We start from the raw sequence: 144179 nt of genomic DNA, 5'->3' as shown, positions 1-144179 counted from the left end.
GACACTACGTGACCCACTTATGAGATACATTCACCGCTTGCTCAGTCACACTGTCACTGCTAGAGGTCAAAGTGAAGGGGTTGTTAATTTAAAGGATCTGTGGGCACTTTATTGCATGAAGAACAACGTACCATGCAACATCACGTTTTTATTCTGCAAGTTGTTCACAACAAATGCAAATGCCAGAGGAAACACACCTATCTTTGGCGGGCCGTGGATCTACAACCTCTATGAAGCTTATGGTGTAAACAGGGAAGGTACCCGAAGCCCAGATTCGATTGCTCTAACCCTTAATTATTGTATTAGCATGCAGATGGTTCAGCGAATCGATCAAAACCCAGATGTGTGGAGATTCTATGATTAGTATAACTAGGTGTGGGACCCAGAAGACCCAGCATAGATGTTACTCCAGGATGTGCCCGAGAGGAGAGGATCACCACCCAGACAGTACCACCACCGCACCTACCATCAGAGAGGAGGCCCATCTTCATCAGGGGCCTGCCCCAGTTCGTCACACGATAGCGATACTTATTCGAGGGCCTATAGGGCCTAATTGATCAGTTCTCAGAAAGAACCACCAGCTCATTTGGCAGGATCACAGAGCAGATGGCTGCCTCCGATGCACAACGAGCAGCCGAATATGCAGAGACGAGGCGAGAGAGTGATCAGTTGGGCTATCGCATGGACAGGTAGTGGGGACCATTTGACCTGGACACGGGTAACTGATGAGCCGCGACACTGGTATGTCGGGTACGGGCATGGGCATGGGTTGGTAGTTTTTTCATGACACTTTTATTATTATGTCTGTTTGAACAATTTACAATCCGTCGTTTACTTGTTTGTTTGTTTGTTTGTTTGTTTGTTTGGACACTTTTTATGGTCGTGGGTGCAAAAACATTATTAGTAGGTACTTATTTATCTTGTGAGGGCAAGGGATGGATGATTTCATACCCAATTTTCAGCAAACTACGCTTGGTTGTTTGTGACTGTTTTGCAGTTTTGTATTCTACAGGTACAAAACAGGAAAACGGACGATAAACAGGGGACGCTCTGTCGAAATTTCGTTAGCCCGTAGGGAAGTACCTCTCCATTTTAACCCACCATACTTGATTAAAATTTTAATCTTTCAATGAATCTTTGCACATTGAGGACAATGTAAGATTCAAGTGTGGGGAGGAGGAATTACTTGACCAATTACTTGCTCAAATAATTATAAAAATTTTCTAATTAACAAAATATTTTTTGCAGCAAACAAAGATTATTTTTACAGCAAAACCTAAATCGAAGAAATTTTTTTGCAAATAATCAATTTCTAATCTATTATAACCAAAGAAAAGTGAAAAAGTAGAAATAAATTTTGTAAAACTGAGCATAAATTTATGCAAAATATGGCGTTTATACCAAATTCCTCCGTTACTGCGAGATAAAACCTCATGCCATATATATTTTTTCGGAAGATTTGAGTGAGTCACATGTTTCGTATGATTTAGAACTTGTCGCAAATATACATTTCAAGACCGAACGAAGCATTGTATAATTAAGAAGGTAATAGTATCACAATTCACTCAAACCACTCCCCAAATTACAAAACCTTAACCAAAACCTCACAACTTTATCCATCTCACCAGTAAAATACAACACTGGTCTTTTAGTGGCTGACCTTAAAGTTCTGGAAATGCATTCTTTCGATTTCAATTTCCTTTGCTAAATACATTTAGCAAAACCTAGGTTGCCTCCAGAACTTAGGGAGATAATCTTTCTTTTTAGCAATGAGGTGAGGAAAAAGTGGCACCAAGACGAACAAAGGCTACCATTTTGTGGAGTTTCCAAAAGCGCAATGAAAAGACGAGCAAAAAGATACGAACGATGCTTAGGTTGCGGAAACTGGTCCCACGAAGGGAGATGTAGAAAAGTCAAACTTAGTCTCAGCATGAATATACCGAACTAATGAGGGTGGGGGCAATTAGGCTCAAAGCCGAACGATCCACTAGAATTGGAAGTTATGTTCAGAACAGGATTGAGGAAGAACTTATCCACATCCTCAACAAAACTGGTCTTGACGATCTGACCTTAACAGAGTCATTAGGTTTGTAAACTAGTAATAATAATAATAATAATAATAATAATAATAATAATAATAATAATAATAATATTTTCAGCAATTGGGAGAAAAAGCTAACCATTGAAGACATCTTAAGACTCCCGATGATCAACACGAAGTTGTATTTACCATTCTCACCATCATTAACCTAAACCCTCGAACCACCACTACCAAATACCCCTACTTACCCAAAACCAACCATTATTACCTTCTGATTTATGCAACCCTTCTAAATGGTGGAGACTTGAACTTGTTACAAGCTTATTTATCACAGGTTACATATTGATTAAGAGTGTTCACATACATACATCACAGGTTTGATTAGATATAAAACTGAGTGTGAGTGAACATTGTGAGAACATGACGTTCTTCATAAACATAAGCTCATAAAAACAAAATTTCCTTTTCATTTATCACTACATATATTCCGATGATTTAAGGTTGGTTATTTTTCCATTATCTTGGAACTCTTTTAGGTGATGTTTAAACTATAATCCAAACTTGTTGTTTTTAGAGAATATTTATAAATAAATTGCTTGAGGACAAGCAATGTTCAAGTGTGGGGATGTTTGATGTACACAAAAGCGGATGGATCTTGCGAGAAGTGATATTACATCGAGAAGTGAAGGTATAAAACCATTAATCCCTAATTTCACTCCCTTTCATATGATGTTACATACATATATGTAGGTTGATTGTATTTATGTCATAATTACACATTCAAACCTACCTACAAACATATAAATGTACCGAGCCACATTCAAACCTATGTACCTACACATATAAATATGCACCTACACAACGCACCTACACATAAGAAATGGAGTGAAATTAGGGATTAATGGAGTTACATCTTCACTTCTCGCACTTCTCGCTGTAAAAAAACTTCTGAAATGATCCAATACCGTACACAAAATTATACATCTTTTTAGCATCAAATAATCTCTAAAAACTGCAATTTCTATCAAATAACATGACACAGAAGGCTACTACTTATCATAACAAAATACAATTTCAGATGAAACCAAGTCCCAAACGAAGAAACAAGCGAAAAGACGAAGAAAAACGTAAGAAAACATAAGAAAAATCAAGAAACACGCCCCCATGCCTCAAGAAACACGCCCCATGCTTCTGAACACCAGAAAAGACAAAAATCTACAAGAAAAGACAAAAATTGGGAACAAAAGCACGGGGCTGTGCTCCTTGCCCACGGGGCCATGGTCATCTACAAGAAAAGACAAAACGAATTTGGCACATGTCATAATAAAACACAGGGGCGTGCCTACATAAGCACGGGGCCGTGCTTCTCATTCCAGATTGCCTATAAATAGTGGCTCATGTTGCACTCATTTGGTGTGACTTGAAGAGAGTTCTATCCGGTTTTTACTTATAAAAACACCCACTAACACTCATATTGAAGATCCAGTGAAGAGTTTGAAGGCTTGGAGGTCATCATCATCAACCATCATTATCATTAAAAAGGAAGATTCATCCACATTGGGTTAGATTGTTCTAGTTTAATCATGTGTTTGTTATTATCATCCATTCTAATGTTCATAATTATGCTCATTATGAGGTAAACTCCATTTACCATCTAATATCTATGAAGAAGCTTTGTTTTACTTGATAATTATATAAAATATGTGGTTTTGTCTAGTAGAGTACATGGTTATCTTGCAATAATCTTTTGATGAGAAATGTTTCATCATCTTAATTCAACAATTCAAAGTTGGTGATTGTCAATTCTATTGGCAATCATTCATGATCGATTCATGTTCTTGAAAGATAGAAATACTTTGATAACTTATCGAAACATGGATCCTTATATTATACTTAGAAATGATGAGATATAAGTTATGATATATTTCTCTAATTTTTGTTAATTCGATAATGGCATCGCTAACGCAATTTCTTAGGATATCATGCTAGTTAAAGAAATCATATGTTAACGGAATGTGCAATTATAACCTACTTAAATCAACCAAGGGGAGGTTATGTGATAAACTATAACCATCCGAAGTTGTTAGAATTGGTATTTGAGAAATCAAATTCAATCTTAATCTTTCTACTTTACGAAACTACTTGCCAACTTAAATTGACATTCTCGAGGTAACATGACATTAGGAAACAGTCGACTTTAAAATGCGCATGATACTCTCTTTTATGTCATAGATGCTCACTTAGAAATGAGGAGCTATCTATCATATATTATTACGACAAGTTTACCACATGTTTACATATTAATTATCAATGATAAAATGGAGTGGATACTTGATCTTAGATTGTAACCTTCATATAATTGAACTACTTTTTTAGAATTTCTCGTCTTGGTCACCTATATATTATATATAAGTATTTATATTTTATAAAAAGTTTAAAAATTAACCCCAAAATGATTAAAACCTCCGATTAAAGTAAAACAACGATTTATTATTAGAAACATTTGTGTCCACGGATTGATACTTGGTTCTTACCAATACTGTTCTACATATATGACAGGTAAACTTGCCTATTTTGTGTGTGTTTAGTATTCGTAGAAATCACTTTTATAAATTTAAAACACGATCTTGTGCAAAATCTAAAATTATCCCATCTTTTATATTTCACCACACTTACAGCACGTATCAATGGCAATAACAATAATAATAAGATGAAGGAAAGAAAAAGAAGAAGAAAAAGTGAAAGGAATGGAGTAGAAGATCAGAGAATTTAAGTAAGGTGTAACGTCCTACTTTTGATATTAATAACTAAAAGAAATTTCGCTTATTTAATAATGCGTTATTATTTAATTTAGATAAATAAAATATCAAAGTGTGGGCTTGGACATTAAAAGATGGAATAAGGGATGGTGATGGGTTTTAGGTCCATGGGCTTAAGGGTATATAAACCCCTTAAACCTCCCTAAAACCATCATTCTTGTCCTCTAGCCTCCATACACTCTCAAAAACACACACAAAAACCATCTTCTTTATCTTGGACCAAGATCCGAAGGAAAATACCCGAGCTCGTGGACGTTAGAGCATCTTGACGAGCTAGACATACACCAAGACTAGATTGTGTTCGTGAAACCGATTCGTCTACTTTACATTTTATAAGAAAAAGCTAGTTCATTTATGCTCGGCTCGTTCACATCGTTCATACCAAAAAGAAACCCTTAAAATCAACTTCTTTTGATTGATTGAGATTCAATAGGTAAAGAATAATTAAACGTGATGATTCTTGTTGAAATTTGTTAACATATAATAAGTTAATTGATCGTATAAAGAATCAGATAGATATACAAATCAAATACACCATTAAAACGTGATGTTTAGATGTTTGGTTGATTGGGGTTCATAGGCGATGTGATTACGAGTAAATTGATGTTAATTTGTTGTTGTTTCATCGTGATCTGAGGATAAATTGTAAATCTGGTGTATGTTGACTACTTTCTGTTCTTGGCGTATTTGACTTTGACAACTTGAGTCAAAGATAGGATAAACACTGATGTTCATTCGTTATGGTAAGAGAATGGTTGGTCATTCGTTGAACCATCATAACGAATAAGACACATTCATATGCTCTTGTAAAGAATGAGCCTCCTATTTGTCTTATAGAAGTCACGAATGCTCTTATTCATTCGTTATCCATTCATTCTTCATGATGAGATATCGAATCAACCAATTCATTATAGATACACTCGTGTGCTCCTATAATGAATAAGTCTCTCAATCGTCTCAAAGAAATCATGAATGGCCTTATTCATTTGTTAGTCCTTCATTTGTGTCGATAAGACAAGAATCTAACCATTCGTTATAACGAATGGAACCACTCGTCATAACGAATGAGATAGAGAATGAATCTTAACCAGAATAAAATTAATACTTAAGTATTTAAAGAAAATTGGGTTTTTTTGATGAAATTTTAGTAGTGGACAATTAATGGAAATAAAAATTTAGTAGCGAATGAAGCTTAACCAGAATAAAATGGAAATGCTTAAGTGTTAATGGAAATAACGAATGAGATAGCGAATGAATCTCGACCCCAGCCAGGGGCTCTGCCCTTTGGACCCTGTTAGGGGTTGCTGCCCCTAGACCCCGCTGCCAGAGGCGCTGTCCCCAAACCCCCGCTCATTGAGGGTTATATTAAACTAGAAATATGATATGGGTATGGATAGTTAATTGATACGTGTAATTGTTATACAGTTAGCCGCTCCCAGTTAAGGAAAGGAGTTACCATTAACTCTGAGAGGAACCGAGCTCAGATGAGTTTCTAGCCCCATTTCCTTATTATGTTTTTGGAGCTACGTGCATACTCGATGTGATTAGTTAATAGACTTACCTTAAGTGTAAGTGTATGATATGTGATTGTTTTATAAATGATGTATGAATGATATATGAATGCTATAGAAAAGATTAATAGTATGTACGAAAGTATATAAGTATATATATATATATATATATATATATATATATAAAGAAAAGTATGTATGGTTGTATGGTACGAGGGTGGAAGACTCTTTAAGGGTGGCAGACTCTAATAATATCTATGTGGTTATAGGGCGAAGGGTTGTTTAAAACATATAAGTATGTATGTAAAGTAAGATAAAAAAATAAAAGTATGAAAGAAAGAAAGAATGAAAGTAAGGATGAAGGTATAAACTAATGTCTGTACGAAAGAAAGATAAACATGTAAGTAAGTAATATGTATCTTCGGATACGTATAAGTAAGTATGTGAATGTAATGTATGTTGCCTGATTAACTAGAGCTGACTCAGCGTAGCTGACATTTAGTATGCACGCAAGTGAGTAAGATAAGACAACTAGCTTGAAGAGGGACACATGGCGGAAGAATAAAGAACTGGCATCTGAAGACTTAATTAATGATGTTTGAACTTAAAAACATGTTTTATATTGTTTAAATCTTAAGACTTATGTAATGAATGGTTGACATTTATCTATTCTGCGAAAAGTTTTAATTCACTCTGATATTTAGAACTGTGTTTATGAGTAAATATAACGCTAATGTAGGGAACTGGGACTGGGGCCTTACATAGGGTGGAATCATATCTAAAACATAAATCCTGTGTAGTGCAAATGGTTAACTTGTTTTGTGAATCTTAGGTCCCTGGTTCGAAACCCACGAACAGCGAACTTGTTCTTTTTTTTTTACGAACAGGGAATAGGAGCCACGAACACCCATAATCTGAACCCGATTCGAACCCCGAACCAGATAAATGAACCACGATGGGCCTAACCCAAATATCAAATTACGAATACCTTTATCCAGAACTCGCAAGCCCATCATGCCGATCCACGAACCCGAATCCGAATACCGAACACCCAAAATCCGAACACTAGGATCTGAATGCCGACCGAATCCATATACAAACCAGTGATCTAGGCTTTTCTAGCCAGAGATATATAAGCCCAAATACAATCAAGAGACATCTGGGCCAGGAACTAAGGTAATGTGTTGGGCCTACCTAGACTAATCCGAGTTAACCAAGTTGATCCAAAGAAAACAACCGAACTATCCGACCTCGTCAAGTCCGTAATTCCTATAACTAAACCTGTTGAAGTTTATAAATTAAAAAGTCATGGTTAACCCGCTAGATCAATGAGACTTGATGGAGGAGCTAGTTTATCAATTAGTCATGCTCACTTAAAGAATGAGATTACAGTTAATTCAGAATGCTTACAGATCCATGTGAGTTCTAGCCCCTTTTGTCCTTTAAACGTTTTTGGGGCTGTATGCATACTCTTATGTGGAAAGAACAGATATATGTACTTTTAATTAATGATGTATATCTTGTAAATACATGTTTATGTATACTTGAATGTTAGTTGATAGAACATAAGGAGTTAGGGAGCAAACCCTAGTAATACTCGTGTAGAATGTGTATATGAATGTAAATGTGTATGAATGCTTTGTATAGAAGAATGGGTACATGTTCATGCGTAGAGCCTACGGGCCTCATGCATGCACATCAGTTAGGATGGCAAATCCCTCTAACTTTAAATGGCTCTGTTATGAGCAAGAAAAGACGGCTCGATTATGAGCTAGAAAAGAGGCTCTGTTATGAGCAAGAAAAGACGGCTCGGCTATGAACAAGAATAGACAAATTGGTTTTGAGTAAGAATAGGAGGCTCGGTTATGAGAAAGAATATACGGCTCTGTTATGAGCAAGAATAGGAGGTTCGGGTGTGGGGCCTTACAGTTGATTGATATATAAAAAGATAAAAAAGAAGTTAGTGGATTTATTGGATAAAAATGTATGAGAAATGTGAAACAAATATAAACAATAGATTAACTTATAGAAAATCTAAACTTAAAAGTAAAAAGGTAAATACAAAATAAATAAAAAGCACCAAATGGTAAATACTTTATTCTATCAACACTAGTTTCGTAAATAGTTTTATTGGACCCCAAAATGGTAAACACTTTTTTCACCAACACTAGTTTGGAATAATAAACTTGCACATGGCCGCCCACTTTATACTTTGATGGCGTATTCAAGTAAGAGTTTGTCACTTGTTATTAGGGATGAGATCGGTACTGTACCTGTACCTGCATCCGAAATACCTGTATATGAAATCAGTAAATCATCTGGGTACTCGTACACGTGCACCAATTTTATGGTGTGGGTACTAGTATGTGTACGAGTACAGGTATTTCGGGTATGGTACTCACTTTGGTACCACTTTGTTCTTTTTAAAAAAATCTCCACTAAACTTGGTATTGGTACCGTACAGTACCGACAAAAAATATCTAATACCACAACCAAAACCATAATAACACAACCAAAAGATAATACTAAAACTAAAAATTAAATAAACCATAATATAAAATCCGAGTTTGAATGAAAACTGTAGGTAATGTCAGAATTTTCTATTTTGTAAGGATCCATCAAATAAGGTTTACTTAAAAAAAGATTCTATAAAAGCAATGATAAATAGATACGAAGATAGCAAAAAAATAAGTAGAGCAAGAAAAAAAAAATAAAGATACAAGAAAAAATAGTATAGAAAAGATATCCAAAATGATATAACAATCATCATATCCTCAGTGTTCGTCAATTCCAGTCCAACTATCTATAGAAAATCTTTCTTCTCTATAGAATATAGAATTTATTATAGATTCGTTTAAAGGATTTTGACGTGTGTATATCTAGAATTCAACTTAATTTATTGATCATTACATATAATTCAATTAAGATATTGTATGAAATTATGATTTCTTCTAGTCTCATTTGAGAATTGGAGGATTTTTGATTGAGTGGAAAAAGAAGGATATTATAATCAAGTAACGAATTCCAAAATATACAAAGTCTACTAAAACTTTTTTTTTTGTCAAAATGTTTAAAACAAAATTAACTTATGCAAAGAAAGTTAACATTCGTTTAATCTTCGCTAGTCATCTTTCCATTTCCCCTTTCCTTTTTCTTTGTTTATTATTTCCTCAATTTCTATAGAAAAACAAGAGAGAAAGTTAATACATGTTATTTAATTATATACATAATTAAACATACATGAAATAAAAATATATGAATACAAAATATATGAATATACACATATAGATCGAGAAGGAACTGACTTGGTTGATATATATTAAGATTTTAAAATCCCGCTTGAAAGTTAAGTCATGAGTGTTGGAAACATAATTAAAACCCTTACATATTCTAAACGGGTACCAATGCCAGTAATACCCGTACTTATACACGTACATGTACCCGAAAGTAAAATCAGGTAATCTGGGTACCTGTTGTCGTACCCAATACACACGTACGAGTACCGGTATGGGTACCGAACTTGTACGGGTACAAGTATTCGGGAAAAAAACCTCATCCATACTTGTTATCAACATATTCATTTAGAGTCTTTTTTATTGCATTCAATAAAGGTGTTTGAAGTGAAGCTCGGGTTCAATCGAGTTGGTCTATAAAATTCGTTAGAATTAATATTAGCATTTTTATGTATTTTTTTATAATGAATAACTATTGTTTAATTATTTATTTATTTTTTTAATAAAAGTTATGCACTTAAATTTATTTTCTTTTTTAAATATACAAATTTAGATAAATATTAAAAAATGAAAAGAAAAGTTAGATAGGAATATTCATACATCTCTAATAAATCTGTTTAATCTTTAAAACTCGTTTAAATGAATATGTTAAAGGTTCTTGTTAAGGTTACACAATTACGGTGGTTGTATTTGACAAATAATGCACATGTAGTGTTCACGGAGAACGACCTAACCCATCAACTCAACATGATGGACGTCCCTAGCTACATATTATCTAGGGTTGTTCATCGGATCGGATAACAGATTGTTCGGTTGGGATTTTTTGAATTTGAAAAATTTATGACCCTATCCGAAATTTGATCCGATCTGAATAAGGAATGCTCCTATCTGATCTGAATCCATCCAAATTTAATTCGGATTGGGTTCGGATAATATCCGAATAATCCGAAATAACCCGAATATCATTTGTTTTTTTTTCTAATTTTGATAACTCAATTGCATTGTGAACAAAACATGAATGAATGCACTACCATATCACTGTATTATTCTTCGTTTGGAACTGTGTATAATGAACTAGATTTTATCCACCATATTACGATGGTTGTTTTACATTTTTCGTTTATAACATTAAGATATATTTTTTATTTTTATTAATTTTGAGGAAGTTACTAATATAAATAGGGTTTGATGTGAAAGAGTTTTACAATTAAATGAGATGGCCGTTTAAAAGCTATATGGGTTTGGTAAGACCCATGACCCGCTTATTTTTTTACTATAAAATTGTTTCTTAATTGTAAACAATATATTTTTTTAAAAAATAGGATATTGATTTTTTGTATATCCATATTTTATAGGAATTTCATATAAAAAATGGTGAGATTAATATTTAATTTAACGAGATGTTATAACCCGCTTAAGGGTTATCTGTGTTTGGTGAGACCCATACCCGTGAATTCGGGTCAAAAACATGAGAAACCTCCAAGTGCAAATAAAACAATTTGATGGCTTAAAAGTAGATAGAGAGCAACCATAGAGTTTTAAAATGTTTTGTTTATATATATTTAACTAGTTTTTATCCCACGTATTACGGGGGTTGTTTTATATTGTTTGTTCTAATATTTATTTATTTTTTTTATTTATATTTTTTTATTGTATGAAAATTAATAATATACTTATGATTTGATGATAAATTGTTTCACAAATAAATGAGTAGTTATAACCCGGTTTAAAAGCTATATGGTTTTGATGAGACTCAAGACCCGTTTATTTTTTTAATATAAAATTGGTTTTTTTAATTATAAATAATATGAAAGTTAATAATATACTTATGGTTTGATAAGACCCAAGACCCGTTTATTTTTTTAAATAATATATATATCTTTTTTAAAATAAATAAGATATTAATTTTTAGTATATCCTATTTTATAGGATTTTTACATCAATAATTTGGTGAGTATGATTTTTTATTTAATGAGATGTTATAATCCGTTTAAGGAATATCTGGGTTTGGTAAAACCCATACCCATGAATTCGGGTCAAATGCATGAGAAGCCTCCATTTAAAAATCAAGCAAATCTGATGACTCAAAAAAAAGAGGGAGCGGCCACATCGTGACACGTAAGATTTTTATGTTTTCGTTTATATATATTATTATTATTATTATAGATAAATATTTAAGATTTTAGATCTAAGATAGGGAAAAAATACCTAGCATACCTCCAATATTTTTAAGAAGAGGCACAATGCATCGAACTAATCAAAAGAATTGTTTCTATTTGAAGTACTTGGATCATCTTTACATAAAAACTTGCAAAATCTTTATTCTAACTAATGAACAAAAGCCAATACTACAAAACTGTGTTATTTAAAGATGGCTTGTGACAACAATATAAATCCTCTCTTCAAACCTCACAGCCATTTTTTCATGTTCTTGAAGCCTCTGCCTCTAATGTCCGGAGAATTGACTACGGCTCTTCAAGGTATCCATCAACACAAGGTCAATGCATATCAATCAAACTAATGCAAATAATCAGTAAGGAAAACATCATTTTTTTATAACTAAACGGCGGATGGCATAGTGATATCAAAATGTTTGATAAGGCTTTACCTTATCAAGTGTTGAGGATTCAAATCTCATGGGTGACAAATATATTTTTTTAAAATAGCAGTTCAAGTAACTGACAGCCAGCATAACCAAATTTTTAGAGCACGAAAAGACAAAAAAAAGTAAATTATTTGAACACCTAAAAAAAACTGCATCAAATCAAACACATATAAAAATGACCTTCAGTTTATGAATTTAAATAAAAATAATACCACACATTAATACTTAACACACAACACACAAAAATCATGAATTGATGATAATGAATAATGAAAGGATGATATTTACGTTTATAAGAATGACAATTTAGATCAATTTCTGATATGGTTTTATGTGACGTCGCTATCAGATCGTAAGTTGCTGTTGCGTTCAATTTCTGGATTAGAGGTTCAGACGGCTACAAAACTTGAAAACCACAAACATGCATCGGAACATGAAAGTTGAGATCAATTACACCCGATTGTGTATGAAGAAATCGAGATTACGATGCTAGGTGTGGGATAAGAATCAAGAACTCTAACGGCGGAGATGCAGAGCATAGTGAAGATGAGTGTGGTTAGATTTAGGATTTTCAGAATTCTCAAGGAGCTGAGGACTTTTTTTTGTAAGGGTTTGGAGAATAAACGGATGATGATTTGAGAGTTAACGATTTTTTAATTTAGGGCTTTAGGGGTTTTGAGATGTTAGGATCGGGTCAAAACCGAGTTAAATCAATAAGAAGCTTACATTAAGGAATCAAGCAATCTTGTGGCTTTAGAGGGGGATTGGGGTGACGTGAAGGCGACACCCAGGATTTAATGGTAAGCAATTATATAGATAGTAGTTAGATAACAATCAGTAAGGGCTAAATTTTCAATTAGAGAATCAAATATAAAAATCACCAGACATAAGGTGTAAATGTGTATAATTTAGGTTCTAACACACCAATTTTAAATGAATAACGATCAATAATGTAACGAAGCAGAAGGCATGGACCAACAATGTGATGGTGGACGGCAAACAATAGAAGATGGGCGGCAGATTTAACCCTAATGGTGGACGGTGACGACAGTTCTGAAGGGTGGAATGACATAATGACATAATTACAGTTAGAGGCCTACAAAACCGTTTTTCCCCAAACCGAACCGGTTTGGGTTTGCATAGTCAAAGCTGCCTCGACCCAAACCAGTTCGGTTTAGAACCTTTAAAAGTGGTTTGAATGTGAAAAGGCCGAACCACTATACAAACCGATGGCTTGGTTTGGGAATCGGTTTGACTGAAACCTGTTTTTGAAGTGAACCGGTCTGGTTTGGTTTCCGGTTAATTGGTTCTGGACTTGACCTTTTTGTACACCTCTAGTTACCGTGAGCGGCTAGGTTATTTGTGTCTGGTGTTAAGAGTGGAGTTGGGCCAGTTGGGGTTATTTTTAAAATGTTAATTGGCTGGGCCATTTTACCTTTATACCACTAAAAAACTTATTCTTTATTCGGATTAAACGAATATCTGAATGATCCAAACAATTCTAATTTTTTGGAAACCAATATCCAAATCTGCTCCGAATCCGAATTACTTATTCGGATATTCGATCTGATCCGAATAAGAAACTGGATCGGTTTATTCGGTTTTCAGTTTCGGTTCGGATTTTGTTTTCTTTGGATTTTGGATTTCCTAAACACCCCTAACCGTACTATCATTATAAACTTGTTCTCTCACATGCATCTAACTAGTTTCATAGAGATTTAATGAAAGACAGAAAAAAGTTGTGAGTGTGTTGCTTAAGTTATGTGACATGTTGACTCGGTTTTGTGCTTACAAGTACTTAGCATTACGATCTTACAAAGACGATATAAATTATTAATTATGCACGATTCTTGTACTGTAAAAATTGCAGATTTATCTAGAAGCAAATGTTTATTTATGAAGAAGCAAATTTGTCACACCACGACCAAAAGCGGCGGAACATGTTGGGGTGCGACGTGATTGTTTCAATGCACACAACACTATTAAAGTGACAATAATTAAGCAACTCATTCATTTAATTTAACACCAAATACAACACAACTTGTTCATTACACCAAATACTTATTGAGGATGAGGCCAACCAACAAAAGATATAAATATTTAGCAATTAATCATATGAGGTATATAGCACACAATAGAGCAGTTATTCTAAGTAACACATAAAGTATAGTATGCAAGCTACCCCCAAAGTATAAAAGGAAAAACGGGGATGAAATTACTCACTTGGACAAAGTGATGTTGATGAAGAAAACTTAGAATAATAATAATTTTCAAGAAGTCGAACCGGTGGTTTAACGTGCGTGACATAGACTTAAAGATCTTGAGTTAATATTGATTCTTAAAGGTGGAATATAAATTGTATGAAAATTCATATAAATAAGGCATGAGTGTTTGGGAGTCTAAGTTGTATTTTACAAAAATGCGGCTAAATAAAGTAAAGAATAAATAAAATGAGTTTTACATGAAATGGGTCCTTGATATTTAGTTTTACTCAACCTTTGTTAAGTTTTACATATAGGAGAGTTGGTTTAGTGCTAGTGTGAACGATCTCGCTAATGTAAGCATCAAGATCCAATTTTTAAAGATTTGTTCGGTTTAGTTGGTTCGGGGCTTGATAAAGTAATAAATCCACATCCAACGTACCAAACATTTTAAATATATGAATACCTTCAATAACGTCAGTACCTTAAACAAGTTTGAGAATATTTTATTAACTAAAGTCCCAAATTAGGTTTAAGCGAGTGTAAGCCGGCCGGATTTCAGTATAAAACCAAGTTTTGGTTCCGATACCATAATCTTTGAAATATAAATGGTATAAATGAATATGAGTTAAAAAGGTTTAGGAAGAGTTTTGGTGGTTTGAATGGTGACTAGCTCGTTAAGACGAGTAGTTTGAGTTTTACTCGGTTTTTCGAAACTTGGTTTAAGCCATGATTTGTTCCAACAATTCCAAAATCTTAAGTAATATGAGAACTATAAAGTAAAACATAATTAAAAAGATAGGTTGAACTTTTGGTTGTTTGAACACTGACTAACTCGATTTTACTCGGTTTTACCCGAAACTTGGGTTCAAGCCAAGATTTGTTCTACATATCCATATCAACCATATAATAACTAAAATATAAAAAAAACGTAGATCTAAAGTGTTTGTTTACAAGTCAAATAAATTGCTTAAACGAGTGTTCGGATTGGTTCGGTCCTTGACCCGGTATGAAACCGAGGATGGTTACCACATGTCCAACACCATAGAACTAAAATATAAAGGAAAACTCATGTATAGAATGTTTTCATGCAACATGGTTGTTCAAAAGTTAATTAAAGTGTTTAAACGAGTGTTCAGTTTTGGTTTGTACCTTGACTCGGTATGAGACCGAGGATGGTTACCACATGTCCAAACCATAGAATTAATAATAATGTAAAATTTCTAGATCTAAACTCAAACAAGAAAGTTAAGCGAGTAAAGTTCTCGAAAACGACCCAAACGAGCCTAAAATGCATAAATATTTGTTTGAATGACCACAAGCCTTAAATAAAGATAAACATGGTTTTCTTAATATAAAATGACTTAGAACAACTGGAAAAATATTAAAAACATATACCCGAAAAGGATTGAAATGCAAGAATCGTTGACTTTTAAAGTCAAACTTAAGCAAAACTAGCTAGAACAACTTGCAAGATCAAACATTTAGGGAGAAGAAGATGAAAATGAGCAGGAGAAAATGGATGAGATAGTGGGGTGTTTATGGGGGAGGATTAGGGTTTGAGGGGTTGGATAAAACCTTTATCCAAAGGATAACCGGTACACTTTGATGCTTTATTTAAAAATGAGTTTTGATTTAAATAAATTATGATCAGGAATAAAAACATGTTTGAAGGGTTCTAAAATAATTATGGGTTGAGTCTTGGTTGGTTTGGATGGTTACAACACAAGTTCGGGCCTTAAACGAGCTTAAACGAATCAAAAAAGTCTAAAAAAACATATTTTTTTTGCTTATCCGAACTGTGGGCTGTTGCGCAATGGGTTGAGGCCAGCCCTACACGCAACATGAGGTGGGGTTCTCGGCTAAACTTTGCTTTTTGGCAATTTTTGTCCATGTGGTTCGTTTTAGGTCGTTTTGAGCACAAAATAAGCGTTTTAAATACCATTAAAGACAACGGAGTGAAACGACAAGTATGAAACATGATTATATGGAAGAATCCGTTGGGACTTCCAATATCAATAGGTTGATTTTTTCGCTTCTGTATCTTCCAAAAGGAAAAAAGATGTAAGAGAGTTCTTTCCTGAATCCGAAAGAAAGTACTTGGGTTCTCCCAATAACTAAAAAGTGTAGCATGCCTGAATCTAACTGGGGTTCACGGTGGTGGAGGGACTGGATCGGAAAAAAAGAGTGATTCTAGTTGTAAGATATCTAATGAAAGCGTCGCTGGAATTGAGATATTATTCAAAAGGAAAGATCTCAAATATCTGGAGTTTGTCTTTGTATGTTTTATGGGATTTTTACATATATCCCCTCCTTAAGGCTCTTAATTACATATTTCCCCAATGTTAAAGTTCTAATTACATATTTCCCCTTTTAACATACAATTACTCTTCTACCCTTTCCAATTTACAAATCCAACTAAAACAAACCAAAAGTCTTCCATCCACGCTTTAGAGATTGAACCCGACAGAACAAGCAAAGCTGCGGTACGCGTCGGCTTCTGGCAGCAACGGCTTTGGCTCCTCCGTTGTTCGATCGCAATAGCATCCGTGAAGCTGGATGTCTTCGTCAGTCGATCTTTCCGTTTGGTTCAAAACTGGTGCAAGTTCTAATAATTCTTTTTTTTTTAATTGAGATGGCATGTGAGTTCAATAACTAGATAAGATTATGCATTTTGTGTTTAAATGGCATGTACAGTTCGATGCTAATAATGTTAATGCTGAGTTTTTTTATACACACCAATTGTTTGATGGAATGCCTAAACCGAAACTCACTTAAACGAATCAACCATATTGTCATGAACTTGTTTTAAACGTGCCAGATCTCAACTAAGTAAACATCTTGATTAGTTCATTGTTTTAACAAAATGATGTTGCTATTTCTTCTTCATTTAAATTTCAGATGATGTTGCTATTTGTTATGACTACTAAAATTTCTTCACAAGTGGGGGATTTAAAAGGATGTTTGGTGATTTCAGAATATTTGTTTCTCAAGTGTTTTACACTCTCTCATCATGAAAAGTATAATGTTTCCTGTGTTGGTTTTCTAATTTGGATATAATTGAACATATGTGAATGCGTGTTTGTATAATTGTGTCCATGATCTTTACTAGATTTTTATCAAATTTATTAATAGTATTATGTGCATAACAATAAAAATTTTAAAAAGTTTTGATGCACAACATAATCCATTTGGGTTTAAAATTTAAACTTGGGAGATATTAGATATATGTAATTTGATGTAGGGATGAGCAAAATCGGGATCGGTACCGGTACCGATACTGAAATCGGTACCGATTTGGTACCGTCGGTACCGAATCGGTACCAAGATTTTAAGTTTCGGGATCGGTACGGTACGGTACCGGTATTTCCCGATTTTTTACCCTCGGTACCGGTACCGGTACCGAAATAAATTTCCAATTTTCAGGATCGGGAAAATCGGGATCGGTACCGGTACCATCCCATGCTCATCCCTAATTTGATGCTTATAAAAAGGAATACATGTAAATATCTTTAATTAATTCATTAAGGGTAAAATAGTCTTTTAATTGGTTATTTTTAATGAAATAGGGAGATATGTAATATAAGCGGTTTAAGAAGGGAAAATATGTATTTAGATTTTATAGGTTGGGTAAATATGTAATAAGGAGGCTTATGAAGGGGATATATGTAAATGCCCCTTTTATTAATATCCAATGATCCGAAAGCCAAAACAGGTCAAGTTTACAATACGAAAACGAGTATAAATGCGAATTGGAAATGGAGAATGTCACAAAATTCTTATATTGGAAATCTAAATTAGTGTATGCTTGGAATAAAGAAATATTTAATTTTCATAACATTATTTTGTTTCCTATTTTATTGTAACTTAGTCACCAAGCTAGTTTATAGTTTAAGTACTTTGTAATTCCGAATTAGCTGAATTGAATGAAAAAAATGAACTTTTCAATAATCTTTATGGTATCAAAGTGTGATCTCTACCGCTCGAAACTAAACCCTAAAAGCCGTCGCCGATAATCCTTTAGAGCCATGGTCAGCATCGATCGTTCCAACCCTATTTCGGGACTTACAGAAGATCAATATAAGATGTTTCTAAAACATATTGCCAACAACAAGAATGAAACGACACCAACCACCAACGTAGGAGGAATATCTCGCACGAGTCGTGATTTGATTGTTGACTCGGGTGCAACCGATCATATAACTCATCAAGGCATCTGCTTGAAAACGTAACAACATATTCTCATGGGTTACAAGTAGTCATACCTAATGGAGATTTTTTTGGGTTATGGGAAAATGCAATTTTACCATACTAGGAGGAATCAAGATAGCGAGAGTTTCACACGTTCCGAATTTAAGTGCAACTTATTGTCGGTTCACCATTTAGAAAATGAAAATTGTTGTGATGTGACATTTTTCCCTGACTTCTTTGTGATGCGGGACTTGGAATCAAGGAATGTGATTGGAGTAGGCTAATGTGATGGTGGCCTTTACCGAATGGGACGCATGAAGGAAGAAAGGAAGGCTATAAAGACAAACATTAGTACGCGGCATAAGAGATTAGGCCACGCTTCAGACGACAAACTTTCTCATGTAAGCTTTCTTAAACATATATCTTTTCAATCATAAGACAAGATATGTGATTCCTGCGTAAAAATATATCTTTTTGTTTACATAATGGTGTGTTATTATTTAGTTAAGTTAAATTAAAATAATAGAGTGTGGGCTTGGACAATAAAAGACGGAATAAGGGATGGTGATGGGCCTTAGGTCCATGGGCTTAAGGGTATATGAATACACTTAAACCTCCCTAAAATCCTGAAACCCTCATTCCTACCTCCAGCCTCCATAACATACTCAAAAACACACTTACACACATACACACACAAACACCCTCTTCCATTTCGGATCAGATCTGAATCCGAACCATGAAGAGCTTGTGTTAGATCTTCGTCATGCAAACAAGAAACACGTCTAGATTCACGTGTTGAATCCAAACCCAAAGATATAAGTGAACCAAAAAGGTACGTTTTAGGTTAAAGGTTAAGTTTTTGAGGTCGGTTTGCCCTAGGATTTGATACTAGGGAAAATTGGGCCTTATTGGTCAGAAAAATGTAAACTTGAACGTAAAAAAAATGTTTGGAATGAAACTGGACAAACGAGTGACGTTTGGACAGTGTTAGAATGAGAAAAATGACGTTTTTATGGCTCAAAACTCGTTTTATCAGTAAAAACGGGCATAACGGGATGTAAGGAGGTAATTAGAATGGCAATACATGAAAAACCATGTGTAAATAGAGTTATGGAAGAATGTCGATTCATTTGGAAAATGAATCTAATCGAACTAGAAACGATTCGAATCAAATTGGAAGAACGAATCGAATCAAACAAGAAAAGAATCGAATCAAACTGGAAACAAATCCAATCGAATTTCAATTAGATTGGTTTGAAAAATCGATTCGATTGGTTTGAAAACCCGATTCTATTGGTTTAAAAACTCGATTCGATTGGTTTGAAAACTCTATTCGATTGGTTTGAAAAGCTCGATTCGATTGGTTTGAAAGCTCGATTCGAATGGTTTGAAAATTCGATTCATTTATTTTGAACTTCATTTTTCTGATGAGGTTTTTAGTAAAGGCTTATTAATGAAAATAAAATTCGATTCGACCCCAGTAGGGGCTCTGCCCTTTGGACCCTGTTAGGGGCGCTGCCCCCGGACCCCCGTTAGCTAGGGGTTTCACTAACCTAGAAGTACGATATAGTTAGAGGTAATTAATTGATACTTACATAGCCGTGCACAGCTATGAAAGGGTATTACCGTTAACTCGGAGAAGAACATGACACATGTGAGTTTCTAGCCACATTTTCTTGTTATGTTTTCAGGGTTGTGTGCATAGAATGATATTAAATGTAGAAGGAATTAGAAGTATACAAGTAAACGCATATGAACACATGTATGTCTATGGTATGGTTGTATGGTTGTTCAATGCATAAAGGAACCATACCCTAATAATATCCGAGGTAGGAGGGAAACGGACCCTAATAAAATATGAGGCATGAGGGAACCGGACCCTAATAATATCCGAGACGGAAGGGAACCGGACCCTAACAATATCCGAGACAAAGGAAAACGGGCCCTAATAATACTCGAGGCAGTAGGGCAAAATGCTCTTTAAAACTTATATGTATGTATGTAGAAGTTAGATAATATATGAAAGTACGAAATTAGAAAGTATGAAAGTGAGAATGGAGGTATATACTTATGTATGTACAAAAGAAATTATAGTAGGTTAAGTATATCGTATGTGAACGTAATGTAGGTTGCCTTTTAGTAACGTAGTTGACTTTTAGTAACGTAGGTAAATAGGCTAAGGCAGCTAGCTTGAATGAAGACACATGGCGTTGGACTGAAGAAGCTGATATCTTGAGAAGAGTGTTGTGATGTTTTAAAATGACTTTCCATATTATGTTAAAGACAAGAGTTTGTTAGATACAAAAGGATTTGAATGGTTATGAATATATGGTTTAATTTAATGTTTCCACGAAAGTTTTAATTCACTAAGATATTTAGAATTGTGTTTATAAGTAAATCCAACGCTAAAGTAGGGCACCAGCACCAGGGACTTACAAAGAATAAGGTGTGACAATGGAGGTGATTATTGTCAAATAATATGAAAGAGTTCTATGTAGAACATCGAATCATTTTAGAACGACTTGTCCACACACCCCAAAACAAAATGGAGCGGTCGAACGAAAACATAGACATCTTCTTGAGATTGCTCATGCTTTACATGTTAAAGCTAAATTACCCATTAATTTTTGTGGAGAATGTATCTTGACATCATCATACATCATAAATAGATTACCATCTAAAGTAATAAAGAATAAAACTCCATATGGGCTTGTGTACAGCCGAGATCCGGAGTATGAACACATGAAATTTTTGCTTGCTTAGCATACTTTAGAAATACCGAGACAGGAGGGGATAAATTTGAACAAAGACCCAAGACGGGGGTGTTCCTTGGCTATCCCCCAGGAATAAAGAGGTATACAATTTATGATTTAGAACAAAGAAAATTGGTTGTGTCAATAGATGTAAAATTTGTTGAAACTATTTTTCCTTTCAATCATACTATACCAAATGAAGGAAGGGTAGAAGAATAAGAAATTCTCATATATCCCCATGATAAAGATGCGATAAATGGGGGATGTTTGGAAATGTACCACTAGAAGAAAACCCAGTCGAACAAGGTGATGATGATTTGATAGAAGAGTTGTCACAAGAAAATGATGTGGAGAGTGGTTTAAAATAGGAAGACAAGTTAAATCAAGAAAATATAGAACTTGAAATAGATTAGTCCTCAACCAAAAATGAAAACACAAACATTGAAACCCATGTTTTTGAAGAAGTTAGAGAGAAATGAAACAAGAGTTGACCACGTTACCTTTATGATTACGAGGTAAATTTACCGCCATCATTTGTGTAACACCCCGGCTAAAGCGGAATACGCCCGAGTGTGACGTACAGATTGTTCAAAACACATGTGACACTATTAAGTGACAATATTATTATTAATTCATTCAAAGGAATCAAGTACACAAGCTGTTGCAAATAAAGAAATTACAATGAAAATGAAACATTCAACTCTTTTTCAAAATATCCTAAGTTGTAAACACGTATATCGTTCTCAGATCTAAGATCTAAAACACGATCAACACGGATCTAGTTCATGATTACTCCTATAGATTATGTATTATGTATTAGGTGTAATAAGTGTATATATTAGTTGTAATAGATTAATTAAGTGAAGAATTGATCGAGAGGATAAATTGGCAGAGGTTCGATATCTTAAATCAAAACTTAACTTAAACAGTGGAGGTACACCACTATATATAGAAGACAGGTCTAGTTCGTTACACATTTCATAACGAATTAGACTTCTGCTTCGTTACATTACAATAATAATAATAAACTTAACGAACTGCCTCCTAATTTGTTAAACATCCTTAACGAATTAGGAGAGAGCTTAACTTAACATCTAGTTCGTTAAACATCTTTAACGAACTAGACTGTTCTTTACCGAACTAACTTAATATAATAATAACTTTTACATTATAATAAACGATAAATACAAAATGATAGATACAAAGACTCGAGACGTAAAACCGTGTACTAACAGACACCCCCTCGTCTTGAGCTCTTTGTCTTTAAGTTACTTGAAGCGTTTGGTCTGCCAGTCTCTGCAGCTGTGAACTCCATGCTCATGACACACACGAACAACGCGTTGAAATTTCATTGCCCGGTCATAGTCTTCGCGACGCTCAATTAATATCTTATTCTTGAATAGCACGCATTGTTGGTCTTTGTCAATTTCATGAGCCACATCGGATCAATAATCTTTATCTGCTCGGTCTTTAAGCCCTTGCCCAGAACAATAACGGCCTCGCCAGTTCGGTTGAAAGATAAACACATATGCTGATTCAGCGTCTTGACCGGTACACGCTTCATTGTCTTTGGAGGTTTTACTTTAAGCACCAACTTTCTCTAACCCGTCCTTGGATCAATCTCATCAATACACTTGCGAGTTGGAATCTGTGGCTTAAAAAATTTAAATCGGTGATTGACCTCGAACAGGACATGTTGATGAAACCAATCTACTTGTCGATTTCCCCCACGGTTCATAGAAAGTCGACACGCGAGGGTCCGAACGTCCGAACGCGGTAATGAATGAATGTCAGTAATCTTTTCATAATACTGAATGCCATTCTCCCATTTAATAATACAGACCTTTAAATATGAATCATAGAGCCATGAATTAACGTCACCTCGCACTTTAGATAAGGCCTTAAAAGATGTCATCTGATTTGCTTGAGCGCGAGCGACAGCTTCAACTTTCTGCTCTTTATCAACATACCGGCATGCATCAATAATCTTACGAGCTTTCTTGTTTCGATAAGCAAACCATCTCTGAATATCAGCAACAGTCAGATCTCGTATTGAATCAAATCTTGTATCAACAACATTCTTGCCCTTAGATACCTTTTCCAGATGGTCTTCGGCTGCTTCAACGGTTTCTTCATTAAATACAGGAGCACCCTGATCAACATTAGTTCGTTGAAACATATCAGGGTATTCCTCAACCGTAATATCCTCAATCTCCACCTCCTCATCCTCATATATATACGATGTGTTCAACTGAATAGTTGGATCATTTAAGATATCTTCATCGTTCTCGACCTCCACATCGTTCTCAGCCTCTAACACAGTTAATTCATAATCATTTAGATCAAGCAGTATAGAAATCTCCTCTCGTGTTAAGGACCTTTCAACAAATTGTCCTTCTTCAATCTCGTCTGCATTAACAATGCTTGTAACCACCCCCGTACCATCAAAAAGGATGATAGTATTAGCCTTGATAATCTCAATGGGTTTATGTCACACCCTCAAAATCCACCAACGCAGTTTTACTGTCAGAGGGTGTGAACTAACAGGATCGGAATCATTAGTTATAATCAAACACCATATTTAAAGTTTTCAAAACCAACAAGACATCAAGTCTTAAATGAAATGCAGAAGCGTAAATTATAAACCAAAAAGTTGCGCCACACAGGACGACTTAAAAACCCAAGTTATCAAGATAAAAATTAAAGAAGTTTTTAAAGCAATGGTGTTTAGCGAATGCATGTCCTATACCATGCGCCCGCCTCGGCTACCTGAGAATAACATACTAAAAGTGTCAACACGAAGGTTGGTGAGTTCACAAGTTTATACAAATAAATTAAAGCGTTTGCGTTTCCGTTTGCGTTACCATATAGTGTTAACTCAATTATATATCAATAGGTAGCTAACCTATCAAGCATGCATTACTAAGTGTTCGACACCGAAGCTGACTGTTTATCAATTGCCTTGCCACCATGTCAATCACGACCATGGTAATGTGTTAGCCAAGATTACACCCACTCGACCTACAGTCGAGCTTAGAGTTGGGTGGGGTTTGTTAAACCCAGTAGTACTACTCAACAGTGACTCGCTATTATCCAAATATTAACCGGTTCGATGTTATGAAGGACTTTAGTTGGTTTGTTTACCACTTAGTCTTACAAGTGATATATAAAGAATAACAAAATCTAAAGCGTGGAGTATGTTATCTCCCCCTAATAAAAGCGTTAAAAAGAGTAAAAGGGGCCGTGAAACTCACTGTTTGCGAAGATAACAAAAAGAATCCGAGAGAGGTGTGCGTCACAGATTATCCTCACTAGTTCAATAAAACAATAATGAGATTTTCTAAGTATTTATACTACGAGTGAGTCCCTAGACTTAGCACATAAAACTTATGCATGAGATATGTTTCGTGTTTCGTTTGTGAAATAAGTGCGACTCGACAAACACGTTGGTGATAAGCTACATGTGTGAACAAATATCGTGTCAAGTGTTACTATTGTAAATTACTAGTATACTAACTCCCACAAGGGCAATTAAGTCATACACATAGCAAACATCGATCAATTATGCACTTTTCACGTTAACTTAAGTAATTCAGCAGATTATTTTATCCAGGCAGATTCTCACTCGACAAAATTACTCTATTTATTAAGTCAATACATGTCCAATAAATCACCAAAAATCATCACAGAAGTACACTTGAGTTAGGTTTCAAAAAATATTTTTATTATAATTTTATCATATACGGTTTTCTCACAATGATCAAAACATCACAGTAAACACACAGCAGTCATTATCATGCGCAACAGAATGTTATTTGTTATTCCCGTTACATGGAAAATCCAATTAATGCAAGACAAATTGGGTTAGATTCCGAACTCAATATATTAACTTACAGAAGTAGAATAAACCCCATTGGTCATGTCGTTAGTGAGATATCTTAATCTCAAAACAGCCTACCAGGAGGCTTCCCGAATCAGACTTGCACAACAGATTTGTAAAATAATAAAAACTAACTTTCACGCGTCAAAAAATTACAAGTTCAGACTTTTTAAAAACTAGACTCGACCTACTACATCATAGAATTAACAATCACGTCCAAATACAATATTAACATCGAGTTACATCCGTTTAAACACGAATTCAAGAATATGTCTAGCATCAGTTTTCATCTAAACTCAACATACAATTAACCTATGACTAACAATCATGCATGTAACCCTAATTCATCAACAAACAACATATATAATACACTTAGGGTTTATGATTATCATGTTTAATCATGCAACCAAGCGAATAGAATGGATTAAAGAAGTGTTTAGTTACCTAGTTAATGCCTTAACCCTTCAAACAAGCTTGTAGAAGTATTGTATGTGTGTGTGTGTGTGTGAGTTTCGGCCGATCCAAGGGGAGGGAGGGGCTGCCGTCGCAGGGGAGAGAGAGAGAGAGAGGAGAGGGAGGGCTAGGGTTTGGTGATTAGTTTTTTTATATATTAATTAATTATATTACAAGTTACACATTGCACCCTAAACTTCTAGTTAATTTAATTCTAGCATAACTAGTCGATTACATCCATAATATGATGTTATACTTACAAGCACAAGTTTACACAAATACACGTAACACGTAATTATACCAAGTACTTGTTTATAATATTTATCGTTTGTTCACCAACGGTTTGAGTCGACTCGTGTGTGTTTCGGTGAAATTCCGAAAGACTACTTGCGTAGTGATTGTTAAGCGTCATTTAAACCCTAATTTAAATGTAAAGAGATATGCGTTACAGTTCGTGTGATCTTAATTTTGAATTAACGGAGTTCGGATTAACAGAGTTAACCTGAAATTGACGAGTGTCACAGTTTAGATGCTGTATAATCATGATAAACAATTATCTGCTTCCCGAATCACCGACATCACTCGTACCAGCACCAGAGGACAAGCCGTGAGTTTGTTTAGGCTCACTTTCTCCAGTACCCGACGCATATGGATCTTCATCATCATTCTTAAGCTTCTTTAGTGCGTTGTCCTTGCATGTCAGCTGCAAGATAAGATCCTCTTGCTCTTTTATTTTCACCCCCTGAGACTTAACAATCTCATGAAGTTCTTTCGTTTCTTTCTGGAAATAGCAGACATATGCCATCAGCTTTCTTTGATTTTCCATCATACGCTCTTGAGTCATTCGGTCAGCAGACAATTGATTTTCATACAAATGAAGTAAACTCAAGACCATATTCATTTGATGATCGTGTGACATGGCAAGAAATGAAGCAGGGATTGGCTGAACAGGTCCTTGAGGACGATTAAGCCTAAAAAATGAGATATCCATCGGTGGTGGAGGCATCATCATCGGTGTTGGAGAAACCACCGAAGTAGCAGTCGTAGGTCTTGGCAAAGTAGATAGAACAGAATGAGGAATCATACCAAGCCTAGGATCAGATATGAGCGTGGTCGTCAAAGTAAGTTCCGGGGTGCTAGTAGTAAGCGGCACTGCCGGTCTTTAGGAATAAACGACCTTGGAGGTTGAACTCCAAATGAAATGCCAGCACCAGCCGACACACGTCGTTTTGACGACCCTTCACAAGCTAACTCCTTCCCTTTCCTTTTGCGTTCAACAGCTGCAACAACAGCAGCCTCAGCCTCAACATGTTGTTGTTGAGCTGGATCACCACCATCACCATCATCATTGTCATAACCCTCATCTCCATCATTCCCAACTGGTCCATCCTCACGCTCAGAATTCGAGTCATCGTGGATCCAACGATCATTGGGAGGACATACATAATCTGGATTCACCAGATAACCAATCAATCTTTTTGGTCCGTGGAGGATCTTTCCTATAAATCTTCATCCTCCGTACTGTATCAGCAGTCATATGCTCAAGTGTTTGCACATCATCTACCAACGTTCCATCAATAACTAAATTAGGAATCAAATCTTGGATGATCAACTGAAGGAAACGAGGATTCATCAAGAACTTCTTGCGTTGATTCACCATAAGACATTGTTTTTTAAGGTGATAAACAATCAGCTCAGAGAAATTGAATGGCTTGTTTAATACCAAAGCGACAAATTCCGATTGAAGCATAATCTGGCATTCATCAAAGCCACCTTTTCGTCCACCTAGACAATGGATTAAAACATGCAATTGGTACTTGTAAGTGGGACATAATCCTACCTTATTGTACATAGAAGCTTCAATATCACCACCATAGAGTACTCGATTAAATAAACCCCTGAGCAACGCCTTATCATACTCACAAGGATTATCTACAGTATCTGTAAATCGAAGCACCCGACGAATAACCTCAGTATCAACAATAATGGGTGTTTTGTTAATCGTAGCCTCAATGTGATTGTCACCTTCAACATATCTTGCAGTTTTCCAAAACTAACGAACGATGCTTAGATATACGTTCGGTCTTGCTGTCACTGCAAAGTGAATCCATGATCGTCTGATAAACGCTAACATTTCTCTAAAAATGTCCTTGTCAGCAAAATTCGTACTGACAAAAGCACACATGTTATGCTTTTTGTCGTACGAAAGCAAAGGCAAATTTTGTTGTTGTTGTTGTTGCTGTTGTTGTTGATCAACAACAGGAGGATCTTGATCCATATTATCAGCCATTGCACTATATAAATAAACCAGAGAATCAGTGACAATGAATAATAATACTAACACTTATAACATATAATTAAAAGTTTAAAATTTAACTAATATATAAACTTTTATTTTAGAATAATTTTAATTGTTATTCGTTTGCATTCTGATTCGTTATAACGAATTGGTGGGTCGTTATGACAAATTACCGCTTTGCTATCAAGTAAATAAGAATGAATTAGGTCTAACGAATCATGAATAAAGGTTAACGAATTATAGTCTGATTCATTATAAATAACGAATGAAAATATGATTCATTATAAAGTATGATTTGTTATCCTGATTCGTTTGATTTGTATAACGAATTGGACACGAATTAGTTCCAATTCGTTACACAATAACGAAAGGCCTATTAAGCTTAATGTTTAACTAATCTGGTCATGGTCAAAATTATAAAGAACATGAAAAGTCACAATTGCAATTCTGAAATCAATTACAACCATAATCAACGATGTATAGCCGACCAAAAAGGATCTCGAAAACACATCGCGAGTGTAATGATGTTGATCTTTTGTACCAAATCGTGGTATAATTAGGGTAAATTAAGGTTTATCAAAAACTCAAAGACCTGATAACTCAATGAACAAATTAACCATCAAATCGTCATCAAATTTGACGAAAATCATCACGTCATGATCGTCTATACCTTATGAGTGTGAAAAACGGAGTAGAATAGAGTATAGTGATGATCGGATTTTCAGATGAAAATTTGGCAGAGTAATAGTGTGTTTGGGAAGAAGAAAGTGAATAGTGGAGACCATGGGGTTCATGATTCCCTATATACTCTGACATTGCATAGTTTTCAATGTAACGAATCACCTGATTCGTTTGAATTTTGAAATAACGAATCAGGTGATTCGTTATCTTAAAATCACACGTGGAATAACGAATTAAAAGTAATTTGTTAAGTTTTAACAAATTTGAAGCCATTCGTTACAGAGTGGCGGAAGCGAATTAAATTAACAAATTGGAGCTCAACTCGTTATAAATGGCATTAATTCATTATTTAACGAATCATATTTAACGAATTATTTTATGTAATTTTGAATTAAAAAATTAAATAAATAAATCAATTAAATAAAAGAATAATTAAATATTGATATCAATTGAATTAACTTTAATAAATTAACGAAATCCCATATCTCGATGGTCAAATACCTTAACGTGTTTTACGTTTTGAGAAACTTAACTAAAAAAATTAAATAATATGTAAATGAAAAAGCAAAATCTTTTTTGTGTTTTGAACTTTTGATGTAAAATATTTACAAGAAAATTATCCGAAAAAAAAAACATTGAACATAAAATGTTTTCGTGTTTTTGTATGATCTTTCAAAAGCAGTACATATTTTTGGATTTTTTGTTGAGTTTGAGCAGAGAATCATATTGACCAACTTGCCCTTCTATCACAGTTTTATATTTCAGCGATATTATGACTGGTGATAAGTCGGTTATTGATATTGTTGTCCACTTAAATCTTATAACAAACTTTCAAGCGTTTTTGTGATATGATTAATGGTTCAATTAAAGCACAGAATGTCAGAAACTATCAGCCTCTAATCTCGGTTCAAGCTTAATTTGATTTTTGTCATATCACCCCAACTTGACTTAAACCATTATAGTGTCGATCAAAATATTGAAGTTATTACAACCTTTGAGCAATGCATCAAGTTTCATTTACTGCGAGTGAGAATGCATGAGTCCATCTGTCGGCTTACATACATAGTATCCCCTGGGGCCCGTTTCTTATTAGTATTGAGAAGCGCAAGGGAGGAACAAATGTATGACTAACAGTGGATTTTGATCAAGTCAGTAGTTTAAATTGTACAAAGTGCAGCAGTGATCAAGTTTAATGACTTTGGGTTTGCTCTAAAAGAGAGTGAAATATTTATGCATATGAATACCTAGATGATTAAGCCGCATAAAACTCACAGTGTCCAGAACCCTAACACTTGTTATTTGCTTTATTTTATTTTTGGTGATCAGACAGATATAAGGCTTGAGTATGACAGGTTATTACATTTCTACCATCCTCACCGAGATTTTTATTAAAGACTAACACCGCTTTCAATTTGGTATATCTTTATGTTTATATCACATATTTTACTCTAACAGCTTGTTTAAGACCTATCAATGCACCAATGATTAAGCACACAGTCTTTTAAGCTTATTTCTTGCTGGATTTGGGGTCAAACAATCAATGTATTATCATTTTCTCTTTTTGCTTCAAAACTCAAGATTTTGAGGAGCATAAAAAAAAGAAATTCAATCGCCCCAGTCACTTTCAGTTATAGATTAATGACTATCCTATCAATCTACATGTAGATAACAAGACTAATACATGCAAGCATGTTTCACAAACTTAAATAACCGACGTAGTTTTCAGCGAAAGAATAAAGAAAAACACATAACAATCTCCCCAAAAAATTTTCATTATCAGTTAAATGGCTATCCTGAATGTTTACAAGTAAATATCAGGACCAACATATACATGTATATGTCCTTCAAATGTAGGTAATTGACATAATTTTCAGCGAATGTATGCAAAAATGTAGGTAATTGACATAATTTTCAGCAAACGTATGCAAAGAATAAAGAAAATCTGTTAGTGCACGGTTTTGCGTCTCGAGTCTTTGTAATTATCATTAATGTTTATTTGATTATTTTAATGTAATATTTAATGTTTATTTATCTAATTCGCTATGTTCAGTCTAGTTCGCTAGGGAATGTCAGCGAACTAAGACTAGTTCGTTAAGGTTAAGTCTAGTTCGCTAGGAATGTTAGCGAACTAGGACGTTATAATGTATTCACTCCTGATTCGTTAGGGGATGTTAACAAATCAGGGGGTGGTTCGTTAAGTTAATTTAGTTAACGAAGGGGAAGCTGGTTCGCTAGGGGATGTTAGCGAACCAGATCGTCTTCTATATATAGTGAACCATTGTTCACTTGTAAAGTGTTGAATTTTTGAGAGAATTAACATTATTCAGAAATATTTAAAGTATTCTCTCTCTCTCTCAAGCTTCACGATTAATATTATTTATAATATATATACTAACAATCAAGCTAAGTTATTAAAAGAGTTAGATCCGTATAATCAATATCAACATATAGATCTGGATCACATCTAAGGTATTGATTAGAACGAGTTGTAATTAAAGGGATCAAACAAGTGGTATCAGAGCGGGGCTCAATTCACTTGGTTTGATGGTTATTGTTATAGTATTTGTGTTTATTTTCTGTTTGGATTGAATTTGAATCAATTTGGGTTGATTTGAATTGAATATGGATGGATTAGATTGAATCTGGTTTAGTTAAGGTATTATTGAGGTTCAATTGAGTGGAATTGGATTGTGGATTGGATTTGTGATGTGTATTATGTTTTAGGTTTGAGTCCGTGAACAGGGGTGTTGTTTTGATCGAAATTGATTCGTGTATGGTGTTAATCGATTACGAGATGTGTTGGGTTGAAATCACGTTGTGATTACGAAGAGTTTGGTATGTTATTTGTTAAGTTTGGTTAAGAATTGAGTGTATATTACAGATCTGGAATTGATAAGGTTCTGGGTTTGAGCTTCATATTTCTGGAAAATTGTTCTTGAATGTTTGAAGACTTGAAGATGAATGCGATTCGCTATAAAGTTTCAAGCGATTCGCTATGTCTTTAACTTGATTCGCTATCAATTCGTGCCATTCGCTAATCAGTTCGCTAACTGATTCGAGTAAGTTAATTAATTCGTGTTATCTAGTTCGTTAACTAGATAACTGATTCGTTTGACACGTGTTTGTCTTGGAATTTGTGCTCTAACAACTTTTTGCCACGTGGCAGAAAGGAATCAAGTTTGTTACAAACGGTTGTAACAACCTGATTCGTTATATTATAATTTGCTATAGTGTTGATTCGCTATCAACTGTAGCTGATTCGTTATCTTAATTCGCTAAGTACTCCTTAGTAATTCGCTAAGTTGACTTGGTCAATTCGCTTGATCAATTCGTTAAGTTGACTTGGTCAATTCGCTTGATCAATTCGCGTAGTTGACTTGGTCAATTCGTTTAGTCAATTCGTTAAGTTGACTTGTGATTCGTTAAGCCTTTATCACATTCGTTATCTGTTTCGCCATTTGGGTGATTCGTTAAACTTAAGACTTGATTCGTTAAAGTTGACTCGCTTAGTTGACTTTTGATTCGTTAACCTATTCTCCTCATTCGTTAAGACTTGATTCGTTAAGTCTTGATTCGCTACAACTGTTCACAGTTCGCTATTACTGTTCATTGATTCGTTAAGATATTTTATTATTTGTTTATTTTCAAAGATGGCTGGTATGTATGCATTGGCGTCCCAAAATATGTTGATGCAACAGATGTTGCAACTTGATACCGAGATAGGCTCACATTCTAAATGTCCAAGATTGATGAAGTTCAGTGACTTTGCCAAATGGGAACCTCGGTTTTGTGCACATTTGGGATCAGTTCATCCTGACTGTTCATATTGTCTTGATGAGGTTTATGTTGTACCAATGATTGGTGATGATACTATTGGGTATACTCCTAAGGCTGTCTCTCAATACACACAAGAAGAGAAGAAAGCTTTAGAAATCGAGATAAAAGCATATTCTACTTTGACTATGGCTTTACCAGAGAATATTTTTCATCAAGTTGGAAGTATCAAGAGATGTGCATTTTTGTTTCAACATCTGCGGATGAGAAGCATAGGAAACACAGCTGAGAGTAAGAAAGTGATGCTCAAGTTTCAATTTCGAAACTTTAACTTATTGAAAGGAGAAACAGTTGAAGAGATGACTACAAGATTTAGTCACTTAATTGCTGAAATGGACAAGATGAAAATGGAAATTTCTAAAAGAGATAAAATTGACACTATCAAGAGTGTACTTCCTAGTTCCTATTCAACATTTCTCATGGTTTTGAAAGAGAATGATTATTTTCTGAATGAAGATTTGACAGCACTTGAATTTCTACAAAAGATCGAAGCTAGAGAATATGATCTTAAGTGTCAAAAATCTTGCAAAGAAAATCAAGATCCGGCTTTCTATGGTGGAAGTATGCCTCTGAGTTCAATAATCTCACCAATCACTGCTTTTCTTACTCATGCCGCAAGTGAAAAAGAATCTGCTATATTTAATGATCCAAAAGTTTGTTTCTACTCTGCTGGTAATTCAGGTGGTTCTGGAAGTTCTACTAGTACTAATCCATTTGCTACACCTCCTAGTGTGAATATGAAGGAAGCTGAGCAAAACTTTGCTTTTCTGACGGCATTTATGTCTTCATATGAAAACTTGGTGAGTAGTAAAATTGCCACAAGTGAGTTAACAGATGAGGATTATGATCAGATAGATCCGGATGATCTAGAGATCATGGATTTGAAATGGAATATGGCCATGATCGTTCGTAAGGTTAAAAGATTCATGCAGATTGAAGGTGAAGTGTTATAATTGTCAAGAATTCGGGCATTTCGAGAAGGAATGTGACAAACCAAGAAAAGAATACACTGGACCTCGTGGTCAAAGTCAAAATGCTTCTTTACCACGAGGAAGTGATGCTGAAAAGAAACCATCTTCTTCAATAACACAAGCAATGTTAGCAGACGGGACTGATTGGTCACAACGACTACTGTGCAATGATGTTCAAGCAAGTTTAGCTATGTTTGGGTTACATGAAGATTGTCAAGATGCTACTGCTAGTGTGATGTCTTCAGATAATGATTCTGGATATGATTCTGACGATTCATGCGACAAGTCTTCTGAATCAATGTTTGCTTGCATGGCTAAGATCAATGAGGTTAGTAATTCTATTTCTTCTACTTCATTTGTTAAAGCATCATGTGTTGATTGTGAATCTAACAACTCTAAGTTAGAAGTTTTGAAAAAACAAAATGATAATCTTATAAGAGAAATTGCTTCTCTTAAGGACACTTGTCGACAATCTCTTGAGTTTCAAATGAAATCTCGAGAAAAGATTGAAGCATTGTCGACAAGTAATCATGATCTCAAAGCCGAGTTATCTGTGAAAATGACCATTAATGACCAAAAGTTTCAGGAAAACAAAAAGATTCTAAGAAAGGTATTGGTTTTGTTGAAATTCCACCACCTTTTCATAATGATTATAAAATTAATCCTTTTGCAAGAAAAGAAGAGGATTTGATTCAAAAGGAATCTGTGATTTCTGAGAAACCTAAAATGGATAAACCTGAAATTGTTAAACCCCAAGTTGCTTCTTAAAAATCTCATGTCCAAAGCAAAAAGGTGTTTGTTGAACACAATAATGAGGTCATTATCGAGGATGTGTTTGAACCAGAGATTATACACAAGAATAAGAACATTCCCAGTTCTAATCATATTCTGTGCGAACCTCACGAATTTGAGGAAGCAGTGTATGGTTCACACAAACCTCAAGAGACAAAGGAAAATTCAAAGAAAGTAAACTCTATGAAGGCAAAGAAGTCAGTTAAACCGAAAATTTCTGATGAGGATCTAATGCGTTTCATTAATCCTTCTAATTCTAAGCCATTTGCTGCTAGAGTTTTTAAGTTAAAAGGAATGGACACAATGTTCACTGAAAAAGATATTCCAATTAGTATCATTAAGCCTGAGCTAATTGAGAGTGTTTTTGTCAATGAAACTTCAAAAATTCAAGAACTTGAACGTGTGTATGCTCAAATAAAAACATCAGTTCAGTGTGATCCATTGACTAAGGCAAAAAATTTTTTAAAACAAGCTAAGAAGATTAACTTTGTTAACTTTGTTAAGTCAACTGGAACAGATACACTAAAAAGTTTTTCAAACAGTTCTAATTTAGATTTTTATTTAAAGAAGAAATCTGAATTATCTGATGAGTTTGCTAAGAGCATGACTAAAAATGTGAGTCATCATCAATCATCTATTCCAATTTTTCCTAAACATCACCATGTGGACATGCGAACGTGTTTTTTATGCGGTCAACAAGGTCATGTTGTGAAAAATTGTAATCAACAGAACTTTCAAAATCTTCATCCTTTTATCAAGGACAAATCTAAGCCAATTCCAGTGGTTAAGGAGATTCTGAAACGACCTGTGTCGTATGCTGATGATACTCATATTTTGTTCTCTGATGTGAATCCTCGGAAGGTGTTTCAGATCAATGAGACACACGGTCAACTGAAACCAAAATTCATTCCAACTGAACCTTTATGTCAAAACAGGAATTCAAACATTGTTCAAGCAGCTTATTTAAGACGAAGTCTAAGAAGCCGGTAACTTATTCACAAGTGGCTGAACAACAATTGAAAACTGTTAAACTTAATGATCAAAGAGAAAACCAAAAGGTGCCCAAGACTGAGGCCTGGGCTGCCTTTTTGAACTAATCACTTTTGTTTATGTGTAGGGTTCATCCAAGACCATTTCTAGTGAAAACTGGATCATGGATAGCGGATGTTCTCGTCATATCACCGGAAATCTCGACCTCTTAACCAACGTAAGAAATATTCAAGGTGGTTATGTAGCGTTTCCTGGGAATTCTGGGGGCATGATCACACAAGAGGGTGACGTTTCAAATGGTCATATTACATTTGAAAACGTAAATTATTGTGACAAGGTTGATCATAACTTATTGAGTGTATCGCAGATTTGTGATAAAAAGTACACTACAATATTTACTGACAAAGAGTGTCTTATCTTGAAACCGGGTTTTATTATTCCCGAGAACATGGTTGTCATGCGATCACCACGATCAAATGATATTTATGTATTAAACATGAGTTCTAAGATATCAACATCGATCGAAACATGTTTTGTCTTAAAGGCAACCGAGAAAGACTCGATTCTATGGCATCGAAGAATGGGTCACATTCATGTTAGAAAGATGAATTATTTAATGGCAAATAATTTAGTTGAGGGTGTCTCGTTAAAGAACTTTAAGTTATCTGATCACTGTGTTGCATGCAAGAAGGGCAAACAGAAGAAGAAGACACATCCATCTAAGTTATTGAATTCCATTAATACTCCTCTTGAACGACTTCATATGGATTTGTTTGGTCCAGTGAATCGTGCGAGTATTTCTGGAGACTGGTATTGTCTTGTAGTGACAGATGATTATTCAAGATATTCATGGGTGTTATTTATGAGTTCAAAAGATCAAACACCTGTTTTGGTACAAAACCTTATTACCAAGATAGAATCACTGTACAAACAAAAAGTGAGGAGAATCCGAAGGTACTGAATTCAAAAATACTATTTTGGATTTCTTTTGTATTCAAAAGGGAATTCACCGAGAATATAGTGCACCTTATGTACCACAACAAAACGGTGTTGCTGAAAGGAAAAATAGAACTCTGATTGAAGCTGCACGTACAATGCTTGCTGATTCAAAGCTTCCTATTCAATTTTGGAGTGAAGCAATGAACACAGCTTGTTATACAATCAATCGGGTTCTAACAGTAAAACGACTCAAGAAGACAAGCTATGAAATTTTGAATAACAGAAAACCTAATTTAAAGTACCTGGAACCATTTGGGTGTCCGTGTACAATGTTGAAGAAGGATTCGGGTAAATTTGATGAAAAGGCTATCGAAGGATATTTCTTGGGATATGCGTCTCCAAAGAAAAGAGTATTTAATTTTACATCTGGCTGTGTTGAAGAATGGTACCATGTGGACTGTCAAAAGTACACAACTCCTCCTCAAGGGAAAGGTCCAGACTGGATGTTTGACTACGATAGTTTATTTAATTCTTTTACTCCTTCGACTGATCACATTGATGAAGATCTGGTTAGAGCTTACTTTGAAGAACGCTTGAACATTCCAAGCTCTTCAAATTCTAATGCAGATGAAGTTCAACCCGATGCTACAACTGAAGAATCTCAAGTTGTTCCTCCAGTTGTTATTGATAGTGCCTCTACTTCTTCCAATGATGATCAAGCTGAGATTCAAATTATCGATCTTGATTGTGATAATGTTTCATCTCCCGAGTTGGGTGAACATTACACTAATTTATTTGATAATGTTGTTGTTCCTGAAAATCCTACTCTTCGGATTCATGGATATCATCCACAGGACAATATCATTGGAGAACTTGATGTGGGCGTTCGTACACGTCATCAAGTTGCTTCGTCAAGCGACAATAACGTATTGTGTGCTTACACTAATTTACACTCTTCAGGAATTGTGAATATTGCTAAATTCAATTGATTTCTATCTCAAGTTGAGCCAACGACAGCTCGTAAGGCACTTGAAGATCCTTTTTGGGTAGAAGCTATGCAAGAGGAATTACAGCAGTTTGCACGATTGGGTGTTTGGGATTTAATAGACAAACCTGCTAGAGTCAAGAAAGCTATTCCGACCAAGTGGGTATTTAAATGTAAAAAGGACGATCGAGGGGTGATTGTCAGAAACAAAGCACGTCTAGTGGTGCAAGGTTTTCATCAGCAAGAGGGTATTGATTATACTGAGGTATATGCTCCAGTCGCAAGATTAGAGTCGATTCGAATCTTCCTGGCTTATGCTACTTACAAGAATATCAAGGTTTATCAAATGGATGTTAAAAGTGCTTTTCTCAATGGTGAACTACATGAGGAAGTGTTTGTTCAACAACCACCTGGTTTTGAAGATCCTGATTATCCTGACCGTGTTTACCGTTTAAACAAGGCTCTGTATGGTTTACATCAAGCCCCGAGAGCTTGGTATGGCACACTCACCGACCATCTGACTGATAATGGCTTCAAATGAGGAACTGTTGACTGCACTTTATTTCATAAAACTGTTGGTGATGATCTTCTTCTAGTCCAGATTTATGTTGATGATATTATATTTGGGTCTACAAACGACACTTTATGTAAGGAGTTCGAGAAGTCCATGCAAACAAAGTTCGAAATGAGCTCGATGGGAGAGATGAATTTCTTTTTAGGGCTGCAGGTTCATCAATCTGATAAGGGAATCTTCATTCATCAGACTAAATATGTGAACGACGTCTTGAGCCGATTCAAGATAACTGCCGGAAAAATCCCTTCAACTCCTCTTCCTGTGGGTCACAATTTATCACCGGATGAATTGGAGGATACCGTTGATCCGACCCTTTATCGTGCTATGATTGGTTCTCTAATGTATTTAACTGCTTCTCGACCCGACATAATGTTTGCTGTTTGTGTGTGTGCTAGGTACCAAGCTAGTCCCCGAGTGACTCACCTGGCAGCGGTCAAGCGTATTTTGCAATATTTACGGGGAAATCCTGACATCGGGTTATGGTACCCCAAAGATAATTATTTCGATTTTACCGCCTACTCAGACTCAGATTATGGTGGATGCAAGATCAACTTCAAATCAACGACTGCAGGATGTCAATTCTTAGGAAACCGGCTTGTTTCCTGGCAGTGTAAGAAGCAGACAACGGTCTCTACTTCAACCGCCGAAGCTGAATATGTTGCAGCCTCGAGTTGCTGTTCTCAGGTTCTGTGGATACAGCAACATCTTCGCGACTACGGTTTGAAGTTTCTTACTACTCCCATCTTGATTGATAATTCTGCTGCTATAAGTATCACCAAGAATCCCGTACAACATTCTAAAACGAAACATATCGAGATTCGATATCATTTTATACGGGATTTGTGACACCCGGTAAATTCCCAATCCCTTAAACCAAGTGATCAACCTAAATATTAGGTAATTTTGTTATGTGCGCCCTGCGCGAGCGCGCCATGATAGTCAGCGCGTGCATTTGTTATGTGCAACCTGCGCGAGCGCACCATGTTAAGAACCAGCGTGAGCATATGTTATATGCGCCATGCGCGAATGTTTTGGCTTTATGTTTTCACGTAACTTAACGTTATGTTGTCTATGGGTTGACCATCCCGCATGATGCTAAGGCGGGTGCATCCTAAATCGTTTATGCGCGTGCGGAAGGGAACTAACCTCCCCGCATGGCGGGAACATTGAGAGCTAGTTTGTCTGAAGCTCCAAGATGGAATTGACTTCAACATGACTGATCACTATGTTGAAATACCAAGACCACCTGGAGAATCTACAAATGAAACTCAATGACCCTAACTGCGAGAAGGTTACGCTCCTACCCGCAGCAAAGAAATGTCCTTCACACAGAAAGCTATGCGCACAAAGTGATGCGCACAGAACACTTAGTCCATTCTCCAGACATAAGGAGATTACTCCCGCCCAAAAGGAAACAGTAGCGTGTTTCAGAGATTTTCCACTTTTTTACTGTACACTGACAAAAGTACCTGAAAAAAAAAAGCACACTGTAACATGAAAAGTCAACTGTCAGCCACCCTATTCTCACCAACCCCAGACCTGCATGTCCTGTCCAAATCAAATCAAGATCTTTTATCCACTCCTCCACTTTTAAATAAACAATAAACAATAATAATTTCCATACTTTATCATCATTATACCTAGATATGAAAAGATTACAATCCCCTAAAGCAAGGGATTGTGTTCCCTTGAGTTTGCCTATAAATATGAAACCCAAATTATCACCCAAACACACTTCAAACTTCTCTCTTAAGAACTGCAAATTTCATTTCCGATCCTGTTACTAGGTAAGCCGAGATTATAACCCTGAGATCTACTTTCCAACCCTTATATTCTCCTATTTCTTGATCTTAATATATATACTTCTTGTTATTTAATCGTATTCTAGACCTTCGATTCCGAGGCCAACACCAAGAAAACCCGAATCTCGATTAATCCCTTAACAAGAACCACAGGTGAGTCTCACAGCCCCTATTTTCACTGTTTTCACTATTTTTAAACTGTTTTCGGGGCGAGGGACACGTACTTAAATAATGTTTTATTATGGTATACTTACAAGCTATGCAAGCGATTATGTGTTTAAGTTATGTTTCATGATGAGCGATGCGAACGGTTATCTATGGTTTTTCGATGTTAGCGCACCAGATTCGAGTAAGTGATCACTTTACCATTGGAACTCTAAGGGTAGGGACTGCTGGTTTGATCCGCCCACTCGTAGGGGTCGCACCTCTTACACAGACGAGTGCCTAGTATGGTCATGGGGCAGTACTATGGGATGAGCCCGCTCGTAGAGGTCGCTCCTCTTACGCAGACGAGCGCCTTGTTTTCCGGCACAACGTCCGCGCGTAACCCGCGGGACGGTATTACAGTATTATTCGCTCGTAGTGGCAGCGCCACTTACACAGACGAGCACAGTTTTCCAGAAGTGTCCGCGCGTAACCCGCGGGACGGTATTACATTATTTTAGCTCGTAGTGGCAGCGCCACTTACACAGACGAGCACAGTTCCCAGAAATGTTCGCGCGTAACCCGCGGAACGATTTTATCAGAATATGTTGATAGGACTATGTTTTACCAAGCATGTGTTTTAATGATGCTATCAGAATTATGTTTCAGAATGATTTGTATCAAGATTATGATACAATACGGTTTATCAAGTTACTAAAACTTGTGAACTCACTCAGTTTATACTGATTCAAATGTTTTTACGTGTCTTTCAGGAGATAACTAGGTAGCGCATGGAGTCACACTTAGAGCACCTCACGCTGAACATCTAAGACTAGCTTTTTGGAAGATTTTAGTTCTATCCCTTCGATGCGCGTGGTTGTTCCCGCCGCGCAAGGGGATATGGCGTGGAAATCTTCAACAGTTTTTATACTTGGATGTTTTTATGTAATTTTTAAACAATGTAATGTAATTGTATTAAACTTTTCACGCGCAATGAAAATCTTACTTTGAATGTTTGCAATGGCCCGTGCTTAAGTATCAATCCCCACTCGCGCGCGCCCGGCTGTTTCCGCCGCTCAGGGCCGGGTGTGACAGATTGGTATCAGAGCACTAGTTATAGCGAACTAGGAAAAAAAAAAGTTTTAACCTAGACTATAACCGTTGGGGAATCGCATGAAATATTTTTCAAAGAAAATATTTTCAAAAGAAACTATACACACACTTAGGAACACGGGTCACACAGTGTCTAGTGAATAAAGATAAAGAACATTATGTGCTCAGAGTACATGCGCTGAGTTTGATATATTTTCATTCTCTTTTAAAGCGAGAATGCCTCCAACTAGAGCCAAGGGAATTACCATGACACCCGAGGAACTCGCGGAAATAATCGCGCAGGCGATTGCGACGCATGAGGCCAGCAAGGCCGAATCAAGTCAGGGTCGTCAGAACGAGACCCCAGAACCCGAATCAGGAACCTTGGACAAAGGATGCTCCTATAAGACATTCATGGCCTGTAGGCCTTGGCCATTCAAGGGTACCGAAGGGGCCATTGGGCTCTACAACTGGATTGACAAGATGGAGACAGTTCTCTCCATTAGCGGATGTAGTGAGAACCAGAAGGTCCTTTACGCGACCTGCATGTTCCAAGAGGCAGCTTCGTCTTGGTGGAAGCTTCAAGTGAAGACATTGGGGCGAGAAGTTGCTCTCCACAAGACCTGGGAGGAACTGAAGGAAATGATGATGAGAAAGTTCTGCTCTCGCGCAGAAATCCAGAGTCTGCAGCAGGAATTCTGGAACCACACCATGGTAGGAACGGATATCGACGCCTACAACAACCGGTTCAACGAGCTTTGCCAGTTGGTGCCAGACATGGCAAACACGGAGGAAAAGAAGATCGAGAGGTATATTTTTGGGTTACCTCCTGTTGTTAGGGTTCCGCTCAACGCCGCAGCGCCTCCAACCTTTGATGAGGCGGTAGCACGGGCCATCACCCTTACAAGGGATACGGTCCGTGCGGGTATGTTAACTACGCGCGGAATCGAGCAGCGAACCTCTAATCCCAAGAGGAAGTGGAACTCTCACCACCGAGGGTCCGACTCCAAGCAGCCACCGTTCAAGAAGCAGGAAAGCGCAAGGGTTTACGCGATCCAAGCCGCGGAACCATCAAGGAAAGGATACAGCGGGCCCTACCCATGGTGCAACAAATGCAAGTTTCACCACGAAGGCGAATGCGCGAGCGTCACGTGCGCCAAATGTAACAGGCCAGGACACAAGACGGTGAATTGCCGTGCTAAAGAAGCTGGAGCCAATGACAACTGCTACGCATGCGGAAAGCCAGGGCACTTCAGTCGGGATTGCCCGCAAAGGGGAAACCAAGCTCGCGGGAGAGCTTTTGTGATCGGCGCGGGTGAAGCTAAAGAAGAGCCGAATGTGGTAACCGGTACGTTTTTGCTTAACGGCCATTTTGCATCTGTCTTATTTGATACTGGCGCTGACCTGAGTTTTATATCTGCTGAGTTTAAAAACTCCCTAGGCTTAGCAACCAGTAGGCTAGATACGCCTTATACTATAGAACTAGCCAATGGTAGGCAGTTATGCGCGAACGAAAGAACTGAACAATGTGTTATAGTCATGGGAGGTCACGGGTTCAATATTAACTTGTTGCCAATAGACTTGGGAAGTTTTGACATTGTGGTAGGTATGGATTGGTTAGTCGAGAACCGCGCGGAAGTTATTTGCCATGAGAAGCAGGTTCGGATCCCACTGTTGAACGAAGAAACCTTAATAATTCAAGGGGAAAGAAGGGGAGTTGCGACGAAACTGATTTCGTGCCTAAAGGCGCGTAAGTGCCTAAGGAAAGGATGCTACGCCTTCCTGGCGCATGTAGTAGAGAAGAAAGGAGATGAGCGAAGAATTGAAGACTTACCGGTAGTGCTCGAATTTCCAGAAGTTTTTCCTGAAGATTTGCCCGGATTACCGCAGCCGCGACAAGTAGAGTTTCGTATTGATTTAGTCCCAGGAGCTGCGCCAGTAGCTCGAGCGCCTTATCGATTAGCTCCATCTGAGATGCAAGAGCTATCCAATCAGTTACAGGAACTATTGGATAAGGGTTTCATACGCCCAAGCTTTTCACCTTGGGGAGCTCCAATACTGTTTGTTAAGAAGAAGGATGGTTCGTTCAGAATGTGTATTGACTACAGGGAACTGAACAAGCTGACAGTCAAGAATCGGTACCCCTTACCGAGGATTGACGACTTATTTGACCAGTTGCAGGGATCCAGTTATTATTCGAAGATAGATCTACGGTCAGGATACCACCAACTTAGGGTCCATGAGGAAGATGTGCCGAAAACAGCCTTCCGAACTAGATACGGCCATTATGAGTTCTTAGTGATGCCTTTCGGGCTAACTAATGCGCCGGCTGTGTTCATGGATCTGATGAACCGCGTGTGCAAACCATACTTGGACAAGTTTGTGATTGTGTTCATAGATGACATTCTGATTTACTCTCGGACCAAGGCCGAGCATGAGCAACACTTGAGATTGATTTTGGAATTGTTGAGGAAAGAAAAGTTGTATGCGAAGTTTTCCAAGTGCGAGTTTTGGCTTAGAGAAGTTCACTTTCTCGGTCACGTTGTAAACGAGAAAGGAATACACGTTGATCCTTCCAAAGTCAAGGCCATCGAAAACTGGGAAGCGCTAAAAACCCCAACTGAGGTGAGGCAATTCCTAGGACTAGCTGGCTACTATCGACGCTTCATTGAGAACTTCTCCAAGATAGCTCTACCTCTGACCGCGCTAACTCAGAAAGACAAGAAGTTTGTTTGGGGCGAAAATCAGGAAGCAGCCTTTCAAATGTTGAAACAGAAGTTATGTAGTGCGCCAATTCTGTCTCTGCCCGAGGGGACGGATGACATCGTTGTTTACTGCGACGCTTCACATCAGGGACTCGGATGTGTCCTTATGCAGCGAGACAAAGTCATAGCGTATGCCTCGCGCCAACTCAAGACCAATGAGAAGAACTACACAACGCATGATCTGGAACTTGGAGCGGTTGTCTTCGCGCTAAAGATTTGGCGCCATTACCTCTATGGTACAAAGTGTATAATCTTTACGGATCACAAGAGTCTTCAACATATATTTGATCAAAAGGATTTAAACATGAGGCAACGAAGATGGGTGGAGTTGTTGAATGATTATGATTGTGAAATTAAGTACCACCCTGGAAAGGCGAATGTGGTAGCAGACGCGCTAAGTAGGAAGGAGCGAATAAAAACGCTACGAGTCAAGGCTCTAAGGTTGACCATACACGCAGATCTCTCTACTCGCATCCGAGACGCTCAGCAAGAAGCCTTGAAACCAGAGTGTGTTAAAAACGAATCCCTTGGGGGTATGATTAAGGATTTGGAGCTCAAAGAGAACGACACTCGGTATTTTGCTAACCGCATATGGGTCCCTCTCAAGGGAGGATTGCGCGAGCAAGTATTAAACGAAGCTCACAGGACGCGGTATTCCGTACATCCTGGCGCAGACAAGATGTACCAAGATGTTAAAACGCTGTATTGGTGGCCCAATCTTAAAGGCGCCATCGCGACGTATGTCAGTAAGTGCCTGACATGTTCGAAGGTGAAGGCTGAATACCAGAAACCATCAGGGTTGCTTCAACAGCCAGAAATTCCCATGTGGAAGTGGGAACAAATCTCTATGGACTTCATCACCAAATTGCCAAGGACACCTGGGGGTTACGACACGATCTGGGTTATTGTAGATCGGCTAACTAAGTCAGCGCATTTCCTGCCGATCAAGGAAACCGATAAGATGGAAAAGCTAGCCCGATTGTATATTCGAGAAGTAGTTTCAAAACATGGAGTCCCAGTGTCCATCATTTCTGATAGAGATAGTCGGTTCACATCAAGGTTTTGGAGAACGTTACAAGGAGCTCTAGGTACTCGCCTTGATATGAGTACAGCTTATCATCCTCAAACGGATGGGCAAAGCGAGCGAACAATTCAGACGTTGGAAGATATGCTGCGCGCGTGCGCGATCGATTTCGGAGGAAGCTGGGATACTCATCTCCCATTGGTTGAATTTTCTTACAACAACAGCTATCACACAAGCATCAAGGCTGCGCCGTTCGAAGCTTTGTATGGGCGCAAGTGTAGATCCCCACTGTGCTGGGCTGAAGTGGGTGACAAGCAAATGACTGGTCCAGAATTGATCCAAGAAACAACAGACAAGATTTTTCAGATAAGGGATCGCCTTAAGACAGCGCGCGACAGACAGAAGAGCTACGCAGATGTGCGAAGGAAACCGTTGGAATTTCAAGTAGGGGATAAAGTACTTTTGAAAGTCTCTCCATGGAAAGGAGTCCCCCGTTTCGGCAAGCGAGGAAAGTTGAATCCGCGCTACATTGGACCATTTGAGATCCTGGAAAGGATCGGTCCGGTTGCTTATAAACTCTGTTTACCCGCCGAACTCAGTGGAGTTCATGATACGTTTCATGTGTCCAACCTCAAAAAGTGCTTATCTGACGAAACGTTGATTTTGCCGTTAGAAGAGATTCACATCGACAAACAGCTGCACTTCGTAGAAGAACCTATAGCAGTAACCGATTGGAAAGAACAAAAGTTACGCAGAAGCAGAATCAAGTTAGTAAAGGTTCAATGGAACTCGAGGCGTGGGCCTGAATTCACTTGGGAAAGAGAAGACCAGATGCGCAAGAAATACCCACACCTCTTTCAGAACATGGTTTCTGCCAGCAACGTCTCCTAAATTTCGGGACGAAATTCGTTTATCGAGGGGAGAATGTGACACCCGGTAAATTCCCAATCCCTTAAACCAAGTGATCAACCTAAATATTAGGTAATTTTGTTATGTGCGCCCTGCGCGAGCGCGCCATGATAGTCAGCGCGTGCATTTGTTATGTGCAACCTGCGCGAGCGCACCATGTTAAGAACCAGCGTGAGCATATGTTATATGCGCCATGCGCGAATGTTTTGGCTTTATGTTTTCACGTAACTTAACGTTATGTTGTCTATGGGTTGACCATCCCGCATGATGCTAAGGCGGGTGCATCCTAAATCGTTTATGCGCGTGCGGAAGGGAACTAACCTCCCCGCATGGCGGGAACATTGAGAGCTAGTTTGTCTGAAGCTCCAAGATGGAATTGACTTCAACATGACTGATCACTATGTTGAAATACCAAGACCACCTGGAGAATCTACAAATGAAACTCAATGACCCTAACTGCGAGAAGGTTACGCACCTACCCGCAGCAAAGAAATGTCCTTCACACAGAAAGCTATGCGCACAAAGTGATGCGCACAGAACACTTAGTCCATTCTCCAGACATAAGGAGATTACTCCCGCCCAAAAGGAAACAGTAGCGTGTTTCAGAGATTTTCCACTTTTTTACTGTACACTGACAAAAGTACCTGAAAAAAAAAAAGCACACTGTAACATGAAAAGTCAACTGTCAGCCACCCTATTCTCACCAACCCCAGACCTGCATGTCCTGTCCAAATCAAATCAAGATCTTTTATCCACTCCTCCACTTTTAAATAAACAATAAACAATAATAATTTCCATACTTTATCATCATTATACCTAGATATGAAAAGATTACAATCCCCTAAAGCAAGGGATTGTGTTCCCTTGAGTTTGCCTATAAATATGAAACCCAAATTATCACCCAAACACACTTCAAACTTCTCTCTTAAGAACTGCAAATTTCATTTCCGATCCTGTTACTAGGTAAGCCGAGATTATAACCCTGAGATCTACTTTCCAACCCTTATATTCTCCTATTTCTTGATCTTAATATATATACTTCTTGTTATTTAATCGTATTCTAGACCTTCGATTCCGAGGCCAACACCAAGAAAACCCGAATCTCGATTAATCCCTTAACAAGAACCACAGGTGAGTCTCACAGCCCCTATTTTCACTGTTTTCACTATTTTTAAACTGTTTTCGGGGCGAGGGACACGTACTTAAATAATGTTTTATTATGGTATACTTACAAGCTATGCAAGCGATTATGTGTTTAAGTTATGTTTCATGATGAGCGATGCGAACGGTTATCTATGGTTTTTCGATGTTAGTGCACCAGATTCGAGTAAGTGATCACTTTACCATTGGAACTCTAAGGGTAGGGACTGCTGGTTTGATCCGCCCACTCGTAGGGGTCGCACCTCTTACACAGACGAGTGCCTAGTATGGTCATGGGGCAGTACTATGGGATGAGCCCGCTCGTAGAGGTCGCTCCTCTTACGCAGACGAGCGCCTTGTTTTCCGGCACAACGTCCGCGCGTAACCCGCGGGACGGTATTACAGTATTATTCGCTCGTAGTGGCAGCGCCACTTACACAGACGAGCACAGTTTTCCAGAAGTGTCCGCGCGTAACCCGCGGGACGGTATTACATTATTTTAGCTCGTAGTGGCAGCGCCACTTACACAGACGAGCACAGTTCCCAGAAATGTTCGCGCGTAACCCGCGGAACGATTTTATCAGAATATGTTGATAGGACTATGTTTTACCAAGCATGTGTTTTAATGATGCTATCAGAATTATGTTTCAGAATGATTTGTATCAAGATTATGATACAATACGGTTTATCAAGTTACTAAAACTTGTGAACTCACTCAGTTTATACTGATTCAAATGTTTTTACGTGTCTTTCAGGAGATAACTAGGTAGCGCATGGAGTCACACTTAGAGCACCTCACGCTGAACATCTAAGACTAGCTTTTTGGAAGATTTTAGTTCTATCCCTTCGATGCGCGTGGTTGTTCCCGCCGCGCAAGGGGATATGGCGTGGAAATCTTCAACAGTTTTTATACTTGGATGTTTTTATGTAATTTTTAAACAATGTAATGTAATTGTATTAAACTTTTCATGCGCAATGAAAATCTTACTTTGAATGTTTGCAATGGCCCGTGCTTAAGTATCAATCCCCACTCGCGCGCGCCCGGCTGTTTCCGCCGCTCAGGGCCGGGTGTGACAGGATTGTTATGAAAAGAAGTTAATTGATCTTGAGAAAGTACACACTGATTTTCAAAAAGCCGATTTATTTACCAAAGCGTTTGATAAAACACGTTTTACTTTTTTGCTTGGTTTAAATGGATTGAAGACCCTTGCTGAGATCCTACAATTAGGATAATTATCTTTTAATTGCTTTATAGATTTAGTCTTATTTTTTTTATGTTTTAGATTTTAGGGGGTGAAAAGTATAGAAAATACAAAAAGAATGTGCTTTCGTTTGTATAGATAAAATCCAAAAACATTAAAAATTTTCAAAATTCAAAAAAAAAAATTGAGATTTCTGTTCTTTAATGTTTTCCCTTTAAATATCTAGAAAAACCAAAAACATTTTAAAATTTTGAAAAACCAAAAAGAATGTGTTTTATGTTTTGTACAGAAAAATCCGAAAAAGACAAAAATATTGTGTTTTAAAGTTTTTACAGAGAAAAACCAAAAAGATTTTTAGATTATTTTCTCGCTGAAAATTATGTTAGTTATTTAAGTTTGTGAAGCATGCTTGCATGTCATATGATTCACTTGTGAATTGATGGTCAGCCATTTATTTATTAACTTAAGTTAACTGGGGCGATTAAATTTATCTGTATGTTGTTTTTATGCTCCTCAAATTTTGAGTTTTTGAAGCAAAAAGAGAAAATGATAGTACATTGACTATTTCGACCCCAAGTTCAGCAAAAAGTATGCTTAAAAGACTGTGTGCTTAATTGCATTGGTGCATTGGTAGGTCTTAAAACAACCCAGTAGAGTAAAGTATGTGATATAAACATAAAGAAACGCCAAATTGAAAGGGGTGTTAGTCTCTAGCAAAAGTCTTGGTGAGGATGGCAGAAATGTAATAACCAGTCATACTCAAGCCTTATATGTGTTGATCACCCAAAAATCAAATAAAGCAAATAACAAGCGTTAAAATTCTGGACATTGTGAGTCTTTATGCGGCTTAATCATCTGAGTATTCATATGCATGAATATTTCACTCGCTTTCTAGAGCAAACCCAAAGTTATTAAACTTGATCGCCGCTGTACCTCGTACAATTTACATTACTGACTTGATCAAAATCCGCTGTTAGTCATACAATTGTTCCTCCCTTGCGTGCGTCTTAATACCATTAAGAAACGGACCCCAGGGGATACATTGTATGTAAGCCGACAGATGGACTCGTGCATACTCACTCACAGTAAAAGAAACTTGATGCATTGCTCAAAATTTCTCAATTGGTATCAAAAGTTTTGATCAATAATATAATGGTTTAAGTCAAGTTGGGGTGATTTGGCAAAAAAATAAAATTACGCTTGAACCGGGATTAGAGGCTGATAATCTCTGATATTCTGTGCTCTAATTGAACTATTTAATCATATCACAAAAATACTTGAATGTGTGTTATTAGATTTATGTGGACAACAATACCAATGACCGACTTATCGCCAGTCATAATATCGCTGAAATATAAAACTGTGATGGAAGGGCAATTTGGTCAATATGATTCTCTGCTCAAACTCGACAAAATTACAAAAATATGTACTGCTTTTGGTAAAATCGTTGAAAAATACAAAAAAGATTGCCTACTTTTTTTTATTGTTCGGATATTTTTCTGTAAATACATTCTTTAATTCTTAAATTTTTACAAAATACCAAAAATATTTTCGTTTTCTTTATACTAAAATTTTAATTTAAGTTAAGTTTCGGTAATCTGAAACAATTTTAACGTATTAGGTTGTCGGGATATAAGGGTTTCTTGATAATTTAACTTATTGATTTATTTCATTAATTTATTCATTTATTTATTTAATTTAAAATTAAATAAAAGGGGTTTAATTCGCTAAAATCCATTCGTTATGTATGGTTAACGAACTAGATGATTCTTTAGCGAACTAGCTTCTGGTTCGCTAACCTAATTCGCTTCCGCACTCTGTAACGAATCATCCCTTCGTTATACATATTTAACGAATCATGACACGAATCGTGTCTTGATTCGCTATCTTTAATTTAATGAATCACATTGTGATTCGCTAAAATAAGGTAACGAATTGAGTTAGCGAATGGGCTAATTCGCTAACTTTAAGTTAAACGAATCGTCTGATTCGTGCAAACTGTACCTAGGGTTTCGTGTATCGCTATATAAGACAAGATAACGAATAGGATTCCACTGTTCGTCTTCTTTCTTCATATTTCAGAAACTATTCAAATTCTCTCTGATATTTTCGATCTTTGTGTTTGAACATTTCAAAGATTATTTTGAGTTTCTAAGGTATACATGTGTTTGGCGATATCATTTTCGTCAAAAATGGCATTGGTTTAACTGTTAGATTATGTAATTTTAGAGGTTTAAGGGTTTTGAACTTCTGAAACAGTTTTGTGTATAATTTATGTTTTTAATTGTATGATTTTGATATAATTTTGATCGGAATCCCTTTCCGATACCCTTGGTGGACTCTAATCATCTTTTGATTATTGTTTGCTGGGTTAATTATGGTTTTGTGTTCTTGATGGTTACTGTTGGTTCGTTGATCCTGAGTACATATAGGTAATGAGTGTCAATCTCATTCACCTACATTAACGAATGTGTTTCCGAGCTCAACGAGCTGATTACCGTGATAGTTCAACGATGATTATGGCCAAATTGAATCTGGGTTTCAATTTTGACTATTATTGTTCTTGTTAATTTTGACCTTGACTTTGTGAAGTCAAAGAAAAAGTCATAATTTTGACCATTCGTTAGTCTTAGCGAATTGGAACTGTTTCGTGTCCAATTCGTTAAGATTTCATACGAACTAGCTTAGCGAATAAGATGTCACACGAATCAGAGTGTGATTCGTTTAAAATATAACGAACTAGAGTTTAGTTCGTTAACTTAATTAGTGATTCGCTAGGTCCAGTTCGTTAAGTTATTTACTTGATAGCGAATCGCCTGATTCGTTATCTTTGTATAACGAATCAGTGTGATTGGTTAACGAATGACATTTAAAAAAAAAATTAATTAATTAACTAAATTGAATATTCATTTAACTTAATTAAAGGATTCAAATCGTTTAATACGTGTAACTAGATTAAATACATTTATTTTTTGAATATATATGGTGATATATATTCTCATATACGTTTTATTTATACAGTAAATCATGGCTGAACAAGAACAACCACAGGAACAACCTCGTCAAGAACAACCACAAGTACAACCACCACAACAAGCTCAACAGGCTGAAATGGTTTTATTACCGTTCGATAAGAAGCACAACATCTGTGCTTATGTCGATCACGACGTGGCTGATTTACGGACGTTCGGAGTTATGTTGAATTTCTTACGTCGTTCGAAGATACATTATGCTATCACTGCTAAACCTAAGGTGTATCTTAGTATTATCAGGCAGTTCTGGAACACGACAGTATATGTTGAGGAAAGTAATTGGGTTCAAGCTACGATTAATCAGCTTCCGATCACGATTGATGTTGAGGTCATTCGTCGTGTACTACAATTTGACGATAGTGATGATTACCCGAGTGAATTTTACAAGACGCTGGTTCGGGGTCTATTCACAAGATTAAGTTATGGAGGTGATATTCGTCGATCAATGTTGAACAAAAATGGGTTGTGTCCACCTTACAAGTATTTGCTGCATGTCTTGCTTCATTGCTTGAGTGGACGTCGCGGTGGTTTCGATGAATGTAGACTGAGCTTACAATCGGCATTTGTTGCTTTAATCCTGAACAAGCCATTCAACTATTCAGAATTCATCTTTGATCATTTGAAAGAGCAAGTTCAGCAAACTCTACCGACAAAGAAGTTCTTGATGTATCCATGCTTTCTACAATTAATTATTCAAGATTTGATACCGGATTTGGTGATTGATCGATCGTTGGCGAACGATGTTCTTGATATGGAACATATGAAAGCTGAAACGGTGCATCGGATATTGATCTATCGAAAGGATAAGCCACAAGACAAAAGGATGATTGGTCATATAATAAATCCCGATTATGTATGTCCTCCTAATGAGCGCTGGATCCATGATGATTCGGATTCTGAGCGTGAAGGGGGAGAAGGTGGGAACAATGATGGAGGTGATGATGATGATAACAATGGTGATGGTGATGCTGGAGCTGGTGAGCGAGCTTTGAAAGAACAACAAGATGCAGTCGATGTTGCTCTAGCTGCCACCATGAAAGCTCAGCAAGAACGAAAACGAAAAGGCAAGGCTGTAGCTACTGATGAGCCACCTAAGAAGCCCCGTGTATCCTCTGGGGCTGGTGTAATTATTGGATCACCACCACCTCGTCAATCAACTACTCAAAGCTCGGCGGTGCCGCTAACTACTAGCACCCCGATGCTCACATTAACAACGACGATGGTGTCACATGAGAGGCTCGGCTTGATTCCTCAAACGGCGTTGACCGAGATGCCGAGGCCTCCTGCTGTGCTGTCAACTGTTTCTTCCACCACTCCAATGGGACCTCCTCCTCTTTCAACAACTACTTTCCCTCCGCCTCTGCCTAGTGATGTCTCTTTCATGAGAATCACTCGACCTTAGGGACCTATTCAACCAGTTCATCCATCAGTGTACAATTTGTCACCTGGACGTCAAACAGAAATGCTGCTTAACCTGTTACACTTATATGAAAATCAAATGGCAGCTGACCGACTCAATCAAGAACGACTCATGGAGAATCAAAGAAAAATGATGAGTTACATTTCGTTCTGTCAAAAGGAGACCAAGTCGTTGCGTGCGATTGTTGAGTCTCAGGGGGTGAAATTAAAAGAACAAGATGAGTTAATTTTACAATTAACTTGTAAAGAAGATGCCCTTAAGAAACTCAAAAATGATGATGATGATCCTGACGAGTCTGATGCAGGAGGTGAGCCTAAACAATCACATGGTTCATCCTCTGTTGCTAGTGTGAGTGGCGTTGACTATTCAAACAAACAGATAATTTCATTTCAAGATCCAACAGCGGCCAAGCCGATAGAGATGATTGAGGCTAACTCGGTAATATTTATTGATGAATTGGGAATAGTTAGAAGTATGGTGAACAAAGATGAGATACAGATCGGTGAGTTTCTACTTGGGCTAAATGATGATCAGCTGACTGCATTAGAGACTGAGCCCGATGTCGAAGTGATCAATGAGAATGAAATGGAAGATGATCCAATATTTATGAATACAGACTTTATTTATGAGAACGAGGAGATTGAAATGGAGGATGTTACTGCTGAAGAGTACCCGGACTTGTATCAACACGCAAATGTTGATCAAGGTGCTCCGGTATTTCATGAAGACGTAATTAAAGAAACTGAGGATGATTTGGAGAAGATTGTGCAGCGAACGGTTCCTTCACTCAAAGAAGTGACTGATGATGACATTGAAAGATGGTTCAAACGCCAGAAAGTGGGGAAGATCATCAGTGCTTTTCGGTATGTAGATAAAGAAACAAAGGATACTGCTGCTGCTTGGATTGAGGCAAATCAGATGACTACCTTCAAGACTATTTCTAGGTACATGGCGATATTGTCTCCTGGCTCTATGATTCAGACCTTAAGGTATGTATTGTGAAATGGGAAAAAGGTGTGCAATATTACGAAAGGATAATGGATGTGTTAACATTACCGCGTTGGGATGTACGCACCCTCGCGAGACGTCCATTTATCAATCGTGGGGGCAACCGAACATCTGAGTGGTTTCATCAACACTTACTGTTCGAGGTCAATCATGGCTTCAAGTTCTTCAAGCCCCAGGTCCCAAGACGTAAACGTACTGATGAGATTGATCCAAGGACCGGCTGGAAGAAACTTGTTTTGAAAGTGAAGCCACCAAAGACAATGAAAAGAGTTCCTGTGAAGACAATGCCGCAAGATATTTATCTGTCTTTCAACCGTTGGTATTATGACAATCGTACTGGCGAGGCCGTTATTGTTCGTGGTCAAGGACTACAGACTGAGCTCATCAAGATAATCGATCCGATGTGGTTGGTTAATTTATCAGAGACAGACAATGACGTGCTACACAGGAAGCAAATTTTGTTTGAACGCCAAGAAGATTACGACCTGGCTATGCAATTCCAACGTGTTGTTCGTGTATGTCATGAACATGGGATTCATAGTTTCAGAGATTGGCAGACAAAGCGTTTCAAATAAGTTAAAGACAAAGAGCTCAAGACGAGGGGGTGTCTGTTAGTGCACGGTTTTGCGTCTCGAGTGTTTGTAATTATCATTAATGTTTATTTGATTATTTTAATGTAATATTTAATGTTTATTTATCTAATTCGCTATGTTCAGTCTAGTTCGCTAGGGAATGTCAGCGAACTAAGACTAGTTCGTTAAGGTTAAGTCTAGTTCGCTAGGAATGTTAGTGAACTAGGACGTTATAATGTATTCCCTCTTGATTCGTTAGGGGATGTTAACGAATCAGGGGGTGGTTCGTTAAGTTAATTTAGTTAACGAAGGGGAAGCTGGTTCGCTAGGGGATGTTAGCGAATCAGATCGTCTTCTATATATAGTGAACCACTGTTCACTTGTAAAGTGTTGAAGTTTTGAGAGAATTAACATTATTCAGAAATATTTAAAGTATTCTCTCTCTCTCTCTCAAGCTTCACGATTAATATTATTTATAATATATATACTAACAGTCAAGCTAAGTTATTAAAAGAGTTAGATCCGTATAATCAATATCAACATATAGATCTGGATCAGATCTAAGGTATTGATTAGAACGAGTTGTAATTAAAGGGATCAAACAAAAACGCATAACAATCTCCCCAAAAACTTTTCATTATCAGTTAAATGGCTATCCCGAATTTTTACAAGTAACTATCAGGACCAACGTATACATGTATATGTCTTTTTGGTTTTCTCTTTACATACATAAAACACAAATTTTTTTCATCTTTTTCAAATTTTTCTATACAAACGAGAGATTCACAATCTTTTTGATTTTTCAAATTTTCTTATAAATAAAACTTCACAATCTTTTTGGATTTTCGGATTTTTCTGTACAAACGAAAAATTCACAATATTTTTGTCTTTTCAAATTTTCAGAACTAAAAGGCACAATATTTTTGGTTTTTCTCAAATTTTCTATGTTTTTGAATTTTCAAAAATTTTTAAACAAGAACATATTTTTGCCTTTTTCAAAATTTTCATGTTTTTGGATTTTATCTATACAAACGAAAAGCACAATATTTTTGTACTTTCTATTTTTCACCCTCTAAAATCCAAAACAAAAGAAAATTTAAAAAAAAAATAAACCAAAAATAAAGATAATCATCCTTGTTTCAAGATATCAGCAAGGGTTTTTAATCCATTTAAATCAAGCAGAAAATTAAACCGTGTTTTGTTAAATGCTTTGGTAAATAGATTGGATTTTTGAAAATCAGTATGTAGTTTCTCAAGGTCAATCAGTTTCTTTTCAAAACAATCCCGTATGAAATGATATCGAATTTCGATATGTTTCGTTTTAGAGTGTTGTACGGGGTTTTTGGTGATGCTAATGGCAGCAGAATTATCAATTAAAATGAGAGTAGGAAGAAACTTCAATCAGTAGTCGCGCAGATGTTGTTGAATCCACAAAACTTGGGAACAGCAACTCGAGGCTGCAACATATTCTGCTTCGGCGGTTGAAGTGGAGACCGCTGTCTGCTTCTTACGCTGCCAGGAAATAGGCTGGCTTCCTAAGAATTGACACCCTGCTGTAGTCGATTTAAACTTAATCTTGCGTCCTCCATAGTCTGAGTATGAAAAGGCGGTAAGTTCAAAGTTATCGTCCTTGGGGTACCATAACCAGATGACTGGATTGCCCCTCAGATATTGAAGAATACGCTTAACCGCTGCCAGGTGAGTCACTTGGGGACTTGCTTGGTACTTAGCACATAAACAAACTACAAACATTATGTCAGGTCGAGAAATAGTAAGATACATTAGAGAACCAATCATAGCTCGATAAAGGGTAGGATCGATGGTATCCTCCAATTCATCCGGTGATAAATTGTGACCCACGTGGAGAGGAGTTAAAGGGATTTTTCTGGCAGTGGTTCAAACAAATACCCCTCAATGGCGTTTTCTTCAAACTTACCCATATCTCTGATTAACATCGTACAGGGACACCCAAATGGTTTCAAGTACTTTAAGTTAGGCTTTCATTTGTTCAAAAGCTCATAACTCGTCTTTTTGAGTATCTTAATAGTAAGAACCCGATTAAGCATATAACAAGCAGTATTCACAGCCTCATTCCAGAATTGGACAGGAAGCTTAGAATCGGCAAGCATAGTTCTAGTTGCTTCAATCAAAGTTCTGTTTTTCCTTTCAGCAACACCGTTTTGTTGTGGTACATATGGGGCAGTGTATTCTCGATGAATTCCTTTTTGAGCACAAAAGAAATCTAATACAGTATTTTTAAATTCAGTACCATTATCACTTCGAATTCTCCTCACTTTTTGCTTGTATAGTTATTCGATCTTAGTGATTAAATTTTGAACAATAACAGGTGTTTGATCTTTCGAACTCATAAATAAGACCCATGAGTATCTTGAATAATCATCGGTAACAACAAGACAATACCAATCTCCAGAGATACTAGCATGATTCACTGGACCGAAAAGATCCATATGAAGTTGTTCTAAAGGTGTATCAATGGAATTAAATAACTTAGACGGATGTCACTTTTTCTTCTGTTTGCCTTTCTTGCAAGCAACACAGTGATCAAATAACTTAAAGTTCTTCAAAGAAACACCTTCGACCAAGTCATTCACCATTATATAATTAATCTTTCGAACATGAATGTGACCCATTCTACGATGCCATAAAATAGAGTCCTTCTAAGTTTCTTTTGAGACGAAACATGTTTCGATCGATGTTGATACTTTAGAACTCATGTTCAAGACATAAATATCATTCGATCGAGGTGATCTCATGACAACCATGTCCTCAGGAATAACATATCCCGGTTTCAAAATCATACATTCTTTATCAGTAAATACTGTAGTGAACTTCTTGTCACAGATTTGTGACACACTTAATAAATTATGATCAACCTTATCACAGTAATTGACCTTCTCAAATGTAATGTGACCATTTGAAACTTCACCTTCTTATGTTATCATACCCCCAGAATTCTCAGCAAAAGCCACATATCCCCCTTGAATATTTCACATATTTGTTAAGAGGTCGAGATTTCCAGTAATATGACGAGAACATCCACTATCCATTATCCAGTTTTCACCAGACACGGTCTTGGATGTACCCTACACACAAAGTAAAAGTGATTAGTTCAAAAAGGCAGCCTAGGCCTCAGTCTTGGGCACCTTTTGAGTTTCATTAGAAGAAACAAATTTAGCCGAATTCAATTGTTGTTCAGCAACTTGGGAATAAGTTACAGGCCTTTTAGACTTTCGTCTCAAATATGCCGCTTGACGACATTTGAGTTCACGTTCTTGCAGATTGGCTCAATTGGAACAAACTTAGGTTTTACTTGACCAGATGTTTCATTCACATGAATCAACTTTCGTGGATTCACATTTGAAAACATGATGTGAGTATCATCATCACACGACAAAGGCCATTTCAGAATCTCCTTTATCACAGAAATCGGTTTCAATTGGTCCTTAACAAACGGATGAAGATTCTGAGATTTCTTTTGTCCATAGTTTCTCACAACATGACCTTGTTGACCGCAAAGAAAACAACTTCGCATGTCCACACGATCATTTTGAGATTTAGCAAAAACAGATGCCACAGAAGGTTAATGACTCACAGTCTTAGTAAAACTCTTGGCCAAATCATCAGACGACACCGATTTCCTTTTCAAATAAAAATCAAGATTAGAGCAGTTTGAAAAACTTTGCACTGTGTCAGTTCCAGTTGATTTTACAAAATGAACTTTCTTAGCAGTTTCTAATAATTGCTTACCTTTAATCAATGGGTCTGATGTGTTTGTTGTCTTGGCACAAGCATATTGACGTTCAAGATCTTGTATCTTGGAAGTTTCACTACGAAAGACACTTTCGATCAATTCTGTTTTGATAATGCTAATAGGAATGTCTTTCTCAGTGAACATTGTGTCTATTCCTTTTAATTTAAACACACGACCACTTGATGGCTTGGAAACAGTAGGATTGATAAAACGCATCAAATCCTCATCAGAAATTTTAGGTTTTTCTGATTTCTTAGCCTTCACCGGTTTAACCTTAACTTCTTCATCCTTTTTCACTTGAGATGTGTGTGTCACACCCCCATATTAGGCCTAGGAGTGTGACCGACAGTTGGTACCATATTTGTATATAAATCAGAGTTACGGTTATTAGCGGAAGTCTTATAAACACATAAGGATCGAATTTATAAATATTTACATTACAAAAGACGAGACGAAAGTCTCATTTAGTTTTACTTGTTTATAAGTTTTACAAAACCACCATTTAATATTTAAGTTTAACAAAATATCTGAGCCATCAGATTCTTGAGCCCTCCGTCTTCACAAGCTCTATTCTTGATTACCTGCAAAATGTTAATAGAATACGTCAGCAACGAATGCTGGTGAATATGCTGACGCTAAAATATTTTCTTTACATAATCACCCATCGAGACCACGTAAGTCTCGGCCCATCTTGGCTTAGGAATAATCAATTTAAAACAACAACATTATAAACTCGAGTCTCTACACTAGGTCACCTCCGCAAAACACCGCAGCATTTCGACATAACTTAGGTACCATAAATATACACATCGTCAGTCTCGCTCGAACGTAACTTAGGTCCGGCCCATCGTGGCTGGAGGTCGTGACGAAGCGTGGTGCGATGTGCCCACCGCATTTTACCACATATGTAAGGATCCAGACAAACGTATACTACAGCCTGAGGACTAGGCTTATACTCTTATTTACAATATTTTTAGAGACACTTAGTCTCATGTAAAGTTTTACAGATAATCAAGTTGACTCGTTTGAAATCAAGTTTGTAAAAGTGGGGCGTAATCTCCTTTTGTTTGGGATCGGCTTCAAACACCGTCCTTGGGTCTTTCACTTGCGATCTCGCACCTGTTGTACGAGTATAATTTTTATTAGTTGGATACACGATCCGGCTTAAGACCTTTAGTCTTATTTATCTCGATGAACCTTTTGTTCAAAATCTTTTTTTACTTTAAAACCTTTAGTTAAAAAGTAATTTTTTATAAACCTTTAGCTTATTTATAAAAACCCTACGTTTCTTCTTCTTTAACAAACGTATTGTTTTCCTTTATTATTTAAGAATACAAATTATACTTAAATAATATTTTATAACAAAGAATTATATATATATATATATTCACATGTATATACAATTATATTTCTTTCTTTCCCTTTTCTTTGTTATTTACTTTCTTTTTATTTTGAAGTATCGAGTATAATTTTGACTTAGGGCATTAAACATTTATAATTATTATTTTATTCGGGCATTATGCCTACCTTTTCTTGGCTTAATAAACCCTACACATTCGGGTAACACTTCGACTCCATTTTCCTTATCAACCTTCCTTGATCAATATTCCACTTGGGCACGTGAATCAAGACATCAATACTTCACGGCACGTACTTCAAGAAAATCGTTGGGACGTCGGAATAATATCGCCTTCTTGATATACACGTCGTCAGGAAATGGCACGATTATCGAGGAATCGAGGCACGGTTATCGAGATGGATCGAGGGCACGAACTTCAAGGTGTAGATAGATGTTAGAGAGAGAATTTCGAGATGGATTCAGGAGTAACCAGCTGGGGAACCAAACGACAGTATTCGTTGAATTTCGTGTTGTACTCACGAAGGTTCGTTCCAACAACCTTGTGAGTCAAGAATTTTGTTTGAATTTGGTCTGTTTCGTGCATAGGACAGAATTTCGACATTAACAACTCTTTGAACTCATTCCAAGTCATGTGTACATCACCTCCCTTACTTTACTCAAGATCAATGTGTTCTACCACTCTAGCACTTCGCCTTTAAATATGAGGGCAGAATACTGAATCTTCTCTTCATCGGAACACTTGTTTGTAATCACAATTGTCTCCATCTCTTCAAGCCACCTCATGGTTGTGATGGCTCCCTTTTCACCATGGAACTCCTTTGGTCCATAATACTTAAAGTCTTTGAACGAACACCCACTAATTTTAAGTCTCTTGAATTATTGACGAACCACTCCATCAGCGTTTGATTCATGCACACTTTCTTCCATACGTGAAGGTCTAGAACGGGGTTTGGAAACGGATTTTCGAGAAGGATTTGCAGATTGTGAATGTTTCATTTGTCTAGATTGGGATCTAAATTCAGATTCGTCCCTTACGGCATCTTTTACTAACTTTTGGATTTGTTTTATGTATTTATCGGGAATCGGTTCCTCTCGTTCATTTTCGGGACCTTTCCCTTTTTCTTCTCGTTTTTCTGCTTCCTTTATGGAGGCCTCTCGATTATCACTTTGTTGAGACATTTTTATCTTTTATTCTTTTCTATCTTTTTCTTTAAGTCTGAAATTTAACAATTTTTCTCTTATTAAACATACATTTTATTTATTCATATATGTATATATCATACAAGATACATACATGGATTGTTACAACACAAAGATTTTATATATACATTCATACTCGATGTATATATATATTCCTATCCATACATCACATAACACATAACATTACATTAACGTATAAACTTTATCTCTTGAAAACACGTCAAAACCACTATCCTCTTAATCCTTCATGAATTTCTTCACCACTTTGGTTAGCTTGTTACACTTTCGAAGAAGTGTCTCTCATATCTTCTTATTTTTCTTTCCATCCATAGCTAACTTCTTTCTCAATTCATCCGTCTCATGTAGAGCTCGATCAAGATGTTCATCATGTGACTGGGGAATGTCATTGGGATAACCGTAGCGGGGTGGTGGTTCACGATACCCCATCATGACAACGTAGAAATGATTCCTTGGATCCGGATATGGAGAAGCAGTCACATCGGATTGGTAGTTGAAGAAAGCTTCAGCGGCCTCATTCTGTTCTCGAATCTCATTCGCTTGTTCTTCAACTGATGAAATCTTGCCGTGGTACGGTGGGAAGCTTGTTGATGCCTTTCCTTTGAGCTCTTGAAGAAATTGCATGTACGGATCAACGGAACCATAGCTTGGGTGTTGAGAGTATGGTTATTCCTCCGTTGTGGTTACCTCATTTGGATTGTCAGGATATTCCTCCTCAGGGTCGGTTTCCTCTTCCGGTTCTTCTTCTGGTTCCTCTTCTGTCATTGCAGGCATGTGGATCTTCTCGTGTGGCATTGTCACTCTCATCTTGGGTTTGTGAGATGGTCGTTCATTATTGGGGTGGGAATTGATAGCATCCATGGTAGAAGTTCCGGTATGCCACCTCCGCTGATCTAAGTGGCATTGCATCCAGTCTGATGAATGAGGCCTTGGTTCCTCCTTGATTGGTCGGTTTGAGAGGAAAGCGTGGGAAGGGTGAGGATTCTGTGGTAAGTGTGTTGAACCTCCAGATGGGTAATATGGTGGAATCTCGGTTGGTTGATAGGTAGGAATCTCGGAAGGATGATACGTTGGTACTTTGGATGGTTGGTACATGGGTAAGCTTGACGGATGGTAAGCTTGATTGCCTTGGTGCTTGGTATACTTGATGTGGAGTATTGTCTAGATGGTAGATTGGACTTGGCTCATTGTCGGGATAATGGTATGGTTTGGTTTGATTGCGTTCCTCATTGAAGAATGCCTCATAATAATCCTTACTCATGACGCCTCTTGGAAACTTGTAGTATTTTCTTGCCCTTCTTTATTCATTATCAAAATACTCCATTAATTTATTGTAGGACATCTTTATTGGATGGTTTAGAATGTGGAGAGAGAAAGAAAGGGTTACCAACCAATCTTATCCCTAATCAAATAAACAAGTAGAATATTTTCCTATGCTTGGATCGAAGCTTGAGTATTGTTTTATGATACCCAATTCGCTAAGATCGATGGCTCTGATACCAACCTGTCACACCCCCATCTTAGGCCTAGGAGTGAGACCGACAGTTGGTACCATATTTGTATATAAATCAGAGTTACGGCTATTAGCGGAAGTCTTATAAAAACATAAGGATCGAATTTATATATATTTACATTACAAAAGATGAGACGAAAGTCTCGTTTAGTTTTATTTGTTTATAAGTTTTACAAAATCACCATTTAATAGTCAAGTTTAACAAAATATCCGAGCCATCGGATTCTTAAGCCCTTCGTCTTCACAAGCTCTATTCTTGATTACCTGCAAAATGTTAATAGAATATGTCAGCAACGAATGTTGGTGAATATGCTGACGCTATAATATTTTCTTTACTTAATCACCCCTCGAGACCACGTAAGTCTCGGCCCATCTTGGCTTAGGAATAATCAAGTTAAAACAACATCATTATAAACTCGAGTCTCTACACTAGGTCACCTCAGCAAAACACCACAGCGTTTTGACATAACTTAGGTACCATAAATATACACATGGTCAGTCTCACTCGAACGTAACTTAGGTCCGGCCCATCGTGGCTGGAGGTCGTGACCAAGCGTGGTGCGATGTGCCCACCGCATTTTACCACATATGTAAGGATCCAGACAAATGTATACTACAGCCTAAGGGCTAGGCTTATACTCTTAATTACAATGTTTTTAGAGACACTTAGTCTCATGTAAAGTTTTACACAAAATCAAGTTGACACATTTGAAATCAAGTTTGTAAAAGTGGGGCGTATTCACCTTTTGTTTGGGATCGGCTACAAACACCATCCTTGGGTCTTTCCCTTGCTATCTTGCACCTATAGTACGAGTATAACTTTTATTAGTCGGATACACGATCCGGCTTAAGACCTTTAGTATTATTTATCTCGATGAACCTTTAGTTCAAAATCTCTTTTTACTTTAAAACCGTTAGTTAAAAAGTAATTTTTTATAAACCTTTTGTTTATTTATAAAAACCCTACGTTTCTTCTTTTTTAAGAAATGTATTCTTTTCTTTTATTATTTAAGAATACTCATTATACTTAAATAATATTTTATAACAAAGAATTATATATATATTCACATGTTATACATTTATATTTCTTTCTTTCCTTTTCTTTGTTATTTACTTTCTTTTTAATTTGAAGTATCGAGTATAACTTCGACTTAGGGCATTAAGCCTTTATAATTATTATTTTATTCGGCGTTATGCCTACCTTTTCTTGGCTTAATAAACCCTACACATTCGGGCAGCACTTCGACTCCATTTTCCTTATCAACCTTCCTTGATCAGTACTCCACTTGAGCACGCGAATCAAGAAATCAATACTTCATGGCATGTACTTCGAGACGATCGTTGGGACGCCGGAATAGTATCGCCTTCTTGATATACACGTCGTCGGGAAATGGCACGATTATCGAGGTATGGCACATTTATCGAGGAATCGGGGCACGGTTATCGAGATGGATCGAGGGCACGAACTTCGAGGTGTAGAGAGATGTTAGAGAGAGAGTAGTATGTGTGAGTTGGTGTGTGGAAAATAAAAGCCCGGACCCGCTATTTATAGACCTGATTTTGGGCCCCATCGCGGTACGCGATAGGTCCCTTGGCTAGCCTGTCGCGTATCACGACGTAGGCTAGCTGAGTCACCCAGTAGACCTGCCACGTGGCAGGTGTGTTGCCCCGTGATGGCAGACGATGCCATCGTGTGCCACGTGTCACAACGTGTCAGACTACGTCATTGCGGTACGCGATGACGTTAGTTTAACAGCGATCGCGTATCGCGGTTGACTCTTCTAGAATCTTTTACCAAAACCCATCGCGATACGTGGTGGGCTTATCTTTTGTCCCGTCGCGTATCGCGATAAGACAAGAAAACAGTTTTTTCAATTTAGCCCCTTGAGTTTGGAAATTGACAGATTTGGTCCCTCGACTTTGGATTTTGGCATTTTTGGCTCGAAATTTCCGTGATGTTACAGTGTGTGAACCATACACGGTCTCCTCAAATTCATGAGGTTCACATAAAATGTGATTATAACTTGGAATGTTCTGGTTTTTGTGTATCACTTCGGGTTCAAACACATCCTCAATGATCGCCTTCTCAACATTTTCTAAAAACACTTATTGCTTTCAACATGATGTTTTTGTGTTGGTGGTTGGACTTTAACATTGTGTAAGAAATGTGGTGATTGGAGAAATTTTTGAACTCAAAGGCATACTCCCACCATAAAAGGCTGGATCTTGGTTATCCTTAGAAGACTATTGACACCTAAGATCATATTCATGAGCTTCGATCTTTTGCATGAACTTAGTCGCAGTCAAATCTTCGTTACTAAAATAATTATTTTCTTTCAACACCATTAAGAACGTCGAGTAAGAACTTGGTAAAGAACTCTTGATGGTATCTATCTTATCACTTTCAGAAGGTTCCATCTTCATTTTGTCCATTTTAGCTCTCAGATGGTTAAACCGTGTTGTCATCTCTTCTACAGTCTCACCTTTAAGTAAGTTAAAATTTCTAAATTGAAACTTTAACATCACCTTCTTGCTTTCTGCAGTATTACCCATACTCCGCATACGAATATGTTGAAATAACAAAGCACAAATCTTTATGCTACCTACTTGATGAAATATATTTTCCGGTAAAGCCATTGTAAGATTTGAGTATGCTTTCGTTTCAATCTCCAAAGCCTTCTTTTCTTCTTGAGTGTATTGTGAGATGGCTTTAGGTGTGAAACCAATTGTTTCATCTCCAATAATTGGAACAGTATACACTTCATTCAAACAGTAAGAACAATCAGGGTGAACAGAACCCAGATGAGCACGAAAATGAGGTTCGTATTTATCAAAGTCACTAAATTTCATCAATCGAGGACACTTGGAATGAGATCCAATTTCAGTGTCCAATTGTAAAATTTGCTGCACGAGCACTAGGGCTGGCAATTCGTGTCTTAACAGGTTTAACAGGTAAGAGGCGACGCGCATGACACAAATATAAAACTTGAATACGACTCGTTTAACTACTTTGTATGCCATTACTATAAGACAGTTTGAAGTTTTGTGTACCAATAAGGGATAATGAGGGAGTCTAGCCTACTAATTTAAATTGTTTAAGAAAATAAAAAAAATCACATGCCGCACTTTTTTTATTAACAGGTCTTATCGTGTCTTTAACAGGTACCCAATTGTCAGCCTTAATGAGCACGTTTTGAGAAACTAACGCGTAAAACCAGCCATCTTGATAAGTAATAAGGCAATCAAACTTCAAGGGTTGAGTTTGAAAATATCTTAAACGAACTGTGAACAGTAATGTTAACGAATTGTGAACAGTGTTTAGAACGAATCAGGATAACGAATTGAAGGTTATCTAGGTAACGAACCAGGAAAAATGTCACACGAATTAGGTTATAACGAACTATCACACGAACTTAGTCAACGAATTAGGTCAAACCAGGTCAAATTGACGAATAAGTTTAACAAAATAGGTTAACGAATTAGAATAACGAATCACTCAGTCAAACTTAACGAATTAGATAACAAATCTCTGATTCATGGTAACGAATTAAGGTAACGAATTTGCTACAGTTGATAGTGAATCAACTATAACGAATCAGTTTATTATAACGGTTATAACAAACTCTGAAAACTATTGCCACATGGCAAAAGTTTGTTAGATTTAAGGTTAATGAATCAGACCACGTGTCTGACGAATTAGATGACACGAATTAGAATGATGACGAACTGAGTAACGAACTGGATGACGAATTGATTAAAACTAACGAATCACTTTAACGAATTAAGTTGATGAAGAAGAGTCTTCAACAGGTGATGAAGATCTTCAAATCTTCATCACCATTTTCCAGATTTCTGGAAAACTAAGAACACCAAAGAAAGTCCCAAATCCGTAATACAAACTTGTTATCACGCCAAATCACTCAAATAATATATCAAATTACTCGCAACATCATCGCGAATCCAAATCTAAACATCATGTAAACCAATTTAACAAAAAACGAATCCAATCGCACCAAAAACACACCCCTGTTTCAATCACAACTAGATCCAAATCAGACAAACTCAAATCCAATCCACATCACAATTCCAGTCCACCAAAACCTTCCTAATACCTTATCAAACACCAATCCAACTCAATTCATTCCAAAACCAACCAAATCAACATCCAATTTAATTAAATCATTCCGGAAACTAAATAACACCAAAGTACTATTAATATTACTTCAATTAATGAATTAACACATAAATCAAGAGCAATCGAATCCCCGAAAGCTCTGATACCACTTGTAAACACGTATATCGTTCTCAGATCTAAGATCCAAAACACGATCAACACGGATCTAGTTCATGATTAATCTTATAGATTATATAATATGTATTAGGTGTAATAAGTGTATATATTAGTTGTAATAGATTAATTAAGTGAAGAATTGATCGAGAGGATAAATTGTCAGAGGTTTGATATCTTAAATCAAAACTTAACTTAAATAGTGGAGGTACACCACTATATATAGAATATAGGTCTAGTTCGTTATACATTCCGTAAAGAACTAGACTCCTGCTTTGTTACATTACAATAATTATATAATAAACTTAACGAACTGCCTCCTAATTCGTTAAACATCCTTAACAAATTAGGAGGGAGCTTAACTTAACATCTAGTTCGTTAAACATCCTTAACGAACTTAATATAATAATAACTTTTACATTATAATAAACGATAAATACAAAATGATAGATACAAAGACTCGAGACGCAAAACCGTGTACTAACATAAGTCTAGTGTCTTCAATCGTTTAATCCTCTAATAATTGTACCTGTAACATATATGTAAAATAATGTCAACTAATTTAATAGTTGGTGAGTTCACACAGTTTAAATACTACATAAAAACCATACAATTCCATGAAAACTTATGAAAAACAAATTTACACTCGAATCAAATGTCCTGAGTGTAAAGAATAAATGAAAGTCTTTTCTAGTTGGGATTGTGTACCAACGTACTCAGATCGAGGTCCCTTTTCCACTCGAAACACGGTCCCGAGTGAAAGGGGGGGCGTATGATCATACTTATCGAAGAAATCCATGCACGTAATATTTGAGCAAGTAACAAGTAAACACACAAGTCCATTTAACGAATTGTAGTTTGTAAATAACGAATAAACGAAATTTTAATGTTGGTAGGATATATATGCTACCCCCAAAAGTAAAAGCGTAAAAAGGGGTGTGAGAAACTCACCTTGGTATTGAAACTAAATATGGAATAAAATTGAAGCGAGTTAACGAAACTGAAGTGATCGAACCTCACGAACTACAATTGAAAATACAAAAATTAAAGACTAACTATAGATATTATAAAAGTTACATAAATTAGTTTTTAGAGATGGTGCTTTTTATATTTTATTATTTTGAGACGTTTTGGGTTTTAATATTGTTTTTAAGCTTTAATGATATCCTAATGTTTTGTTAACATTTTAATATTATTCTAATTACAAATTTAATTCTAAGTCTGGAATATTATAACATTACGGAATTTTGGGTGTTGAGGGTATCTTTTATTTTGAAGACGAAAATGTTAACGACTTGTAAAGTTTAACGAACGGTAAATAAATACATAATGATTTACGAGTTTACACGAACTTGATGAGTTGGAAGGATTGTGTTTCTTTTAGGTGAAAAAAAGAAAAATAATTTTTATAATTGATTTATGTGCTTAAAATAATTTTATATGATTTAAAATGATTTATAAAAATATATATGGCTTATTATAAGTAATAAAAAGGTTTATATAAAAAAAATGAAATAAAAATGTTGCCTTAACCCGAATTCAAACCTAGGTCCTAACAGACGCAACACAACACCTTAACCATTGGCCCAACTCAAGTGTATGGTTTATGTATGGAATATATATATATATATATATATATATATATATATATATATATATGTATGTATGTATTATAACATAAATCCATCTTCTTCCTAAACAAAACCCTAGAATTACAATTTGTTTAATCCGTTCCATGTTTGCTTAATCTTTGTTAGGGGTTTTGTTAGTTGGCTTAAAATGATTCAAAACCATATATTACTTACTAGAAAATGTTATTGATTGAAGGTGAACCACGGGTTGGCCGGAATCGTACTTGGATGATCAAATTTAGAATTTCGGAGAGATATAAAGGGTTGATTTGTTGTTATGGACGAGTTTAGTTGAATCTTAGGGTCCTTTTTATAGTATCACTCGGAGCGCATGGACTTAAATGGTTGTTATTGAGTTTTAAATTATATTTCGGTCATTTCGGATTATCATACGCACGGACTAGTTGATAAAAACACGTTATTTTCGTCAATTATACGCTTGTCGTTACGGTCTACGAGTTTTATGAGTTTTAAATTAATTTATGAGTTTGAATGCGTTTTGGGAGTCGCCGGAGCCGGTTCCGGTCGCCGGAGAATTCTGGCCGAAAAAGCGTGGGGTTAGGGGTGGGCTGGGTTGGTTTTTAAGTAAATAATAAGCTTTTAACACATTTTACATTTTTGGCCCCTAAATTTAAATAAACTTTAAAAGAGAAAATAAAATATATTTTACAAAATGAACCTTGAACTTTCAAAAGTTTATTAAATGAAATAAAACGTTTGTATTCTAGGATAGTTTTCGAAGTACATCCGTATAGTTCGCAAATCGATTAAATAAACACGTTAAAATCTCGAAGTTTTGTTAATGATTCAAAACGAAATAGGAAACTAACGAATAATAACCAAAAATCGACGAGTGTTATGTAAAATACATGAAACAAATTTTGAGATATATAAACAAGACAGAAAATTTAAAATGGGTCGGGTTTGAAAATTAACGAATGTTATAATTTGACCACACACAACCCACAGAAAATTATGAAACCTCGACGTACATCTTTTAGCCCATTATATTTCGTATGATAAATTTTATGATTCTCACAAAGCTTTCTTAATGGCCATCAATTCACATGATGAGCCGAAGAATTTTTATCAAGATGCATAAACGAGAATTGGAAGGAAGAAATGAAAAAATAAATACATGCTCTTTAGAAAATTGACACTTGGACACTCGAAAACTTACTGAGTGGAAAGAAGCGCAATTGACTCAAAATGGGTATACAATGTGAAATATAAGCCAAATAGGGAGGTTCAGGATACAAGACTAGACTAGTGGAAAAAGCTTCACACAAATGGAGGGTGTTGATTACCACACCACATTTTTGCCCCAGTTGTTAAATTGGTGAATGTTTAAACGCTTTTAGCCGTAGCCATCAAACGGGGATAGATAATCCATCAACTTGATGTAAACAATGACTTCCTACATTGTGATTTGGAAGAGGAAGTTTACATAAAAATTCTCCAAGGGCTTATCAAATAAAAAAGAAACAAGAGTGTGCCGGTTAAGGAAATCCATATGCGGCTTAAAACAATCTTATTGAAATTGTTATCACAATTCACGACGGATCTTTTTGAACTCGGTTATCGGAAGTCAAAAGTTGACCATTCCTTGTACATATACAAAGCTAATTATGTCTATGTGGTAACCTTGATTTTTGTCGACGATGTAATAATTGTAGGCAATAACCAGGAGAAAATTCAGCACACCAAAGCCAAACTGGGTGAAAGGCTTGGTAACTTAAAGTACTTCTTAGTGTTCGAAGTGGCTCGTACATACGAGGGTTTAGTACTTGCAACGAAAGTACACCCTTGATATCCTTAAAGACAGAGGGCTTCAAGGTTGACATCCAAGTCCGTTCCCAGTGGAGCAAAATTTGAAGCTTGATAAAGGAAGTGAAGAAGACAAAGTTGACGCAAGCCTGTATAGACAACTTGCTGGTAGATTGCTATATCTTCAAGCCACACGACCTGACATCACCTATTCGGTTGATGTTCTATGTCAGTTTGCAGTGGATCCAAGGCCAGTGGCGGAAGACAGCATAAGTCAGGGGGGGGGGGTATAGACCCCAATCAACTTTCACCAACCTTTAGTAATTTCATATTTTTGTAGTGTTAAATCTTGTTAAAAAAATATTAGGACCCTTTAGTTTTCTTTTAGGCCCCAAAGTTCTAAATTTCTCTCAAAGTCTCAACTCTCAACCCAATAAACAAGCCCAACTCAATAAAAAAAACTCCATTTGTTAGTGATCGAATGAGAAAAATTGAACAAAAATCCTGACATAGACTGTTCAAGCGAGCTAGCCATCGTCGACCATATTTCAATCAGAATCAAAAGGGATAATAGGTTTGATCTCTTTTGGTGAATTAGAGTAGTCACATTATCGCAAACATCCAATTAAAATCAAACATGATATATCAGGTTCGTATGGTTTGAGTAATTGAGTTCTTATGTTGAATTAAACTGTTGAAGTTCTAATCCATATGTTAATTATATTTTTTTCTTCTTGAAAATTGTGAGAATTCGGTAGCAATTAGCAAATTATTGTTTTAAGTTTTTATCTTTTAAATTTAGTTGCTCGATTTATATATAAAATAAAACTGAAAATGATTGAATTTGAGGCTTATATTTGTTGCCTGAGAGGTGTTATGGAACACTTTTATAATTGAAACTCTGGACTTAACTTAGTTGATTAAGATCTTCCTTGATTAAGAGTTTTAGATTATCAACCTTGTCAAAGAGATGATATACGAAAAAAGTGTTGCTTATTGTTTTCCCCCCACTGAATACAATTTCTGGATCCGCCAATGTCCAAGACATAATCACATGGATGTTTCCATGAGGGTTCTTCGTTACCTCAAGGCTATGCCAGGTCAAGGAATTCTCCTATCGAAGGATGGTGGTACTAATCTTGTTACTTATTGGGAAGCGGGTTGGGTTGGGTGTCTATTCACCAGACGATCCCAGACGGGTTATATACTTCTTTTAGGTGATTCGTCCATTTCCTGGAAATCTAAAAAACAATCAGTTGTCTCTTGATCCTCCGCCGAGGATAAATATCGTGCCATGGTAGTGATAGTAAGTGAAATTTTGTGGGTTCGTTGGTTGCTTAAAGAACTTGGAATGCTTCCAACGGGACCAACACAATTTTTCCGTGACAATCAGGTACTAGAGAGATAGCCAATAATCCCGTGTCCATGAACGAACCAAGCACGTTGAAAGAGATTGTTATTTTGTTCAAGAAAGTGTTTATTTAAAGGAAACTTTACCACTAAAAAATAACTTAAAACTGCAAATAGTGGACCTGCTCATAAAGCCTCTCAGATCACAACCGTTAAGGAGTTTACTTATCAAGTTCGGCATTCAAGATTTACACGCTCCAACTTGAGGAGAAGTAAAGAAATATTTAATTTTCATAACATTATATCGTTTAGTCACCAAGCTAGGTTTTCAGTTTATATACTACATAATTCTGAATTAATTGAATTGAATCAAAAAACGAACCTTTCAATAATTTTCATGGTATGTGGTAATGTGATGGACGAGGTAAGGGAATATACGGGGAATGAAATGGTTTATTATCATTTCATTCGCTAGTTTGGTTACCCAATTGGAATGGAATGAATTTTTATATTGTGTTGTTTGGTAGCCAGGAAAAGACAGATGGATGGAATACATATGTGGTGGTGGGGCTGGCTCGTGGTGGTGGCGCCTATGGTGGTAATGGAGATGGTGACAATAGTGGTAATGGCGATGGTGACTGAAGGAGGTTGTGGTGGCTGTTGGTCGTGGCGGGCAGAGGTGGTGGCGGTCAGAGGTGGTGGTGTTGGTGTTGGTGATGGTGGTGGTGAAAGAGGGAATAGAATGAAAATATCTTCAAACTAGGGATGAGATTGGTCACGTACCGGTACCGAAAATCACATATTTTTGGTACTGGTACTAAATTTTCGGTTTAGTACCGGTATTTCATGCAAAATTCAGGAAACACCGTGACTGAACCAAACCGTACTAGTACTGAAAAACTCAAAACTTGGTATGGTACCAAATTGGTACTGAATTCGTTACCAGTACCGAATCTGTTCATCCCTAAACCATACACAATCTTTTTCATTCATTGCAATGCTCCATTCCATTCCGAATGTGATTTCTCCACACCAAATTCTAAAATTAACGATTTTCCCATGGGCTAAATGACCATTTTTATGTAAAATTTCAGGGTAGGGAATATGACAAATTAGAAATAGTTATGCACAGTTAACCTAATCGTTTAAGATAATGTTAAACCATTTATGTAAATTTTCTGTTAAATGACTATGTTTACCTAATTTTTTGAGCTTTTGCGTGGCATTCTTGTCATGTGCCCAATGATATTTGAAATGAGTTTCTCGTTAATTAGTATATCTGAAACTACCTCACCTTTTCTCTGAGGATCACAAGGCACACCTGATATATTGATATATACCAACTATATAAAAGAAAAGAAAAAGAAATTGCTAATCTTACCACTCTATTAAAGCAATAAAAGTTTTTCATATGACATTCAACTAGCATGCTCACATAATATAGGCTTCCAAGTTATCATGTTTCCATCTTCATTAACAAATTAAATTTAATCTAAGTTAGTAATCAAGTCAAATATTATTTTATGTATACGAAATATCATAATTGTTACCTAGTTTATCATAATATTATTTATAGATATAGACTTTGTCAATTTAAGAATGAAATAAATGTGCTATAGCATACAAGTCAAATTCAAATTTGAACTTTTATTAGCTGTGATCCCGGGTTAGATAGATATCCTAGGCTTTCAAGTATAAATTGATGATCAAATTAGCTGTGAAATAAACTGATTTATCAAATTCGAATTATAAGTTTGCCATTTTAAGATTGTCATTTTTATAAATCAACATTTTCTTAATGTTTATATTTTAAAAAAATGTTACACATAACATCTTCATTATTGGCACTTTGTTACTATTTATTTCTAATTTGCAATTTTAAGAGAGTTGTTTAAACATATGTATCTTTAATTTTTTGGTATGTTAGTTAACATTTGTTTTGTTATTATTCATTTTTTGTTTGAAATATATTGTTTATCTTATTATTTAGAAGTTTGAATTTTTTTTAACTTCATATCTATAACATATGTATAAACGAAACCTTTAAAAACTCTCTGGATGCTCCCTACATTTTTTCAAGCCATCAGGTTGTGTTATTTGTAAATGAAGGCTTCTCATGTATTTGACCAGAATTCAAAAGTTTGGGTCTCACCAAACCCAGATAGCCCTTAAACGGGTTATAACATTTCATTAAATTAAAACTTAATCTCACCAAATATTAGATATGAATTTCCTATAAAATAAGGATATACTAAAAAATTATTTTCTTATTAAAAAAAGATATTATTTATAATTAAGAAACAGTTTTATAGTAAAAACAATAAACGGGGTTATGGGTCTCACCAAACCTATATATGTTTTAAACCGGTTTATAAAATCTCATCTATTTGTGAAACTCTTTAATTATCAAATCCTAGGTATATTATTAACTTACTTACAATAAATAAAATTAAGATCCAAAAAAATACATAATTATTAAAAATAAATAATGTAAAACAACCCCGTAAAACGGGGATATAAGCTAGTTAGTTATATATATGAATAATTGTCAAAATTGTAACTTATTTCCAATTTTATCTATATAAATTCAAATTTAAAAAAGTTCAAAAATTTCTTTTTTCCTAATTTGTGTTTCTTATAAAATTTGTAACTTATTACAATTATACCATAATTAATTCAAAATTTAAATAAAAATTACTTTTTTAAAATTTAAAATTGTAACCTACCAAAAAATTTAATCAAATTGACGTATATAATGACAAAATATTTTATTGATTGGAAAGTTATTATATATACGACTTATACGCAGCTTACAAAGTTTATCATAATCTTAGTTTATCATAATCTGTGTATTGCTAACCTACATGGTTGCATTGTTCTTTGTAGCATAAAAAGAAGGCATTGTATATTCATATGTAAATGAGGCTTCTTTACATGATCTCAATATTGTGGGCCAAAGGCCTTTTTGGTGAGATTATTGAACCCATGGTTGATCGTGATGCTCTTATAGATGCAAGTTTAGACAATGAAGATCACTAAGTGTTGTTATGAGTTAAAATATTCTTTTATTGTTTAACTCATTTCATTGGGTTTGCTTAATGATTTGATTATTATGGTTCATTTTCTTTCATGTGCAAGAGTGCATGCGTGAAAGGTCCAGGACAATCATGAGTGAATAATAGAACTGATGTTAAATTAGTCATACTCGATAAAGAATCATAGCTTACAAATAAAACATCAAACATCATATAGAATGAGACTTTTGGAAACTTAATGTGAAAAAGATTAAACCTGGTATAATATATGTGCTTATTTTTCATTTAGTCTTATAATTTTTTTTACTAGTACGCTTAATCAATTTTCAGGTACCAGACTCCACCTATGTTTGCTTTGTGTTTAACAAGTATTTACTTTTTATATTAAAGAAAAACTTTTATTATTAATTTTTTTTGTAATATTTATGTCTTGAATGTTGAATTTTGTATTTGAATTAAAATAGCTATATAATGTGTTATAATTCAAGTAAAATTATCTTTTTTTATATAAATATGATCTTTGCATTTTTATTTTTATCCGTGTGTAACACGGGCTCTAATCTAGTATATTCATATAGAAATACATTTTGTTTTAACTACATGCTCAAGAATTAAACCTGAGATTTCCAAGTGACATAGGTGTATTATGGTGGGCAACTACCTAAATGATAACATTTTGTTTAAATAGGACTCACTTTTATGGCTGGACATATTTGATTGATGGACATTATTGCAAACATAACTACATTTAAGAATAGGACCATCTGTAGCCGCCACACATTGCGGCTTTTTGGGTCTAAAATGCCGGAAGCATCCCCCCTCCACCCCCACCCCCACCACCCACGCCTTTTTTGGGTAGGCTTTTTGGAGGGAGAGTTGTGTACACAACGTTAGCATCCAGGCGTTTTAGTTTTTTTTTCCCTGTTTTTGTCATTTTCTTTTTGTTTTCTTTAGTTTTATTAACAAAAGTAAAATACAACCTCCCCCCCTCTAAGCATTTTGACTACACGCTCTTTTTTCAAAAAGTCAAAATTCTAACTAGGCTGACATATGACGCAAAATAGCTAAGGATATGACTTTTAGACAACACATGGTCTAACAATTGTATCTATTCATTTCTCCGATTAATCTTTAATGTCACTTTCAAGCACTCAGCTACTTTTGGGAGATATGTCAGAAAAGTTAATGGAAGTACTTGTTGAAACTAATTTAAGTAGCTGCTAGCCTTTGGAAGAGAGGAGTAATGAGAGGTATTTGTGTGAAGAGTAGTGAGTCTTGTAAGCTAGTAGTTCCCCAACATACTGAATAGTTAAAACGTTCTCATGAGTTGTTTCTTTTCGGTTGTAATGCTATATAATAAATAAGTGTTGTTTCGAGTGCGCAATAAAATCTGTTGAGTTCATTTGTTACATTTAATAAATCAACAGTACAAAATATCTCTAAAATCAAAAAATTAAACACAAATTAATTGGATATAGCCTATATACATGGACAAGATTAATTGCCAAACATCAAAAGTGACCTTCTAATTTAGAATATATTATATTCAATATATAATTTATTAAGCATTGAAACCTTCAAGGTTGAAGTGTTCCCTTCCTTAGTACAGTTCAGGCAACCTAATCATTGACATAGAAATCAATGTAGTTTTCTTTCCATGCGGATTGCAACATAAACATTTAAAAAACATTCCACAAATAAAAGTGTTTGCAAGTCTAGACAAAAACCAGATGTCCTTCTGAGAAACTACAGTAGCTAATCATGTCGAAAGATCCTAGTATTCGTAGACTGCGAAAAAAGGTTAAACATAAATACGCTTTTCGTGCCGTTTATATCCTGAAGTAGAAGTTGACTGTTCTTGGGACAATCCCGTTTTGTCCTTAACAATGGTTTTAATTGCATTTGTTTATGTTAGGGACCACAATCTCACTTCAGGTTTAAAGGAAACAATGTCCAGTTTTCATGCGTGGTCCTTCTTCATGCCTTTACACCCCATTAATTTCAATGCACCCCATTAACATTCTTTAAAAGTACTTACCATTGTTTATATAATAAACCAATATCAACAGTTTTAACACCCTCATAAAAAATTAGTGACTTGTTCCCACTTAGTCTTTAGTAAATACTAATTCTATTTGTATTACGGATTCACAATTAATGACTTTATCTCATAGTCAGGTTACCGGCCTCATACTCATATAAATACATTAATTCTTACTTATACCATCCATAGTGGGGCGTTCCCACCCTCAAAACTCCCCCAAGCCTGGAATACTGCCCTTGGGCCGTTTTGGCATCCAAAAGCTCTCCTAACATTTTGTACACAACGTTGGATGAAGAAAATCGTGAGGCCAAGAAGAGAAACCAGCTAATGAAGATGGGAGGTGGGGGGCGTTTTGTCGTTTTCCACCAGAGGTGGTCTTAGACTTAGTTTGTAAAAAAACTGAGATGATTATCTCATAATCACATACACATTAATTTTTGTATCTTGCATAAAGTATCATGGCATGGAGACCTATACCCCCAAAAACTATAGACATCGAGTGATTGTTGAACTCTTGTGGGACAACTTAGATGCGTTCTATGATTTTTTTGCTTATTTAGGTGGGTTGGAGAAAAAAAAGTGATTTTAGGTAGTGGACTAGAATTTAATTGCTTTTAGGTAATCCTCCATCTGAGATGGCGGATTACATATACACGCAAGCATGCTTTTCACGTGTGTCTCCAAGTCAGATGCCATGTCAACGGGTAATACACGTGGAATCCTCTATCTGAGATAGAGGATTACATAAACTCATTTTACCACCATTTACCGTGAACTTACCATATGGAGTCTCCTTTTTTACCTCTTGGACACATGTCACAACCCTTGAAATCCTCCATCTCAAATAGAGGATTGTCACACAAGGAATATATGCTAATTACTCTCGTGAATGAATTGTATTCAACATTTGGAATCAGTAAATGTCATATTTGTCACCATAAAAATGTATTCAACTTTCTCGTGAATAAAACCCTTTTTTATGAGTGAATTATCTGCATTGGACTTTTAAAATGTAACCCTAGGAATCATCCATCTTTACGTTTAAAGATAGGATTATAACTATTCTTTACACATGCTTAATACAATATTAATTAACTTTTAATGTCAACGAATATGTTACATTTATGTATAATTAGTTAGGGGCTGAGATAAAATAACAATAAATTTTATACATTACATTAAAAACAATGTATGAAAAACCCACCATGAAAGAATTTTCCATATTAACAATGAAGTAATGTATTATATTAAAAATGAAGTGAAGGATTTATAAAATCTATTGCTATATATTTTATCTCAGCCCCTAACTAACTATACGTAAATGTAACATATTCGTTGACATTAAAAGTTAATTAATATTGTATTAAAAGTGTGTAAAGAATAGTTATAATCCTATATTTAAATGTAAAGATGGAGGATTCCAAGGGTTACATTTTAAAAGTCAATGTAGATAATTCACTCATAAAATAAGGTTTTATTCACGAGAAAGCTAAATACATTTTATGGTGACAAATATGACATTTACTGATTCCAAATATTGAATACAATTCATTCATGAGAGTTATTAACATATATTCCTTGTGTGATAATCCTCTATTTGAGATGGAGGATTTCAGGGGTTGTGACACGTGTCCAGGGGGTAAAAAATGAGACTCCATATGGTAAGTCCACGGTAAATGGTGGTAAAATGAGTTTATATAATCCTCTATCTCAGATAGAGGATTCCACGTGTAGTACCCGTTGACATGACATCCGACTTGGAGACACACGTGGAAAGCATGCTTGTGTGTACATGTAATCCGCCATCTCAGATGGAGGATTACCTAGAAGCAATTAAATTCTAGTCCACTGCCTAAAAGCACTTTTTTTTTTCTCCAACCCACCTATATCAACAAAAAAATCCTAATCCTTTTCACCCGACTTGAAAGTGAGTCTATGCAATGTTGTAGCGGAAAGCAATACTCGAATGCAAAGAAGCTTTATTTCTTACTAAAGAGAGCTTTACAATGCGAGCTTTAAAGGTAAATGCGGAATGTTTAGAGGTGATTTGCAATAAGCACTCCTACTTTGCAACTCAATTCTATATGTTCCCTAATCCAAAAAGCTCTATACCAAAATACATATATTTGAATGATAAAAATATGGATCTAACATATGTACCATGTAAACTCTAGACGAATATAGATGTACTGATGGACCCATTCCAGAAGTTTCTCATATGACCATGAAACATGAAGATGACTATATTTAGAAAACGCTACAATAACTTATGAGGATGTTAGACTATATTATTTGGATTGTACTATGGATTCTTAAAAAAACTGGATTGTGTTATGTATACTCACAATATACGCTTGTTTTTATTTTTCTAGATTCATCTGTTTCGACACTGGATTTAACATCAAAATGAACACACCTCTCGACAATAAAGAAAACAAAACCAGGGATGGACATTTTCATGTTGACTAGATGTCGATAGCTACGAAGATTTTGGTCAAAACATCCCTTCTCACTGTGGGATACAGAGAAATGTTATAGTGATCACCCACATGAAGTTTAAATTTGTGTATGTTTCCATACTTACGATCATGGCATGTATTTTCTTAACGATTATGTCCACTTTGTTGGCTTTGATAGAGAGATCTCCAACACACATCACAAACTATCAACCCCACGATCTCCACCATAGGCACTCAGAGGTTGATTTACTTCAATGCAGCATGCCATGAGGAAGCTAACGAGCTCTGATATCACTTGACGCATTATATAAGCGAAAAAAGCTAGATACATTCTAACAAACATTTATATAATCATATCAGAAAATATAATTATATATCAAAAGTTGTTTCGAAGCATTGTATATAAATCTTTATTAATTAATTACAGGCAATATGAAGGACAAAAGAGGAAAGGCTAGATATGTTTTAACAAACATTTAGATAAACTCATACGGGAGAGTTTATTATCATATACCAAACGTTGTTTCTAAGCATTATATACGAATCTCTATTTAAAAGCACTACTCATATAAAAAAAAGTAAAGGCGAAACTAACCTACATATTAACTAGAGATTTAAATCAAATAATAACCAGCTATAACTGAAATATTAATTCAGTTTGTGTAACTAACATCTATACTTCATTAAAACAAACAATATAACCATTTGGATCAAATACAAAACGAAACAATGGTACTAAGTGTGCGAATTAAACAAAAATTAGGAAATAACATGGTGACAATTTTGTATAATTAAATGCTTGATCAACTGAAACAAACCTAGATGCGATCGATCAATTGAAATAGACCTATATGCGATCAATCAATTGAAACCGACCTAGATACGATCAATCACTTGAAACCAGATGCGATCTTTTGAAACAGAACTAGACGTGATCGACAGAAATCAATCAATTGAAACAGAGACCTAGATGCAATTGGTTATGAATCTTGAAAACTAAAATCACATAGCGGAAATCTCTCAATTGAAATCCAAGTGCGACCAGTTGTTGAATAACGTTGTTCATCAATGGCGGAAGTGATTAACGTCGATATTCAAGGTATTTAGTTCTTCAATCGTTTTCATTGATCTAGTAATTTATTTAATCACCTAATTTGTTTATTAGTTTGTTGAACTAGTAAGTGAATTTATTGAGTTATTCAGTTAATTTTTGTAATTAGGTTTTGAATTTATAGTGCAATTATAGTGTAATATAGTCATTTGGGTTAGAGTAGTAATTATAATGTAGTATAATTACGGAGTAAAAAAACTACAAACAACATAACTAAACTACATACAAAACAGTATATTCGAAACAACTAGTTAAAAAATTACATTACTTGTACAATATTTGATTTGCATGGTTAGCACACTTTTTTAGTTTGTACGCCAACTTTTCCCTATCTATAATCTATAATAAAATCTAAATTACTGAAATTGTCCTTTTATTATCATTTTTGTGAGGTATATAAATCGTTTTTTGTTCACTCTTCTTTTGCATTTTCACGGGTCCACAAACGAGTCGCTCATTCGAACTATTGATCCCTGTCATGAACGCTATTTAATCCCAGTTTTCTATATAACTCGTCACAATCAAATACACGTACACAACTACTTCTTTATATCTTGCAAAATTGATAGTCTTGATCTTGTTATTAATTAGGTAAAGTGAAGAAAGTTATATATAATTCAGAAAGTTAAATACAGTAAAAGTCTTCTTTTGTTTGGCTCACTGTCACTTTATATGCTTGCCGACTCCCACTAATCCTCTTTTTTTATATTATATGAAGTTAATACTCTAATTAATCAAATCCAATTTGCAAATCCAACACCAATATCGAATCTTTCATACCTTCTTCCACCATGACTTGCGCAAACCCTACATGCTTCTTCTGCACCATGAAAGAGCAAAACATGGTGATCAGGAGATCAGAAATCAAGAAATGCTTCAAAGAAATGCTGTCAATTGATGAGCAAGAGCGTGTACTCATTCTAACTACTTTATGGAAAATTTCCATGAATCAACCCGAAGATCCCGAGTTTCCTTCTCTGGGTATATTCAAATGCATGGTTAGCTTGCTCCATAAGAGCATCAACGACAAATCATGGCTTCTTGATGGTCAAAACATTTATATCCCATATTATGCAGCCCATATTGTGGGATCCTACACCATGAATAGTTTCGATTTTTCCGAAAAAGCTGTGGAATCTGGTGTTATTCCTCCATTGTTGGATCTTCTGAGAGGAAAGATGAGTTGGGTGGAGCAAAGGGTAGCAGTGAGAGCTCTTGGACACCTAGCAAGCTATGATACAACTTTTGAAACCCTCGCGGTTCATGAAGAAGAGGTCGTCAAGCTAACGATGGGTCTAGCATCAAGCTGTGGCGAGTTAGTCTTTAACGAGTTTGTAGCGACTAAGGACACAAACCGGAGGGTGAAGTATCACAAGAACTTGATTACTAGAGGGGTTGGAGGGTTAGAAACGGAGAACAGAAAGGCTGAAGAATGGGCTAGCCAAATCCAGTGCTGGTCTCTTCACTTACTAAACTGTTTCGCCATTAGAGGTAGGTCGATAGATCTAATTTGCAATCAAGATTTCTTGAAAGATTTGAGTTCAATGTGGGGTGGGCTTGTGAATCACACATCACCTTCTGGAATAGGTTTGATAAGAATTTTGTGTTACACACAAATTGGAAGAACAAAAGTTTCTGAATCAAAAGAGGTTATTGAATGCATTTGTAACCTCTCAAGGTCTTCAGATGATTGGCAGTATATGGGGATTGATTGTCTTTTATTGCTTCTCCATGACATGAACACAAGGTACACAGTTCTTGAAATGGCATCATTTTATTTATTGGATCTAATTGAGCTTAGAAAACTAGGAGAAAGGTCAAAAGTAGGCCAGAAAATCACAAAAGCATTGCTTATTGACTTCAAGAATGGGAAATCAAGAGTAAAAAACCCTGAAATTGATAGAAGATTAAAAGAAATATGGGTTACAAAAGTTGATAAGAATAGACGAGAAAGATCAATGACTGACGAGAAACTTGAAGAGAAAAGAGTCATGGTGAATCTTGTTAAACAGCAAGGGAATCATAGTTTTTGGTTAGGCGATATTGAAGCAGCGGTAAAGAAATACACAGAAGGTTTAAAGTTATGTCCCTTAAAACTAAGGAAAGAAAGGATTGTACTTTATAGTAATAGAGCTCAATGTTATTTACTTCTTAACGATCCAGATTCAGCTGTTAGTGACACCACGAAAGCTCTTTCGATCTCAAAACCTACAAATTCCCATGCCAAAAGCTTGTGGAGAAGATCACAAGCTTACTATATGAAAGGGTTAGCTAAAGAGAGCCTGATGGATTGTTTGATGTTCATCAATGCTTTTGTTACTGTTGATAAGAAAAACATGCAAAAATCCCTTACTATGCAGTTCATATGCTCAGAAAGCGAATGGATTCGACATGGTTTTTTGCGTCCGCGAAGTCAAAATTATCAAACGAAACAAACTCATCTAGTGATTGTAACAGCACCAACGAAGAATTCACTGAGGATGAGATGTCAGGTATTAGAGTACTTTGAATTACATAGCTAACATCAATAAACATCAAAACTCAAGTGTATATATACTTTTAGTTAGAATATTGTGTTTATGGCGAAATTATCATGAGAAACTTTGATTTCAAACTTTTGCAGGATTATATACAATTTTAAAGGAACCTGTGATCCGAAAAGACAATGAGGCTACCAAAAGAAAGGTGGATAAATATGGGCAGAAACAGGATTCATTCATGGCTCTATCAATATAACAAATATTAGGTATGCATCAGCAGCATAGAAAAATATTAGTGGTATTGAAGAAACACTAAGTTACCCCGGCAGATTACGGATAATCTTAGGGTCAAGTAGATGTTTCCCACAAGGGTTAGGTCCGGCAAAGATGGTTATTCTTCTGATGACCTGCAAAACAGACACCGTGAGCTCGTCACTGAGAAGGGGGGGGTACCTCCTTGTGACCACCCTCCGGCGTGAGAATCATACTAGATTGCTCTGAATATAAATGTATATTAAGAGAAATAGCTAGAGCAGATAAGATATGTAATAGTATAAGATAAGATATCATAAGATGTGATACCGTTCCAAGGTGTTGGAATATTTATAGCCGAAGGTAGGTTTCCAAGCAGGTACAGCCAGCTGTATAATATTCCTTTTCTACCAACTGTGGGCTACGCACGTGCCATGCTGGTGGTTGGTGGGTAGGTAGCGGCTGATAGTGACATGGCCGGCTGTGTACTATTTCTTTTCCACCAACTGCAGGCTATGTACGTGCCACGATGAGGGTTGGTGAGTAGGCAGCGGCTGATAGTGACATTAAGTACTAGAGCGTGCTGCTCGTCGTACTGTTGTCAGTGAGCTGTCACCCTGTGATTGGTTCATGGGCTGCTTTGGTCAGATCTTGTCTATTTTGTCCATACCTTGGCAGATATAGTACAAAAGATCCTCCAGAAGCGTACGGACTGGCTCATTTGGGCGGGAGTATTCCCGCCTTGCTCATTCCTTCTTCAGGTGACATTACTGAATTATTGAGAGTTAGTGCCTTGTGCGTGTAGCCTTACTATTAGTGCGGGTAGCCTCCGCTGATGCCTTGTATCCGCAGCTGCGGGAACAGGCGGGGTACTTCACCATTGGGAGGCTTTTCCTGCGGGAACAGCTGGCGTATGCGCGTAAGGTCTTCATCTCTCTGAGCATGGTGGGTCCTGCGGAACCAGTTGGTCTTTGCGCAGACGTCCCTCTTCAAGGTGAGTCTTGCGGGTCCAACTGGGCTCTGCTGGGACCTACATCTTCAAGTCCCCCCAGTCCATTGTTCTTCTCATGAATTGTTAATAAGTGATGTGAACTTTTGGACTTAAGCAAGGGGTTTTGAAAAGGGTTTTTAGTTTTAAGGTTGTCCGTGGAGATTCTTCCCGCGGTTTCCCTAATGTCACGTGCAGAAATTCTCGACTTTTCTGCTTGATCTTTGGGTATGATGCGGGTAGGTGTGTAACCTCCTCGCAAGTCAGGAGTGTTGAGTTTCACTTGTGTAGATTCTCCACGAGGTTTTGGTAGTTTGACATAGTGATCAATTATGTTAAACAACCAATTCTATCTTGGAGCTTCAAACAATCTAGTTCTCAACGTTCCTGCTATGCGGGGATGTTATTTTCCTTTCCACAAGCATGGCCCAGAAGATCCTTCTTGGTTTTAATTCCCTGCAAGTGCTAAGTATGTGAAGGGTTTCGCCTTGACACTGTACCCGCACTCGTCTTATAGTTACTTGACTTCCAAGGTATTCTTGGCTTCAATTCCCTGCAGGTGCTAAGTATGTGAAGGGTTTTGCCTTGACACTGTACCCGCACTTGTCTTACGGTTTCTTGGTTACCAAGGTAAGGGGGTATATTCCCTTTTATTTTTGAATCTTTTTGAAATATAAATGTTTGTGCGGGTAGGACCGTCACTTTCACTTAATGACTTGCTTTATAAACGTTATATGAATTGCTCATGCATATTATAGTTTAATTTGGCACTTGTTTTGCCTCATAAACAATATATGATTCGCTCGTGCATACTTTAGTTTAACTTAGCAATTTTCCAAGTGTTTTGGATAAGTTAACCTTTCGACGCGTGGTTGTCAATAGGTTAGTGTTCAGTTTCCTCTATCATGATTGTGCGGGTAGGACCGTCACTTTCATTTAGTGGGATGACCAATCTTCACCTATAACTGACCTGCGTGAAGGTTTTCCTCATCTTTTCGTTAGAAATTTTTGCCGTTTTGTGTTTATGCGGGTTTTGCCGCCTTCCACACGCAACGACTTACTTCCCCACTTATTTATGCGGTGAATACCGGCATATCAGTGTTTTGAATAAGTTAACCTTTCGACGCGCCGTTGTCAATAGGTTAATGTTCAGTTTCCTCTATCAGGGTTGTGCGGGTAGGACCGTCACTTTCATTTAGTGGGATGACCAAACTTCACCTATAACTGACCTGCGTGAAGGTTTTCCTCGTCTTTTCCTTAGAAATTTTTGCCGTTTTTTGTGTTTATGCGGGTTTTGTCGCCTTCCACACGCAGCGACTTACTTCTTTCCATATTTATGCGGTGAATACCGGCATATCAGTCTGGAAAGTTCATAAGTATAAATGTAAGACCATCAGCGTCAATGTGATTTGGAGAATCATTTCCATTAGAAGTGGCTCTAGGCCTTTTCTTTACAAGTTTGGAATTGATCTACATGTAGCATGTGTAATTGAGCTCCCTTCCATGTTCTTGGGATGGGGGTGTCATCGAGCCTTTCGAGCCGATATGCACCTGGTTCGGAATCTCGTTGTTTACGCAGTATGTAGTCTCCAACATTGAAGCTGCTGTTTCATCCGTGTTTTCCCCAACTGGGGTTCTACACGCATTAGCCTGCTTAGCGTCCATTACGCCATGAGGTGAGTGAGTTTCCCATTTCTGACGAATGCTTCGACGACGTCCTTCAAGGCTACGCATTCCTCCGTGGTGTGGCCTTTTGTCCTGTGGAAGTCACAGGATTTGCTTTGATCAGCGTTTGGACGCTGTCGGATTATTGGAGCCTCTGGCCATGGGAGCCTATCGGTGGCAAATATCTCGGTGACGCTTTTGGTGAGTGGCGTCCATCTGGAGTTCCGGTTCGACGACTACATGTTATCCTTTCCGCCTAACCGAGGGTGCGAGCCGGATGAGGTGCCAAAGTTTACCCTTGACTGCCAAATACCAAGCTTCCTCTTTTTGTTTTGTCGGGCGGTAAGGACGTTGTTTTCTCTTGTTTTTTGAGTGTAGAGGTTTGTACTCTGGGGAAGATCTCTACCCAGTTGCTTTTCCGTTTCCGCGAAGCGTTTAGCTGCTGTCATGATGGCATCCCACGTGGATGGCATGCCATCTTTACCCGTTAAGGTGCGGATGAGCTCTGGGTCTTCCGCGCCATGGATGAAAGCAGCGCGGACAAGATCTTCGCTAATAGTGCCCAGACTTAGCTTCTTTGAATTGAAGCGCGTGATGAAGTCTAGTAAAGATTCATCCTCTTCTCTAACGCAGTTGAGGATCGTCCACTGCTCTTCAGTATATTTCCTCTGTTGGCTGAAGTGCTGGCTGAACTTGTGTTGGAAGTCCGCCCAATCATAGATGTGGTGGACCGGTAAACGATCAAACCACGCCCTGGCCGCTCCAACCAGCGTCATCTGGAACATATAACACCACGTGGGTTCCGTCCAGTTGCTGACGGTTGCCCCCGCTATGAATCTGTTCAAGTGATCATCTGGGTCGGATATACCAACATAAGTGCCGATGTTGGGCATCTGTTTGGCACTCTTCGGGGCGATTGCTTCCGCAATGTCCCTTGCAAACTTGGACGTTCCCGCATTTGCAACAGTTGGTCTAAAGGTTTTGGAGAAGTCACGTGGGTTTCTCCCCGCGTTCCTTGGTTTGAAAGTTTCTCCAAAATTTTTTTTCGGTTGGAAGTCTGCTTGTTTACGCTTCCCTTTCGCCCTATGGCGCGGGTTTGCGTCACTGTCAGATTCTTCCCAATCTTTATCATACTCGCACTCATTACTCATGTTGAGCTGTTGTCGAGTGCTTCCGAATTCGTCAGCCTGTTGGAGTGAACGTAAGCGTTCATCCAACTCAGCTTGGAATTCCTTCTGACGTGCTTCCGCCCACGCTTTAACTTGATCAAGTGTTTGGCGGGGGAGCCTCGTCTGTTGTCTCTCCAACTGGGTATCGGTGAATCCCAGGGGAGGATTATTTACAGCAATTGCCCCGGCTTGGGTAACCGGGGTAGTGTTCGTAAAATTTGTGTACTCGCCAGTGTTCCCCCCAGTAGCTGGGGTTGTGGTTACCGGGGTTCTTGGTCACTCGCTGGCCTTGGCACCGGAGTAACCTTAACCATCTTTCCAGAGGTTTTGAAAAAACTGAAAAAGAATTAGTTCTAGCTTTTATGCACAGATGACGCCAATGAAGAAACACTAAGTTACCCCGGCAGATTACGGATAATCTTAGGGTCAAGTAGATGTTTCCCACGAGGGTTAGGTCTGGCAAAGATGGTTATTCTTCTGATGACCTGCAAAACAGACACCGTGAGCTCGTCACTAAGAAGGGGGGTACCTCCTTGTGACCACCCTCCGGCGTGAGAATCAGACTAGATTGCTCTGAATATAAATGTATATTAACAGAAATAGCTAGAGCATATAAGATATGTAATGGTATAAGATAAGATATCATAAGATGTGATACCGTTCCAAGGTGTTGGAGTATTTATAGCCGAAGGTAGGTTTCCAAGCAGGTACAGCCAGCTGTATAATATTCCTTTTCTACCAACTGTGGGCTACGCACGTGCCATGCTGGTGGTTGGTGGGTAGGTAGCGGCTGATAGTGACATGGCCGGCTGTGTACTATTCCTTTTCCACCAACTGCAGGCTATGTACGTGCCACGATGAGGGTTGGTGAGTAGGCAGCGGCTGATAGTGACATTAAGTACTAGAGCGTGCTGCTCGTCGTACTGTTGTCAGTGAGCTGTCACCCTGTGATTGGTTCATGGGCTGCTTTTGGTCAGATCTTGTCTATTTTGTCCATACCTTGGCAGGTATAGTACAAAAGATCCTCCAGAAGCGTACGGACTGGCTCATTTTGGCGGGAGTATTCCCGCCTTGCTCATTCCTTCTTCAGGTGACATTACTGAATTATTGAGAGTTAGTGCCTTGTGCGTGTAGCCTTACTATTAGTGCGGGTAGCCTCCGCTGATGGCTTGTATCCGCACTGCGGGAACAGGCGGGGTACTTCACCATTGGGAGGCTTTTCCTGCGGGAACAGCTGGCGTATGCGCGTAAGGTCTTCATCTCTCTGAGCATGGTGGGTCCTGCGGAACCAGTTGGTCTTTGCGCAGACGTCCCTCTTTAAGGTGAGTCTTGCGGGTCCAACTGGGCTCTGCTGGAACCTACCTCTTCAGATATCCTTTTAAGTTCTAGTTTATTAGTTATATCTGCATGGAGCAATTTAATTAGCATCTGATATTGATTTACAAATTAATCTAAGTAGAATATTTTATGATCAACCTGAGGGTTTACTTTTCTAAGCTTCCCTTCACTCTTCATATGGTATGTATGTGAGAAGATGGTACACAAGAGGACCACAATTCCATAATGCCAACTAGATTGAAATAATCATTTTTTCTTTGATGTTCATATCATATTATATTAGAGCTTTTATGGGTAATTTAGATGGGAATTTATGCTACGACTTGATACTGATCTAGATCTTGAAGTCCCAAAATAAAGTCATATTTCCACTGCACATCCAGTGATTCAAGAATTGCATTATGTCTAGCGTCTGTGTTTGCATGAGAGACTGAGAGTCTACTCGAACACAGTCTGACTATGTCTAACTTGATTAACGAAGTTTGACTTTGGTTTACGAAGCGGGTAATAAGGAATAACGAGTCACACATAGTGATAGCAAAGAAATGAGTAGGTTTTGGTAATCCAATTCCCATACCCAGCCCAATATCCGTCGGATATTGTGCATACTAATTGGTATCGGGCATATCGGTTTTAAAAAAAATATTGGTTAAGATTTTTATATACATTTCTTTTTCTTCGCCCATTATAACTATTGTATAATTTTTATTTATATAACAATCATATATATAATTGATATATTACATATATATACACACACACACACATATATATATATATATATATATATATATATATATATAAAAGCGTCATTATTAACTAATAAGCAATATCATTATAAATTCTTTAAAAGTTATGTTTATATTTCACAACATACAATGTATAAATAATGGTTTAGATCAAATACAAATGAAATTAACTTGCTAATTGTTATAATCAAGTAGAGTAATTATATATACAAATAGTGTACTTATGCAATTACATCTCATATAGTAAATACATATTAACTTTATGATGTAATTAAATAACTACTCTATTTGTATATATAATTACTCTACTTGATTCTCACAATTAACACGTTAATTTCATTTGTACGTTAACTTTCCCCGTATAAGTAATACCATCAAATACATATAACAAAAGAAAATTAGCTTTCATATAACAGCCCTTCTAAACTAAAGCATTAATAAGCATTAAATATGTGTTTTCTTATTTTTAACTAGGACAGAGCCCGTGTGATACAGGATTGGTTATAAAATAAAATAAAAAAGTTAAATTTAATAATATACGTCATAACATATTTTATGGATTTATAAGATAGAGAAAAGATCAAATAAGAAGTTTGATTATCCTAAGAAGGATAGGAAGGAGTGTATTTTTGTCTAATACCTTAATATTGAAAACCCACTTAATTTAATTTCAAAATCTCACTTAATTAAAACCCACTTAAATTTTCACTTATCACCTACAACCAACACGGCCTACCGCCACCCACCTCCACCACCTTGCCGGAAAAGTCTTCAGAAATTTCGTCGGAAAATAAAACACTATGAAAACACAATGAAAAAGACAAAATGTAAAAAACACAATTGAATAAACACTATGAAAAGAAAAACACAATGACAAAAACACAATGAAAAACAAAATTAAATTACACAATGTAAAAAACACAATGCAAAACACACTATGAAAAATAAAACACACTTGTATAACACAATTTTGTAAAACACAATTTTGGTAAAACACACTTTGTAAAAAACCCACGAATTTTTTTTATTTTTATATAGCAATATAGTACTCATATAAAGGATAAAAAAACACTCGTTATTATGGTGAAATTGTTTTTTAAAAAAATGTCATATAAAAAAGTTATGGACGTTTTAAAATGATGGGGGTATTTGACATGTGCCATTCTTAGGAAAACTAATCTTCTTATTATAACTCAAGCCTTATAAGATATAAATAATTTTCTATAATACAAAGATTAGTAAGAATAATTTATATTTGTGTTTTAAAAGAAATCAAAATGTAAGATTGTGAGTCTATACAAATTAGCAAAAAAAGAAGGCTAACATCAATTTATCCTAAATCAAGAGTTCAACAATCACTCGATGAAGGGGAAATTATAAAAATGGAAATTTTTACATCTACGGAGGGTCTAATTGAATGACATGTTGAATTGTCTTGCTTTAATAGTATAGGTATATATGAATTTTGTTACAAATTTTATTTTCAGTATTTATAATATTCTCGTTTTTGCTAAGGATTTTAGTGAACTATTTTGTTGTTTTCTTGATTTTTGACACAGATTTTGCTACGAGTCTTTTTAAATAAAACAAAAAACTCCGACAAAATATCCATAACAAAACTGTTGCAAAACGTGTGCATAGCTAATGTATAAGAAAACTGGGACCGATTATGCTTGTAGCAAAAGTCCATAGCGAATACATGTTTTGTAGTAGCGATGTACGTGCATGTATATTGTATGCGTGTGAACTTTATGTGCATGTGTATGAATATGTACTTATATGTGATGTATACGTGTGTTTATGTGTATATGTGTTTAAGTATATATGTATGTATACATATGTTTATGTGTGAAAATATGCTTGAATATGTATGTATGTATGCATGCGTATATGTTTGACTATTCGTATGTATATGTATTTGTACATGGCAAAACTGTGTAGAAAAAATGGGTTTCGGAAAAGTATGTATAAGAAAAATATGTAGGGAAAGTATGTGATGGAAAAACATGTGCTGGAAATATGTAGGAAAAACACATGTCGGAAACCACCTAAATTTCTAAGATGGAAATGTGCAAGGGAACTTTTGTATCGGACATTTGTGATGATCATTGCCATCAGGAGCAACCTGTATTTCTAGCAGTGCGTGAAACCACCTAAACCGATTGTCTATTTGGCATCAAAGTTGGATTTTTCCATTCTAATTTGGTCGTTCGGTTTTAGGAATTTCACATCGTATTGAATGCTCCATTTACGATTTATACTCGAAACCAGTTGAAAAACCTCTAATATGATTTTTAGGTTACTTAGCTTGTTACAGTTTACATGAGTTCTAATTATCTAAGTTGGACTATAAATTTGATGGAGGTTTACTTTACAACACCATGCATAAGGCGATCTTTAAGGTCTTAATTGTTAGGAAACTATCCATTTTTTCTATTTTTATTGTAAGTTATACATTTTTTAATTAAAGCTCCAATAACATGAACTGTGAAATCAAACTATGTTAAAACTGGTATGGACACGGTTTTGCTAGGTTAATTTTGGTTCAATAGTATTTAAAAAATTGGTTTACAATGGTCAAACTGTTATTGCAATTTGGTTCACGGTTTGGTAAAAAACAGTTATTACACAAAGCACATGTGTTTGTGAGAAAATGTGTCTTAACTTATCTTATTTTTCAAATAAAGTAGAATAATGAAAAATAGATATCGAAGTTTACATTTAAACTTCGAATCCCTCCATCTCATTCGTCTTAGCCATTCATAGGTCATGGGTCAAAATTATTTTGTCAATTTGGTTATAAAATAGTTAATTTTTTCTCATAATCTCTTATCTCAATCATCCTAGCAAATCTTTGGGTTATGTGTCAAAATCATTTTGACAATAAAATTATAAAATTGTCAGGAAATTAAAAACAAATATTGATTGAAGATCAAGAGAAATACTAAAGTTAGACAAGTAGAAAATAGTCAAGAACAATCTTTTCTAGGGTTGGTTTGTTCTTTCGATGTTCGGTTTTTTCTCACGGACGTTATATGTCATTATGTTTCATTATTCAGAGTAAATAACAAACATGGTCTATAATTATTAATATTGGATGATGATGGAATATTTATGATAAAACAACATATGTTGTATATAAAGATATTTTCTCAAATTTATAAATTTGAGATTCTAGACTTCTTATTGTTTTTATTATATATTTCATTTCCTTTTTTTCCTTTAATTTTGTTTATACACTTGTTCAAAACTAGTAATGAAATAAATCATTAATTTATTTTAGTACAAACAATTTTTTTAAATATGAAAAAAGTGGTTGGAATATTTATGATAAAACAACAAATATTGTATATAAAGAGATTTTTTTTTAAATTTATAAATTTAAAATTATAAACTTCTTATTGTTTTTATTATATATTTCATTTCCTTTTTTACAAGTAATTTTTTTATATACTTTTTCAAAACTAGTAATAAAATAAATCATTAATTTATATTAGCTCAAACAATTTTTTTTAAATATAAAAAAAGTGGTTGAAATACAATGTTTGTTCTACTTGTCTAATGTAAATGAACCATGCACGTATAAATATGAGTTTGTGTATTCCAAGAATATAGATGGGCCATGATGGCATTAATATGCGCTTAAACATTATTTTCGAAAGCTAGCTAGTTAATGAAATCGATGCGGAACATGTTGGTTGGGTCATTGTTGTGTTCGGTTTGCAATGCGGATGAGGAGACGATAGATCATTTGCTTATTTCTTGTGGCCTAGCGCAAACGGTTTGGAGCTTGATATCGCAATGGTGTAAGATCCCTTAGATTTATGCTTTCAATGCCCGGGATTTGATGGAATTGTATAAGTATATGACATTCCCTAAACACAAAGCTAAAGTGTTATGCAGTGTGTTTGGAGTCAGTTTGGTGCATGTGGAAGAAACGTAATGCGTTAGTCCATAATGGAATTCCAATACACGTTACCGGTTTGGTGGAAAAAATCAAAGCGATGGGTTATCTTTAGATAAACAATAGATCTAAAAAAAGTGGGTTATCGTGGGAGGATTGGTGTAAATTTCGATTATAATTCATTTATTAGCTCATTTATCTCGTAGGTGGTAAGCCTTTGCTGTAAGTGTCGGGTCTTGTGTACGGTTGCTGTTCTTTGTTGTGTTCTAGCTTCTTGCTAGAATTTTTAATAATTTTTTTTGTTGGTCGTTTAAAAAAATAAATAAAATAAAATAGATCAGTTTGTGTTTACGAGCCCTACCCTTCCAAATTTAATCAATTTTCACCTTCAATTTTCCAACTCAGAAACCTACACTTTTTTTGCAAAAGGGAAAAAAGAAAGAAAAGAAAAGATTTTATTTAAAGGACTAAAATAACAGTTTTGTTTTACATACATAGTTCAATGAGTCTTGTTACTCTTTAATGACACGGTATAATTTTCATACGAAATAAAATATCATTTGTATTGAACTTGGATGGATGTAGACGAACTCTTTTTGACTTTTGAGTAATTTTCTAGAGAAAGTGAGGGCCACCTCAAAAGAATTAAATGCAAAGCAATGGTGGGCTATAGGGTTCGGTAAATTTGCACTAAGACGCTTAAAAAAGTAATGATTTTTTATGTTCTTTATAGGTAAACCTAGTCCTATATGTAGGCTTTGCATTATATCAACAAATGACACATGCTTAAGAAAGAAAATACAGTTACACAAATTTTGCAACACGAGAAATCAATAAATCATACGCGTTTCGACAACTCGAATTTGATTCACGAAGGAACCCTAACATGTCCATTGGTCACATCATTAGAAACCCGAAAGTATTCAAACCCTATCTCTGTAGCTTCTTTGAACAGGTGCGTTGCGGCGGGGATGTAGTGGTAACTCGATATGTATAACATCCCGAAACTTTCGGGCCAATTTTTGTAAATTTTGTAAAGTTGAATGACTAAAAATGAAATATCTGATTTTCAGAACCATCACAATACGTGACGAACACTCACCCTAATCGAGAAATGGTTGGTGTCGAGCTACGTGATGATCATATCCATTGGACAACCATGATACGTGATGTCCTCGTTAAGCAACCGGGGATACATGTCAAACCGCGTGTTAACACATGGCACAATGTGACAGCCATGTGTCATCACGTGGCATCGCCCGGTGATGCTGAGTCATTGCACCATGCGATGACCATTGAAACAGGCCATCACGATACGTGATGGTTGTTGGTGCATGTTTTGTAACAGATAATCTTTTGTGTTTGTTAGAATTGAGAGCAACTGTCAAAGGGGAGACTGTTGGTGCATTTTGTGACCGTCGCTATGCAATTCAGACCAGCGGAGACGCCATAGGTGAAGTTAGAACAACTTCGCCTTAGGCGAAGTTAGAACAACTTCCACAGCTCAGGGGGATGAGCTGTAAAGGCGACGAGCTCAGGACAAAGAAGAGAAATGACAGAGACGATGATCCCAATGCATCGAAAGGTGCAGGTGGTGAGTTGCCAAGAACTACTCAAGCTCTTGGGACTTCCACAGCTCAGGGGGAGTCTGCAAGCGCAGCTGGCGGTTCTGGTGGTGATGAGGTGGTGATGGTTGATGACGAGGAGATGGGAGATGATGTGATCGATGCCTTGAAGGAATTAGATGATGATATGTTGGATGATGAGTATATGTGTGAAGATGATGTTCTACCAATTGAGGAGATTGAAAAGTTTGGTGCTGAAATAGTGATTGAAGATGATGTTGAAGAGGGTGAAATAGTTGAGGAGAATGTTGAACACGAGATCCCTGAAGTTGAAAAGTCAGATGTATGTCAAGACACAGCAGGTGATGATACAGAATGGGAGGAGCAGCCTAGATGGAAGGAAGGCTATGCTCATTGGTTTATCAAAACTAAGAAGCCTGCTGTTCCAACCATGTTCAAGAAAAGCTATAATATCAAAGGCTATGCTGAATCAAAGAAAGGAATTATCTGTTGGCTATATGATGAACAGTTAAAAGTGTTCGTGGTGAAAAGATATGATGGGATCCAATACTTTAAGAGGACGTTGAGATCTCTCAATACATTGCCTGAATGTGAGGTGAAGGATTTGGCTAGATTGGGGTTGATTAATAGAAGTGACGACAACATGGCCAGAGTTATTGGGAAGATCGTGTGGAAAGAAAGTATTAAAGAAAAGAAGTTTGAGTTATTAAAGCCACAGAAGGGAAAGCTAGTGGAAGATAAAGAAAGGGGAATGAGAGCAGATGGCAAGCCTTGGATGGTAATGAAGTACAAACCGATTCGGTGTCTTAAAGATGTGCCGATGAAGACAATGCCCAAGGATGTGTTGAAGAACCTTAAATGGTGGTATGTTGATTGCCAGACTGCTGAAGCCGTGAGGGAAGACAAAGACTTTCCCACATATGATCTAGAAACGACAGTCAACAAGCTCAGAACCTTTGAGCTTAACATGGTCAGAAAAGAGACACCTATGGATTAGGTTCAAGATCCAGGTATGTATGGAGCTAAAGTCAACACTAGCTCAGGATCGAAGACTGGATCTGCTGCCTACTACTCGAAGGGAGAGTCGGGCGCAAATTCATCACATGAGGGGCATGTGTCAGTCAACACAAATGGTGATGTTTGCTATGTAGCAGGTGGATCGAGTGGTTCTCAACCCCAGGTAAGCAAGAGTAGTTGCTCTCCAAGTATTCCCAGCAACAACTACTCCAAGATGCCTATGAGTGTCAAGTCTGCTGAAGAGTAGTTTTGGTCTCTATGCTTCTTTTATTGCTTCCTATGAGAACTACATTCAGGGGAAGATTGTTGATCCAGCTATGTTGGATGAAGATTATGACCAGATTGATGCTGATGATCTGGAAGAAATGGATCTACAATGGCAGATGGCCATGATCGTGAGAAGAGTGAAGCGGTTTATGAGAAAGACCGGAAGGAAGTTTGTCGGTGGAAGGCCAGGGTTTGACAAGACGAAGGTAAGATGCTACAATTGTCAGCAAAACGGTCACTTTGCAAAGGAATGCAGGAATGAGCGTGTGGAACGAAGTCAGGGCAGGTCTACACAGCAAAGTGGGGGTTCTAAAGATTATAGTGCAATGATTTCCAGAGGAGATGGTGAATACAACTGGAACTTGCATTCTGAAGAAACTTTCGAACAGGCCAATTTGGCGAAGGTTGAAACTGAAGGAAATGAGAAGGTTACCGGAGAAGAAAAAGCTTTTATGGCAGATGTTAAAGACCAGCTCTCCGAGGTATGTTCTAAACCTACTTGTTCTAAATGCGAAAACTTGTCTGAGCAATTAGCTACTATAACTGATCAGTATGTTAGTTTGGATGCTGAGTTTAAAACTTTAAAAGAAGATCATCACTATACTAAAACAAGAGAAAATAGTTATAAAGTAAAGATAAAAGCTTGTGAAAAAGATATTAAAAGTCTAAAAGCAAAACTTGCTGAAAAAATTGAAGTGATTGATCTAAGCTATGAAGTTTTGGAAGAAAAAGCCAAACTAATCGCTGATAGAGAAAAACAGATTGCTGATCACCAGGTGAAAGTGGTGGAATTGAATAGAAAACTTGAGCAGTTCAGAAATTCCTCTGCTATTCTTGATCACCTTGTTAGTGATCAAGGTTCCTCTGCTAAGAGAGGAGGAATCGGTTATCATGAGGTTCCACCACCTTATAATCACAATTACACTTTTAACCCTAGTGTTCAGAAATCTGTTGACTTTGAGGTTGCTCAGACAGTACCAGTTAAAGTAACTTGTAAAGAACCAAATGTTAGTGGAGGCGAAACAAGTTCGCCTGTTTCAAGTGTTCAAATTTCTGATCCAAGTCCAGTCTCATCGGATTCGGATAAGTCATCCGAGTCTGGTAAGGCAAAAGAGGAGGTGGTATTACCCAATGGTGGAGAGAAAGATAAGACGAATAAAAAGAGTACTCCACTAAACCCGTACGTCCCACCATATGTGAGACGAACGGGCGGTAATAAAGCCTCGACATCTAAAACACCGGTTGATAAAAAAGTTGAGCATAGGTGTTGTTTTAGGTGTAATCAATTAGGACATCTTGTTGCGGATTGCCCTCTGAAGCAGCGATTCAGAGGTGTGAGGCCTACTAAAATTGAGAATAAGCCTAATAGTAATTATCATACTGCTAAAAATGAAAACCATTCAAAATTCAAAAATGTGACTAATTCAGGTTTTCATAGAAACAAATCTCAGTTTTACACTGCTAATAACCAAACCACAAGCTATAACTCTTTCAATTCACAAAGGTTTGGAAGGCCTCACAATCAATCTACAATGAGGTATCCTAATAGGACTTACAAGAATTATCCAGATACTAACTTTGGAAAGCCAAAGTTTGGGATGTGTAGATCCAAGACCAATTGGTCTTGGGTCCCTAGATTCTAATCTTTTGCTTTATCGTGCAGGAACAGTTGAACAGGGCTGGCAATAATCTTTGGGTTGTGGATAGCGGCTGTTCCCGGCACATGACGGGTAACAAAAACTTGTTACACGATTTGAAACCTGTTCAAGGAGGGAGAATGAGCTTTGCAGGTGAAAGTGGAGGAAAGATTACAGGAATGGGAACGGTGTCTAACGGGAAGATGACATTAGAAAAAGTAAACTTTGTCGAAGAATTGAAGCACAATCTACTGAGTGTGTCGCAGATTTGTGATAAGGAGTACACCGTACACTTCACAAAGAATGAAGCAATTCTGTTACATCCTGGTTTTCAGATACCAGAGGAGTGGATTGTGATGAAGGCTCCACGTGAGAGGAATACGCACATTATGGATATGAGGTCGACTGAAATGGCCACGGAAGAATCATGCCTTATGACAAAAGCGAGCGAATCAGAGTCCGAATTGTGGCATAGGAGAATGGGGCACATTCATCTTCGGAAGATGAACCACATTGTCAAGAATGGACTTGTGCTGGGCGTTCCTTTGAAAAGTTTCAATTTTGAAGACAAATGTCTACCGTGCAAGAAGGGAAAGCAGCACAAGAAATCACATCTCACCAACAAAGTCAATTCAATTGTCAGTACCCTAGAATTGCTTCACATGGATCTCTTCGGTCCCGTGAATGCAAAAAGTCTGGGAGGTACTTCTTATTGCTTGGTTATCACTGATGATTACTCACGATATTCGTGGGTATATTTCCTGAAATCAAAAGATGAAACGGCTCAGATGGTGAAGAATTTGATTACCAAAGTTGAGAACGTTATGGATAAAAGGGTTAAGTTCATCAGGAGTGACAATGGAACGGAGTTCAAGAATTTTGAGATGGAGATCTTCTGCCTTCAGAAAGGGATCGAACACCAATACATCGCTCCGTATACACCGCAACAGAATGGAGTGGCTGAAAGGAAGAATAGAACATTAATTGAAGGAGCCAGAACTATGCTGGCTGATTCAAAGCTTCCTGTGGTGTTCTGGGCTGAAGCTGTTGCTACAGCCTGCTATATCCTCAATAGAGTCTTGATGGTTAAACGACTTAATAAAACGTGTTATGAGCTTATGCATGGGAGGAAGCCCAACTTGAGTGGTCTTGAACCATTCGGGTCCCCTTGTTCGATTTTAAAGACAAATTCTAAATTTGGTGAAGTAGCCGATGAAGGAATCTTAGTCGGTTATGTTGTTGAGACACCCAACAGACGTGTCTTTAATACATCGACCAGCAAGGTTGAGGTGGTGTGTAACACCGATATCACAAGTTACCAACCGCCAAAACCAAGCAACGGACCTGCTGAGTTTTTCGACTATGTTAAACTTTTTAAGTCTTTTAACATACCGTATTTGGATATTGCTGAAGAAGAAGAGAGAGTTGCTACGAAGATGATCCTTGATGAGGAAGAAAATCTATTGCAAAGACAGCTGATCGATAAATGTCAACCTTCCTCATCAAATGCTATCGATACCCCTGCTGCCTCGACCGAAGAAGAATTTTTCAATCCGTTTCACTCTCAGCAAGAAACAATCATTGACGAGCTCTCTTCTAACTTGGAAGACAATCTGCATGTCGGTTCTGTTCCGACCACGAGAATTCATAAAGATCACCCTTTGGAGAATGTGATTGGTGATGTGTCCTCCGGTGTACAAACAAGACGTAGCTTGAATGAGCACACCTGTGTTTACCCAAGCATTAAGGAGACAGGCATAATCAACGAATGCTTGTACACCTGCTTTATCAGCCAGATTGAACCGAAGAATTATCAAATGGCTCTCAAGGACAGCTCGTGGGTCGAAGCCATGCAAGAAGAGTTGGCTCAGTTCAAGAAAATGGAAGTTTGGACTTTGGTTGAAAAACCAAAGAATGTGCATGCGATAGGCACAAAATGGGTGTTTAAGTGCAAGAGAGATGAGAAAGGGATTATTATAAGAAATAAGGCGAGGCTAGTTGTTAAAGGTTTTAATCAACAAGAGGGGATTGATTATAATGAAGTGTTCGCTCCTGTGGCAAGATTGGAAGCCATTAGATTGTTTTTGACATTTGCTGCTTATAAAAAGATGAAGGTTTTTCAGTTGGACGTAAAGAGTGCATTCCTAAATGGGAAAGTTGATGAGGTTGTGTATGTTGAGCAACCTCCGGGTTTTCCTGACCCAGACTTTCCAGACCATGTGTACAAATTAAGCAAGGCGTTATATGGACTACATCAGGCACCTCGTGCCTGGTACTCAACTTTATCAGATTACTTGCTTGAAAATGGGTTTGAAAGAGGTCAGATTGATAGCACACTGTTTGTGAAGAGACAAGGAAGCGACTTCCTGCTAGTGCAGGTCTACGTGGATGACATTATTTTTGCTACATCAAAAGTCTCCATGTGTCAAGATTTTGAGGCCGTCATGAAGAAAAGGTTTGAAATGAGTGCTATGGGTGAACTAACTTTCTTTTTAGGATTGCAGGTTGATCAGAAGAAGGAAGGGATGTTCATTCATCAGACCAAGTATGTCCATGATGTGCTCAAACGCTTCAAGATGGAGGACATCACTCCATTCGATACTCCAATCTGCGTCAACCATAAATTGGGTGCTGATTCTGACAATGACGCAGATGTGGACCCAACTCAGTATCGGGCTATTATAGGTTCTTTAATGTACTTAACTGCTTCTAGGCCTGATATTATGTTTGAAGTTTGTCTTTGTGCTCGTTTTCAGGCAAACCCAAAGGAATCTCACATGAAGGGTGTGAAGAGGATCTTGCTGTATCTCAAAGGCAAACCGAAGCAGGGGTTGTGGTACGTAAAAGGAGGAGACTTGGAGTTGGTCGCTTACACAGATTCTGATTATGGAGGGTGCAATCAGAGTCGGAAGTCAACAACCGGTGGATGTCAGTTTCTTGGTGGCAGATTGGTGTCGTGGCAATGCAAGAAGCAGACTTCAGTCGCAATTTCAACCTGTGAAGCAGAATACATGGCAGCATCCAACTGCTGCTCCCAGGTTCTTTGGATTCAACAACAGTTGCGCGACTATGGTCTGAATTTCTTACTTACTCCTATTTGCATTGATAACACAACTGCTATCTCAGTAACTAACAATCCCGTGAAGCACAGTAAAACTAAACATATTGACAAACGTCATCATTTTATACGGGATTGTGCTGAGAAGAAACTGATTGTGCTTGAAAAGGTGGATACGCTTGATAATTTCGCTGATTTATATACTAAAGCGTTTGACAAAACAAGATTTCAAAACCTTATTGAGCTGAATGGGATGATCAATCCCGAGTAACCATGCTTTTTATGTTCGTTTAAAAAAAAAAAAAAAAAAAAAAAAAAACGTCACTATCGCTTAGAATTATGTCGGTTGCCTCAGTTTGAAGGACATGTCTTAGGATATGTTTGGTCCTCATTTCTACTTGTAGAATATGCGGATAGCCATTAACCAGATGACTGAAAGTGACCGGGGCGGTTTATGATGTGTTTTCATTCTTTCGCTTAAAATTAGTCGATCATACTTAGTTAGAAGGACACATACTAGTATGTGGTCGGTCCAGCTGATCCATTGGATCTTCGGGATAGCCGTTTACCTGAAGACTTTGTTTTGGTTGGGGCGATTGATGTTAAAATTTTTCTTTTTGGGAAATGAAATTATTTTTCAAGTCTACTACTTCGTAAGAAGTTACTTTACTATGTTTAACAGAAAATTGATCCAACCTTGGAAAATGATAGATATACTGCTTTTGTGTGCTTAACTAGTGAAGTTATTAGGCTTAAAAGGCTTTAGAACAGTCATTGTATGTCATGGTAGCTTTTTATGGTGCGTAAAAGTAGATGTGATACAAACTAAATCTACTCGATTTTACGTGGAAACTCCTTAAGAGTTTTGCATGTCTTCATATATATCTTTCCGAATGATAGGCAGAAAAGCGATTACCCAGTCATACACGAGCCCATAAATGTTCTGATTCCCATAAAGATAGTGTGTGAAGAAACTGCAGTGATACAGATTCGGGACTTGCATTTTTTTACTACTCTGAAGTCTATGTATATGTTTATCGTAAAAAAAAAAAAAAAAAACTTATGAGTTATTGAAACATTCTAGAGCTGACAATGTCAAGACTTCTCAATCATGGAGTAAGAAAGAGAACGGGAAGCTCATGAAGAGTACTTACAAACTTAACCAGACAATATGGGTCGAAGTCAATTCGGGGTGACTTGGAAAAAGCCAAATACGCTTTGAGAATAGATAGGAGGCATCATAATCTCTGAGTTGTTGCCCACTTAAATTTTGAGGCATAATTGAACCTAACTCGTATCACAAAAATGATGAAAACCATTTTAAGTTATTTACCTGCCTACAACCTGTTTCTTTATGTCATAATACAGCTAAACACGGATCTATGTGACAGTCACGTAATTAGTATGATTCCTGTTCGGATCTTTTCTAAAACGTAGTAGTCCCTTGTAAAGACTGAAATTTGATCCCTTAAACTTTAATTGTTAAAAGTTTTCTTTTTATGTAGTTGTATGCTTTTATATCTGGTTACTTGGACTTGATCGTGTCATTTAATTCTCAAAGGGAAGTTTTAAAAGTTAATTGAAAAATGTTCAAATTATAAGGTTTGATTTTGTAAATATAGGCGAAGTTGTTAAACAGGCGAACTTGTGAATAACTTCGCCTAGGCGAAGTTAACCGTAACTTCGCCTGTATAACAGCGCCCCTATATAAGGATTTTCAAAGGTCATTCGTTCATTATTCTCAAATATCAGCGAACTTATACTCTCCGATTTACCAGCGAACTTAGCGATCTTACCTGTCGATTCATCTTTGTTATCTTTCTTCGATTTCAATCAGTATTCAAGGTGTGTTTGGGTTCTTATATCTGATAATCGATGTTCATGTTGTTAATCCTAGGTTGTTTCGACAACCGGTTAATGACCTCGGACGATCGATCCTTAAACCCGATTTCAAAACTTGTCTTCACGTGGTCATGTACAACCTGGTCGTCTAGTTATACTTAAAATCTTGTGTTTAAGAGTCCTAAATCTTCACATTAACCAGAAACATCAAGTTTTCGAAAGTTTGAAACGACCTTACTGTCGCCGATTCAGATTCAGGCGAACTTAGGGTTTGGGCGAAGTTATCCGTAACTTCGCCTGAGGCTTAACTTCGCCTGAGGCGATGTTGTGGTGAGGCGAAGTTATCATTAACTTCGCCTGGACCTTTTTACTTATTAGTTATTAGACGAACTTAAAGATGAAGAGAAGTTGTTCCCAACTTCGCCCCACCTTTAACTTCGCCTATACAGATTTTATCACAACTTCGCTCATGGTAACAAGCGAACTTGTGTTATGCCTTAACGTTTATCTAACTTGGTTCGTTTGTTGCAGATATGGCTGCTGTTGCTGGTGCTGGAGGTGCTGGTGGCGATGACGGGGGAGATAACCAGAGACAATTCTTCCCTGGGCACAACATGTACATTACCTTAGACCCAGATGCGAGTGGTGTGGAGGACTACCGCGAGATTATTACATTCCTCCTTCGCTCGCGGATATTCCACGCGATCACAATTACTCTGCCGATATCCTTACCCAATATTGAGGATTTTTGGAAGACGGTGGAATACGATTGCCGCGTTGAGCCCCCGGTTATGCGAGCAACCGTCAACAATCAAGAAGTTCAGTTCTCGTCTAAACAAATTCGGGTGGCTTTACGTTTTGGAGAGGAGACTAGGGATGACCCTACAGAGTTTTTTACTCCGTTCCGCGATGGAGCATTTCTACGAATGGGCTATTCTGGTCCATTGGGCGATACACAACGGAGGAAGGGTTTCCTACTTGATCAGTGGCGCTTCCTCATGCACGTAATGATTGTCTGCATGTCTGGGAGGAAGGCGGGCACTGATGGTACGGGTGCGACCATGCAGTCAGCAATGACTGCTCTGACTTATAACAAACGTTATAGCTTTAGTCAGATGGTCTTTTATGAGATCGATAGACAGAGGAGAGCGATGGCTCGTGAAAGGTTCATCATGTATCCAAGATTCATTCAGATGATCTTGAATCATGTTGCTCCCACGTTGCCTCAACGACGTCCAATAAGATACGTGGAGAGTGTGAGCAAACGTATCTTCGCTCAATGCCGAACATCCAGCGCGAGGAGCAAGCCTGAACTGCGTCCAAGGCATACTCCACTCTTTGGGTACTTAATAAACCTGGGGTATGTGCCAGCTCGTGGGGATGAGTTCAGAGACCCGGCACCACAACAGGCAGGAGCATCTCAAGCTATACGTGCTGCTCCTGTTGTGTCACCGGAGGAGGAAGTGGACCTTGATGCAGAATTCGGAGGTCAAGGATTCTTCGATATGGATCGGGTGGATCCAGAGGAGAACGTTCAGATCCCAGTTGACCGTGTCTCGACTGTGCGTGTTACTAGAGCAGCTACGACGGTGGCTGACTCAGATCTTGATGATGTTATGGATGAGGCGAGAAGGATGTTGGTGACTCAAGAGAGGACGTTTGGGAAGAGAAAGAGGACAGATGATGATAGTGAGTCAGAAGAAGAAGAGGATATTCACAAGTTGATTAGACGTTCAAGACGGGAAAGGACAGGTGCAGGTATGGGAGCTGGAGAGACTTCAAGAGTTGTACGTTTCGCTCCGCCTGCACTGTCAGGTATGTCGATTGTTCCTACATCACTACAGGTCACAAGTTTAAGCGCCACCGATGTACACGTGGTGGCTACAACATCATCTGTTGGCCTCCCGTCTATCACACTCCAGCTGACGACTCCAGATATCGTATCGTTGCCGCCTCCAACGCTTACTCCGTCGGAGGTTGTTGCACAATTTGTTGAGTCGACAGTCGTTGCAACTGCAGGGTTGTCGGTCACGATACCACCTGCGGTTACGTCCACAGCTGCTTCTGATGTCCCGGTTTCATCGGAAATCCCTCCTCAGTACACTCACGATTTATCGCATATGAGGTTCGATTTCGATGCAACCCTATCAGACTCGGAAAGAATAGCCGCACTGGAACGGGTCGTGGTAGAGCAGTCAAGGGTGAATCTTATCCAGACCCAGGCTATTCAGCGCCTAGTAGCAGAAACTCAACTACAGTCGTCCCTCCTGGTTGAACATGGGAAAATTATAGATGCTATGAAGGAGTTCTTGGCATCTCAGGGGGAGATGAGCTGTAAAGGCGACGAGCTCAGGACAAAGAAGAGGAATGACAGAGACGATGATCCCAATGCATCGAAAGGTGCAGGTGGTGAGTTGCCAAGAACTACTCAAGCTCTTGGGACTTCCACAGCTCAGGGGGAGTCTGCAAGCGCAGCTGGCGGTTCTGGTGGTGATGAGGTGGTGATGGTTGATGACGAGGAGATGGGAGATGATGTGATCGATGCCTTGAAGGAATTAGATGATGATATGTTGGATGATGAGTTTATGTGTGAAGATGATGTTCTACCAATTGAGGAGATTGAAAAGATTGGTGCTGAAATAGTGATTGAAGATGATGTTGAAGAGGGTGAAATAGTTGAGGAGAATGTTGAACACGAGATCCCTGAAGTTGAAAAGTCAGATGTATGTCAAGACACAGCAGGTGATGATACAGAATGGGAGGAGCAGCCTAGATGGAAGGAAGGCTATGCTCATTGGTTTATCAAAACTAAGAAGCCTGCTGTTCCAACCATGTTCAAGAAAAGTTATAATATCAAAGGCTATGCTGAATCAAAGAAAGGAATTATCTGTTGGCTATATGATGAACAGTTAAAAGTGTTCGTGGTGAAAAGATATGATGGGATCCAATACTTTAAGAGGACGTTGAGATCTCTCAATACATTGCCTGAATGTGAGGTGAAGGATTTGGCTAGATTGGGGTTGATTAATAGAAGTGACGACAACATGGCCAGAGTTATTGGGAAGATCGTGTGGAAAGAAAGTATTAAAGAAAATAAGTTTGAGTTATTAAAGCCACAGAAGGGAAAGCTAGTGGAAGATAAAGAAAGGGGAATGAGAGCAGATGGCAAGCCTTGGATGGTAATGAAGTACAAACCGATTCGGTGTCTTAAAGATGTGCCGATGAAGACAATGCCCAAGGATGTGTTGAAGAACCTTAAATGGTGGTATGTTGATTGCCAGACTGCTGAAGTCGTGATGGAAGACGAAGACGAACAAGAAGTGCTAAGAGTGTATGATCCGATGCATCTTGTTAATTTATCGAAAGCTGATCTGCAGGTGTTAAGTGAAAAGAAGATATTTTATATTCCTGCTTGGAAAGACGAAGCGAGGAAATATCAGCGAGTAGTCACGGTATGTGTGAGAGAAGGAGTACATGCATGAAGACAAAGAGATTGAAGGTTACAAGACACGTGCTTGAAGATCAAGACATGAAGCTACTGCCAAGGGGGAGTCTATTGGTGCATAATGTCAGTAGTTCATAGTCTAGTGTCTGTAATCGAGTCTGTAATGTTAATTATGTTTTATATAGGTCTTAAGCGAAGTTGTTAACAAGTTCGCTTAGTCGAACTTGTTAGTCAAGCGAAGTTATGGACAACTTCGCCTGAACATGCCAGGCGAAGTTGTCGTGTATAAATAGTCCTAGGTTACGGCTGTTTGGAAAATCAGTTGTTCGTGTTAGTTTGTTCGAGTTGTTACGAGAGCTGTAACGTGTGTCTGTAATAGTGATATCGTATCACGTGTTTGAGTTATTATATAACGTGTGTTCGTTTCGTGTGTTCGTGTGATTCGTGTTCTATACTCGTAACGATCTACGCAGGGATTCCGCACCTGAGTAGATCGAGATATCTCGTGCGATCCATCCAGGGAACCTACATGTGGTATCAGAGCCTTAGGCTCTTATGCTATGGTTCGAGATCTGCGTTTTGGTGTTTCTGGCACGTTTCTGTGCGTTTCTGGCCGAACAGCGCCGCAGGCGAAGTTATTGTTCATCAGGCGAAGTTGCCGTCACTGTTCGTAGGGTTTCAGCGAAGATATAAGGTCTGGCGAAGTTATGGACAGGCGAAGTTATAGCCAGGCGAAGTTATGAACAGGCGAAGTTGACTTCTCGGCGAAGTTAAAAAAAAAAAAAATTGATCACTTGATGTTGAGTAGTTGAAGATTAAACCTTATCGTATGCCGACGAGTTGGTGAAGTTGTGGAGGACGCCCAACTTCACGTTTATTGTGAGACCGAAGACGTTGTTCCGTCAAAGAGTGAAACTTGTTATCTCTTGGTCTTACGTGTGAACAAATACGTGTCAACTCTGGATATGGAGTTGAGTTTGAGAATGGGATATTGATTGAAACTGGATATTGACACATATTTGGGTGTTTGTGGGCAATGAAATTGTTGTTGTTCGAGGTTGACCAACTGAAGAAAGTCAAATTGAACTGAAGGTTTTCGTCATTACTGGATTGCGGTCAGAGCATATTATTTATGTTATTTTCAAGGCGTTCGAGAATTGGATCCTGAAACGTGATGCTCATTTATTAGAGTGAAAATTCTGGAACAAGTTGGATTTAATCGGGAATTAAAGTGTTTATGTTCTTGATCGTTATCCCTGGTGATTGAAGATGCTTCAGATTAATTAATGGTCATGTGTTAGATTCTGTCAAGGTGGTTTTGTGACGAAATTGATCACTTGATGTTGAGTAGTTGAAGATTAAACCTTATCGTATGCCGACGAGTTGGTGAAGTTGTGGAGGACGCCCAACTTCACGTGTTGGTGAAGTCAGATGGACTCACGTGATTGGTTGAGATGATCTGTTGGCACGAGGTTGCATGAATTTCAAAGACCTCAATCATTATAGTCGGAGAAGCTTACACTGAAGGGGAGATCTGATATGGAAGACGCTGGGTGATTGGTAGATTTGTGAAGCTACAGGACAGTTTCAGACACGGCTGGTTGATGATCAAACAGAAGATCATCAGTTAAGAGGGAGTCTGTTGGTGCATGTTTTGTAACAGATGATCTTTTATGTTTGTTAGAATTGAGAGCAACGGTCAAAGGGGAGACTGTTGGTGCATTTTGTGACCGTCGCTATGCAATTCAGACCAGCGGAGACGCCATAGGTGAAGTTAGAACAACTTCGCCTTAGGCGAAGTTAGAACAACTTCGCCAACGGCGAAGTTAGGACAACTTCACCTTAGGCGAAGTTATGAACAACTTCGCCATAGGCGAAGTTATGAACAACTTCGCCTACTGACGCCTACTGAAGTTTATATATATATGTATATATATATATACGTGTGTCTTGTTTAGGTTAAGAATCCAGCAATTCAGAGAGTTGTGTGTTACAGTTTGAGTGTCGAGAGAGAACAAACAGAGAGAGAGTGTCGTTAGGGACGACCCGAGGTAGAGCTCACCTCGGGTCGGACGTGTTTCTGTTTATGTTACGGTATGTAACGTGTTTGTTTAATTATTATTATAAAGAATCTGCAGATTTGTTTATCCCGTTCTTGTATTTGTTCGTGTACGTGTTTGTGTTCTTCATCTTGTACACCATTAACGAGTCTAGAAGGATTCCGCACTCCTAGACCTCGTGCAGATCTCGTATCGATCGGCGACGCCCCAGGGGGGACCTACAATGGTTTGTGAAATTTTCCTATAAAAAGGGGGAGACTGGGCTCTGCCCAAATGCATCCCAAATACACCTTCATAAACACAAACATAATATCAGGAATCGTGCCAAGCCCTGAAGCTCCGAAGTTCTGACGATTTAACTTCTAGCAGGCAAAGTAGAGTAGAAGTGCTGCTCATTCAACCTTAGACGTCCAACTCCAAGTAGTTGTGCAGGGTCCGTGGTAACTCACAAACATAAATAAGTGGAACTACTAATCATAACAAAGTTTTATATGTCTAATCTTTTTATAATCTTAAACATTAACGAGTCTTTTATACAAAAAGTTTGCACGGGATTACAGATCCCTAAAACTTTAAAATCTGCTAGCATTCATGCTAATTATACGTGTATCAGGATCCTTACAAATGTGGGCAGAGTGTAGGCATACCCACCACACCTAGTACCAGATCCCGACTCACTGAGCCAGTCTATAGGGTTGTGGTTGGACTATTTTTTTGAGTATAGACTAACGGTTTACATAAAAGTGTTTTAGCGTTAGTGTTTTCACCAACATGTGTGGCTGACGTACTTTATAAACCGTTTTACAAGTAATGAGAAATAGAAGTTAGAGATGGTGGTGATAGCAATTAGAGGATCTGATGGCTCAGAAATATTTTAATGTTAAAAGATGTAAATTATTGTGTCGGTCCCGATTATCTCACTTAATCACTCTCGTAACCCATACAAACGTGTCGACAAATATTTCACGAAATACTACTTTTGTGAAAGAACGATTAATATCAAAGGCGGAATCAGTGATACTCAAATGATTGCTGATACGGACATAAAAGTAACAAAAGCACAAATAAACTCAAAAGATTTTCATTTATATTGTGAAGGATACAACGAAAATCGATTAAGGTTTCTAGGTGGTATGTTTGTATTTGTGGCAGCCTTTCCGTACAAAGATATTCTTTTCAAGAAAGAGACATTCGTCAAATAAAAATATTCGCTCAGTGTCCTCTTTTCATTGGCGAGCCCTAAAGTTTCCTTAAATAGGCACACCTAGCATTCCTTAAAGAAACCCTAGTTAATGATTCTAAAACATATTTAAACATATTACAAAAGTTACTAAGTGTAAATAATTATTTGAGTAAACTTGGAAGCTTTTATCTTTGTCGAGCAAAACTGGTAACCATTAAGTGTAACGATTCCGGCAAATCCAGGTATACCCTAGCCGGTATATACTATTTACGTGCTATTTAATATTGATTATATAAGTTATAGCACATTGATACGAATATATATGGTTCACAGTGTGAATCATACTCAATTATATAGTGAATCGTATTGGAATTACAATTAATCAATGATCGGTTATTGAAACCCGAACGAATCGGGAATTACATTATAGACGAAGTATATAATGTTTAGTGATATTTACGAGGTATTAATGCTTCGGGATAAGTAAATTATAGCACAGAAAAAGGATTTCGATTTATTAGTACGTCGGTACGATAAACGAAACCTTTAACACCAAACCAAGCATGAGACGATCAATCAAGCCGAAAAAGATGCTTAATTATTAATAATATGATGTTTTAATGTCATGGGTTAAGTTTTTAAAGTTTTTAAATCAGTTTTAGGTAAATTTTATTTTTAACCCGAAAAACAACCATTTTAGGCTTGTTTTAAGCCGAATTACGAGTTTAAACGAGAAACGAACTGAACCAGATTATCCACAACATTATCCGGATTGCGTAATCCGAATATGTGGCTTAGAATGGATTTGTGGGACCCACCCCCCACCCATATGGTGGACCGATCGGTCCCTTTACATCCATAATCAATTCATTTTTCTTTTTTCTACACATCAAAACTCTCTCAACTCTCTAAACCCTTCAAAGTTCATCCAAAAACCCAAGTTCTAACCAAGATTTGAAGGTATAACATATGTTTTTAAGCTTGAATTTTGTTTTCTAACTTCATGATCTTGAGAAAAGGAGGTTTCAAATGTAAAAATGGGTGAAAACCCGAGTTGAAACCGATTCTCGCATGATCAAGTGATGTATACAAGTTATACAAAGGATCTTGATCCAAGTGATGAGTTAAAAGAGTTTATAACGAATTTTTACGGTTAAAATCTTGTTAAAATGAGTTTCCAAGTGAAAGATGGGTGAAAACCCGAGATGAAACCGACTCTTGCATGATCAAGAGATGTATACATGTTATATAAGGGATCTTGGTCCAAGAAATGAGTAAAAAGAGCCGAGAACGGATTTAAGATAAGCTTTTTATAACATATAAAAGTCACCCACAAAATTTGAGCTCAGTTAGAAAAGCCTAAGTAGGCTTTTCGGTGAAACGAGTTCTAGGGCTTTCTAGCTCGGTTTTGGGTGAAAATGGCTTGAAAAATAAGTTTTAAAATCTGGAAAAATTCCAGAAAGTTATGAGGATGATAGAGATCATCCCAGAAAAATTTGGGATTTTTCTAAAGTGTTTTGGTATTTTTGATATATTTAGTATTTTAATGAGATTCAAAAATAGATAAATAAATGTAAATATAGGAAAATAAATCTGGAAAAATTCCAGAAAGTTATGAGGATGATAGAGATCATCCCAGAAAAATTTGGGATTTTTCTAAAGTGTTTTGGTATTTTTGATATATTTAGTATTTTAATGAGATTTAAAAATAGATAAATAAATGTAAATATAAGAAAATAAATCTGGAAAATTTTTACAAAAATTCCTTACTGTCAAATTAAGTTTTGTGCAAAATTTCAAGACCCGAGACTAATCGGGTAATTATTTGTGCTGAAAAGAACATAAAAACAAGTTTTTAAAGCTTAAAACGTGTAAACCGGCAAAGTTCGCATAAGCGAGCTGACTGGTACATGAAAACTCTAAAAATGGACTATTTCATAAACCTATGTAAATTAAGTAAAAATAAATCATCCGAAAATAATTCGGATGATTTGGGTAATTTTACCCGATTTTACCGTTTCCGGCACCGAAATACCGGAAACGGGCCCCGCGGCCAAACGGGGTGTCAAACCGAGCTATAATTTCATCACTTTAACTAAATTGACTGTCAGACTCTAAGCAATGTCACAATCTGAGTCCTTAGGAGTGTCACGGGGTTAACATTGTCCCCGGATCGAGTACAGTACTGGGTTAACAATGTCCCCAGATGTACCGATTAATACGGATTTAGTTTATGGGAATTATATAGTAACGACTAGATATTATATTACAGATCCAGGCACGTAGCTGTTCATTGTATTACCCACAGACTCACAAAAAGGTGAGTTTTCACGAGCCCCTTTTAATGAACTGTTTTAAATATTTTCCCGGGGCGGAAAGCATGATTGTGTTAAATTATCTAAGTACATACCGATCGTATGGAAACACTTGTATATTTTTATATATATATGGTATGATGCATAGAATAGATAATTTGTTTATCGGGTGGAATTGTTCTGGGGTAACTTAGTTCCCAGAGGGTTATTGGATATATTTCTGGGTTAACAGTGTTCCCAGAGGGTATTGGATATGTTTCTGGGTTAACAGTGTCCCCAGAGGTTACTGGATATGGTTCTGGGTTAACAGTGTCCCCAGAGGTTATTGGATATGGTTCTGGGTTAACAGTGTCCCCAGAGGGTATTTGATATGCGCTGGGTTAACAGTGTCCCCAGGGGTTATTTGATATGTACTGGGTTAACAGTGTCCCCAGGGGTTATTGGATATGTTCTGGGTTAACAGTGTCCCCAGGGGTCATTTAATGTGCTTTGGGTTAATAGAGTTTTCATTAACGGGCTTAGCATAATTTCATCATTAACATATGATTTTTATACTGATCTATGGTTTATTTAAATTAGTGAAACTCACCAACTATTCGTAGTTGACCCGTTTTCTTTACATGCTTTCTAGGTATGCCCAAGTTGGAATGATTGATATGTGCTTAACTATCTGTGCTACCTGTTGGAAGCTTGCTGCTCTGTATTTTGTAATGAATATATATTAATGTCTTATTGGTAATATATATGTGTAACACCTAGACAGTAACGCAACTCGCAACAATGTAATATGTTATAAATTAATGTAGTGGTATTTTCTTTATAAGCAATGCTGTTGATATCAGATGTGTCTGTTGCATCCCGTGTACGTTTCCGCTGCGGTTACGGGGTGTTACAGAACTTGGTATCAGAGCCATTGGTTATAAAGATTTAGGATGTCTTTAAAAGATACCTAAAATATAACCAGTAGCTCAAGTATTATAGGATCTGAATATCAACTAATAATATATTGTGACGAGATCGGGATGAACTTGGATGGACAAGTGGGTTATTATGGTCCGGAACATAATAACAGACTTGTCTGCACGAGGAAATTCAGGGGAAGTCATGGGGGACTTAAATAGGTAAAATTGGCAACATATGTATAAATATATGATAATATTATTATGTGGTAAAGTCGTATAAATAAGTATGTGTTAATTTAATTATGAATTACACTATGGAAAGGACTATATGCTTGTTAACTTGTGTGCAGGTAAAAATGTCAAGCCCGCGTAGCTTATCTGTAGAGGAGGATCCGGAGGAGGTTAGCCCCGGAAACTCCGGGAGCTTACATGTGTCATCCGACTCCGAGCCTAGCGAGGCGAGTCACAGGAGCTCGAGTCAGTCCTCCCCGGCCCGGATCGTCAGATCCCCTACTCCCCTCGCACCGCAGGCCACCTCTGTCCCTCCGGGATTTGGTCCCCGCCTTACGGCGCGGATCAGCATTCCGCGTGTCCCACCGACCTCTCCCCCACCCCGACCTGCTACTCGTCGGGGAGAGTCCTCATCCCAGCCCGAGCCGATGGCTCTACCTGTCTGGGGCCTTCCCAGACAAGAGCGGGAGGCGGTGGCCTGGCTACGAGTGCTCACAGAGCAAGTAAATGAGCACTCAGCCGCCCTGACCGTGGGGGTACAGAGACGAGTGTACCTTGGTGACCGCATACTGGATTGCCAGTATGCAATCGACCGGTTGACCAGGGAGAGCTCGTACTCCCTAATGATGGTTCAGCGGTTGGAGGCGTGGCTCCGGGGGGTGGTGGCAGTAGTGGTGGCGATGGTGGCAGTGATGATGTGGTGGGCATACCACCGTGTTTAGTAGTTATGTTTGGATGGGGTTAGTCAGGGACCATTTTCTTTTTTTGATACTCTGTGTAAGTAGTTAGTGGTGATACTAACACGGAGTGAATCTTGGTTAGTTATGATACAACCACTGGCCCCTAGGGTGGGTCTCTTGTAGGGCATATCACTATAGATACTTTTGGGTATCATTCAAGCACTGACCCCTTTACGGGTTATGTCGAGATGATACCAACATAGGGCCCTTGTAATAAAACTAGTTATGTAATGTTGACTGAAAGTATGTAAACTGAGGTTTGTGTAATATGAATCAATGTTTACTAATGAATGAAATATGTATTGTGTTTTATGTTTTGAGATGGTATTGATTATATATATTTCTTTGATGATTGTGTAGAATGGCACCGAAACGATCCACGAAAATATCGGAAGTAGATGTGAGCCGTTTAATTGCTCAACAGTTGGAGGCGGCGATACCGGATATAGTATCGCGCATCGCCGCCAGTATTAATAACTCAACCAATCCAACCCCTCCGAGCAATCAAACGCCCATAAATAATGGCGGGGAACATAATGCTAATCCTCCACCTACTGATAACACGATTCCGAGTAATGACGCACCACCTACGGTGGTCGCTACAGACAGTAATGGCCCTATACCTACCGTAGAGACCAACCGCACTGGACCATCCAGGGGTTGTTCAATCAAGGACTTTATGTTATGCAAGCCTTTAGAGTTTAACGGGTCGGAAGGACCGAATGGGTTAGTGAAATGGATAGAGAAAATAGAATCAGTGGTGAATATCAGCAACTGTCCCGAGGATTGTGTCGTTAAGTACGCCACCTGTACGTTCACAGACCATGCTTTGACATGGTGGAACACCATAGTACAGACTCGAGGCCAGGCGGCGACAAACCGCATGACCTGGGCAGAGCTTAAGGATCTTGTTTTGAAACATTTCTGCCCAAAGAATGAATTGCAGAAACTGGAACATGAGTTGTGGAACCTAGAGATGCATGGGGCGGACCACTTGGGATATACCAACCGGTTTAATGAACTGTCACGATTAGTGCCGTGGTTGGTCACCCCAGAGTCAAAGAGGGTGGAACGTTATATTTGGGGACTTACTCCAGTAGTGAGGAGTATAGTTAACGCGGGAGGACACCAGACATATGAGGGTGCAGTGACACAGGCTGGTATTGTCACGTATGATTTCTTAAGGAGTGGATCGCTAAAGACGACAGGAGAGTCGGCTGGAGGAAAGCGAGGTACGTATGACAATAGGATCCGGGAGAAACAGCAAGGTAAACGTGCTAGACCCACTGCCCAGAACTACGCCATGACTAGTTCGGGCGGAAGGCAAGAACCGCAGAGGGGAACGTTTCCTAAATGTGGGAAATGTGGTTACCACCATGGTGGCGCGTGCAAAGAGGTGGTGTGCCACCGGTGTGGCAGGTTTGGGCACTACGCACCCAGTTGTAGGACAAACTTGAACAACCTGAACCGTCAACCGCAACCTATCCGTGCGCAATCATTTAGGAACCAACCAACCCAACAGCAAAACCCACAAGGAAACCAATTGGTGACCACCAGCCGTGCTTGCTACGAATGCGGTAGCACAGATCACTTCAAGAAAAACTGTCCGAAGCTGAATCAAGGAAGAAATGGGCGGCAACCCGCGGGTCAGGCATCGTCGTCCAACCCGGCTAGAAGCCGAGCTTTCGTGATAGGGGCGAGCGAAGCACGTCAGGACCCCAGCGTAGTGACAGGTACATTCCTTGTTTCTGACCATTACGCTTCTGTATTATTTGATACGGGTGCTGATAGAAGTTTCGTCTCCGTTAAATTCCTGTCATTAGCAAACATGCCGGTTAGTGAATCCATAGAACCCTATACCGTAGAAGTTGCTAACGGTAAGACCATGATAGTCAATCAAATTGTTCGGAATTGTCCTTTTATTCTAAACGAACAATCCTTCCTGATTGACTTGTTACCTGTAAAACTGGGTAGTTTTGATGTGATAGTGGGAATGGATTGGTTAGCACGCAACAAGGTAGAGATAAATTGTGAAAAGAAACTCGTCAAAATCCGGGTGTCGGACGACGAAGAAGTATTAGTGCAGGGTGATAAGTCGGGCAATATGATGCCATTTATATCTCACCTCAAGGCGCTAAAATATATGCGTCAGGGATGTGTGGCGTATCTAGCGAGCCTGACGGCCACTGATTCTGAGGAAAAACGAGTGGACGATATTCCCGTGGTACGCGAATTTCCACAAGTTTTCCCAGAAGAACTTCCTGGATTACCGCCAACCCGACAAGTCGAATTCAGAATCGACTTATTACCTCAAGCCGGCCCTGTTGCTAAGGCCCCTTACAGACTTGCACCGTCCGAGATGCAAGAACTATCCAACCAGTTGCAGGAATTGTTGGATAAGGGGTTTATACGTCCCAGTTATTCCCCGTGGGGTGCACCTGTACTATTTGTGAAAAAGAAGGACGGAAGCCTTCGAATGTGCATTGACTACAGGGAATTGAACAAATTAACCATCAAAAATAGGTATCCTCTTCCCCGGATCGATGATTTGTTCGACCAACTACAAGGTGCGAGCTATTTCTCAAAGATTGATCTTAGATCGGGATACCACCAAGTTAAAATTCAGGAGGAGGATATCCCAAAAACCGCGTTTCGGACTCGCTACGGCCACTACGAATTTCTAGTTATGCCTTTTGGGCTAACAAATGCGCCAGCGGTGTTCATGGATCTCATGAACCGAGTCTGTAAACCCTATCTCGACAAATTGGTCATTGTATTTATTGACGATATTTTGATATATTCAAAAAGTAAAGAAGAGCATGAGCGACATTTGAGGTTAGTTTTGGAGCTTTTGGATCAGGAGAAGTTGTATGCAAAATTCTCCAAGTGTAACTTCTGGTTACAAGAGGTGCAATTCCTCGGTCACGTTATAAACCACCAAGGAATACACGTTGATCCGAGTAAAGTTGAAGCAATTAAGGATTGGCAAGCGCCTAAATCTCCGAAGGAAATCCGCCAATTCTTAGGCTTAGCTGGATACTATCGTCGATTTATAGAGAACTTTTCCAGCATCGCCCAACCCTTAACCCTCCTGACTCAAAAGGATCGGAAATATGAATGGGGTGAAGAGCAGGAAGCGGCGTTTCAAACGCTAAAGCAAAGGTTGTGTCAAGCGCCAATCTTAAGTCTCCCCGACGGAGACGATGGATTTATTGTATTTTGTGACGCATCCCGTAAAGGGTTAGGATGCGTGTTAATGCAAAATAAAAAGGTCATAGCCTATGCGTCTCGACAGTTAAAAGTTCATGAGAAAAATTACACTACTCATGACTTAGAACTGGGAGCAGTCATCTTTGCACTTAAAATCTGGAGACACTATCTCTACGGTACAAAGTGCACCATATTCACTGATCATAAAAGTTTGCAACACATATTCGATCAGAAAGAACTGAATATGAGGCAACGAAGATGGGTCGAGTTGCTAAGTGACTATGACTGTAACATTCGATATCACCCCGGCAAGGCTAATGTCGTAGCCGATGCCTTGAGTAGGAAGGATCGGGTTAAACCATTGCGAGTGCGGGCGTTGGGAATGATAGTCCAGTCAAACCTTTCGGATTTGATTCGAGTCGCTCAACGCGAGGCGTTGAAAGAGGACCAATTGGATAAAGAAGGACTTTTCGGGAACGAGAAGAATTTCGAACAACGTGTGGACGAAATTCTCTATTTCAAAGGTCGGATTTGGATTCCGACCCTCCATGACCTTCGTGAATTAATCATGGACGAAGCGCATAAGTCGAAATATTCCATACATCCGGGATCTGATAAAATGTACCAGGATGTGAAAGAATTTTACTGGTGGCCAGGTATGAAAAAGGATATAGCCACATACGTCGGCAAGTGTACGACGTGTGCGAGGGTTAAGGCGGAGCACCAGAAACCTTCGGGAATGTTGCAACAACCGGAAATTCCGGAATGGAAGTGGGAGCAGATCACAATGGATTTTGTGACACACCTCCCCAAGACGCCCCGAGGTCATGATGCAATTTGGGTAATCGTGGATCGATTAACCAAATCGGCACATTTTATTCCAATTAGAAATAATTATAACACCGAGAGACTTGCGCAAATTTATATAAATGAAATAGTGTCTCGTCATGGCATCCCCATCTCGATCATCTCCGATAGGGATAGCCATTTCACCTCCAAACTTTGGCGAGCTGTCCAAGAAGCGTTGGGAACACGTATTGACCTAAGCACAACTTACCACCCTCAGACCGATGGTCAGTCTGAGAGGACCATTCAAACTTTGGAGGATTTGCTTCGTGCCTGCGTACTGGACTTTAAGGGAAATTGGGATCAACATCTCCCACTCGTTGAATTTTCCTATAATAACAGTTACCATAGCAGTATAAAGGCAGCACCTTATGAAGCATTGTATGGGCGGAAGTGCCGATCACCACTTTGCTGGTCTGAAGTGGGAGACCCGCAGGTCATTAGATCGGATCTGGTCCAGGAGACGACCAGCAAGATTCTTGAAATTAAGAACAACCTAAAAGCCGCGCGGGACCGGCAGAAGAGTTATGCCGATACCCGTCGAAAACCGTTGTCATTTGAGAAGGGTGAAAAAGTATATCTGAAAGTATCACCCTGGAAAGGAGTGGTCAGATTTGGAAAGGCGGGGAAGTTGGCCCCTAGATATATTGGACCATTCATTATTACTGCAAAGATCGGTCCGGTAGCTTACCGACTAGAACTGCCTGAGGAACTGAGTGCAGTTCATAACGTGTTTCATGTGTCAAATTTGAAAAGATGTCTGGCGGATGAGACATCGGTGTTACCCTTAGAGGGTGTTCAAATAAGTGATAGGCTCAACTTCGTAGAGGAGCCCATCGAAATAGTGGACGGTAAAATCAAGCAACTTAGACACAATAAGATCTCGTTGGTCAAAGTTAGATGGAATTCGCAACGAGGCCCAGAATTTACTTGGGAACGAAAGGACGAATTTCGGAAGAAATACCCCCACCTATTTCCTCAAAAGGAAGTAGTTGACGCGTAAAATTTCGAGGACGAAATTTTTATAACAGGGGGAGAATGTAACGATTCCGGCAAATCCAGGTATACCCTAGCCGGTATATACTATTTACGTGCTATTTAATATTGATTATATAAGTTATAGCACATTGATACGAATATATATGGTTCACAGTGTGAATCATACTCAATTATATAGTGAATCGTATTGGAATTACAATTAATCAATGATCGGTTATTGAAACCCGAACGAATCGGGAATTACATTATAGACGAAGTATATAATGTTTAGTGATATTTACGAGGTATTAATGCTTCGGGATAAGTAAATTATAGCACAGAAAAAGGATTTCGATTTATTAGTACGTCGGTACGATAAACGAAACCTTTAACACCAAACCAAGCATGAGACGATCAATCAAGCCGAAAAAGATGCTTAATTATTAATAATATGATGTTTTAATGTCATGGGTTAAGTTTTTAAAGTTTTTAAATCAGTTTTAGGTAAATTTTATTTTTAACCCGAAAAACAACCATTTTAGCTTGTTTTAAGCCGAATTACGAGTTTAAACGAGAAACGAACTGAACCAGATTATCCACAACATTATCCGGATTGCGTAATCCGAATATGTGGCTTAGAATGGATTTGTGGGACCCACCCCCCACCCATATGGTGGACCGATCGGTCCCTTTACATCCATAATCAATTCATTTTTCTTTTTTCTACACATCAAAACTCTCTCAACTCTCTAAACCCTTCAAAGTTCATCCAAAAACCCAAGTTCTAACCAAGATTTGAAGGTATAACATATGTTTTTAAGCTTGAATTTTGTTTTCTAACTTCATGATCTTGAGAAAAGGAGGTTTCAAATGTAAAAATGGGTGAAAACCCGAGTTGAAACCGATTCTCGCATGATCAAGTGATGTATACAAGTTATACAAAGGATCTTGATCCAAGTGATGAGTTAAAAGAGTTTATAACGAATTTTTACGGTTAAAATCTTGTTAAAATGAGTTTCCAAGTGAAAGATGGGTGAAAACCCGAGATGAAACCGACTCTTGCATGATCAAGAGATGTATACATGTTATATAAGGGATCTTGGTCCAAGAAATGAGTAAAAAGAGCCGAGAACGGATTTTTACGGTTAAAACCTTTGTTTTTATATAAAAACCGACACTTTGAAAGAAATGGTTTGATTGTTGGTATAGTTTGCTTGGTATAGTGTTATTGTGCTTGTAAGTGTTGTATCTAGCGGCTAGCAAAGGCTAGAAACCGAGATCCTTGCGATCTAAAGCTAGAAAACACAAGATAGTTCGGTTTTCGGGTGTTTATGAAATTTGGACAGATTTTCGTGTGCTTAGAGTCGGGTCACGAAATTTCACAGAGATGATCTACACATGAAAATATGAGATCTGTGAATTTTTGGTAATTTTTGGATAAAAGATGAATATTTGGTGAATTTAATGCTCGGTTTTGGCCAAAAATAGTGAAAAATAGCTAAACATGATGAAAAATTCTGGAAAATTTAAGATAAGCTTTTTATAACATATAAAAGTCACCCACAAAATTTGAGCTCAGTTGGAAAAGCCTAAGTAGGCTTTTCGGTGAAACGAGTTCTAGGGCTTTCTAGCTCGGTTTTGGGTGAAAATGGCTTGAAAAATAAGTTTTAAAATCTGGAAAAATTCCAGAAAGTTATGAGGATGATAGAGATCATCCCAGAAAAATTTGGGATTTTTCTAAAGTGTTTTGGTATTTTTGATATATTTAGTATTTTAATGAGATTCAAAAATAGATAAATAAATGTAAATATAGGAAAATAAATCTGGAAAAATTCCAGAAAGTTATGAGGATGATAGAGATCATCCCAGAAAAATTTGGGATTTTTCTAAAGTGTTTTGGTATTTTTGATATATTTAGTATTTTAATGAGATTTAAAAATAGATAAATAAATGTAAATATAAGAAAATAAATCTGGAAAATTTTTACAAAAATTCCTTACTGTCAAATTAAGTTTTGTGCAAAATTTCAAGACCCGAGACTAATCGGGTAATTATTTGTGCTGAAAAGAACATAAAAACAAGTTTTTAAAGCTTAAAACGTGTAAACCGGCAAAGTTCGCATAAGCGAGCTGACTGGTACATGAAAACTCTAAAAATGGACTATTTCATAAACCTAAGTAAATTAAGTAAAAATAAATCATCCGAAAATAATTCGGATGATTTGGGTAATTTTACCCGATTTTACCGTTTCCGGCACCGAAATACCGGAAACGGGCCCCGCGGCCAAACGGGGTGTCAAACCGAGCTATAATTTCATCACTTTAACTAAATTGACTGTCAGACTCTAAGCAATGTCACAATCTGAGTCCTTAGGAGTGTCACGGGGTTAACATTGTCCCCGGATCGAGTACAGTACTGGGTTAACAATGTCCCCAGATGTACCGATTAATACGGATTTAGTTTATGGGAATTATATAGTAACGACTAGATATTATATTACAGATCCAGGCACGTAGCTGTTCATTGTATTACCCACAGACTCACAAAAAGGTGAGTTTTCACGAGCCCCTTTTAATGAACTGTTTTAAATATTTTCCCGGGGCGGAAAGCATGATTGTGTTAAATTATCTAAGTACATACCGATCGTATGGAAACACTTGTATATTTTTATATATATATGGTATGATGCATAGAATAGATAATTTGTTTATCGGGTGGAATTGTTCTGGGGTAACTTAGTTCCCAGAGGGTTATTGGATATATTTCTGGGTTAACAGTGTTCCCAGAGGGTATTGGATATGTTTCTGGGTTAACAGTGTCCCCAGAGGTTACTGGATATGGTTCTGGGTTAACAGTGTCCCCAGAGGTTATTGGATATGGTTCTGGGTTAACAGTGTCCCCAGAGGGTATTTGATATGCGCTGGGTTAACAGTGTCCCCAGGGGTTATTTGATATGTACTGGGTTAACAGTGTCCCCAGGGGTTATTGGATATGTTCTGGGTTAACAGTGTCCCCAGGGGTCATTTAATGTGCTTTGGGTTAATAGAGTTTTCATTAACGGGCTTAGCATAATTTCATCATTAACATATGATTTTTATACTGATCTATGGTTTATTTAAATTAGTGAAACTCACCAACTATTCGTAGTTGACCCGTTTTCTTTACATGCTTTCTAGGTATGCCCAAGTTGGAATGATTGATATGTGCTTAACTATCTGTGCTACCTGTTGGAAGCTTGCTGCTCTGTATTTTGTAATGAATATATATTAATGTCTTATTGGTAATATATGTGTGTAACACCTAGACAGTAACGCAACTCGCAACAATGTAATATGTTATAAATTAATGTAGTGGTATTTTCTTTATAAGCAATGCTGTTGATATCAGATGTGTCTGTTGCATCCCGTGTACGTTTCCGCTGCGGTTACGGGGTGTTACATTAAGTGTGTTTGGGAACAGTTCTCCGAGTAAGCTTTACTTAGAATATTTTTTGTTGGTGCATGATGCCAGTAGTTCATTTATTTCGTGTCTATTGTGTCTGTAATCGTCACATTGTTCTTATTTTGTTGAAAGTGTTGGCTTGGTTTATAGATTAGGCGAACTTGTTTAGTAGCGAAGTTAGGGACAACTTCGCCGAGGATGTTAGGCGAAGTTGTCGCTTTATATAAACTTAACTTCGCTACCATCTAGGTGACTTTGATAGTTTGGTTTGGCAACGAGGTGTAATACTTGTTTGGTGTTTTTGGTTCCCTACATCGTAATATAACAAGTGTTCATTTGTGTTTACATTTTCTTATTTTCTTAACATATTACTCGTGTAAACACTCGTATAATATACGTAAAGGATTCCACACCCTCGTGTTACGAGATACTTCTGTGTAGATTCGGCTGGGAACCTACAATTGGTATCAGAGCATTTGCTCGTGATTGTGTGGTTCGGGATTATCACACGAGTGTTATAGTTATACCGTTATACTTTTCACGGAATCGTTTCACGATGAAATACCGTTCTTTTGTTCGTTTCTCAACAATACACTTCAAATCGCACCTCCCTGTTACTCCCACAACCTTCGAAATCAATGAATCAGAGTTGCAAATCAAAGTAGATCACCCAACGAAGTTTTCGTCTGAGGAACTAGGGTTTCAGTGAAGATATAACATCAGCGAAGGTAAAATCAGGTGAAGTTAAGTACCGGCGAAGTTGTTCTAGAAGTTAGCAAGTCAACGAAGTTATCTTAGCAGCGAAGTTAGCAAGTCAAGCGAAGTTATCTTAACCTCGTCATTTACTGTACACAGAACAAATTTTAGTTAGTTTCTGATCTCGTTGTGGTTGAGTATGGCTTCGATAAACATCACAGAACTGGTAAAAATGGAAGCTGAAGCTGGATCAGCGACTAAAGCTCCAAAGCTACTTAAAGGAACTGATTTTGTTGCGTGGAAAGATAGGTTTGAGCAGTATGTGAAGTATCAAGATGCAAAAATGTGGGTCTGCATTCAAGATGGATACATTCCACCGACAACTGAGTTCGAAGGTCGTGAGCAACTCAAGAAGTATAATAAGATGGAGGATGATGAGAAGAAAATGTACGAAGCAGAAAGTAAACCACTAGCTGCCATAACCATGGCACTACCTCAAGAGATTCTTCATACTTTCAGAAAGTACAAGTCTGTTACAGAATTATGGGAAGCATTAGAGAACCGCTATGAAGGTAATGTCGGGATTCGTAACTCAAAGACAAAACTGCTAAAAACTCAATTCTCTGTATTCAAGTATCTTAAAAATGAATCTCTTGATGACATCATCACACGATATTACCACTTAATGGCTGAGTTGGATAATTACTTTATAGAGTACCCGGAGAATAAGATTGTGGAAAAACTTCTTGATGCTCTCCCACCAAAATGGGAGATGTACACAGTTCTGATGAGAGAGGATAAAGAATTTAATAGTTTTGACTTGGAGAAGGTGGTAAACAAGTTACGTAATTATGAACTTAATATGGTACGAAACGAGTCGTCTACTGATCAGGTTCAGGATCTGGGAATGTATGGTGCAAAGGGCTCTCCATACTTAAGTTCTAAAGCCGAATCGACTGCCTACTACTCAGGTGGAGAACCAAACTCCACTCAAGATGGTCATGTGGTGATAACTATGGATTGAGACGTATGCTTTGTAGCGGGTGGAAGTACTTCTTCAAAACCTCAATCCTCAGTCGGTAACTCCTCCACCAGTTCTTCTAGTATGAATTACTCCAAGATGCCAATGAGTGTGAAATTTGCTGAACACCAATTTGCTCTTTATGCTTCTTTCATTGTCTCTTATGAGAATTACATAAAATGGAAGATATTAGACCCTACAACCTTGGATGAGGACTATGATCAGATAGATGCTGATGACATGGAAGAAATGGATCTACAGTGGCAAATGGCAATGATAGTAAGAAGGGTGAAAAGGATCATGAAGAAAACTAGAAGAAAGTTTGTTGGAGAGAGACCGGGATTTGATAAATCAAATGTTCGTTGCTACAACTGTCAACAAAATGGACACTTCGCAAGAGAGTGTACCAATGAAAGAGTTGAACGGAGTCAAAATAGGCCTACTCAACAGAATGGGGGTGGAAGTGAAATAAAGGCCATGGTGTCTCAACAGAATGGTGGGTATAATTGGAATGTACAAGTTGAGGAAGTGATTGAGCAAGCGAATCTGGTGAATATTGAGACTAGAAGATGTGACAAAGAACCCATGGAGGACCAAGGGTTCATGGCATAAGTGAATGATCAGCTCTCAGAGGTATGTTCTGAAACTCAATGTGAACAATGTGAAAAACTATCTGATCAACTGAAAGCTTTAACCGATCAGTTTGTTAGTTTGGATAAAGAATTAAAAACGTTAAAAGAGGAACATCATTATTCAAAAACTAAAGAAAATAGCTATTCGGTAAAAATAAAATCTAGTGAAAAAGACATAAGAAGCCTTAAGGCTACCCTAGCTGAAAAAATACAAGTCATTCATCTTAGCTATGAAGTTGTAGAAGAAAAGACCAAACTAATAGCTGAAAAGGATAAACCAATAGCTGATTACCAGGTGAAAGTGGTGGAATTGAACAGGAAAATTGAACAATTTAGGAATTCCTCAGTAATGCTTGATCATATACTGAGTGTTCAACGTTCCCCAACTAAAAAAAGGGGGAATTGGATACACTGAAGTTCCACCACCATTCAATAATAATTATACTTATAATCCTAGTAATCAGCAATCCGTCTGTGTTGAAGTTGATCAGACAGTTCCAATTAAAGTCTCTTCAAACAATACCGAGGTTAATGTGAGCTAAGTGGCTCAGACAAGTTCTAATGTCACAAGTCCTGGTTCATCAAATTCGGACAAAGCTTTTGTAACACCCCGTAACCGCAGCGGAAACGTACACGGGATGCAACAGACACATCTGATATCAACAGCATTGCTTATAAAGAAAACACCACTACAATAATTTAAACGTATTACATTGTTCCAAGTTTCGTTACCGAGTAGGCGTTATCACATAAGTTTTACCAATAGTATGTTAACATGTTTAATACAAAATATAGACCCTTAAGCATCCACAAAATAGCACACATCATCAAGCACGTATCACTCATTCCAATTTGGGTGTACCTAGAAAGCATGTAAAGAAAACGGGTCAACTACGAATAGTTGGTGAGTTTCACTAATTTAAATAAACCATGACAAATCATTTTAATAATCATAAATTAATGAAGTAATTATGCTGAGCCTACAAGTGAAAACTCTGTTAACCCAGAAACACATTTAATAACCTCTGGGGACACTGTTAACCCAGAAATACATTTAATAACCTCTGGGGACACTGTTAACCCAGAAATACATTTAATAGCCTCTGGGGACACTGTTAACCCAGAAATGCAATTAATACCCTCTGGGGACACTGTTAACCCAGAACACTGTTTCGGGCCTTACAATATTAGCAACTCAGACAATTACCATCTTAATACATTACCGTACGATTCCCGTACAATAAACATTATATAAATACATTAATTTCCATGCGATCGGCATGTACTTAAACACTTTGATAAAAACATGCTTTCCGCCCCGGGAAAATATTTAAAACAGTTCAATAAAAAGGGACTCGTGAAACTCACCTTTTTGTGAGCAAGATGTAATACTGTGAACAGCTACCGGCCCGGATCTGTAATACGATCCCTAAGTCGTTACTACACAATTTCTATTAATATAACTTAAATTCGTGTTAACCGGAACGTCCGGGGACACTGTTAACCCAGTACCGTACACGATCCGGGGACAATGTTAACCCCGATACACTTCTCAGGACTTAGATTGTGATATCACTTAGAGTTCTTTAGTCAAAACTACCATTAGTTTGTTTTCTCGTTTTGCGTGCCTAGCACGGTTAACCGTCTTTATGTTTTCAAAAAAATGAGTTTGGTCACATATGACCCGAAAATAGTTGTTACTGATATTTTAATTAAAGCGGTGAAATTATAGCTCGGTTTAGACACCCCGTTTGGCCGCGGGGCCCGTTTCCGTCTTTAGTATACCGGAAACTGCTAAATCGGGTAAAATTGCCCAAATCATCCGAATTACTTTCGGATGATTTATTTTTACTTGATTTACTTAGTTTCATGAAAATAGTCCATTTTTAGGGTTTTTATACACCAGTCAGCTCGCTTAGGCGAACTTTGCCGGTTTACGCGTTTTAAGCTTTAAAAGTTTGTTTTTATGTTCTGTTTAGCACAAATAATTATCCGTTTAGTCTCGGATCTTGAAATTTTGCACAAATCAGTTTTTGACAGTAAGGAATTTTATAAAATTATTTCAAGAATTAATTTTTATATTTAACATTTATGTCGAAAATACCCAACGACCTTAGAAAAATCCCAAATTTTTCTGGGATGACTCCTGCCATCCACATAGTTCCCAGTAATTTTAAAGAACCAAAAACTCATTTTTCATGCCATTTTTACCAAAACCGAGCTAGAAAACCCTAGATCTCGTTTTACCGAAAAGCCTACTTAGACTTCTCCAATGGACCTGAAATTTTGTGTGTGACTTTTATATGTTATAAAAAGCTTATCTGAATTTTTCCAGAATTTTTCATGATGTTTAGCTATTTTTCACCATTTTTAGCCAAAACCGAGCATTAAATTCACCAAATATTCATCCTTTATCCAAAAATTACCAAAATTTCACAGATCTCATATTTTCATGTGTAGATCATCTCTGTGAAATTTCATGACTCAACTCTAAGTCTACCACAATCTGTCCAAATCTTACAAATCATACGAAAAACCGAACTACCTTGTGTTTCTAGCTTTAGATCGCAAAGATCTTGCTTTCTAGCCTTTGCTAGCAACTAGCTACAACACCTACAAGCACAACAACACCACACCAAGCAAGTTATACCCACAATCAACCATTTCTTTCATGGTTTCGGTTAAGACATCAAAACAAAGATTTTAACCGTAAAAATTCGTTTTTGACTCTTTTAACTCCTTTCTTGGACCAAGATCCCTTGTATAACTTGTATACATCACTTGATCTTGCAAGATTCGGTTTCATCTCGGGTTTTCACCCATTTTTCACTTGAAACCTCATTTTCTTGTAAATGACTCGAGAAATAAAGATGAACACGACTATAATCCGATCTTTACCTCGGTTTCTTGGTATAAATCAAAGGAGGTTGGATGAATATTGAGGAGTGTTGAGAGAATTGTGGAGTTAGGATGTTAGAAAAAAGAAAATGTAGTGTGTGTGTGGGTGATCATGGACCGATCGGTCCTAGTAAGGTGTGGGGTGGGGCCCACATCTTCAACCTTGGCCACACATTCGGATTGTGCAATCCGGATAATGTTGTGGATAATCTGGTTCAGTTCGTTTTTCGGTTAAACGTTTAATTCCGCTCAAAACGAGGCCAAAACGGTCGTTTTTTCGGCTTAAAATTTAAATTTATATAAAACCGATTTAAAAACTTTAAAAACTTAAACCATGACATTTATTGACTTAACACATCATATTGTCGGTAATTGTGCATCTTTTTCGGCTTGATCGATCGTCTCTTGCTTGGTTTGATGTTAAATGTTTCATTTATCGTACCGACGTACTAATAAATCGAAATCCTTTTTCTGTGCTATAATTCACTTATCCCGAAGCTTTAATACTTCGTACACATCACTAAACATTATATATTTCGTCTATAATGTAATCCCCGATTCGTTCGGGTTTCAATAACCGTTCATTGGTTAATCGTAATTCCAATACGACTAACTGTACATTCGAGTATAATTCGTACTGTGAATCTTATATACTCGTACAAACACATTATAATTCATATATTCGGTATTAAATAACACGTAAATAGTATATACCGGCTAGGGTATACCTGAATTTGCCGGAATTGTTACATTCTCCCCCCGTTACAAAAATTTCGTCCTCGAAATTTTACGCGTCAACTACTTCCTTTTGAGGAAATAGGTGGGGGTATTTCTTCCGAAATTCGTCCTTTCGTTCCCATGTATATTCTGGGCCTCGTTTCGAATTCCATCTAACTTTGACCAACGATATCTTATTGTGTCTAAGTTGCTTGATTTTCCCGTCTACTATTTCTAGGGGCTCCTCTACGATGTTGAGCTTATCATTTATTTGGACACCCTCTAAAGGTAACACCGATGTCTCATCCGCCAGACATCTTTTCAAATTCGACACGTGAAACACGTTGTGAACTGCACTCAGTTCATAAGGCAGTTCTAATCGGTATGCTACAGGACCGACTTTTGCAGTAATGTCGAATGGTCCAATGTATCTAGGGGCTAGCTTCCCCGCCTTTCCAAATCTGACTACTCCTTTCCAAGGTGATACTTTCAAATACACTTTATCACCTTTCTCGAATGATAACGGTTTTCTACGGGTATCGGCATAACTCTTCTGTCGATCCCGCGCGGCCTTCAGATTGTTTCGAATTTCAAGGATTTTGCTGGTCGTTTCCTGGAGCAGGTCCGATCTAATAACCTGAGTGTCGCCCACTTCAGTCCAACAGAGTGGTGATCGGCACTTCCGACCATACAATGCTTCGTAAGGCGCTGCCTTTATACTGCTATGGTAACTGTTATTATTTGAGAATTCAACGAGTGGGAGATGTTGATCCCAATTTCCCTTAAAATCCAGTACGCATGCACGAAGCAAATCCTCCAGGGTTTGGATGGTCCTCTCCGACTGACCATCGGTCTGAGGGTGGTAAGCTGTGCTTAGATCAATACGCGTTCGCAGCGCTTCTTGTACAGCTTACCAAAGATTGGAGGTGAAATGGCTATCTCGATCGGAGATGATTGAGATGGGTATCCCATGAAGAGACACAATTTCATTTATATAAATTTGCGCAAGTCTTTCGGTGTTATAATTATTTCTAATCGGAATAAAATGTGCCGACTTGGTTAGTCGATCCACGATTACCCAAATTGCATCGTGTCCACGGGACGTCTTAGGGAGATGTGTCACAAAATCCATCGTGATTTGCTTTCGTTTCCATTCGGGAATTTCCGGTTGTTGTAACATTCCCGAAGGTTTCTGGTGCTCCGCCTTAACCCTCGCACACGTCGTACACTTGCCGACGTATGTGGCTATATCCTTTTTCATACCCGGCCACCAGTAGAACTCCTTCACATCCTTGTACATCTTATCCGATCCCGGATGTATGGAATATTTTGATTTATGCGCTTCGTCCATGATTAATTCACGAAGGTCATGGAGGGTCGGGATCCAAATCCGATTTTTGAAATAGAGAGTTTCGTCCACGCGCTGTTCGAAATTCTTCTCGTTACCATAAAGTCCCTCTTTTACCAATTGTTCCTCTTTCAACGCCTCGCGTTGAGCGACTCGAACCAGGTCCGAAAGGTTCGACTGGACTATCATTTCCAGTGCTCGCACTCGCAATGGCTTAACCCGATCCTTCCTACTCAGGGCATCGGCTACGACGTTAGCCTTGCCGGGGTGATAACGGATGTCACAGTCATAGTCGCTTAACAACTCGACCCATCTTCGTTGCCTCATATTCAGTTCTTTCTGATCGAATATGTGTTGCAAACTTTTATGATCGGTGAAGATGGTGCACTTTGTACCGTAGAGATAATGTCTCCAGATTTTAAGTGCGAAGATAACTGCTCCCAGTTCTAAGTCATGAGTAGTGTAATTTTTCTCGTGTATTTTTAACTGTCGAGAAGCATAGGCTATAACCTTATTATTTTGCATCAACAAGCATCCTAACCCTCTCCGGGATGCGTCACAATACACGACAAAACCATCGTCTCCGTCGGGGAGACTTAAGATCGGCGCTTGGCACAATCTTTGTTTTAGCGTTTGAAACGCCGTTTCCTGCTCTTCACCCCATTCATACTTTCGATCTTTTTGGGTCAGAAGGGTTAAAGGTTGGGCGATGCTAGAAAAGTTCTCTATAAATCGACGATAATATCCAGCTAAGCCTAAGAATTGGCGGATTTCCTTTGGCGATTTAGGCGCTTGCCAATTCTTAACTGCTTCAACCTTACTTGGATCAACGTGTACTCCTTGATGGTTTATAACGTGACCAAGGAATTGCACTTCTTGTAACCAGAAGTTACACTTGGAGAATTTTGCATACAACTTCTCCTGATTTAGAAGCTCTAAAATTAATCTTAAGTGTTGTTCGTGCTCTTCTTTACTCTTCGAGTATATCAAAATATCGTCAATAAATACGATGACGAATTTATCGAGGTAGGGTTTACAGACTCGATTCATGAGATCCATGAACACTGCTGGCGCATTTGTTAGCCCGAAAGGCATAACTAAGAACTCGTAATGGCCGTAGCGAGTCCGGAATGCGGTTTTTGGGATATCCTCCTCCTGAATTCTAACCTGATGGTATCCCGATTTGAGATCAATTTTTGAGAAATAGCTCGCACCTTGCAGTTGGTCGAACAGGTCATCAATTCGGGGGAGAGGATACCTATTTTTGATTGTCAACTTGTTCAGCTCCCTGTAATCAATGCACATTCTAAGGCTTCCGTCCTTCTTTTTCACGAATAGTACCGGTGCACCCCACGGGGAATAACTGGGACGTATAAATCCTTTATCCAACAATTCCTGCAATTGGTTGGATAATTCTTGCATCTCGGATGGTGCAAGTCGGTAGGGCGCCTTAACAACAGGGCCAGCTTGAGGTAATAAGTCGATTCTGAGTTCGACCTGTCGGGTTGGCGGTAATCCAGGAAGTTCCTCTGGGAAAACTTGTGGAAATTCACGTACCACTGGGATATCGTCCACCCGTTTTTCCTCAGGATCCGTGGCCGTCAAGCTCGCTAGATACGCCACGCATCCCTGGCGTATATATTTTAACACCTTGAGGTGGGATATAAACGGTATCATATTGCCCGAATTCTCACCCTGCACTAATACCTCTTCGTCATCCGACACCCGGATCTTGACGATTTTCTTTTCACAGTGTATTTCTACCTTGTTACGTGCTAACCAATCCATTCCCACTATCACGTCAAAACTACCCAATTCTATCGGTAACAAGTCAATCGGAAGGGATTGATCGTTCAGAATAAAAGGGCAATTCCGAACTATTCGATTAACTATCATGGTTTTACCGTTAGCGACTTCTACGGTATAAGGTTCTATGGTCTCACCAATTGGAAGGTTTGCTATCGACATGAATTTAACGGAAACAAAACTCCTATCGGCGCCTGTATCAAATAATACAGAAGCGTAATGATCAGAGACGAGGAATGTACCTGTCACTACGCTGGGGTCCTGGCGTGCTTCGTTCGCCCTCATCACGAATGCTCGGCCTCACGCCGGATTGGACGACGATGCCTGACCCGCGGTTTGCCGCCCATTTCCTCCCTGGTTCAGCTTCGGACAGTTTCTCTTGAAGTGATCTGTGCTGCCGCATTCATAGCAAGCACGGCTGGTGGTCACCATTTGGTTTCCTTGCGGGTTTTGTTGTCGGGCTGGTTGGGTCCTAAATGGCTGCGCACGGATAGGTTGCGGTTGTCGGTTCAGGTTGTTCAGGTTTGTCCTACAACTTGGTGCGTAGTGTCCAATCCTGCCACACACCGGTGGCACACCACCTCTTTGCACACGCCACCATGGTGGTAACCGCATTTCCCACACCTAGGAAACGTTCCCTTCTGCGGTTCTTGTCTTCCACCTGAACTAGTCATGGCGTAGTTTTGGGCAGTGGGCCTAGCACGTTTATTTTGCTGCTTTTCCTGGATCCTATGGTCATGTGTACCCCGCTTTCCCCCAGCGGACTCTCCCGCCACCTTCAGTGACCCGCTCCTTACGAAATCATACGTGACGATACCAGCTTGCGTCACCGCACCCTCATACGTCTGGTGTCCCCCAGAATTGACTATACTCCTTACAACTGGAGTTAGCCCCCAAATATAACGTTCAACCCTCTTCGACTCTGGGGTGACCAACCATGGTACCAATCGTGACAACTCATTAAACCGGTTCGTATAACCCAAATGGTCTGCCCCTTGCATCTCCAGGTTCCACAATTCATTTTCTAATTTTTGCAATTCGTTTTTCGGGCAGAAATGTTCCAGTACAAGAGCCTTGAGCTCTGTCCAGGTCATGAGGTTTGTCGCCGCCTGACCCCGGGTCTGCACTATCGTGTTCCACCATGTCAAGGCATGGTCCGTGAATGTGCAGGTAGCATACTTAACAACACAATCCTCGGGGCAGTTGCTGATATTCACAACGGATTCTATTTTCTCCATCCACTTAACCAACCCATTTGGTCCTTCAGACCCGCTAAACTCTAGAGGTTTGCACAACATAAAGTCTTTGATCGAACATCCCCTGGATGCACGAATCGGTTCAGTACGGTTCGTCTCTACCGTAGGTATAGGGCCATTACTGTCTGTAACGACCACCCTAGGCGGTGCGTCATTACTCGGAATCGTGTTATCATTCTGTGGAGGATTAACATTTTGTTCCCCGTCATTATTGGTGGTCGTTTGATTGCTCGGAGGGGCTGGATTGGTCGAATTGTTAATACTGGCGGCGATGCGCGATACTATATCCGATATCGCCGCCTCTAACTGTTGAGCAATCAAACGGCTCACGTCCACTTCCGACAATTGGGCTGAACGTTTTGGTGCCATTCTACACAACATCAAGAAAATATATATAATTAATACAAGTTCCAATCATAAAACACAACAAACATTCCATTCATTAATAAACATTAGTACATATTACATCCATGTCAGTTCGCATACGTTTCCTGTCATCATTACATAAGTTAAGTTTTCCTACATAGGGCCTATGTCGGCATCATCTCGACATAACCCACAATGGGTCAGTGCTTGAATGATACCCAAAAGTATCTATAACGATATACCCCAAAAGAGACCCCCTAAGGGCCAGTGGTTGTATTATAACTACCCAAGATTCACTCTATGTTAGCATCACCACTAACTGCTTACACAGAGTATAAAAAAGCGGTCCCTGTCTACTCCCATCCTAACACAACTAAACACGGTGGTATACCAAACCCACCAACACCGCCACCAACACCACCATCACAGCCAGCATAACCCGGATCCGCGTCTCCATCCGGCCGATCATCCACTGGGAGTATGAGCACTCCCTCTTCAGCTGCGAAATCGCATACTGGTGGTCCAGTATGCAGTCCCCTAGGTACATCCGCCTCTGTACCCCCACCGTCAAGGCGGCGGAGTGCTCATTCACCTGTTCGGTGAGCACTCGTAGCCACGCCGCCGCGTCCCTCTCCTGCCTAGGGAGACCCCACACTGGTGGAGTCACAGGCTCGGGCTGGGAGCGGGAGGACTCGCCCCTGCAGGTAGCAGGTCTGGGTGGGGGCGAGGTAGGTGGGACCTGCTGAACACTGATCCGCGCCGTGAGGCGGGGTCCGAATCCGGGAGGGATAGGGACGGCCTGTGGTGCGGGTGGGGTAGGAGATCTAGCAATCCTGGCAGGGGAGGACTGCCTAGAGCTCCTAACACTAGCCTCGCTAGGCTCAGAGCTGGATGATACGGGGAGGCTCCCAGAGTTCCCGGAGCTGACTTCCTCCGGGTCCTCCTCCATCGATACACTAGGTGTTCTTGACATTCTAACCTGCACACAAGTTAACAAACATATAGTTCTTTCCATAGTGTAAATCGTAATCAAATTAATATACACTTACTTATACAACTTGACCACACACAATATTATCATATATTTGCACATATGTTGCCAATTTTACCTATTAAAGTCCCCCGTGACTTCCCCTGAATTCCCTCGTGCGGACAAGTCTGTTATTATGTTCCGGACCATAATAACTCACTTGTCCATCCAAGTTCATCCAGACCTCGTCACAATAAATTATTAGTTGATATTCAGATCCTATAACACTTGAGCTACTGGTTATATTTATCTTTTAAAGACATCCTAATTCTTTATAACCAATGGCTCTGATACCAAGTTCTGTAACACCCCGTAACCGCAGCGGAAACGTACACGGGATGCAACAGACACATCTGATATCAACAGCATTGCTTATAAAGAAAACACCACTACAATAATTTAAACGTATAACATTGTTCCAAGTTTCGTTACCGAGTAGGCGTTATCACGTAAGTTTTACCAATAGTATGTTAACATGTTTAATACAAAATATAGACCCTTAAGCTTCCACAAAATAGCACACATCATCAAGCACGTATCACTCATTCCAATTTGGGTGTTCCTAGAAAGCATGTAAAGAAAACGGGTCAACTACGAATAGTTGGTGAGTTTCACTAATTTAAATAAACCATGACAAATCATTTTAATAATCATAAATTAATGATGTAATTATGCTGAGCCTACAAGTGAAAACTCTGTTAACCCAGAAACACATTTAATAACCTCTGGGGACACTGTTAACCCAGAAATACATTTAATAACCTCTGGGGACACTGTTAACCCAGAAATACATTTAATAGCCTCTGGGGACACTGTTAACCCAGAAATGCAATTAATACCCTCTGGGGACACTGTTAACCCAGAACACTGTTTCGGGCCTTACAATATTAGCAACTCAGACAATTACCATCTTAATACATTACCGTACGATTCCCGTACAATAAACATTATATAAATACATTAATTTCCATGCGATCGGCATGTACTTAAACACTTTGATAAAAACATGCTTTCCGCCCCGGGAAAATATTTAAAACAGTTCAATAAAAAGGGGCTCGTGAAACTCACCTTTTTGTGAGCAAGATGTAATACTGTGAACAGCTACCGGCCCGGATCTGTAATACGATCCCTAAGTCGTTACTACACAATTTCTATTAATATAACTTAAATTCGTGTTAACCGGAACGTCCGGGGACACTGTTAACCCAGTACCGTACACGATCCGGGGACAATGTTAACCCCGATACACTTCTCAGGACTTAGATTGTGATATCACTTAGAGTTCTTTAGTCAAAACTACCATTAGTTTGTTTTCTCGTTTTGCGTGCCTAGCACGGTTAACCGTCTTTATGTTTTCAAAAAAATGAGTTTGGTCACATATGACCCGAAAATAGTTGTTACTGATATTTTAATTAAAGCGGTGAAATTATAGCTCGGATTAGACACCCCGTTTGGCCGCGGGGCCCGTTTCCGTCTTTAGTATACCGGAAACTGCTAAATCGGGTAAAATTACCCAAATCATCCGAATTACTTTCGGATGATTTATTTTTACTTGATTTACTTAGTTTCATGAAAATAGTCCATTTTTAGGGTTTTTATACACCAGTCAGCTCGCTTAGGCGAACTTTGCCGGTTTACGCGTTTTAAGCTTTAAAAGTTTGTTTTTATGTTCTGTTTAGCACAAATAATTATCCGTTTAGTCTCGGATCTTGAAATTTTGCACAAATCAGTTTTTGACAGTAAGGAATTTTATAAAAATATTTCCAGAATTAATTTTTATATTTAACATTTATGTCGAAAATACCCAACGACCTTAGAAAAATCCCAAATTTTTCTGGGATGACTCCTGCCATCCACAAAGTTCCCAGTAATTTTTACAGAACCAAAAACTTATTTTTCATGCCATTTTTACCAAAACCGAGCTAGAAAACCCTAGATCTCGTTTTACCGAAAAGCCTACTTAGACTTCTCCAATGGACCTGAAATTTTGTGTGTGACTTTTATATGTTATAAAAAGCTTATATGAATTTTTCCAGAATTTTTCATGATGTTTAGCTATTTTTCACCATTTTTAGCCAAAACCGAGCATTAAATTCACCAAATATTCATCCTTTATCCAAAAATTACCAAAATTTCACAGATCTCATATTTTCATGTGTAGATCATCTCTGTGAAATTTCATAACTCAACTCTAAGTCTACCACAATCTGTCCAAATCTTACAAATCATAGGAAAAACCGAACTACCTTGTGTTTCTAGCTTTAGATCGCAAAGATCTTGCTTTCTAGCCTTTGCTAGCAACTAGCTATAACACCTACAAGCACAACAACACCACACCAAGCAAGTTATACCCACAATCAAGCCATTTATTTCATGGTTTCGGTTAAGACATCAAAACAAAGATTTTAACCGTAAAAATTCGTTTTTGACTCTTTTAACTCCTTTCTTGGACCAAGATCCCTTGTATAACTTGTATACATCACTTGATCATGCAAGAATCGGTTTCATCTCGGGTTTTCACCCATTTTTCACTTGAAACCTCATTTTCTTGTAAATGACTCGAGAAAAGACGATGAATACGACTATAATCCGATCTTTACCTCGGTTTCTTGGTATAAATCAAAGGAGGTTGGATGAATATTGAGGAGTGTTGAGAGAATTGTGGAGTTAGGATGTTAGAAAAAAGAAAATGAAGTGTGTGTGTGGGTGATCATGGACCGATCGGTCCTAGTAAGGTGTGGGGTGGGGCCCACATCTTCAACCTTGGCCACACATTCGGATTGTGTAATTCGGATAATGTTGTGGATAATCTGGTTCAGTTCGTTTTTCGGTTAAACGTTTAATTCCGCTCAAAACGAGGCCAAAACGGTCGTTTTTCGGCTTAAAATTTAAATTTATATAAAACCGATTTAAAAACTTTAAAAACTTAAACCATGACATTTATTGACTTAACACATCATATTGTCGGTAATTGTGCATCTTTTTCGGCTTGATCGATCGTCTCTTGCTTGGTTTGATGTTAAAGGTTTCGTTTATCGTACCGACGTACTAATAAATCGAAATCCTTTTTCTGTGCTATAATTCACTTATCCCGAAACTTTAATACTTCGTACACATCACTAAACATTATATTTTTCGTCTATAATGTAATCCCCGATTCGTTAGGGTTTCAATAACCCTTCATTTATTAATCGTAATTCCAATACGACTAACTGTACATTCGAGTATAATTCGTACTGTGAATCTTATATACTCGTACAAACACATTATAACTCATATATTCGGTATTAAATAACACGTAAATAGTATATACCGGCTTGGGTATACCTTAATTTGCCGGAATTGTTACAGCTTTTGAATCTGTTAAGATGAAAGATGAAGTTGTGTTACTCAAACGGGGGGAGGATTACAAGTTTGATGAAAAGAAATCTTCCTTAAACCCATTTGTTCCTCCCTACGTGAGACAGACTGACAGTAACACAACCTCTTTGTCTACAACAACTTTCAATACGAACGTTTAAAGGAACACTAATTGTTCGAACAAGAGTTGTTTTAGATGCAACAGGGTAGGACACTTGTCAATGACTGTCCTCTGAAAAGGAGGAATTCTAGAAATGTGAGGCCAACTAAAACTGAGAATAAAATGAACTTGAAAACCGATGCTGGTAAGAATACTAATTCATCCAACTTTAATCGTTCGAAAAATTCAAGATTTCAAAGAAACCAACCTCATTTTTCCCAAGTAACCACAGATCGGGTAAGTTTGAATCCAATAATGCTAGAAACTCAAGGATGTTTGGATGGCCATAAAACCAGTTTCCTAGAAATCTTCCATTCAGATCAAATGGATACATTCCTCGAAAGAACTTCAGACATCTAAGGAGTTGGATGTAGGCTAACAGGTTTGACCAACCCAATACCAGAAGGTATTGGGTCCCCCGCTTCTAATTCATTTCTTTAATTGTGCAGGAACAGTCGTGCAGGACTGTAAACAACATGTGGGTTGTAGACAGTGGCTGTTCCCGACACATGATAGGTAACCAGAAATTGTTACGTGATTGAAAAACTCTTCAATGAGGAAGGGTTAGCTTTGCAGGAGAAAGTGGAGGAAAAATTACTGGAATTGGTACGGTTACCAATGGGAGAATCAAATTGGAGAAGGTGAATTTCGTGGAAGAGTTAAAGCACAATCTCTTGAGTGTCTCTCAGATATGTGAGAAAGAGTACACTGTGCACTTTACAAAGGATGAGGCACTCGTACTTTATCCTGGTTTCAAGATCCCTGAATCCTGGATTGTGATGAAAGCTCCAAGAGAGAAGAACACATATGTAATGGATATGCGGTCAACCGAGATGGCAACGGAAGAATCATGTCTATTGTCAAAAGCAACGGAGTCTGAGTCGGAACTGTGGCACCGAAGAATGGGTCATTTCCATCTTCGAAAGATGAACTATATTGTCAAGAATGGGCTGGTACTTGGGGTTCCATTAAAAAGTTTCAACTTTGAATATCAATGTTTGTCATGCAAGAAAGGAAAGCAGCACAAGAAACCACATCACTCCAAAAGGGTTAACTCAATTGTCACACCTTTGGACTTGCTTCACATGGATCTCTTCGGTCCCATAAATGTCAAAATTCTGGGTGGAACATCATTTTTCTTGGTTGTAACTGATGATTACTCGCGTTACTCATGGGTTTATTTTCTGAAGGCAAAAGATGAAACAGTTCAGTTGGTAATTAACTTGATTACCAAAGTGGAAAATATTGTTGGGGGAAAGGTCAAGTTCATCAGAAGTGATAACGGCACAGAATTCAAGAACTATCAAATGGAGATGTTTTGTTTGAAAAAAGGGATTGAACATCAATTTAGCGCACCATATACTCCGCAACAAAATGGAGTAGCTGATAGAAAGAACAGAACTCTAATCAAAGGCGCCAGGACTATGCTGGCAGACGCTAAAATTCCCGTGGTGTTCTGGGCTGAGGATGTTGCCACGGCCTGCTATATCCTTAATCGTGTTTTAACTGTTAAAGATTAAATAAAACTTGTTATGAAATAATGCATGGTAGAAAGCCTAATCTAAAAGGTCTTGAACCTTTTGGGTCCCCGTGTTCGATTTTAAAGACTAACTCAAAATTTGGTGAGAAAGCTGACGAAGGTATTCTCGTGGGCTACGTTGTTGGGACACCCAACAGAAGAGTCTTTAGTTTATCGAATAACAGGGTTGATGTGGTCTGTAACACTGACATTACAAGTTACAAATCACCAAAGCCTAGCATGGGACCAGCAGAGGCCTTCGACTATGATAAATTATTTAAATCTTTTAATTTGCCTTACTTGGATTGAAGACACCGATGAATGAATAGCCACTCAGATGCTATTCGATGAAGAAGAGGCCATCATGCATCGTCAAAAGTGTAGTGAAAAACAATCTACCACTCCTAGTGCTGTTGTATCGCCTGCTGTCTTAAGTGATGATGACTTTTTCAATCCGTTTCACACTCAACAAAACTCAGATGAAATTTCTTCGAATCTTGAAGAAGACTTAGAAGTTGGTCCCGTTCAAACTACTAGAATCCACAAGAATCATCCATTGGAGAACGTGATCGGTAATCCTTCTGATGGTGTGCGAACCAGAAGAAGTTTGGAGGAAAACACATGTGTGGATGCAAGCATTAAAGACACTAGTATTATGAATGAATGATTGTATGCCTGTTTAATCAGTCAGATTGAACCAAAGAACTATCAGATGGCATTAAAGGATAGCTCGTGGGTAGAAGCCATGCAAGAAGAACTGGTTCAGTTTGACAAAATGGAAGTATAGTGTTTGGTTGAAAAGCCACGAGATGTGAATGCAATCAGTACGAAGTGGGTATTCAAATGCAAGAGAGATGAGAAAGGGGTAATCATTCGTAACAAGGCAAGATTAGTTTTCAAAGGGTTTAACCAACAAGAAGGGATCGACTACAATGAAGTATTTGCTCCTGTGGCAAGAGTGGAGGCAATTCGACTGTTCCTGGACTTTGCTGCACACAAAGAGATGAAAGTGTTTCAGTTGGATGTTAAAAGTGCGTTTCTAAATGGAAAAGTCGATGAAGTGGTATATGTCGAGCAACCTCCGGGTTTTCCTGACCCAAACTTTCCTGATCATGTGTACAAGCTCAGTAAAACATTATATGGCCTACATCAGGCCCCACGAGCATGGTATGTAAATTTGTCAGATTATTTGCTGGAAAATGGGTTTGAAAGAGGAAAGATAGATAGTATATTGTTTGTTAAGAGGAATGGGAATGATTTTTTTCTCGTCCAGGTCTATGTGGACGATATCATCTTTGCTGCCTCAAAAATTTCTATGTGTCAGGAGTTTGAAGCAGTCATGAAGAAAAGGTTTGAGATGAGCGCCATGGGTGAATTAACTTTCTTTTTAGCTCTATAGGTAGATCAGAAGAAGGATGGCATGTTCAATCATCATACTAAATATGTTCATGATGTGCTTAAACGTTTTAAGATGGACGATAGTACCCGGTTTGACACTCCAATCTGTGCCAACCACAAACTAGGTGCTGATTTCGAAAGCGATGAAGATGTGGATCCCACTCAGTATTGAGCTATTATAGGTTCTTTGATGTATTTAACTGTCTCTAGACCTGACATTATGTTTGTAGTTTGTCTTTGTGCTCGTTTTCAGGCCAACCCAAAGGAATCGCATATGAAGGAAGTGAAGAGGATTTTGCGATATCTTAAAGGAAAGAATAAGTTGGGTATCAGGTATCCAAAAGGAGGTGAACTGGATTTGGTAGCATATACTGACTCTGACTATGGAGGATGCAATCAGAACAGGATGGTAACAACCGGTGGATGTCAGTTTCTTGGAGGAAGATTGGTGTCATGGAAGTTCAAGAAGCAGACCTCTGTAGCCATATCCACCCGCGAAGCAGAATACATGGAAGCATCGAACTGCTGCTCCCAGGTTTTATGGATACAACAACAAGTGCGCGATTATGGTCTGAATTTCACTCAAACTCCTATTTGCATTAATAACACTGCTGCTATCTTAGTAACTAACAATCCCGTTAAACATAGTAAAACAAAACATATTGACATTCGTCATCATTTCACACGGGATTGTGCTAAGAAGAAATTAATCGTGCTTGAAACGGTTGATTTACTGGATAACTTTGCTGATCTTTTTACAAAAGCTTTTGACCAATCCCGTTTTCAAAACCTTATTGAGCTTAATGGGATGATCAATCCCGAGTAACCGTTTTCTCTTTGTGTTTTTATAAAAAAAAACATCACTATCGCTGAAAATTATGTCGGTAGCTTAAGTTTGAAGGACATATTCTTGAATATGTTCGGTCCTTGCATCTACTTGTAGACTAAAATGATAGCCATTAACCTACTAACTGAAAGCAACCGGGGTGGTTTATGATGACTTTTTATTCCTTCGCTGAAAATTATGTCGATTATACTGAGTCGGAGGGACACATATTCATATGTGGTTGGTCCTGCTAATCCATTGGATTTTTAGGATAGTCATTTACCTTAATACTTAGAAATGATTGGGGCGTCGGAATATATTTTTATGGGAAATGATATATTTTTTCAGTCTATAGCTTCGCACGAAGTTTCAAAATTGGTGTTCAATTGAAAATTGATCCAACCCTTGGAAAGTGATAGATAAACTGATTTTGTGTGCCTAACAAGTGAAGTTATTAGGCCTAAAAGACTCTAGAACAGTCATTGTCTGGTATGGTAGCTTTCTATGGTGCGTAAAAGTAGAGGTGATACAAATTAAACTTACTCGATTTACTGTGGAGAGTCATTTTGAAATGTGCATGTCTCCACATATATCTCTCCGAATGATAGGCAGAAAAGTGATTACCCAGTCATACACGAGCTCGTGAGTGTCTTGATCCCCGCGAAGATTGTGTTCTTTTTCTGCAGTGATCCAGATTCGGGACTTGCAGGTGTTTGTTATGGTTAAAAAAAATAAAAAAATGAAATGAAACTTATTATCATTATGTCTTACGAAGTTCATCAAGTCACAAATATCAAGGATGAGGCACCGACTGAGTCTTGTGAAATCAAATTGAAAGGATTGTAAAGACGACTCGTGTATAATGTTTGATCAGACACTACGGGTCGAAGTCAAATCGGGGTGATCTGGGGAAAGCCAAATACGCCTTGAGAATAGATAGGAGGCATTACAATTTCTCAAGTGATGTCCATCTAAATTTTGAGCTTAATTGAACATAATCCGTATCACAGAAGCAATGAAAACCATACTAAGTTTTATACCTGCCTGCAACCTGTTTCTCTATGTCATAATAACGTTGAACATGAATCCTTGTGACAGCCTTTTAATTAGTATGATTCCTATTCGGATCTTTTCTTAAACATGCAGGGTTTCTGAAAGACTGAAATTTGATCCCGTCCTTTTATTATACTTTTGTTATGTAGTACATTATACGGGTTATCTTCATTATGTTTGAATTAAAATCTTGGTTACTCGTTTTTGATCAATTGATAATCTAAACTTCGCTGTGGCGAAGTTATCCTCCAGGCGAACTTACTTATAGGGGCGAAGTTACCATAACTTCGCCATTGGATTTTTCTAAAACAGTATATAAGGCCAACACAGGTCAAACCAGGTCAAACCTTTGTTTCTTAAACCCTCTGCGAACTTAACCTTTGAATCAACTTCATTGTAATCCGTTTCTCGTCTGCAATTAAGGTTCTTTGGCCTCTCTTGAATCATAATTTATATCCTTTGGTTGTTAATCAGTTCCACAATGTCTGTTTTTAATCAGGTTTATTGAAAAACCTTATGACACTAACTCTCATCGGTTTTTGATTGTTTTGATGATAAATGGCTATTCGGAACCTTAATTGCACCTTCCTATACATGTTGTTAATCTCTGATTGTCCATATGTTCACCTCACAGGGTCTGGAATTGCACCGTTCGTGCAGCGAAGTTATGTCTGGGCAAAGTTAACTCTAACTTCGCCTATAAGAGAACTTCGCTGCATAAACTGTTTGTTCTCTTCTCTAACTTCGCTTGTGTGTTTCGTGTGTTAAACCTCAGTTACCTGTTACCTGCACATCATACTGTGTTACATCCAAGCGAAGTTACATATCATGCAAAGTTACGAACTTCGCTAAAGCTACAACTTCGCTACTATCATATCAACGAAGTTATATGCTGTATTCCACACTTGTCTAACTTAGCTCGTTTGTTTTTGCAGGTATGGCTGCCGTGGCTGGTGCTGGTGGCACAGGTGGTGATGAAGGAGATGGTGATAAGAGACACTTCTTTCCGGGTCACAACATGTATGTCACTTTGGATCCGGATAGTCGTGGAACTGAAGGATTTACTGAGATCATCTCGTTTCTCATTCGTTCACGTATTTTTCATGCTATCACCACTACTCTGCCAATATCTCTTCCAAACATTGAAGACTTTTGGAGGACGTTGGAATATGACTGTCGGGTTGAACCTCCAGTTATGCGTGCTACAGTGAACAATCAAGTGGCGCAGTTCTCGGCTAATCAGATAAGGGAGGCTCTACAGTTTGGGGTTGAAAACACTCAGGATCCTACTGAGTTTTCAGCTTCTTTAAGAAACGGAGCTTTTCTTTGTATGGGGTATTCGGGTCCATTGGAAGATTCACTATGTCGAAAGGGATTTCTGTTGGACCAGTGGCGTTTCTTAATGCACGTGTTGATTGTGTGCATGTATGGTCGCAAGGCGGGATCTGATGGTATGGGTGCTGTTTGATCTCACTGTTAACTCTTACTAACACAGATCTCAAATCTGAGTTGTATATAAATTAACCAATATAAGGATCTAGTTCATGATTGCCATTGATCTATTGTTAATACGTTATACGAATCTAGTTGTATTTATTGTATGTATGATAATATTATCAGTATGAAGATTGAGAGAGTATTTGGGCAGAGATTCGTTAATTAACTTAAAAACTTAACATTAAACAGTGACAAAGGTCACTATATATAGAAGATAGACCTAGTTCGTTAACATCCCCTAACGAACTAGGGTCTACTTCGTTACATACATTAAAACAAAATAATCTTAACGAATCACCCCCTGATTCGATAAACATCCTTAACGAATCAGGAGGGAATTAACTTAGATCCAGTTGGCTAAACATCCTTAGCGAACTAGACCAATACATTAACGAACTACAAGATATATTAATTGTTTATTACATTAAACAAAACGACAAATAATTTAACAATAAATACAAAGACTCGAGACGAAAAACCGTGCATTAACAGACACCCCCTAGTCTTGAGCTCTTTGTCTTTGATCTTCACTTGAAACGCTTGGACTGCCAGTCTCTGCAGCTATGAATCTCGTTTTCATATCAAACACGCACAACGCATTGGAATTGCATAGCCAGATCATAGTCTTCATCGCGCTCAATCAGAATCTTATTCTTTTGCAGCACGCCATTCTCGGTCTCAGTTAAATTAACCAACCACATCGGGTCGATAACCTTAATAAGCTCAGTCTTCAGACCGTTACCCAACACAATGACGGCCTCACCAGTACCAACGGTCAAACGAAAGATGCATATGTTGGCGCATCGTCTTCACCGGCACACGTTTCATCATCTTCGGTGGCTTTACCTTAAGAACAAGCTTCCTCTAGCCCGTCCTTGGATCAATTTCGTCAATACATTTACGTATGGGGACCTGGGGCTTGAAAAACTTGAAACCATGATTGACCTCGAATAGCAAGTGTTGATGAAACCACTCAGTTGTCTGGTCACCACCACGATTGATAAACGGACGACACGCGAGGGTACGAACATCCCAACGCGGTAGGGTAAGAACGCCCATTATCTTCTCGTAGTACTGGATTCCCTTCTCCCATTTAACAATACATACCCTAAGATCAGAATCATATAGCCAAGAGACGATATCACCATGAACCTTGGATATGGTCTTGAAAGAAGTCACTTGGTTTGCTTTGACCCAGGCTGCAGCTTCATCTTTCCGTTCTAGATCGACATACCGATACGCCTTGATAATCTTACACGCCTTTTTATAGCTGAACCACTTAGCAATATCGGCATCAGTTATGACTTCAAGTGAATTAAATACTTCACCAGCTGCATGTTTACCCTTAGAAGCCTTTACCAAATCACCCTCAGCAGCTTTAAACGTTTGCTCATTGAATACTGGGGCCCCTTGATCAACATTTGTGTGTTGAAACAGGTCAGGATACTCCTCAGAAGTGACGTCTTCTACCTCAACTTACTCGTCTTCATAAATAAAATCCGTATTCATTTGAATAGATGGATAATTTATTATACCTTCCACATTCACCACCTCAACGTCAGGCTCTGTCTCTAACATGGTTAACTGTTCATCATTAAACCCTAGCAGTATGGAAATCTGCTCTCGTGTTAGAGACCTATCAACAAACTCACCAACCTCAATCTCATCCCTGTTTACCACACTCCTAACCATTCCCGATCCATCCACAAATATGACTGTATTTTCTTCAATCATTTCAATCGGTTTAACAGCAGTTGAATCATGATACACAACAACCTGCTTATCTGAATCACCACCACCACTAGTACCTACACCTGCACCTGTAGATGAGTCGTGAGCTTGTTTTGTCTCACCACCAGCACCAGACTCATCAGGGTGTTCAT

At 37.9% G+C, this 144179-nt stretch overlaps 1 pseudogene; it reads left to right on the top strand.

Annotated features, from left to right (window-relative positions):
- Positions 1–80051: 80051 nt before the first annotated feature.
- LOC143586433 (uncharacterized) lies at positions 80052–81919 on the top strand (annotated as a pseudogene).
- The last annotated feature ends 62260 nt before the right edge of the window (positions 81920–144179 follow it).

Source organism: Bidens hawaiensis, unplaced genomic scaffold (genome assembly GCF_021521415.1).
Source record: "Bidens hawaiensis isolate Kalapana, Puna unplaced genomic scaffold, B.hawaiensis_p1.1 tig00034652_1, whole genome shotgun sequence".
Lineage (NCBI taxonomy): Eukaryota > Viridiplantae > Streptophyta > Magnoliopsida > Asterales > Asteraceae > Bidens > Bidens hawaiensis.
Note: the sequence above shows the minus strand (reverse complement) of the source record. Positions and strands in the feature narration are given on the sequence as shown.